The sequence below is a fragment of the Panthera tigris genome, chromosome D3, assembly GCF_018350195.1.
Source record: "Panthera tigris isolate Pti1 chromosome D3, P.tigris_Pti1_mat1.1, whole genome shotgun sequence".
Classification (NCBI taxonomy): Eukaryota; Metazoa; Chordata; class Mammalia; order Carnivora; family Felidae; genus Panthera; species Panthera tigris.
In genome coordinates, this window is record NC_056671.1 from 93,857,306 (window position 1) to 94,001,484 (window position 144,179).

At 48.3% G+C, this 144,179-nt stretch overlaps 1 protein-coding gene across 1 annotated transcript; it reads right to left on the reverse strand.

The window, feature by feature from the left end:
• Positions 1-13,635: 13,635 nt before the first annotated feature.
• PARD6G (par-6 family cell polarity regulator gamma) lies at positions 13,636-105,237 on the reverse strand. Its single transcript, XM_042962326.1, has 3 exons — positions 105,097-105,237; positions 79,244-79,466; positions 13,636-16,323 (listed from the first exon to the last, which is right to left on the reverse strand). The coding sequence occupies exons 1-3, from the start codon at positions 105,166-105,168 to the stop codon at positions 15,527-15,529; spliced, it is 1,092 nt and encodes a 363-aa protein (XP_042818260.1). The 5' UTR covers positions 105,169-105,237; the 3' UTR covers positions 13,636-15,526.
• Positions 105,238-144,179: the final 38,942 nt, after the last annotated feature.

Genomic DNA, 144,179 nt, shown 5'->3' on the forward strand with positions numbered 1-144,179 from the left:
AATATCTCACTGTGGTTTTGATTTGCATTTCCCTGATGATGAGTGACGTTGATCGTCTTTTTATGTGTCTGTTGTCCATCTGTATGTCTTCTTTGGAGAAATGTCTGTTCATGGCTGAATTTTTTTTTTTTTTTTTATTTTGAGAGAGAATGTGAGTGGGGGAGGGGCAGAGAAAGAGGCAGAATCTCAAGCAGGCTCCATGCTGTCAGAACAGAGCCCATGCAGGGCTTGAACTCATGAAACTGTGAGATCATGACCTGAACCGAAATCAAGAGTTGGACGCTTAACCAACTGAGCCATCCAGGTACCCCCATATCTTCTTATTTTTAGATTGGATTATTTTTTGGGTGTTGAGTTTTATATAAGTTATATTTTGGATACTAACCCTTTATTGGATATGTCATTTGCAAGTGTCTTCTGTTCACTAGGCTTTTAGTTTTGTTGGTTGTTTCCTTTGCTGTGCAGAAGCTTTTTGTTTTTATGTAGTCCCAATAGTTTATTTTTGCTTTTCTTTCCCTTGCCTCAGGAGATCTATCTAGAAAAATGTTGCTATGGCCAATGTCAGAGAAATTACTGCCTGTGCTCTCTTCTCTCTCTCTCTCTCTCTCTCTCTCTCTCTCTGTCTCCCTCCCTCCCTCCTCTCTTTTTAAGGTTTCAGGTCTCACATTTAGGTCTTTAATTCATTTTGAGTTTATTTTTGTGTATGGTGCAAAAAAAGTGGTCCAGTTTCATTCTTTTGCATGTAGCCATCTAGTTTTCCCAATACTATTTGTTGAAGAGACTTTTTCCCATTGCATATTCTTCTTTGTTGAAGGTTAATTGACCATATAAATGTGGGTGTATTTCTGGGCTTTCTATTCAGTTCTGTTGATCTATGTGTTTATCTTTGTGCCAGTACCATACTGTTCTAATTACTACAGCTTTGTAGTATATCTTGATATCTGGGATTGTGATACTTCTGGTTTTATTCTTCTTTTTCAAGATTGCTTTGGCTATTCAGGTTCTTTGTGGTTCCACACAAATTTTAGGATTATTTTCTCTAGTTCTGTGTAAAATGCTGTTAGTATTTTGATAGGGTATACCATATTTTCTTTATCCATTTATTCATCAATGGGCACTGAGATTGTTTCCATATCTTGGCTATTGAAAATAACGCTGCAATGAACATGGGAATGCATATATCTTTTTGAACTAGTGTTTTCATTTTCTTTGGATAAATACCCAGAAGTGGAATTACTGGGTCATATGGTAGTTATATTTTTAATTTTTTAAGGACCCTCCATACCGTTTCCGTAGTGGCTGCACCAATTTACATTCCTTCCAAAAGTGCATGAGGTTTCCCTTTTCCTCACATCCTCACCGACACTTGTTTATTTTCTTTTTGATAATAGTTATTCTAACAGGTGTGAACTGATATTTAATTATGGTTTTGATTTGCATTTTCCTGATGATGAGTGATGTTGAGCATCTTTTCATGTACCTCTTGGCCATCTCTGTGTCTTCTTTGGAAAAATGTCTATGTAGATCCTCTGCCCAGTTTTAAGTAAGATTTTTTTTTTTATTAAAAATTTTTTTTTTTAATATGGGGCACCTGAGTGGCTCAGTCGGTTGAGTGACCGACTTCGGCTCAGGTCGTGATCTCAAGGTTTGTGAGTTTGGGCCCTGCGTCGGGCTCTGTGCTGACAGCTCAGAGCCTGGAGCCTGCTTCAGATTCTGTGTCTCCTCTCTCTCTGCCCCTCCCCGACTCATGCTCTGTCTCTCTCTGTCTCAGAAATAAATAAATATTAAAAAAAATTAAAAAAAATTTTTAAATATAATCAGATTTTTTTTGCCATTGATCAAGCTGTGTATGTTATCTATCTCAGTTATTAATCCCTTGTCAGATATATGATTTACAAATATATTCTTCCATTCAGTAAGTTGCCTTTTGGTTTTGTTGATGATTTTTTTTGCCATGCAGAAGCTTTTTAGTTTGATGTAGTCCCGCTTGTTTATTTTTGTTTTTGTTGCCTTTTCTTTTGGAGTCAGATCCAAAAACTCATAACCAAGACTGATGTCAGAGAGCTTATCATTTGGAGTTAATTTTTGTGTATGGTATAAGATAGCAGTCTAGTTTCATCCTTTTGCATATGGCTGTACAGTTTTCATGGCTTATTTATTGAAGAGTATCTTTTCCCAGTATATATTCTTTCTCTTTTGTCATAAATAATTGACTATATATGTGTGGATTTATTTCTGGGCTCTCTATTCTATTCTATTGGTCTATGTGTCTATTCTAATGCCAATACCATTAAGTTTTGTTTACTATAGCTTTGTAATCTAGTTTGAAATCAGGGAGCATGATACCTCCAGCTTTGTTCTTTCTCAAGATTGCTTTGGCTATTTGGGGTCTTTTATGGTTCCATAAATTTTAGGGTTTGTTGTTCTATTTCTGTGAAAAATGCCATTGGCATTTTGATAGAGATTTCAGTGAATCTGTAGATTGCTTTAGATAATATGGACATTTTAACAATATTAATTCTTCCGGTCAGTGAGCATGGAATACCTTTCCATTTATTTGTTCTTCAGTTTCTTTCATCAATGTCTTATAGTTTTCAATTCATAGATTTTTCACTTCCTTGGTTAAACATGGAGTTGTTTTATTAATTTTCCTTTTTGCTAGTGTGTTAGTGTATACAAACACAATAGATTTCTGCATATTGATTTTGTATCCTACAACTTTACTGAATTCATTTATTAGTTCTAACAGTTTCTTTCTGTGTGTGGAGTCTTTTAGGGTTTTCTATATATAATATAATGTCATCTGCAAATAGTGACAGCTTTACATTTGTTCTTTCCAATTTGCATACCTTTTATTTTTCTTGCCTTATCGTTGTGGGTAGGACTTCTGATACTACATTGAATAAAAGTGGTGAGGGTGGGCATCCATCCTGTTCCTGATCTTAGAGGAAAAGCTTTTAGCTTTTCATTGTTGAGTATGATGCTAGTTGTGGGCTTGTCATGTATGGTTTTTAAAAAAATGTTGAGTCACATTCCCTTCTTATCTACTTTGTTAGGTTTTTAATCATAAATGGATGTTAAATTTTGTTGAGTGCATTTTCTGCATTAATATAATCATATAATTTTTATCCTTCATTTTGTTAATGTGATGTATCACATTGATTGATTCGAAGATGTTGAACTCCCCTTGCATCCTTGGAATAAATCCCACTTGATCATGGTGTATGATCCTTTTAGTGTATTGTTGAATTCAGTTTGCTAATATTTTGCTGAGGATTTTTACATCTATCTTCATCAGTGATATTGGCCTGTAACTTTCTTCTGGTGTCCTTGTCTGGTTTTGGTATCAAGGTAATGGTGGCCTTGTGAAAAGAATTTGCAAGTTTGCTCTCCTCTGCTGTTTTTTGAAAGAGTTTCTTCAATGTTTGGTATAATTCACCAATGAAACCATCTGGTTCTGGAATTTTGTTTGTTGGGACATTTTTGATTACTAATTCAATCTCTTTACTAGTAACTGGACTATTTGGATTTTTCATTTCTTCTTGGTTAAGTCTTGGAAAATTGTATATTTCTAGGAACTTATTCATTTCTTCTAGGTTGTCCCATTTGTTTGCATATAATTTTTCATAGTCATCTCTTTGATCCTTTGTATTTCTGTGGTATCAGTTTTAACATCTCTTGTTATTTCTGATTTCATTTACTTGAGCCCTCTCTCTTTTTCTTGGGGAGTCTAGCTAAAGGTTTGCCAATTTTGTTTACTTTTTCAAATATCCGGTTCTGTTTCATTGCTCTTTTCTATTGTCCTTTTAATATATTTCATTTACATCTGCACTGATCTTTATAATTTCCTTCATTCTACTAACTTCAGGCTTTGTTCTTTTTCTAGTTCCTTGAGGTGTAAAGTTAGGTTGTTGAGATTTTCCTTGTTTTTTGTTTTTTGTTTTTTTTGAGGTAGGCATGTATTGCTATGAACTTTCCTCTTGGAACTGCTTTGCTGCATCCCATAAATTTTGGTATGTTGTATTTCCATTTTCATTTATCTCAAGTTGTTGATTTCTTCATTGACTGGTTTTTCAGTAGCATTTGTGAATTTTCTAGTTTCCTCTCACGATTGATTACTAGTTTTGTACCAGTGTGGTCAGAAAAGATGTTTGATATGATTTCAGTCTTCTCACATTTATTCAGACTTGTTTTGTGGCCTAACATGTGGTCTATCCTGGAGAATGTTTCCTGAGCACTTGAGAAGAGTGTGTATTTTGCTGCCTTCAGATGGAATGCTTTGTATATATCTGGTCTAATGTTCCATATAAGACTGATGTTTCCTTATTGATTTTCTAACTGGATGATATATTCATTGATTAAAATTTGGTATTAGATATTTCTCCTATTATTGTATTGCTGTCTATTTCTCCCTTTAAGTCTGTTAATGTTTGTGGTATATGTTTAGGAGCCTCTATGTTGGGTGCATAAGTATTCACAAACGTTATACCTTTTTATTGGCTTGACCCCTTTATCATTATGTAATGCTCGTCTTTGTCTCTTATTACAGTGTGCTTTAAAGTCTATTTTTTTCTGATCAAGGTATAGCTACCACAGCTTTCTTTTGGTTTTCATTTGCATTATTCCATCCTGTCATATTCAATCTCTGTGTGTCCTTATATCTAATGTGAATCTCTTGTAGGCAGCATATAGATGGGTCCTGGATTTTTTTTAACCATTAAAATGATTTTTTATCTGTTTATTGAAATATAACACAAATACAAAAAAGCACACAAACCACAAATGCACAGCGCAATGAATTTTTACAAAATGAATACGCCAAACACAAGAAAGAGAATGTGACCAGATCCCCAGAAGTCCTCATGCTGCCTCTCAGACACCCCCCTGCCCTGCTCCTCAGTGATAATTACTGTCAATTAGTACTTGATGACCTTTCCATAAATGAAATAATTCAGTATGTTTCTTTGTGTTTAGCTTTTTTGGTTCAACATTATGCTCGGACATTCATTTATGTTGCAGTACATAGCTGTGGTTTGTTTTTATTCCTGCAAATATTCAATCATAAGAATACGTATTATTTATTTGTCCATTATTTATTTGGGCATTTTGTGCTTTTGGTTTCAGACTATTAGCAATTACTGCTACAAACATTCTTGTACATGACTTGTGTTGCACTTGGGCCCATACTTCTGTCAAGTGAATTTTTTTTTTTAAATTTAGCCACTCTATGTCTTTTGATTGGAGAATTTAGTCCATTTACATTTAATGTAATATTTAATGTAATTATCTATAGGTGTGTATTTACTGCTATTTTGTTAATTGTTTCTTGGCTGTTTTGTTGTTCCTCTGTTTCCTCTTCTCTTTCTCTCTTACTTTGTGGTTTGATGACTTTTCTGTAGTGGAGTGTTTAGATTTCTTTCTCTTTATCTTTTTTTGTATCTACTACAGGTTTTTGCTTTGTGGTTATTATGAGGCTTACATATAACAATCTATATTTATAAGTTTATTTTAAGTTGAAAGTAATTTAAGTATGCACACATTCTAAAGCTGTACATTTTTACTCCCTACCACATTTTGAGGTCACATTTTACTTCTTTTTATCTTGTGTATTCCTTAGCTAATTATGTCATTATAGTTATTTTTTTAATGTTGACTTATTTTTGAGAGGTAGAGTGCAAGTGGAGGGGGTAGGGGGACAGAGGATCTGAAGCAGGTTCTGTGCTGATAGCAGAAAGCCCGACCCAGGGATTGAACTCAAGAACTGTGAGATCATGACTTGAACCAAAGTTGGAAGTAGATGCTTAACAGACTGAGCCACCCAGCCGCCCCTGTCGTTATAGTTATTTTTACTACTTTTGTCTTTTAACCTTCATACCAGGTATAAGTAATTAATTACCATTACTATATATTTACCTTTACCAATGAGATTTATGCTTTCATGTGTTTTGTTACTAATTAGCACCCTTTCTTTTCAGCTTAAAAACATCCCTTTAACATTTCATGTAAGTCTGGTTTAGTGGCAATGAACTCCTTTAGCTTTTGCTGTCTGGAAAACTCTCTCTTTCCCTCAATTCTGAATGATAACTCTGCTGGGTAGAGTAATCTTGATTGGAAGTTCTTGATTGGAAGCGTTTTGAATGTTTTCTGTCACTCCCTTTTGACCTACAGAGTTTCTGCTACAAAATCTGCTGAGTCTTGTGGGCATTCCCTTGTACCGAACAAGTTGTTTTACTTGCTGCTTTGAAGATTCTCTTTAACTTTTGACATTTTAAGTATAATGCATCTCAGTGGGTCTCTTTGGGTTCATCTTATTTGGAACTCTCTAGGCTCTCTTGGATCTGGATGTGCTTCTTTCCCCAGTTAGGAAAGCTTTCAGTCACTATTTCTTCAAATAATTTTCTGCCCCTTTCTCTCTCTCTTCTCCTTCTGGGAGTCCTATCATGTGGGTGTTAGTCCATTTGATGTTGTCCTATAATCCCTTAAGCTATCTTTACCTTTTTTTTTTTTTCATTCTTTTTTCTTTTTGCTGCTCTGATTGGGTGAGTTCCACTGCCCTGTACTTGAGTTCATCGATTCTTTCTTTGCTTCATTTAGTCTATTGTTGAACCCCTCTAATGTATTTTTTGTGTTTATTTATTTATTTTGAGAGAGAGAGGGAGAGAGAGAGAGGGAGAGAGAGAGAGAATGAGCATGAGTAGGGGAGAGGCATATAGAGAAGGAGAGAGAGAATCCCAAGCAAGCTTGGTGCTATTAGTGTGGAGCCTGATGCGGGCTTGATCTCATGAATTGTGAGATCATGACCTGAGCTGAAATCAAGAGTCAGACGCTTAACCAACTGAGCCACCCAAATACCCCACCTCTAATGTATTTTTAAGTTCAGTTATTGTATTCTTCATCCAGTGACTTCTGTTTGGTACTTATATTTTCTGTCTCTTTATTGAACTTCTCACTGTATTCATCCATGCTTCTCTCAAGTTTGGAGAGCATCTTTGTGACCATTACTTTGAATTCTTCATGAGGTAAACTACTTATCTCCATTTCACTGAGGTTATTTTCTGAGGTTTTATGTTGTTCTTTTGTTTGGAATATATTCCTCTGTTTCCTCATTTTGCTTGTTTCTCTCTTTGTGTTTCTATGGATTAGCTGAAACAGCCATCTTTTCCAGTTTTGAAGGAATCGTCTTGTGTAGATGAACCTTACTGCTTAAACTTACTGTAGCTCTTGGTTGTCTCTCAAACTTGTGATCGTCCAAGCAGCCCATTTTAATAGCTCCCAGTTGTTGAGTGTGCAAGGCCTGTTAGTGTCCCAGTGGGTGGAGTCTCAGTCAGCATGTAGATTCAGGCTGATTGGAAGCTATACACTCAGGTAGCAGATTTTAAAGTATGCAAATATATACAGTCCTGAGGGACCACGAGCATAAGCCCTTTTGGCCACAGAACAGGTGATCTGGAGGTCCCCAGGCCTGTGTTCCCTGAGAGCATCTCTGTAGCTTCTAGATGTGTGCCAACTCTGAAGCTTGCCCATGAGGCTGAAGTTCCAGGACAAGCAAATAGGCCTCTTTTACAGGGAGACTAGGGATGTGTTCCAGTCTGCGGTGCCATGGGGGTGGCAGCCTACCAAGAACTAGCTGCCTTTTATAGTCCCATGGGACCCAGGAACGCAAGCCTCCTGGCCACCAGAGTCATTCAAGGAGGTTTTCTGGGGTGGCAGCCACAAAGACTAGGACACCCGATGTGAGAACTAGGGCACCAGGCATGTGTAAGAGCTCCCCTCTGAGGGATGCTGGCAGCCTGGAGCATGGCAGAGGGATGAAGGTAAAACCACCTTCCAGGGGCTCTGGAAGGCTTTCCAGTCAAGCCTTAGATGTGTGTTTAATCAGAAGCCTGCTCCTCGGGCTGCAGCATCGGTGACAGCTTACAGCCCTCTTTCTCCAAAGAACTGAACTCCTGGCTCTGTTGTCTCTTGCTCTAGCCTGGGAGTGGTGGCTGTTTGAGAACTCTTTCTGCACTGGTTACAGGTCTAGGGGACCCATGAGCACAAAGCCCCACTACTTAGCACAAAGCCAGGTGATGTAGAGGTGGTCCCTGGCAGCAAGTGCAAAACTTGGGGTGCCAGAAAGGTGTAAGCTCATTCCCGGGAGACCCCAGTGAGGGAGAGAGGTAGAGGGGGAGCAAAAGGGTGGTGTCCCCTGGCCTGTGCTCCCTGAGAGCACCTCCATGGCCTCTAGGTGTGTGCCACGCTGGTCTGCCACTTTCTCAGAAATGGACGTATGTTTCAGGCTGCTGTTTGTGTGGTGACCTCAGGACAGTATTCTGCCAACAAGTGTCTCTCTGATTGTTACAGTCCCGTGGGACCCAAGAACACAAGCCCCCTGGCCTCCAGAACCAGAATTTTGAGGGGTGTTCCTTGGCTGCAGCTGCAAAAACCGGGGCACCAGATGCCTGTAAAAGCTTTCTGTGGGAGATACTGTTATTGTGGAGAGTGGAAGAGGGAGAGCATAAAAATGGTGCCTGCCAGGGCAGGGCCTCTGTCCTTGGGAAATATGCCAACAGGCCGGGCTCCTGGGGCCGATGCTTTAAGATTAGTCAATGGACCTCTGACATAAAGTCACTTTTCAAACAGCTGCTTCTGCACTGGCCCTGGGGTGGGGAGTCTATGCAAGCCTTTTAAGAGGTATTTCTCAGGCTGCTACAGCCCTCTGGGTCTCCCAGTTACCTGCTCCATTGCTTTTCAAAGCCGGATGTTTTGAGGGCTTGTTCCTCAGGTGCAGGTCTTAAAAGTTGGGGTGTCTGATGTGGGGTAGAACCCTTTGCTGCTCCGGGAGAAGGTCTGGGTTTGTGAGTTCCCTCCCGATTGTGGGTTGCTGTGCCGGGGGTGGATTTACAGGGAAACCAAGTCTTAGCCTCTGCCACCCACCATGATGTGGCTCTTTTCTTGTTTCTGGATATGCAGCAGCTGCTCAGCTGGTTGTCAGAGGAGAGGAACCTGGTCCGTATGTAGCTGTGGGTCTGGTGTGTCCATGGGAGGGCCGAGTCAGAATCTGGGTTTTGATGGCTGTACTGGGGCAGGAGATGTCCTTGTTTGTAGGACGTTGTCACTGACAGTCCTGGGGCATGCCTTTGGTAGCACACTCAGCTCTTTTTGCTGTACTTGTAACTTTTCTGTGAGATTCTTGGTGTTTTTTTTGAAACTCCGAGGGTATTCATACCCTTTGATACAGTGATTTCATTTCTAGCAATCTGTCCTAGGGAAGTAATCAGAAACCTAAGCTAAGATTTATGTATATAGCTCCCGTACTTTTTTGTAATATGAACTGTAAATAACCCGGTATCTATCAGGAAAATGGCCAACTTAATTTAGATAGATTTCCTATTTTGCAGCAAGTAAAAATACTGTTTTGGAACAATTTATTGCCGTAGGAAAATTCTTGTGCTATGTTACCTGAGAAAGATGCACATCGCTGGGCAGTATCTCAAGTATTTATCCAGCATCTCTTGAGTTATAGCTGATGACTGCCATGGAAGCACTGAAACATCAACACCGTTTGCTGGGATTCCTGTGGGTAGTTTTCTTCTTTATACACATGCTATTTTTCAGAATTTCCGGAATGAGCATATATAATTTTCATAATCAGAACAAAAAGTTTAAAAAAACCAGCACATAATCCCACGGTCTCTCGGAAAACTTTCAGAGGCTTCAAAGGAGTCAGGACACTCGGGGTCCTTTGAGCACGTGGCAGTCCCAGGGCGGGGTCCCAGGTTTATCTCTGTTACCCTCATTTGCTCCGTTTATTTTTTAATTTTTTTAAGTGAGAGAATTTATATATTTTTTGACTTCAGAATGGATTGCTTGCATTTTTCTGAAAAGCTCAAGAAGTCAGAAAGGAACCGTGTGCCACCTCATTCCCAGACAACTGGTTTTGGCTCATAGTATGTGTGCTTTTGTGTGTCCACGCCGGACATTCTGTTTCTGCGCTGACCCGTGTAGGTGTCCTCGCAGCTGTCTTTCCACAGCGGGTGTGTTTCTGTGACTCACACTTTCTGGAGCGCTTTGGGGATGGTTCTGCTCGGTCCACTTGAAGACAGGGGCACAAGAGGAGGCTCTGAGGGTAGAGACTTTGGTTCGGTATATGAAGATAGCTGGTGTGAACCTTCCGTAAAAGCTTCAGAGGTCTCGTGGCATTCCCGGGCTCCCGCCCGAACGCCTAAAGAGGTGCCGGGAAAGTCAGGTGCAGGGGGACTGTGTCTACGGCACTACGTCCGTGCCACTCGGGTGCAGTGCAGGAGCATGAACTTGGCCACATGCGACTGAGTGCCTGGACTTAGCACGAACGAGGGCATGTTTCCCACTTTCCTTGGAGGTGTTATGAGGGTCCGTGTAGGGCCACATGGTCAACTAGGGACTTGTGGCAGTGCACAGCATTATGAATAAAAATTAAGCATCTGTAGAGAGGAAAAAACAACCGCAGCTTGAAAGCAAAGGTCACCATCCTGGGATGACAGACATTTGCTCCCTCTGGCAGTGCTGGCTGCACAGTCCCTCCCTCCCCTGGCAGATTAGCTTGAGGTCAAGAGGGTTCAGGTCAAGAAATAATGTGTTCACTTTCAAAGCTCTCTGGGGAAGGGTTTGGAAGATGGCACTTGTTTCCTGGGCTAGAGAGACCAACGTTGAATCATTTTGTTTTGTATTAACATAATGAGTTTATTCCATTCCTTGGAAACCTGGTTCAGTAATGAAAAGTTCTCAATCCCCAAAAGTGCTCTTTTTATGAAGATAAAGGAGAAGAAAACAAGGTGAGGAAAGGAAAAAGAACTTGCATGTTGACGGGGGTGTCTTCAGGGATAAGGAGCACCCAGGAATCCAACATGAGAGGCAGGAAGAGCAGGCACACAGGTATGGCACCAGAGAGTGGTGGGGAATGGACGGTGACGCACAGGAAGTGGTTCTGCACGTCAGGAAGTATGTGTGCAGGTTACCTGGTGTTACATGAGGGTCTCAGCGCCAGCATGTACCAGAGGAAGATCCTGATGCTTGTTGGATGGGCCTTGGTCCTTAAGGTCATTTGCTTTGAGGCACATCCTATCACTCTCTGGGCAGTAATTTTTTGGGGTATTAGCCAGTGGTTCTCAAGGTGTGACTCCTGGACTGGCAGGTTCCACATTACCTGGGAACTTGTTAGAAATGAAAAATTTCAAGCCCTACCCACAGATCTCCTGCATTCAGGCCTCTGTGGCCGGGGGGGTGGGGGGGGGTGGGCAGTCAACTCTGGCTGATTCTGACACACCACTGCAATCGATGCCTGAGATGTGGGAGAGCCTTCCAGCCTGCGTCGGATGGGAAGTCCTTAAGTTTACACCACGTACCTTATCTTCCTACAAGCTGGAAATCAGCTAAGCAGGTTCATATTTGCAATAGGAACAATACATATTAAATTTTTTTCAAGTTTTTATTTAAATTGCAGTTACGATAGAGTGTAATATTAGTTTCAGGTGTAGAATTTAGGGATTCATATTAAATATTTTTGTGTTTTGAGGAACTGGCTGCTAGTTCAGCCTTATTATGTACTTTTAAGTTGAACTTTCAGAGCACTGTGACTGATGTTTAGTGTTGCTACGAAACCTCAGCACACGAATTCCTGTTACGAGTACGTTTTCTCCAGCAGAATAGCCTGGTACCACCCATCCTCGTGCCTATTTCTTTTCATGCAAGGACTACCAGGGATGTTCCCACCATATTTGGCTCATGCTTGCATCAGCGCTTTCGTTCATTCATTCGTTTATATATTTTTAAAGGACAATCTCCATTTTACTTTTTTCCAGAGACAGTTTTTCTTCAGTCCTTAAGGACTTAGCTCCTGACACAGGCTTTGGTGGGGGTCCTGGGGCAGCACCCGAGGGCCTGAATCAGGGTGGGGGAGTTCTGTCCTCGGTGCCTCAGGAGCTCCCAGGTCCCTTGCCATGAATGGCAAGCTCACAATGTAACGTAGTTTCACATGCGCTCGGGACCACGCAGGCGTCGAAGACTCACTTCCAAAATGTCCCTGGTGGCGGTGGCCTCTACTGTGTTCCAAGTAATGAACTTTTTTTTTTAAATGTTTATTTATTTTGAGAGAGGGCATGCGCAGGGCCAGGGAGGGGCAGCGAGATGCGGGGGTGCGGGGAGAGAATCCCAAGCAGGCTCTGCACTGTCAGGGTGGAGCCCCATGTGGGGCTTGATCTCACAAAGTGTGAGATCATGACCTGAACTGAAACCAAGAGTCGGCGCCTCAGGACTGAGCCACCCAGGCGCCCCTGAGTAATTAACTTCTTAATGGCTTTGTCCCGGGCCTGCGACGGGCACAGCTGGAGCAGCGGATATGCTACATGCAGCCGTGGCCCTTTCTGCCGTGACTGTTACTCCTTTCCTTGGCCATCTTGGAGACGAGGGCCTGAGAGATGCATCAGAACTTCTAAAAACATTTGACGGAGACGTGAGAATAACTTATGGCCTTCTGTTGGAAGACTTACCTCAGATTTTAGCTAAACTGGATTTAAAAAAAATTTTTAATGTTTATTTTTGAGAGAACAAGCACACGCACAAGCAGGGGAGGGGCAGAAGGAGACACTGAATCTGAAGCAGGCTCCAAGGCTCTGAGCTGTCAGCACGGAGCCCAACGTTGGGCTCAAACCCACGGGAGCTGCGAGATTGTGACCTGAGCCCAAGTCAGATGCTTAAGCGACTGAGCCACCCAGGCACCCCTGGATTTTTTGACTATCAGCATTTTTCAACTTGCCATGACCCCCACTCCCCATGTGTGATCACTTTGTATAATACTGCAAAATGCTACATAAGCTCTGATTCACTGGACAGTCTCATACCTGCTGAAAGGCTGACTCTTCTGAGCACCATATGCCCTGGGCTTGGTGTGGATGATCGGTCAGGCAGATGTGCACCAGCCGCACAGCCAGGCGTGTGCACCCGCCTCTCCACCTCCGTGACCAGCTTAGCCCCGTCTCTTCTGACTGTGGGGGTGACCGTCCGGAGTTTCCTCAACTATGAACTGGGACAGGGTTGCCACAGCTCCGTGTCATTGAAAGGGTTATGTTGATGAACGCTTGTAGAAAGCACATTTCTTCCGGGAATTCTCGGTGCCCGCTGCTATCACCATGATATCTGTGATGGCTGAGTGCATAGATCACGTTCCTATGCACTATGCTTAGCAATGTCAGAATGAAGGAGCATTAATGGCAATTTTGCAAACCTGGGTATATTTAAGAAACGCTGTATAGTAAGCATTTGGAAAATCTTTTTTTCAAAAGGACTTAAAAAGAAGTTTCTAGACCTAAAACACATCTGTCTCCCATCAACTACAACTTGGTTATCTGCAATGACCTACAACCTGCTTGAGCTTCAGCCCATTTTGTCATCTGTAAAAGGGATAATGTTACTCGCCTCATGGAACATGTATGAAGATTAATGGAACATGGAACATGTACAGATTCATGGAACATGTATGAAGATTAAGTGAAAAAATATGGCACAAGATATGCACTGGGTACATACTGGAGGTGCTCCATTCTGAGGTAAGCATCTCTCTGCTCAGCATTAACTGGTCGTTTCTCCAATATTTAGAACACAAGTGAAAAGTATCATTAATTGCAGAGAAAAAGTTTTTATTCTTTGATATATAAAACCAACAAAACTTTAATGTGTAATACAACATAGTTTTTTTTTTTTTTTTTAAGAAGAAAATGGCAGAAGTAAAGATCTGGGTACAAAAATACACTCAAGCAGCTGTTCCAAGAAATTCAGAACTCCTAATATTATAAACAACAGCATACAAATCTCGGAGTGGTAGGTTTTTTCTTCTTTCCCTAAAAAATTATTCACATTTGCTTAATTTAAAACACGTTAAGAAATATAACTTTCCTTCTTGGTGACAGACCAGTTACTCAACAAGATATTAAAAAACCAGCAATAACTCAGCAAAAGAACATTTCATTTGTGATAGTAACTAGCATTAGACTTTTGGTTCTATAATACTTATCGTAGTAAAAAAAAACCCACTTCTGACTGCTTGGATGCCAGAAAAGATGCTCATACAGCTCACTGGAGCCCATAAATTTGGATGTATTTGGACTCTCACCCTCTACCTCAACGGGAGAGCATCTCTGGTCTTCCCTGTGCTTAGGAACACAACCAACAGTGATCCTGGCACACAAATAACAAAATCAAACATAGCTGCAGGAAACCACAACTGCTCAATAAAAGCTATTTCTGCCTAATAAATAGTTTCCAAAGGAAAAATTATTTGCTTTTACACTTAATGAAGAAAAATGAAGATGTTGAGATACTGTTTTCAATCTGTTAGCAGCCTGACATCCATGAAGTCAGGACAGTTCTGTGGCTGACCAGCAGAGGGTGCTGGACCACAGGAGAAGCAGCTGTATACTCTCCCAAGAAAGGCATCCTAAAAAAATATTTTTACTTGTATTTATATGAAAGCTTTATTTGGTCAAAGTTTAGTTCTCAGAGTATAAGTGTAACATTTTCTCCTCCACATTGGATTCAAACAAAATACACTTCATATAATATTGGATCAAACATGAATAAACCTATAAAATTACTAAATATATAAATATTGCTGGAAGATCAAAGGGAAGTGATAATGAATTTACTGTGTTAAAAATCAGTAAGTTCCACGTGACTTGTGAATTTAAAACAAAGATAACAGAAACTACACATCCAAATGGCTGTGAGCTTTCAGAGGCCTGCCAGGGGTGTGTGGTGGGCTTATCCATCATTTCCACTGAAAATATTTCAAAACTTGACCTCAGACTCAAACCCCAGGAAAAGACTAGTTTTTATCTCAGAGTTAATGGTGGCTTTTGGTCACGGAAGTATTGCCGAGACTTACCTTCCAGTACCTTCCAACCCCGCAGGGCTAAGTTCGCCCCGCCCGGAGGCTGAGCCCCCGCAGGTGCCGTGATCCATGTGAGCTTTTCCCTGGGATGTGTGGGGGTCCGGCACCCGCTTGGCTGTCTGAAATTCATTGTCACTGGTCATACCTGTTACAGGCTTGGGCGCATTGACTCTTCAAAGCCAGGCTCTGGCTGCCACCTTCCTCCCTCATTCCTGCCGGTGAGCGGAGTCTGCAGGGCAGCCGGGGCGCGCGCTCACAACAGTGCTGACGTCACAGGTTGTTTTTGCACAGGTCACATTAAAGACACGAATCTATGTTTCAAAAGGAATTTTAAAGCTTCATTTATAAAAGTATTTTCAAAACGAAGTATTTTCTGCACCTGGTCAGACCCTCTCTGCCACGTTATTTACGAAAGTGCTGGGACCTGCCCCCGGCTGAGCACTGACTGCACGCGTGTGCATTTTCTGTTCCGTGGAGAAGTCTATAAAAATAGTATCTGTATTTTCTATCCGTCAGCTGGAACACACGCGGGGTGTGGGCCAAGAGGGTGGGATAAATAAAAACAACAAGGGGCCCGAAGCGCACAGTGCCTGTCCCCACTCGCACCCGGGGGGCGCGGCGGCCCTACAGCGTCACGGCCGGGCCGTGCTCCTCCACGGCGCCAGGGGGCAGCGGCAGGGCCAGGCTGTGGCGAGGGTCGGCGCGCAGGGAGCTGAGCAGCCTGTGCGCCGGGCCCGCGCCGTTGACCCGCGCCTGGCTGCCCGGGGGCGGCGGCCTGGGCGCGGGCCGCGGCTCCAGCACGCCCTCGAGCACCACGTCGGGCTCGTCGTCGCTGTCCGCGTCGTCGGGCTGCAGGTGCAGCAGCGCGGGCGCGGCGGGCAGGCTGTGGCGGCTGGCCGCGCTGTCCGAGGAGCGGCCCGAGCTGCCCGACGCGCGGCTGCCGCGCACCACGTTGTTCCTCTGGTTGGCCGGCTTGACCGTGACGATGAGGTTGTGGCTGTTGGCGATCATCATGTCCGTGACCTGGTCCAGCGTCTTCCCGGCCACCTCGATGCCGTTCACCTCCAGGACCTCGTCGTCCACGGCCAGCAGCCCGGTGCTCTCGGCCAGGCCGCCGGGCACCATGCGCGAGATGAAGATGCCCGGCACCTTCTCCAGGCCCTGCGGGGCCACGCGCACGCTCGTGCCGTCGCGGATGTAGAAGCCCAGCGGCTTCTGGCAGCCGTGCCTGTACAGCCTCACGCGGCGGTGCGTCTCGGGCAGGATGTCCACGTCGATGATGGAGGACACGGGGCGGAAGTCGTGCGGCAGGCCGATGTGCAGGTGTGCGCGCCGGCGGGGGCCGTCCTCGCGCAGCGCCAGCGCCTTCCTCCGGCGGGATAGAGAGCCACCGGCCCCGAAGCTGCAGTGCTCGGCCTCCTCTGAAACAGCAGAGGGGGTGGCGGTCAGGATGGGGGGAGGTACTGGTCAGGACAGGGGGCGGCACCGGGAGGGGGAGGGGGAGGCGGTCAGGACGGGCGTGGGGGGAGGGGGGCACTGGGAGGGGGAGGCGGTCAGGAGGGGGGCGAGGCATCGGAGGGGGAGGCACCGGAGAGCACGGCGACGGCTGAGGGCTGGGGCTGCCCGTGGGGTCTGGCTCTCTGCCGCTTACCTGTGGGCTGCTCCTCGGATGTGCCCTGGGACCCCACAGAACTCTGAGGCAGTGGGCACCACCATCACATCACATCTTTCAGCTAATTCCCTACAAGTCTCGCCCAAATGTGTAGCACTTCACTTTTCTGGAAAGTCTCAACCTCTAGGATGATACTCTGGAGTAACTTTCAGAGCCCACAGCCACCTGGCATCAGTTGGGCTGGCCATATAGTTAAGTCCAATCGCGTCCCTACAGTTAGCTCTCTGGAACTCTCCAAAACCACCCCCACACAACCAACATGACTGCAAGGTGAAGAGGCAGGAATGAGACTACAATAAAGAGAATTAACAATGGATGGAAGGCTTAAAAGTGCCTGATTACATTCTGGGAAGACGGCAGAGCAGGGGCCCCGGGAATCTCTCCCCGCCAGATGACAACAGCAGGGGCGGAACCTGTGTGATGGGGCTGCTTTGGAACTGTGGACTCTGCCCGAGGCCTGCCACGTGTCCGGGAGAAGTAGTCGATTTTGGTCCATTCCAGCTCGCAGCACAGCAGCACCTGCCCGTCCCGCGCCCCAGCCATGTGGCAGGCAGCCGGGCACGTGTTTCTGGAGCAGCCCGCAGAAGCCAGGTGGACGAAAAGGACCCTGTCCCCCAAACGGCAGGAGGCCACGCTCTGACCACACAGGTGCGGACTCAGAGGCTGGCGGCCATTGCTGTCACCCCTCCAGCTCGAGTGACTTCAAGGGGATAAGTGCCCTCTTCTCCCCCTTTTGTTTTCCACTTTTCCCCTTTTGGGAGCCACACGTTAAAGACTAGGACATTGAAAAACAGCTGCCTATTTGGGGGAAATTAGGAAGTGATGGCACATGTCCAAGGAAAGGCTCAGAAAAGGCCGAGGAAGACATTAAATGGACACCTCAGGTTGACCCCCGGCACAGAGCCTGCAACCATGAAAAGAACGACGACAACAAAACAGCAAACCCTGGGGAAGGGGGAGAATCTGATTTCCAGAGTAATCCCATCATGAGATTTGAATGTCCAGTGCTCAGCAAATCACAAGGCACACAAAGAAACAGGAGACTTTGGCCCATTGAAAGAAAAAAAGATAATTCAACAGAATCTGTCCCTAAAAAGGACCTGGTGTCAGATCTACTTGAGAGACTTTAACACAATTGCCTTGAGACCATGGGGAAGATGGTGGAATAGGAGGATTCTGAGCTCACCTCCTCCCACAGACACACTGAATACACCCAGGCATCCCCTACATATAATGCAACTCAATCTGAGAACAACCTGAAGCTAGTACAGTGGCTCTTCCACAGCCAAGGACAGAAAGAAAAAGCCACACCAAGAAGGACAGGAGGGGCAAAGACTGAGTCAGGAAACAAACTCCTGGCACGTGAGAAGGGAATCACAGATGCAGAGAGGATATCACACTCCCTGAGGAGTAAGGGGATCAAGCCCAATGGGCACCCGTGGTCCTGGGAACCTGCACCAGGAAGATGAGTCCCCATAATATCTAGCCTTAAAAATCAGCAAGGCTTAACCCTGGAAGCTTTGAAAACCAGTAAAGCCTAATTCCAGGAGAGCAACAAAGAAATCAAAGAGGAAATAAAAAAAATTTCCTGGAGACAAATGAAAATGGAAACACAATAGTTTTTTTAGGATGCAGCAAAAACAGTTCTAAGAGGGAAGTTTATAGCAATATAGGCCTACCTCAAGAAACAAAAAAAGTCTCAAACAATCTGACCTTACACCTGAAAAAGACTATAATAAGAATAAAGCCCAAAGTTAGCACAAGGAAGGAAATAAAAAAGACCAGGGCAAAAATAAATAGAGACCAAAAGACAATATAAATGACCAATGAAACGAAGAGCTGTTCTTTGATAAGGTAAGCAAAACTGATAAACCTTTAGCCAGACTCATCAAGAAAAAAAGAACTCAAGTAAATAAAATTATAAATGAGAGAATTTAAAACTGACATCACAGAAATCCAAAGGATTATAAGAAATTACCATGAAAAATTATACACCAACAAATTGCACAACCTAGAAGCAATAGATAAATTCCTAGAAACATACAATCTTCCAAGACTGAATCAGGAAGAAATAGAAAATCTGAACAGATTACTAGTAACAAAATTGAATTGGTAATCAGAAAACTCTGGCACAGGTGAATTCTACCAAATATTTTATATTTAATTTAATATTTTATCTTATTATTTTATGTTAGAGAGAAAGACAGTATGAGCAAGGAAGAGGGGAGAGAGAAAATCCCAGGCTCCAAGCTGAGCATGGAGCCCAATGTGGGGCTCGATCCCATGACCCTGGGACCATGACGTGAGACAAGATCCAGAGGTGGAAGCTCAACGGATTGAGCCACCTGGGCACCCCTCCACTAAACATTTAAAGAAGAGTTAATGCCTGTGCTTCTCAAGCTATTTCAAAAAATAGAAGAGGAAGGAAAATTTTAGAATTCATTCTTCAAGGCCAGCATTACCATGACACCAAAACCAAGGACACTCCAAAAAAAGAAAATGAGGCCAATGTCTCTGATGAACATAGATGTGAAAATCCTCAACAACATATTAGCAAACCAAATTCAATGCTACATTAGAAGGATCAGGTGGGATATATTTCAGGGATGCATGGAAGGTTCAATATCTGCAAATCAATCAGTGTGATGACCACATTAACAAAATGTGATCATCTTAATGGATGAAGAAAAAGCATTTGACAAAATTCAACATCTGCTTATGATAAAAACTCTCAACAAAGTGGGTGTAGAGGAAACATACCTCAACATAATAAAGGCCATGTATGATAACCTATAGCTTACATCATAGTCAATAGTGAAACGCTGGCATCTTTTCCCCTGAGATCAGAAACAAGTCAATGATGTTTACTCACCAGTTTTATTCAAAATGGTATTAGAAGTTGCAGGTGGAACAGTCAGACAAGAGAAACAAACAAGGGACATCCAAACTGGGAAGGAAGAAGTAAAACTGTCACTACTTGCAGATGATAAGATTACATATAGAAAACCCTAAAGACTCCACCAAAAAACTATTAGAATAAATGAATTCAGTAAAGTTGTAAGATACAAAATCAATATACAGAAATCTATTGTGTATAATAACTAATAACACACTAGCAGAAAGGAAAATTAAGAAAACAATCCCATTTACAATTGCAACAAAAATAATAAAACACCTAGGAATAAACCTAACCAAGGAAGTGAAAGATCTATGAACTGAAAACTCTAAGACACTTACAAAAGAAATTGAAGAAGACACAAGTAAATGGAAAGATATTCCATGCTCACTGACTGGAAGAATTAATATTGTTAAAATGTCCATATTACCTAAAGCAATCTACAGATTCACTGAAATCCCTATCAAAATGCCAATGGCATTTTTCACAGAAATAGAACAAACAACCCTAAAATTTGTATGGAACCACAAAAGACCCCAAACAGCCAAAGCAATCTTGAGAAACAACAAAGCTGGAGGTATCATGCTCCCTGATTTCAAACTAGATTACAAAGCTGTAGTAAACAAAACTGTATGGTATTGACATAAGAACAGACAATAGACCGGGGCACCTGGGTGGCTCAGTCGGTCCAGTGTCCAACTCTTGATTTCAGCTCGGGTCCTGATCTCATGGTTCGTGAGATTGAGCCCCACATTGGGTTCTTCTCTGACAGAGCAGAGCCTGCTTGGGATATTTATTTTCTCTCTCTCTCTCTCTCTCTCTCTCTCTCTCTCTCTCTCTCTCTCTCCTCTGTCCCTCCTCCGCTCACACTTTCTCTCTCTCAAATAAGTAAACATTAAAAAAATTAAAAAGTGGGGTGCCTGGGTGGCTCAGTTGGATAGGCATCTGACTTCGGCTCAGGTCATGATCTCATGGTTCGTGGGCTTGAGCCCCACCTCGGGCTCTGTGCTGACAGCTCAGAGCCTGGATCCTGCTTCGGATTCTGTGTCTCCCTCTCTCTCTCTCTCTGCTCCCGTCTCTCAAAAAGAAATAAACATTAAAAAATTAAAAAAAAATTAAAAAGAATAGATGACAGGCCAATAGAACAGCATAGACAGCCTAGAAATAAACTCACACATATATGGTCAATTAACTTATGACAAAAGAGACAAGAATATACACTGGGGGAAGGACACTCTTGAATAAATAGGCCATGAAAACTGGACAACCATATGGAAAAGAATGAAACTAGACTATTATACCATATACAAAAATTAGCAAAAACAGTAATTTGAAAAGATATAGGCACTCATATGTTTATTGCAGCATTGATTACAATAGCCAAGATATGGAAGCAACCCAAGTGTCCACTGTTGGATAAAGAAGATGTGGTACATACATGTACAATATATGTACATATATATGTACATATATGTACATTATTCAACCATAAAGAGTGAAGTCTTGCCATTTGTAACAATGTGGATGGACCTTGACTGCATTATGCTAAGTGAAATTGTGTCAGAGAGACACAAATATTGGATGATTTCACTTGCATGCAGAATCTAAAAAAACAAAATAAACAAATAAAAATAACAACAGCAAAACCAGAAACAGACTCCTAAATACAGAGAAAAAACTGGTGGCTGCCAGAGGGAGGAGGGTTAGGGGACAGAATGAAACAGGTGAAGGGGATAAGAGGTACAAACCTCCAGTTATAAAATAAACAAGTCAGTGATGAAAAGTACAGCATAGGGAATATAGTCAATAATACTGGTAACTTTTTTGGTAACAGATGGTAATTACACTTACTGTAGTGACCATTTAATAATGTATATAATTGTTGAACCACTACCATACACCTGAAAATATTACAATGCAACTTACTAAAATTAGAAAAAAAAACCAGCCTTAAAAATGCTCAAGAAACTAAAGGAAGATTTGGAGGAAGTAAGAGATGATATATCAACAAAATGGAAACATTGATAGAGAGGCAGAAAACCTAAAATGTTACCAAATAGAAATTCTGCAGCTGAAGAGTATAATAATCAAAATGAAAAACAATCATTGTCAGCTATGAATAGGCAGAAGGAATCAGTGAACTGAATATAAGACAATGAAAGTTAGTGTGTCTAAGGAACAGAAAGAAAAAATGCTTGAAGAATAGTGAATAGAGCCTAAAGAAACTTTGGGACACCATTTAGGGAACCAACACATGCATCATGGGAGTCTTGGAAGAAGAGAACGTGGCCCAGGGAACAGCTGAAGAAATAATGCCTGAAAACTTCCACATTTGATGAAATGCATGAATATAAACATCTAATAAACTCAATGAACTCTAAGATGAACTCAAACAGACCCACATGTAGACACATTATAATCCACTTTATAAAGACAGAGAGACTCTTGAAAGCAGCAAGAAATGAGTCACCAGGGACCCTTATCAGATTATCAGTCTATCATTAACATTTCTCATCAGGAACTGGAGGCCAGGAGGCAGGGGGCTGATACATTCAAAGTACTAGGAGAAAATAACTGTCAATCAAGAATCCTATATCCAGCAAACTGTCTTTGCAAAGTGAGGGAGAAATTCACACTCCCAGATATATGAAAGCTGAGAAAGTTTGTATCACTAGACCTGCCTGGCAAGACATGTTCAAGGGAGTCTTTCAGGTGAAGTGAAGGACAACTAGACAGTAACTTGAAGCTGTGTGAGAAATAAAGATCTGAATGAAGGTAAATACAAGGACTATTATAAAAGCTAGCATTATAACAATATATAACTTGTATAATAGACTATTATCACAATAGTCTGTAGGTGCTCTTTTTGTTTCTACATGATTTAAGAAACTAATATATTTAAAGGATAAGAAATATTTGCCTAAAAGCTGGTATTATTGTAACTTTGGTTTGTAACATCAAATTTTGTCGTCTACACAACATAGACGACTTACGTGTTTACAAGGATTATCAGTTTGTGTTTTTGGGCACGCATGTATAATGTAATTTCGTGACACCAACAACAGAGCATTGTGTTTGGAGCTGCCGTGCTGTTACCGAACGTCTGCTTCTATCAGTTACATTAGATCCTTCGGAAGTTAGCTGTAACCACCAAGAAAATTACTATAGAATTGACACAAAGGACATTAAGAAGGGATTTAAACATTTCAATACAAAAAAATTAACACAAAAGAAGAGAGGAATGCAAGCCATGAGGGACAAAAAAAGCTAAGGGGCATATAGAAAACCAAGAGCACAGGGACAGAAGTAAGTCCCTTCTTATCAGTAGTTCCTTTATATGCAAATGAATTAGGCCCTCAAATGAAAAGCAGACTGGCAGAATGAATAAAAACACATGATCCAACAATATGCTGTCTTGACAAGAGACTCTCTTGTGACCCAGTGACACAAACAGGAAAGTGAAAGGAAAAAGTTTCCATGAAAAAGCAGGCGTGGTTCTACTAATATCAGACAAAACAGACTTTAAATAAAAAAGGTTACACAAGGGGCGCCTGGGTGGCTCAGTCGGTTAAGCGTCCGACTTCGGCTCAGGTCCGTGAGTTCGAGCCCCGCGTCCGGCTCTGTGCTGACCGCGCAGAACCTGGAGCCTGTTTCAGATTCTGTGTCTCCCTCTCTCTCTGACCCTCCCCCGTTCATGCTCTGTCTCTCTCTGTCTCACAAATAAATAAACATTAAAAAAAAAAAAAAGTTACACAAGACAAAGGATATTACATATTAATAAAGGGATCAATAGAGCAAGAAGATATAACAATTACAAACATTTACACACCTAGTAACAGACCATCAAAAGATAGGCAGCAAAGCCTGACACAACTGAAGGTGGAAACAGTTGTAAGATAACAGCTGGTGACTCCAATACCCCTCTCATAATAAGGGACACAAAAACCAGACAAGATAAGTGGGCAAACAGAGGACATAACAGAATAAGCCAACTAGACCTGAGAGATACATACAGAACATTCCACCCAACAAGAAGACGATACTTGATTTCCTCAAGTGCACCTGGAACATTTTCCAAAATAGACCAAATGTTAAGCCACAAATTAAGTTTCAATAGATTTTAAAAGATAGATATCATACAAAGTATCTTCCCTGACCACAGCATGAGGAGGCAGAAATCAGTAACATAAAGAAAACTAGAAAATTCACTACAAAGTAAAAACTAAACAACACTTTGTAACAACCAATGGCTCAAAGAACAAATCACAGGGAAATGAGAAAATACTTAGGGATGAATGAAAACAAAAACACAACCAAAACTCAAGGAATGTAGCAAAGGCAATCCTGAGAAAGAAATTTATACCTATAAATGCTTATGTTAATATCAGGAAAGATCTCAAATCAACAACCTAACTTTACAACTTAAAGCACCAGAAAAATAAGAACAAATTACGCTCAAAGCAGAAGGAAGGAAATAATAATGATTAGAGATATATGCAGTACAGGATATAAAAACAATAGAGAAAATCAATGACAGAAAAGGTTAGTTCTTCAAAAAGACCAATAATATTGACAAAACGTTAAATGGACTAAGAAAAAGAGAAGACTTGGGGCGCCTGGGTGGCTCAGTCAGTTAAGCATCCAACTTTAGCTCAGATCATGACCTTGCCAAAGGTTTGAGCCCTGCATAAGGGCTCTGTGCTGACAGCTTGGAGCCTGGAGGCTGCTTTAGGTTCTGTGTCTCCCTCTCTCTCTGCCCCTCTCCCACTTGCACACGCACGCGTGCACGCTCTCTCTCTCTCTCTCTCTCAAAAATAAATAAACTTAAAAAAAGACTAATTACTAAAATCAGAAATTAAAGTGGGGACACCACTACCATTTCTACAGAAATGAAATAGATTTGAAGAAAGTACTAGGAGGAATTGCATGCCAACAAGTTGGGTCACCTAGATGGACAAACTTCTAGAATCATAAAACCTACCAAGGCTGAATCATGAAGAAATACAAAATCGGAATAGATCTATAAATAGTAAGGAGATTGAATCAGTGATCAATGCTCTCTCAACAAAGAACAGTCCTGGACCTGATGGCTTTACTGATGAATTCTGCCAAACATTAAAGAGGAAATAATACCAATCTTTCTCCAACTTTTCCAAAAATTTGAAGAGAGAATAGTTCCAAACTAATTCTAAGGCTAGCATTACCCTGATACCAAAGCCAGACAAAGCACAATGGAAAAAAGCCCACAGACCAATATTCCTTATGCTCACTGATGCAAAAATACTCAACAAAATACTTGCAAACAAAGTGTAGCAGTATATTAAGAGGATTATACACCATGACAAGTGGGATTCTCCCCTGGAATGCAAGGGTGAGTCAACATACAAAAATCAATGTGATGTGCCATATCAACAAAACGAAGGGAAAGACACATGATCATCTTGATGCAGAAAAAGCATTTGACAAAATACAACACCCTTTCATTATAAAAACACTCAGCAAAATAGGACTAAAAGCAAACCGCCTCCACGTAAGAAAATCTACATATGAAAAAACCATAGCAAACATAATACTCAATGGTGGAAAAAAAAGCTTGTCCTCTAAGAGCAGGAAGAAGGCATAGACTGCTGCTTCCATGACTTCTGTTCAACACAGTAGCTGTTCAACACTAGCCAGAGCAGTTAGGCAAGAAAAAGAAATAAAACACATTCAAATTGGAAAGGAAGAAGTAAAACCATCTCTCTTTGCAGATGATCTGATCTTAAATGTGGAAAATGCTAAAGACTCCATGAAAAAGCTGTTAGCTCCAATAAGCTAATTCTGCAAAGTAGCAGGATACAAATCAAGACACAAAAGAGCATCTTCCATAAACGAGCAGTGAATGATCTGAAAAGGAGATTACAAACACAATCCCATTTGACAGCCTCAAAAAGAATAAAATACTTAGGAATTAGCTTAGCCAAGGAGGTGAAGCCTTGTACAATGAAAACTACAGAACACTGCTGAAAGAAATTAAGACATAAATAAACGGGCGAGGGGGCGCCTGGGTGGCTCAGTCGGTTGGGCGTCTGACTCTTGATTTCAGCTCAGGTCATTATCTCAGGATCACGGGATCAAGTCCCATGTCAGGCTCTCTGCTGAGCATGGAGCCTGCTTAAGATTCTCTCTCTTTCTCTCCCTCTGCCCCTCTCCCCTCCTCAAAAATATTTTTAAAAAGACCTAAATAAATGGAAACACATCCCATGATCATGGACTGGGAGACTTATTGTTAAATGTCAGTATTACCCTAAGTGCTCTATAGATGCATTGGAAATCTTATTAAAACCGAATGACTTTTTTTTTTTTTTTTTTAGAAACAGTAAAACCCATTCTAAAATTCATATTGAATCTCAAGAAATCCCAAACAGCCAAAATAATCCTGAAAATGAAGAACAAGACTGGAAGAGTTACACTTCCTGATTTTAAAACTAACCACAGAGCTATAGTAATCAAAAAAGTGTAGCACTGGGATAAAGACAGATAGACCAATGGAATAGAATAGAGAGACTGTAAGTAAGCCCCCCAGATACGGTCAGTGGAGAAAGAAGTGTCTTCTCAACAAACGGGGCTGGGAAAACTGGATAGCCACACGCAAAAGAACGCAGTTGGACGCCTACTTAATGCCATACACAAAAATTAACTAAAAAAAGGATCAAAGACCTCAATGTAAGGCCTCGCACTATAAAATTTAGGAGAAAACACAGGAGAAAAGCTTCGTAATACCTGATGATTTATTGGATTTGACACCAAAGGCAGAGGCAACAGAAGAAAAAAGTCAAACTGGACTTCATGCAAACTTTAAAAACTTTGTGCATCACAAGTGTGGACAACAGTGAAAAAAGGTAACCCACAGAATGGGAGACAGTGTTTGCAAATGGTGTATCTTATCGGGATTAATATTCAGAATATAGAAAGCTCAAACTCAGTAACAAGGTCCCAATTCAGAAATGGGAAGAGTTCACAATATGTGCAAATATCAAACAACCTCTGCATACCTAGCATATCACTCTATACACCAGCTGCACACCTGAACGGCTACAGTGTGAAATGCTGACTCTGCCTCACTTTCCAAAATCCAGTTGTGGTAATGGCAACAACAACAGCAGGCAAAGGACTCGGACACATACTCTCCAAAGAAGACACACAAATGTTCACAGAACACAGAAAGATGTTGAACATCACTAACAGAGAAATGTTCATAGCACCCTTATTTAATAGCCCCAGAGCAGAAGCAACCCAAAATGTGGTTTATCCACACAGGGGAATATCATTCAGCATTTAAAAGGAAGGCAGTCCCGACGCCTGTGGGACATGAGCCACACGGAGAACATGATGCTCGGGGGTGTGAGCCAGCCACAAGAAGACAAATCCTGCGTCGTCCCACTCACGTGAAGTCCTTAGCAGAGTCGCAGTCACACAGAAAGCAGGGTGGTGGCACCGGAGCAGGGGGAGTTGGTGTTGAATGCGGATTGCGTTTCAGTTTTGCAAGCTGACAGAGCAGACGCACGGTAGTGACGGGGACACCGAGTCCTACACCAAAAAATCGTTAAGATGGCAAATTTTATGAGCATTTTACCACAATAAAAAACGGGAACAAAATCCAAAAATTTATTCTAGGTGGCAGCATTTGCACGTTCCCTTCTTTGCCTTCAAAGGCAGCATTCCAGCCTGGTCACCAGGTGTCACCTGGGTAGGCTGAGGGTGGGAGCAGCCAGTGACCATCACTCCCTTTCATCGTCCGCGGTATGGATGTTCATGGTTGCACATGGCCAGGGACAGACGTGCGCTGTATTATACGAAAACAATCCGTGCTGGGAAGGGGAAGCCCTGGGCCTGCTAGTGAGTGAGATGTGTGCTCTGGCTGCCCTGGCTCCAGGGGCACCCTCACGGGAGCGCCCCTCTGTAGTGCAGGGCTTCCCCCACCGGCCAAGGTCATGCCTTTGTGTTCCTACCGCCAACCTGGGGTGGGGGGCGCTCCAGGTGCCAGGAACTTTCCTGGGGACAGGAAGCTGGCCACAAGGACTCCTTGAACTCCTGTTGAGTTCCTAAAAATGTTCTATGTATTTCCTCTTTTGCACTTGTAAATTAAAAAAAATTTTTTTTAACATTTATTCATTTATGAGAGACAGCTGGAGCAGGGTAGGGTCAGAGAGAGAGGGAGACACAGAATTGAAGCAGGATCCAGGATCCAGGCTCCGAGCTGTCAGCACAGAGCCCGACATGGGGCTCGAACTCAAGAGCTGTGAGATCATGACCCCAGCCGAAGTCGGACGCTTACCTGCCTGAGCCCCCCAGTCACCCCTCTCTTGCACTTCTAAATCAGAGACTCCGTTCCTTTCCTAGCTTAATCAGAAATGAGCACCCAGGAATGAAGTGTTTGCCAACCAGCAGTGTAACTGAAGATGTGTTTAGTACTCGGTAGAGAAACGGAGTCATTCTGCCTTATTTTTGGTTAGTAGATGACAGGACGAGACAAGCAGGGAGTGCGGGAGGCAGCGCCTTAAGTAGGAAAAGGCTGTTCCTTCGGACAGTCCTGCAGGTGTTTGCGGAGGTGGAGGAAGCCTCGGGCACGGCCGTGCACCCTCCACACTCCTTCCTGGTGTCCCAGGGGCCTCAGGTGAAGTCAGGACGCTCGGGCCCGTGACGTGGCCCGGGTGCGTGGGATGCTCTACCCTACATGGGCCGTGGTGGCACGTGACTGAGGCCAAACACATTCGTTCATCAACCAGGGAGACCCTGTCAGGAGCTTGACTTAAAGTAACATTTTCAAAAGTTGAAAGCAGAGGAAGGAAACAGGCAGGTGGCCTTTGGGAGCCCTGAAGGAAGCGTCTCCTCTCATCAGAATGACATCGTTTTGTTGTTCTTTCCTCTCTTTTCGATAAACACACACTTGCACGCACACATCCAGCCTCTGCGGCTCCCCAAGGAAAGTGCTTCTGGGACCAGATGAAAGGGGTTGGCGGAGCAGTTGGCCCCACGCGTGTGTCCGTGTTTCCCGCGCCCGATCCCAGGGAGTCGGCTGCATCTCGGACATCTTCACACCTGCCCGAGGCCCCTGCAGCGGTGGCAGTGAGAACACTCACGGGCACCCACGAGACAGACAGTCTGCGTGTCAACACTGGCCCTTCCTCATTCGCGGGACCGAAGACTGATTGATTAGACGGAGATGAGCGCCAGGAAGCGCGAGTGGGAGCGCTGGGGGGAGATAGGAGGACAGTGGTCCACAGCCGTCGTGGGAGCCGCTGGCAGAGCACCTGTGAGTGCCCATCGCCACTCTCTCTCCATTTCGTAACTCCAAAACGTGCAATTCTGCTCTGAGCTCCAGGAGCCCCTGCCCAGGTGTGAGCCTATCAGTCACTCGATCACACCTCAGCGAGTTGTCATTTCTTATCCGCAGGATATCGCAAGGATCCCAGGATTTTTGAGAAAAGGCAACTTTTAAAATTGTGTTTGTGACACCTGAATACGTCCCACACTCCTCTGCAGACGTGACCACCGCTTGTCTGTGCTTTTGCGATTTCATCGAAATGGATCTTGCGATTCTCGCCCGCGGCTGCTTTTGTTCCCTTATCGTGCGGAAGGGTTCCTGCTTCCCGCTGCTGCTGGAGGCTCGGAACCTCCCGTGCCAGCAAGTGCTCCCTGAAGTCCTTCCAGGGTCAGGAGCCCCTGCCCTGAGGAAACCAGGGACTGGTAGGAGAGAGACACAGACGGCACTTGGGATGAAACCGTTTGGGAGACGCCTTGGGCAGAGCACCGGCCGGGCATCCTCTGGCGCAGCAGGGTGGGACGGTGAGTCCGCCGCTGGGAGGGAGCCGTGTCTGCGGGCCCACGGGGTGCGAAGCTGCCGCTGGGATGCGGCCCAGCGTCGGGGACGGAGTGGGCCCCCCAGACGAAAAGCTGAACCCCAACAAAGGCATCTGCTCCTATGAGCAGCTCCCCCTCAGGGTAGGCCGACTCCAGGTGGAGCCCACACCGGAAACGGCAGTTCCCTGGACCGGGGCCTTGGAGTGTCTCCATGGGTAACAGATCCGAACACTGTCCTGAGGGCATCGTTCCCGACAAACCCCTGTGGCAGGTCCTGGCTGCAGGTGGCCATGGCCCACACCCCTTCCTGAAGGTGGGCCCCGCCCGAGGCTGTTTATTCAGGGAGGGGTGGGACAGGGCTGGGTGCTCCGGAGGCCAAGCCCTCAGCTGGACACTGGCCAGCCTGATGTGGGGGGAGGTGGGAACCAGGCCAGTTCTGGGCCACACATGCGTCTCCCTGTGTGAAGGACTTACGCACAAACATGGGGGGTGGGGTGGGAAGGTGGGGGCCGAGTGGGAGGACAGACGTGGCCCGAGTCCCTCTCTGTTCACACCACTGGCCCACAGACCTAGAGCTGCAGCAGACCCCCCTCCTTCCCCGCAAGCTGGCTTGTCTTCAAGCCTCAGTTTACCCGACTCTAATGGCACATTCCCTCTCGCAGGCCTGGACGTGGCTCAGCCTCTGTGTCACCAGGGCCGGGCCCACGGGTGAGCAGGCACTCTGGGCGTGTGCACGACTGACCAGACTGAGGCTCCAGGGTAAGCCCAGACATTGGGGGACAGAGGAGGAGGATGAAACGGGGCCACGAAGGCAGACGAGGCCTCCAGACAGCAGCAGAAGCAGGTGTATAGACTTCTGCTCCTGGAAGACGGGGGTGCGTCTCCCACCCTCCTGCTGAGTCCAACCGAAACCCTGGGCTCGGCACTCGATAGCCACGTGAGGAGACACTGAGGGACAAGAAGGCAGACGGGGCGGGGCGCAGGGAGGCTTGAGCCCCAGCTGTTCTGTGCTGTTCCTTTCAGATATCCCAACCGTCCCAGATGAGAACCAACATGAGCCAGAAAGGGGCAGCTTGAAAGAGAAGCTTTTAGACCCTGACGGCCCCACCCCATCCAAACACAACAGACAAACGCAGCCACGATCAACAGCAAAGGCTGAGCGAGGAGCCCCGGTGAGCAGAGGCCACGAGGGGCCTGGATATCTGCCCTGTGCCCGAGTGCTAAGGTGGACAGTCCCCTGGGGTCAGTGGAGCCCACGCCCTCCAGCCAGTAGTAAGGAGCTGCACGTGGGTACCGATGTGCGTGGCAGGCAGGCTAAAAGTCAGAGTGCACACGAACGCGGAGCGCGACCACGTGCGTGAGATAAAGAAGAATCGGGCCGCGGGGTAGAGCGGCCGCCCAATGACAAAATGGTGACCCCTGAGACACTCTCGCGCATACGCAGCGCCACGGAGCAGCAGCGCGTGTGAGCCAACCTCTGCGCGTGGAACCAACCGGGTGGGATCCACACACGGTCCGCAGAACAGGAGACCCCATGGCACCGTGACCGGCAGGGCCCAGGTGGCATTTCCAGAACAGCCACCCACAGCAGAGCACACGCTCTGTTCAAGTGCCCACGGGACGCACGTGGGACAGACCACCTTCTGCCACCGCAGGCCTCAACGTGTGCTCACAGCCTGAAATCCTGCCGTGTGTCTTCTGATGGTGTTTCTGGTGCCTGAGGTCAAAGTAGAGATTGGTACAGAGAACCCAGGAAAACCTCCAAACACTCGGAGGTAACACCCTTCTAAATAATCTCCAAGGGGCAAAACCAACCCCGACCAGGGTGAAAATAAAGCACAGTCCAGGACAGCACTTGGGGTGGGGTGGGATGGGGTGCCGGGTGCGCCTCGGTCAGTCCTCTGGGCCCCATGCCTTGCAGCCCAGGACAGACAGAAAGAAGGAAATAATCCAGACAGGAAGGGAGTCCATGAAGCTGGAACAACAGAGAAAAATCAATGAAATTAAGAGCATGGTCTTCCTGTCACAGCCTGCTGGGGACTCAGTCATCCCGTGGCCCTCCCCCACCAGGTCCTGGGCCCACCCCCAGCGGCGCCTGGCCCTTCTCCACTGAGTCTTGGTCCGTGGCTCTTCTCTCCCGGGTCCCGGGCCCCTGGCACCTCACGTGTCCCCATCTGTGCTCCGGGCCTGTCGGGGCTCTGCGGATCATCTCCGGTTCTCCGTGGCCCAGCCTGCTAAGCATGTCTTCCCGCTTTGCTGGGGCCTCTCCTCCCCATCTGCCTTACGTGCTCACCGGGCCATCCCCACGCCCCCATGCCAAGTCTAAGCGACGGTCAACACATGTTCTCTCTTCCTTGCACTTGAAATCTGTCAAACTTCAAGGGGCATCCCCTCCGTGATATTCTCTCTTCTTGTCTAAAGGGCTACATGGCTTGTAGCTTTCATGTTTAAGTGCTTTTTGTAGGGTCCATATTGTTCTCCACGAGCATCCTGCCTGAGCACGGGTCCACAGTGAGGGCATGAACCCACTGGGTCCTGGGGTGCTAGATGCTAACAGAGGAGCCTCATTTACCCAGCTGACAACAATGTGAAGTACAGTACCGGCCAACTTCTCATCTTAACGAATATGCTTTTTCTAATGGTGTTGAATCGCCAACCTCTGTGAAGCGGCCAGAAAGCATTATCATCTATCACTTCCACTTATTTCCTGAGTGACAAAGCTACCACTTTGTCACCATCTGGACTCGTAAACAAACGCCGACTCTTCCCGTGTGCTCCTCCTCGGAAACGAAGCCGGTCCTGCCAACAGTGCTCCCCATACCGCACCACCCGGCCCCCGCAGCCATACGGTCAGGCTGGCACTGGTCATTAACTACCGTGTTCCCGCTATCAGCTGCACCCACCCCAAACAACACGCGCCCGGCAGTGCCGGCTGGGAAACCCCGCTTCATTCTGCCAATGAGGTGGTACGGTCTGGGGGGAGTGGTGTGTGTCGGGTGCCGCCGACCCGACCCCCCTCCACAGCCTGCGGGGCACCGGGAAGACTCTTGGTGGAAAGGTCTGGACTTAGGTTTGTTTAAAAAAAATTTTTTTTAACATTTATTTAGTTTTGAGAGCCAGAGAGAGATAGAGAATGAACAGGGGAGGGTGAGAGAGAGAGGGAGACACAGAATCCGAAGCAGCTCCAGGCTCTGAGCTGTCAGCACAGAGCCCGACACGGGGCTCGAACCCCTGAACCCTGAGATCATGACCTGGGCTGAAGTTGGACACCCAACCGACTGAGCCACCCATGTGCCCATGGACTTAGTTTTTTTTGAGATGGGCAGAAACTGGCAGGAAGGCTAGGGAGCAGTGTGGTCTCAGCACAGGTGAATTATTAGTGTGTTTAAGGTTTTGATCTGTGCTGGTGTTCTCAGTCAATTCACTAGAGTTGTTCTTTCTACCAATTCACGTACCGAAATACCAGCTATTTTTCAAATTTACATGACTCGGGGCGCCTGGGTGGCTCTGTCGGTTGAGAGTCCGACTTCGGCTCAGGTCGTGATCTCACACGCCCTCCGTGAGTTCGAGCCCCGCTTCGGGCTCTGTGCTGACAGCTCAGAGCCTGGAGCCCGCTTTTGATTCTGTGTCTCCCTCTCTCTCTGCCCCTCCCCTGCTCACGCTCTGTCTCTCTCTCAAAAGTAAATAAAAATGTGTAAAACAACAACAACAACAAAAAATCTACATGACTACAAGTCAGAAAGTTGTTCTAATAAAAGCCAGCCCATACTTCCAAATAATGCAAATTTTTCGTTCGAAACACTATCCGTTCCTGCAAAAAGCGTATCAGTGTGAAGGTGGTGGTTTCTGAGTTCCTTAATCACCTGACTTTTTTTGTGCACAATTTTGGTTTTCACACTTTTCCTTGAACAACATATAGTACATTGTTGTGTTTCAACATGAAGATTGTTAATCTGTTTTAAATGATAGGATATTCTATCTGTACCAGATAAGTATTTGAAACTGAACACTGGTATTAATTATCAAATTGAATGCATGTACTTACACATACCTCTCCCCCATTTGAATCTAAAGACCAACAAGTTTCTATGGTAAACAATTACTCACAACCTCCCTGTCCGGGGCGCGACCCTGGAACCACCCTTCCATCATGAGGGTTTTAATTAGTTGCCAGATAAGGAAACACAACTTCTCAGGGGCAGTTTCTTATTTGACAACAAAATAATGTTTTCGGTTTTTTGTTAAATGTCTTCAGTAGAGATTACACAAGTGGCCCTTTTCAGCCAATTCTTGCTTCTTACAGCCACCACACATGTGCCGATTTACAAAATGCATCTCTGTCCTCAGTGACCTCTGGAGGAGCAGGGCTGTGCAGGCCCGGACCATGGGCACAAGGCTTGAAAATCCACAGCCAGAAGGACCTGACCAGTCTGTGGCCAGACTGGGTCCTCGGGATTTGCTCTCTTCATCACAGATCCAGAGGGGCTGACTTGGGTCCTTTCTCGACACCAGTCCTTTCTTTAGGGACCCCACAACACCAGGGCCTCTAACATCTGGCCCCCATCATGCTGGCAAGACTCAACATCCAACACTGACCCTAACCCTGAAAGTTCAGCTACCCTTGTTTATTTAGCAGCACCTTCAAGCAAGTTTTAGCAAATCTAAAGGTGGCCTGAAGTGTCGACACACTGGATGCTTATTGCTTTTCAGCAGAAGCTGGGCAGTTGAAACAAAGGAAGTAAACTGCTACCACTAGGGGCCTCTGAGGCCTCATGGGGTGTCAGGGAGCAGAGGACCTCCCCCGCTCTGGGTTTTCCTCTGTGGTTCCATCCCAGGAACGCCTCATCCACTGGGAAACTCACGTGTAGGCATAACACGTGGGCAGCGAGCATAGGCTCAGAGACCTGACAGGTGCTCCTCGGGGAGGTGGGACAGGATCCCAAGAGGGGCTTCTACAATGGGCAGCAGCCATGATGGTACCCAGAGAATCTGGCAGGTGCGGCCTCCCACCCTTGCACACGCCGCTCAGCCCAGGAACAGACTGACAGGATGTGTGTGTGCGCGTGGGGGGTATGGGCGTATAGAGAGAGGTTTATTATACACCGGCTCACACAGAAATCCCACGGTCTGCATCCGTAAGCCGGGGGCCCTGGAGAGCCAATGGTGGACCAAGCCCCAAAGCCCGAGAACCAGAGCACTGCTGTCCCGGGGCAGGAGAAGGTGCAAAAAGAGAATCTGCCTTCTTCCACCTTCCTGTTCTAGTCAGGTCCCCAACGGACTGGGGACTGGATGAGGGCCATCGACACTGGAGAGGGTGGTCTGCTGTACTCCGTCTTCCAGAAACGCCCTGGCAAACACACCCAGAAAGATGTTTTACGAGCTGCCGGTATCTGTGGCCAGTCAGGCTGACACATAGTCAGACATAGTGTCTGTCATCACAAGGCTCCCTGGGCTCAGAGGCTCCTGCCTTCTTCCTCAGGGTGCGGCTGGGACTTGTAGCTGGAGGTGAGGACGACCAGAACGTGGCCCAGGATGAGGGTGTTCAGGGCATTTTCGAGGAACTGCTTTGTAAATGGGCGGACGAAGTGTTTTCCAGTGACCCCGGACTTGTGCAAGTCTCACCCTGAGGTTTGGGGTGCAGCCCCACAGCCCTTGGGAGGCTGATGCCCTTGGATCATTGGCTGATTCCGAATAACAAGGAAACTGATGAGCTAAGGAATACCAGAGATGAAGGAGTCTCTGGGCATTGGTCAAAGAGTGGGTGGTTCGAACGTGGAAAAGTGCAGATGGCCTCGTGAGGAAGAGGGAGAGCGAGCGTGGGATTCCTGGGGAGTGGGCCGGCCACGGCTTTGCTCCAAACCCCTATCCCAGCAGCCACGGGCCCAGGGCAGGTACGGCTAGAAACCTTTCTTCCACTTTCCGACGAGCCACGGCATAGGCAGCAAAGCACACAGCTCCCTCTGTGTCCAGGAAGGACGTGTCCCCGGGCGCCCCCACCTCTGCATCCAGCTCTGCACAGCACTCGGATGTTCCCTGTCGCTTGTACGGATAAACCATCGCATATGCACTTTATTAGTCAAAAACTCTCAACTATCTTAAAGACAAAATTTGTTACAAAGAATATCCCATTCCTAAGATTCCAACTCTGGTTCCTAAAATAACTTTTACAAGACAAAAATTGTCACAGCTTCTTTGTATCGAGTACTATGTTAAATCTCATATTTTCTCCAAAGTGAACAACTAAGGGGGGGTGGGACACAGATTCGGGCAAAAGTCCACCTCCCCCCTCCTATTACACATTTTTACTCAAATTAAGTTATATGTTTTTTCTCTGCTTCTATTTTCAGATATCTCCAACAGGAGGGGAAGGAGGTGCTGGCCTCGCTTCCCTGAGGATGCCAGAGCACAAAAGTGGGCGCAGGCGTCTTGCCTCCCCACCGCCGTCTCTCTCCCTCTGCCCAGGTCCAGTTAGACGGGTTCTGTCGGGAAGACGGCACTAAAAACTTGGCAAGAGGCAGGTTTTTACCAGCCTCCCCAGCCTCCCTCCGGGTGAGAAGGCCGGATCAGAGTCAGGAACTGTTTTAGCGCATGTCAGACACATATATGACCGTGGGGACAACTCTGTGAGAAAATGCTTCTTAGAATCCTCTCTAGTTTGAAAATGTACGATGTCACAGCTTTTTAGGGCCCGATGCAGATGAAGGTGGGTGATGGGCACGGGGGGGGGGGGGGGGGGGAGGGACTTCCTACCAGGGACCGACTCCCGGAAGGCACACCCAGCAGGCGAGCCCTCCAGGCCAGGCCAAGAGAGTCAAGCACAATCCCAGAAACATGCAAGGCCGACAGGACCCCTGTGACCTAATGGCACCACTGGGACACAAGCTGGAGCCGCTGGGCTAATGGCTGACCTCTGGGCAGGAGCTTCACCCTCTGCATACAGTTGTCGAAGAATTCTGATGAAACAATTAGAAATATTCTTGTTTTAACTGGCAGACTAGCAGACTATTTCTTAATTTGCTGTTGCTATTACAGAAAGATCATGACAAAAATAGCTGTTACTAAGGTAGCACTACACCATGGCTCCTTCACTTCTGCGGACCCCTGGGGCCGTGACAAGGGGGACGCAGGTGGGATTAGGGCCAGGCCTAGTGGGCAGCACCTGACGAGGTGGTGTCCTCAGACCAGCGTGTTACAGGTGGGGGTCCTCTCCCACTCGACCACAGAGTGTTCTGACGTGGTGCTAGGTGAGGGACGGACCCTCGTGGGGAGGAGGGGGAAGTGAGGGGCAGGGGTGGAGTCCCTTAGAGCAATGAGAGCAGAAGAGAAAGGCCAAGGAATGCAGAACGGTACAACCAGCTGTGGAAGACGGTGTGCCCGTTTCTAAAGAAACGAAACATTCTCACCACACAATCCAGCAAACACACTCTTTGGTTTTATCTAAATAACTGAAAACTTGTTTCCACACAAAATCCTGCACAAGGATATGTATAGCAGCTTCATTCTGAACTGCCAAAACTTGGAAGCAACCATGATGTCCTGCAGAGGGGGATGGATTAATAAACTGTGGTTCATGTAGACAATATTGTTCAGCACCGAAAGGAAACACAGTAGCAAGCCATGAACAGACGCGGATGAGCCTTGAATGCACATCACTAAGTGGAAGAAGCCAGTCTGGATGATTCCGGCCATCGGACACTCTGGAAAAGGCAGAACCGTGGAGACAGGAGACGACGACCAGGGGCTGAGCGGCTGGGGGAGGGAGGGACGAACAGGCAGAGCACAGGGTTCCAGGGCAGCAAGACTCCTCTGGCTGTAGGGTTACGTTGGATACGTGACATTGTGCGTTTGGGAAACCCCACAGAACAGCACTGAGAGCGAACCCTACTGGAAATTAGGGGCTTTGGTTAAAGATGGTTTCAGCTCATCAACCCTAACAAATGCACCACATTAATACGAGATGTTCTGGTAGGAAAAACAGTGTGTGGGGGGTGGGGGTATATGGGAATCTGCGCTATTTTCTGCTCAAGTTTCCTGTGAACCTAAAACTGCTCTGAAAAAATGAAGTCTATCAATTTTTAAAACATCTGAAAACATAAAAGGCTAAAAATCATTCTAGGACTCAGACACAAAGCAAACCATTCCCTTGGTGTAACCAACCATTTTCTTTAAAATAAACTATGCATTAATAATTAAATGCTGCAGACCAGCTACAGGAAGTGCCTGGAAGTCTCTACAAGTTGTGGGTGTCACTCTCGCAGCCCCTAGACAGTTATCCCTGGCCAGCTGGGCTGGTGGGCACCCCAACACAAGAGCCGGGAAGCAGCAGGGCTGTGTCGGGGCTCTCAGCCTCGGGCATCCGTCAGGACACCCTGGTTTGCTCTGGAGCCAGGGGGTGGTCACTCCCGCACAACACCTGCCCGCTCTGTGCCCACAGCCTCTGTCTGCCTCACAGAGCCCACAGCCTGCATCGAGGCCAGAGAAGCCAGCAGTCGGCAGCAATTGTCAATCAATGTACGACCAGGGGTGGGAAAGGGTCCAGATTTTCCACTCACCAGGAGCGGCCCTGGTGTGACGAGGGAGAGTCCACAGCCGACGCAGCACTGAGAAACCGAAAACACTTCTTCTGTAAACTGGGGCGAAGTTTAAGACCTGTCTTCCTGTTTTAAAAAATGTTTGTTTGTTTTGAGAGAGAGGATAAGAGCGAGCGAGTGGGGAAGGGGCAGAGAGAGGGAGAGAGGATCCCAAGCAGGCTTTGCAGTCAGCAGAGAGCCTCATGCGGGGCTCAAACTCATGAACCATGAGATCATGACTTGAGCCGAGATCAAGAGTCGGGCGCTCAACCGAATGGGTCACCCAGGCGCCCCTTCCTTCTAAAACAAGGCACAGCAGCCCTCCAGGATACAGGAGGGGAGGGGACGGACAGATCTAGAAGTCACCACATGTTCTGCCTGTCTCCTGTCCTGCAACGGAACCACTTTTGGAGCTGGCTCCCCTTTTAGAGCCAGTCTGGGCCCCCAGAGGCCACCAGGGCCCCATGTCCCTATAGCCCCAAGGAGCACGGATGCCTGCCACCTGTGCATCTCACCTGGACAAAGGGACAAAGCACAAGACGCAGTTTGTCGGCCTGAAAAAGAGGCAAGACCCTCTTCTCACCCCATGCCTGTGGTTTCCCTGACCTGGGACGGACCTGGCTGGGACATTGGCAAGCCGGCCAGCCCTAGGCTCCCGGAGCCCAGACACTCCCCCACGAAGGGGAGAAGCTGCAAACACAGTCTCTTCTGCGGGGCCTCCGTCCCTGGTGCCCTGGAAAGTTCCCAGCTGCCCCCTGCCACTCCCTGTTTCCTGCTGCCCAGCACTTGGGACACACCGCACGCCTCTTCTACCTGATGGCCGGGGGGTGACGCCCAAGGAAAGCGCCTTGCTCCCCTCACCCGTCACACTGAGCAGCTACCTTGGGGCCAAGGAAGGAGCTGCCTCGAGCCCCCCCACATGGTGCAGCTGTCTGCCAGAGGCCCTCAGTAAATACTTCTGCAAGCACAGAACCCGTACACCCTTCCTCACCAGCATCAGTCCTGAAGCACCTTTGGGCATGCTTCAATATTTATGGCATAATTTGCAAAGACAGGAGCTAACAGGAAAGTCAAAGCTTGACATTTACAAAACAGAGTAACCGCTTATTGAATTAATGTGATCAAATGCATGAGCTTTTAACTGTAAAATAGTTGCCATTGACTCCCGGCCACCCGTCTGCTCAGCTCACAGCTACTTTGGAGTCTGCAGGAGGCACACTGGCTAAGTGGTACCTGCTCTCAGGAGCTCACGGTCCCACACGCAGTTCCCGGCCCAGTCAACTCCAGGACTAGAAGTGTCTACAGGGACAGACAGGCCACAGCAGCGGTGCGACGGGGGACAGCCCCTGGGGAAGCAGACCAGGAGGGCAGACCGGCCCAGGGGCCAGCCGGACAGCTTCCTAGCTTCAGCTGCCCCCCCACTCGCCGGGACGTCAGGGCCTGTCTGCTTGCCCACCAGCTCCGGGCGATGGCAGAGCAGCGGCCACGGCTCCTGGTGCATTCCTACCTGGGAACACGCACACCCGTGGCACACGGTCTCCTGTCGGTCATCGGGACGGGGCAGCGGGTAAGGGGGAAAGTGAATGTTGTCAGTCTTGCTGCTTATCTGGCAAAAATAAAACAAAGCTCTACCCAACCAGCACGTGTGTCCCAGGCAGCCTCGGTTATTCTGGAACCAGGAACACCGACAATCTGTATCAAGGACAGAACAGGGAAGAGGGGTTTTGTTTGGTGGCCTCGGAGCCGGGCTCCCCTTCACTTTAGGAGAGAGGGCTTCGTGCCCCCGAGATGGTGGAAGGTGCCTGGGCCACCCCACAGGAGGGACACGTGGCCCCCAAGAGCCCAAAGGCAGGGTCGGCGCGTCAGCACCAAGACTGGCCTCTGCGTGGCTGTGCTCCCTTTGCGGGGCTGGCGTCCGAGGGCCTGGGAGCGGTCGATGCAGCAGGTGCTCTGGGGTGGGACTCACATGCCTGTCTGTGCGCCGCCCCCACAGCCCGCTGACCCCGTGCAGCTGGAGTGTGAACTACCCATCACAGCCCCCTCCCCCATGTAGAAGACACCTCCTCGGGGCAGCCGGCACAGGTCACACCCGGGGCTCCAGCCCCAGAGTGCGAAGCATTCTTGTCGCAAAGGGCACCTGTGTCCCGTACGGCTGCTCTTTTGCTGGTGGCTGTGCTTTAATCAATGCCTTTTCTTCTCATTTCAGAAATAATACACGCTCACTGCTGTGTTTTCTCATACACACTATACTGCTGTATAGTGTGATGCTTTCCCCATTAATGCCATGGTTTGGAAACATTTGGTTGGTAAATATTCTGCTTCGAGACACTTTTAAAAACTCCGTAAGATTCCGCTGTATAAATTTGCTTGAATTTATTTAACCCAACCTTTGAGGTCTTACAAACAAGAGTCAGGTGGCTGTGCACATTGCTGCTCGTTTTTGTTTTTAATGTTTGTTTATATTTGAGAGAGACAGAGAGCATGTGCGCAAGCGGGGGAGGGGCAGAGACAGAGGGAGGGAGACACAGAATCTGAAGCAGCTCCAGGCTCTGAGCTGTCAGCCCAACGCGGGGCTCGGACTCACGAAACACGACATCATGACCTGAGCCCAAGTCGCACTCTTAACCCACTGAGCCGCCCAGGTGCCCCTCTGATCTTTTCGTTAAGGCGAATTCCCAGAACCAGATTTGCCAGGTCAGACAGTGAGCACATCTAAGGGCTCTCGGTGCGAGTGTAACAGGAGGTCCAGGCTGTCCCTCCAACTGGAAAGCGTGCCCTGCCCTGTACATCCCCAGGCAACCAGGCTCTCCCAGTGACAGCACAAATGCACAAATGTGAGAAAACACCACCTACGCTACGTTTGAGTTGCAGTGATGGTAGTGGCCTTGTGCACATGCTTGCTCTACTCTGCAAAGAGGCAGCCGCGGTGATGCCTGACAGATGCTGTGGACACGCAGGGGCTGGCCAGGGTGAGGGCTGCGGGGTGTCCGTGGGGTGCTCCATGCATACGCTCAGGCAGACGCAGAAACCATGGCTTCTCCTTCAGAACCAGAAGACGAGCTTCGCCCACCTGCCTCACTGCCGCAGACTCCGCTTCTCATCCCAGGAGTTGAGCGTCTCTTTCTCTCCCTCAACTTTAAGGCATCATGAAGAGAAGAGCCACCGATCAGCCCAATTTGATATCAGGATCACAAGATGAGCCACTGAGTCTGTCCCACCTCGGTCATCTAGGAGGGTCACCTGGGGACAAAACCCTACAGGAAGTGCTGCAAGGAAGTGGCTGCTGGCTTCAGGGTGAAGGAAATCTAGAAATGAAAAAGAGAAAGGAGGGAGCGTGGAGGGGGAGGGGAAAGAGGGGGAAGGGGAAGAAGAGAGGGAAGGAGGGGAGGGGGAGGGGACAGGAGGGAGACTGAGGGGAGAGCAGGGGAGAGTGAAGGGGACAGCAGGGGAGGGGACAGAGTAGTTTCACCGCGTAAAAATGCCTCCTCCAGTCCCAGCTTGTCCAAGGGTCGTTAAGACCGAGAAGCTCTCGCTTCCATAATTGGACAGACACACAGAACACTCTGGAGGAACCACACTACTGGATCGGAAACAGGTCAGAACAAGAGTTTACTCTTAAAGATACCGGAAATGTCAACATTTTAAACGTCTGCCACCTAGGTTGCAAAACCAACTGTGCCACGTGTTACAAAGGCGTCCACGGCTTCGGAGGCATCAGGTGGTCCCCGAGCCCACCTTCGTGCTGCCCCGCACCGCAGCTCGGGACAGAGGGGGGTGCTCCCGGGACCACAGGTCTCGCTGTCAGAGGCTCCGCCTGGCCCACCAGCTGACTCCCTCCCCACACTCTCCTTCCTCCTCCCCACTTGCTGGGAGCACCAGAGGTGCAGGCGGGAGGGCACCTGGGAGCATGCATTTATGTGCTCCAACATCTGTCCTGGCGTTGCGGTTGCTTCTGTCGGGGCTGGTCCCACGTTCAAAGCAAGTTTAATAAGCGTTTTTACAAAAGGACTCCAGGCGAATGCACAGTAAGAAGACTGGCAGAGTCTACTGGACTCTGCTGTCAAGCAGCTCAGAGGACGCAGGGGACGTGTGGCTTCGGCAGCTGTAAACTGCAGGGCTGGGTGGTCACAGGTCAGCCTGTCTTCCTCCTCCTTGCTGGGGGCTCCCTGCAGACCTCTCAACCCACTCCTCAGTCAAGGGCTTGGGCGTCCCATGGCTTAGGCCGATCAGGGCCCCTCCTGTAGCTGTGGTCCCAGGACCCCTTTCCAGAGCAACTGAGATGATCTCTGAAGGCAAACGCGCGTTTCGGTCCTTTACAGGCACGATATCACACTACCAACACAAAGGGTTCCCACCCCGAGGCGCCTGCGGTTCTTGGCTGCACACTCACAGGGTTCTGTGCGGACACTCAGCACCCGTCAAACTTCATCTACTAATGACCCTATCAGGGAAAGACCTGGAAGTTCCAGGTCACCGAGGACCACCTGTGGGACGAGGGCAGGCGGACCCACACTGAGGACAGGGCAGACGGTGCTGGCCCTGGCAGGGCCCCGGCAGATGCTGTCAGGAGGCTCCGAGGGAGAGGCCGGGAAGAGGCCGGGGCCTGAGGTCACCCACAGAGCTCCCTGGAGGCGGGGCCCCCCTCTCGGTGAGCTGCAATGTCCCATGGCAGGGAGGGTGCCTCTGTCCCTGAACAGTGGTCCCTGATCTAGAGTTGGCTTTTGGGGACTCTCACTTCTCAAGTTACAGGATCTGTTTCTAAGTAGCACAGTGGTATCTTCTAAACTTGGTTGTTGTCACTTTTCTTTTTTTTTTTTTTCCTCTTTCTCTCTCTCTCTCTCTCTCTCCTCCGTCCCTCCCTTCCTTCCTTCTTGCCTCCCTCCCCCTAGGCCTGCTGGACTGCCTGTCCTGCCTCCCTGGCACCTTCCAGATAGGCTCTCTGTGGTCCTGTCAGCACATCTCGCCCCAGGGACTGGTTCTGGGCCGACAAAGGAGCACTGGGTGCTCGGCAGGGCTTGGTCCTGAGCAATCACCTTCTCTAGCACCAGGGCACACCCCTCAGCCTAGGAGGGGGTGGCGCTGGGCAGGCAGGGCAGGCGACTGACCAGATTGAGAGCCTCGCCGTCCCCCAACCCAGCAGCCTCAGGGCAGCTGACCCCCTCCCCAGAAGTCGGCAGAGAGCAAGCGAGTGCTTATGATAATCGTATCTGTGGATCCGCTCTTCTGTGTAAACTGTGTCATTAGAAATCTTCAGTTCTTTATTATTAGCAGTGACAATGTGCTCGAGACCCACCTCGCGGTGGGCGGAGCCCTGCATCCTCCATCCGCTAGTGCGCGGCAGGGTAGGAGGATGCCCAGGTCAGGAGTGGCCCTGGCAGGTGGGCTGAGACACACCTGTCTGCCCCGAGAAGCTGAAAGAACCTGACGACAGGTGGGGATGCAGGTGTGCCCTTCAGGCACTCAGGGCTGAGGGGGAGGGAGGCAGTTTGATCCTGCTGTCACAAGACCCAAACCCACCACTGAGATGGCCAGTCCTGAGCCCTCCTTCCGCTCACTTTAGAACACATTTTTTCCAAAATAAACTCTCCTCACGTGAGATTTCAGAGAGGCTAGAAACTGACAACAAGCTTTTCTTTTGACGAAAAACACAATGCTAGTTTTCACCTAGGTAGTATTTTCGGTAACATTTAAAGAACATTTTATTTCTACCACTACAGGAAGAAAGGAAGCCTAGGGCATAAAATTCCTCACTTACTTTGGGGTCCTGTTTCTGGAATGTTCCCCCCACCCTCCAAGCCCAAGGCAAGGAGATACAGGGAAGGGAGTAGCAGAAGAGGGTTTAAACTTCCTTGGAGAGCATTTAAGAAGCCTCTTGTTTGAGTTAGGGCTATTACTTCCCTCTACTAAAAGAATTAACTCAAATGACCCATGTTCACTATGGGAAAAGATGGAAGCAAATATAAATTTAAAAATCTATAGAGCTGTACCCGCTCTACTGGGTCTTCACTGTCAGTACTTTACTATGTTTTCTTCTCACACCTGGAATCCCCTGGGGAAGACCTGCCACACCGCTTGCCCCAGTCATGGGGGCGGGGGAGGTCAGCATGGGGCACCAAGTGCTCCAGGACACAGGCACCTGTCCAGCTGTTTACTTGGTGTCACCGGCCCGTGTGCAGCATTCCTGTGCATTTGCCTTGAAGTTTTATTTTATTGAGATACAATTCATACAACATAAAATTCACCATTTACACTATTTTAAAGTGTTCAATCCAGTGGTTTTTAGAATATTAACAATGTTGTGGGACCATCATAACTATCTAATTCCAAAGCATGTCCATCATACCCCAAAGAAACGCACATCCGGGGCCCTCCTCCCTCTATCCTTAACAAGTACTATTCTCCTTTCTGTGTCGGTCGAGTGTTCTGAGTGTCCACGCAAGCGGACTCACGCAACACGTGGCCTTTTGTGTCTGACTTCGTTGACTCTGCGTGGTGTTCCCAAGGTTCATCCACATTGCAGTGGGTGCCAGTGTTTCACTTGTTTTCATGGTTGATCATCTATCCTGTGGTACGGACGGACCACATTTGGTTTATCCTTGTATCCCTGGCAGACACTTGGGTTGTTCCTACTTCTTGGCTGTTGTGAATAATGCTGCTGTGGACACGGGTGTCCAAGTTTCCGCGTGGACGTGTTCATTTCTCTTGGTGTATCCCTAGGAGTGGAATCGCTGGGCCAGACGGTAGCTCTATGTCCAGCTTTCTGAAAACCCCCAAACTGTTCTCCACATTCTCCACAATGGCTGCACCATTTTATATTCCCACCAACCAGCACCGTCTAAAGATTTTGCCACATCTGTTTTTATCCACCTTTCACCTTTTCCTGTGCTCACTGGCCACTTGTGTGTCGTCTCTGGAGACAAGTGCGTCCAGATGCTTTGCCCACTTTCATCTGGGCTGTCTTTTTATTATCATTATTTTTTATTTTTACTTTTTTTTAAAACGTTTACTTATTTTTGAGAGAGAGAGAGAGAGACAGAGAGCGAGAGGGGGAAGGCAGAGAGAGAGAGAGAGGGAGACACAGAATCCGAAGTGGCTCCAGGCTCCGAGCTGTCAGCACAGACACGGGGCTCGAACTCATGAACCTCGAGATCATGACCTGAGCCGAAGTCAGACACTCAACCGACTGGGCCATCCAGGTGCCCTGTGCTGTCTTTTTATACTGATGTGAGTGTTCTTTCGATATTCTAGATAGAAGTCTCTGAAAAATGACTTGAAAATACCTTCCTTCTATTCTGTTGGTTCTTTTCATTTTCTTGATAGTATCTTTTGACACAAAAGCTTAAAATTCTGATGAAGTCCAGTTTATCTGTCTTTTCTTTTGTTGTTTTTGGTGTCATATTTAGGAAACCATCACCTCATCCAAAGTCATGTCCCTGTTTGACCCCAAGGTCATTTCTTTTTTTTTTTAATTAAAAAAAATTTTTTTTAACGTTTATTTATTTTTGAGAGAGAGACAGAGCATGAACAGGGGAGGAGCAGAGAGAGGGAGACACAGAATCTGAAACAGGCTCCAGGCTCTGAGCTGTCAGCACAGAGCCCGACGCGGGGCTCAAACTCACGGACCATGAGATCATGACCTGAGCCCAAGTCGGACGCTTAACCGACCAAGCCACCCAGGCGCCCCCCCCCACCCCCACCCCAAGGTCATTTCTAAGTAAGGCTGCTGTGGCCCAGGTTCAAAAAAACAGGAACACAAATAACGCCCTGCGCTTGGGGTCTGGTCTGTGAGCTCTGTCTGTCTGTCCCAGAAAGGACGTCCGACCCCAAATGCCAGGCGTGTACAGAAGTCGTCTGGAACCAGCATGATGTAAAAACGAACAAACCCACTATGCAGTGTGGAAAGTTCTGAGTTAAGGGATTAAGTACCGACGAGTACAGCTACGAGTTTCCCCAAATTCACATGAGTGTGATGTGTGCTAGGAAATGCGTCATTCTGGGTTGCTGGAAAAGCCTATCGTGGAGGAGAATGCGAGACGCAGGCCAAGACAACAAGAACTGGTCCCTGACCCGCCTGCAAAAGGGGGAGAGAGCACAAACCAACGTTCGTTCTTTTCCGTTAGAAGTTTCCTCAAACAACAGATCTTTCTGGAAAGCACCTCAAAGTACAAATAAAGTTAGTTCTGAAATACCTTGCCACGGCTTTTGGACTTTCAAAGCACACCATGAAGGATGCTGGGGCTCCTGTGTCCTCAGTCCTGGGCAGCTCCCAACACTCTGCTGATTTCAGGGTCCCAGTTACTGATGTGAACACTGAGGTCAGTGATAAGTGTGTCCCTGAACCTGATCTTCTTAGTTTCGTGGTTTCAGGACACAGGAAGAAGCCCGGCCCACGGTCCAGCCCTGTCGGCCCAGGGCGAGTTATCTGCCATTCCTGAGCCGGTGCCCACATCTCCCAGGGATCCTGAGCACGAAACACAAAGAGGCCTGCTGGAAGTTCACCACCTGAACCGTCCTCCGACCTGCTGCGGCTGCGCAGCCGTGCTATGGGGCCCAGCCCTCAAGCCCGGCATCCCTGAGGCCCATAGACTAGGGGCAGACGCAGTGGGCCAGACAGCCACTCCCAGGGGACTTTCCTGAGGCCCCGAGAAGCCAAGTTGGCTGAGAATACCCCTTCCTGGAAGCGGGGCCCAGACAAGAGCTTCCCACCCGTCTCCTCCTTGGTCCTCTGGCCCTCGGGGCCAATGACAGCTTCCTTCAACAGCGCCAAGTAATGGGGCCACCCAGGTGCTCCCGTGGCTGCACCACGTGGGACGCAGAGGAAGACCTGGGGGCACTGCTCCTCTGCTGAAGTGAAGGTGTCACTGCAAAGCCCCCGTTACCCTCTGCTCACTTGTTTCTCACGCATTCATTCCTCTAAACAATATGCAGACAGCACATTCAACTCCATGTGTTGGGGGCAGACTGCCTCGAGTGGATTAAATACACACAACAGAAGGAAAACGCCCGGGGAGTCCTGCCCCTCCCGATCACGGTCTGGCACACGCTTCCCCAGACCATTTCGTGCAAGGAAACATGTGTGCACTAGTCAGGGCTCTCAGAACCGATGGGGCGTGCACAGCACGTGTGGAAGAAGAGCTTTGCTACAGGAACTGGCTCAGGACGTTATGGAGGGCCAGCCAGAGAGCCAGGAGCTCGGCCGGCTGAAGGCAGGAGAAGTCGCTCCAGCTCAAGGAGAGAGAGAGTCGGCTGGTCTGTTCTGGAGATGCCCTCACAGATGCACCAGAAGTGATGTTTTACCGGCTACCCTGGCATCCCTCAGGCTCAAGCTGACACATAAAATCAACCATCACAGTATGGCATACAGATAATACATAAAGTAACACCTTAATAACTGTTTTGTTGCAGAATTGGAAACACATTGTTAGTAAGCTCCAGCTGCGGTAACAAAACACGGCGTGCTGGGTGGTTTATGCCATTCCTTGTGGACCTGCTGCCCAGCAGAGGAGCTCTGGTGGGGAAGACCGTGCTCCTCCTCTTCTGTGATGACCAGGCCCCGCCCATGACCGCATTTAACCCTAATTGCCTCACATTGGGGTTGAGGCTTCACTGTGCAGATCTGCAGTCAACGATGCGGTCCATAGCACGTGTACTCGGCTCACAGCCTGTTCCTGCAATCTGCTGTCTCTAAGTTCGAGGGCTCTCAGGAAGGATGTGCCCCTATTTTAACATCTGATCCCCCAAAACCGCTCTCCAGTGAACACCCACGTGTACCTGGAAGTGAGGGTGCTGAGCTTTGAGCCAACACACACGACGAGCTCCTCGTCAGCCTGTTTCTACGAAGGCTCCACAGGCAGCATCTCTGAATCCCGTGGCCCCACTGCCCAGCAGCCCCAGCAACCTACTGTGTCCTCTGACTAGAGAACAGTAAATCCTGACAGGCTTCCTGGAGGAGATGCTTTGGAAGGGCAGGCTTATGGTTTTACTCTGAGGGTGGTGGGGAGGAGTGGCCCAGAAAATGGAGAAGAGTCACGATGAAGACAGAGGTCGGGACAGGTCAGGAGGGATGTGTGGGACCCAAGGGACACCTTCTTAAAGCTGGTGGAACTCATGTTTTACCTGGAAAGCATCAGTAACAGAAGTACGGCCAACAGGAGGGAGCAGTGCTGCAGGGACGGGAAAGACAGTACATCAGAGCAGGTGCTCGACCAGACTTCAAGTGTGTGTGCAAGGAGGAGACATTTTTCCTGATGTCTCCACCTGGAAAAGTCCAGCACAGTGAGAAGAGACTCCTGGACACATGCTAACCCTAAGTCTGGATTTAGAAAATGTGTTTTTTAGAACCAGTTGTCCTACTTTTAAAGTATGTTTCCTACTCGCATCAAAACCGAAAACAAACCCCCCCAAAGCCCCAGACCATAGAGGAAGCGGCTGCTCTGGGACTCGCCGGGGCAGCGGGAGAAGGGAGTGGAGACAGACGTAAAAACGGGAACAAATAAAAACACAAGTCAGCCTTGCAGGCTTCCCCTGGGGCCCACTTGCCTTGGGAATGCAGATCTCATACACTGCCCAGCCCTAAGGGCCTGGCCACAAGGCAAGGGCAAGTATTGACAGGTGTCAGACACAGGCCGCAGGTGAGCCACTGTTTGAGTAAGGAGCCCTTCACTGAGCCCTAAAAAACACAGGAAACAAGCACAGGAGAAATCAGTCCCATGAAACAGCACATATTGCCACAGACAGTAAACACGGACTTTTCCTTGTGTGTTTGATTTTACCAGATATTGCAGTGCTGAGATTTGCCCTTAAAAACTGCATGAGTGCACACAAGTGACTGCGTGTGGGAAGCTGGGGAGACCTGAACAGGATGGGCGGATCATGTCAACGTGTGACATTTTGCCACACAGTGTAAAGTGTCGCCATTGGGGAATGCGGGCCGCGTACACAGGATCTCTGCGTGATCTCCAGCAACTGCGGCCATCTCAACAAAACCCCACCCAGCAGAGCATGCCGGGCCAGCCCAGGGCTAAGGACCAGCACTCCCGCCTCTCAAGCCACTCTGGTCCTCTGTGAGCTCTGTGGTCACCGCGGCTGTGGCCTGAGGGCTGCACTCAAGGCAGGAAGACTTCTCCAGAGCCTCTGTCTTCTGGGAAACTGACAAGCCAACAGCCTGATTCCTCATGTGTCCTAGTGGCCAGCCCTCACCCTGCCCACGACAGGCACACAGACTCCTGGGCTGTCTCTGCTCTGGGGCTGCCCCAGGGAGGGGGGGTGGGCAGCAGATCTGTGGGGGTGGGAGGTGTGGGGGGAGGGCATTCAGAGTCTGAAGGAGCAACGTCTTCAGCACAGCTCTGGTCATGCCCACCTGGAAAACCAAAGGGAGTCTGCATCTACAGAACACGCATGGCGGACAGCAAAGGTCAGTCACGGACAAGGGTCTGTGGGACGATGCCGGGGGCTAACTTTTCTGTGCTGCTCAAACAGGATGTGGATCTATGACAAAAGGGGTGAGGGGGTGAGGGGGTGAGGGGGGCACTGTGTCCGGGCCTCTGGGCACTCAACGTGATTTCCTTAGGTGTCTTTCCCTGAGCCTGGCCGGTCACTGGGCAGCGAATTCTCCCCTTGACCTTGGCCCTGACCCTGCCTAACTCCCAAACAGCCTTAAGGGTTTATGCCACTTACCCCTCCTGCTGGGAAGGAGGGGAAGAAGGAGAAGGGAGAAGGAAAATCCAATCTGGGCCGACCACTCATCAAGAACGTGCAGAGTCAAGGGAAAGAATCAACCACCCGATTTCCTACATTTTTGCGGAAGCCACAGAGACGGCGGGGGGGGGGGGGAGGGGGGAGGCGAGGGAGGGCGCTGATTACAAAGCCCCAGTTGGGACTTGCCGTTCCTGCCTCAAGCCCACAGGAGCCGGAGGAGGACTCCTCGCCAAACCTCCCGGCACCAAGCCCACGAGCCTCTAAAGGGAGGGCCTGGAAGCATGACCGCGGCCATATTTGTGTAACTAGAGGGGAACATTTTTACTGGGTAATCGCTGGGAGCTGAAATCACTCAGGTGTGTCTCAGAGGGGCAGCCTCAGACACACAGCTAGGCCAGGGCAAGATGACATCATCCCTCACAATGAGGCCACATGCCTCGAACTGCAGCAACACGCCCCTGCCCACTCAGCCGGTGCAGGGAAATTCCTTCCCCCGCCAGGGCTGTGTCCTGGCCCCCCCAACACCACTGCAGCGGGCGGATGGGAGTGGAGTCCCCCAACGAAGCCACGCTTCCCCTCCCCTGCCCTGGAGCCTCCTCCTGCCCCTGAGCCTCCCTGCATGCAGTCTCAGCTGCTGGGCTGGCCGCGCTTCTGGCGTCACCCAGATCCAAGGGGGAAAGGCCAGCCAGCAGCTGGGAGTGGGGCCTGTGCCGGCCGTGGGACAGCCAGCAGACGGGCACGGGTGCCCCCAGGGCTTGGGGCTTGGCACAGCCGCTTCACCCCCAAGGCTGCACCTTCTCATTGGATAAGTGAGTGCTGGGGCAGAGAACAATGCTAGGGCTTACCCCGAATAGTCCACGGCTACCCCTGAAACCTGGTGGTCATCGCTACCATGGGGAGTGCCGTCCCATGAGAACAAATGATTGGGGCAACACAGATCCCAAACGATCCTACTGATCGCACGCGTCGGTTAGGGGTGAGGCTCTAACATGGATGCTCCCATGGTCTGCGACCTGTGAGGCTGTGCCAAAGCCTCCGATGTGCAGGCGGGTTTCCTGGCAGCCAGCTAAGGACTCTGGGAGAGACTGATGAGACAGCAGCAGTAGGTGGGGGCCTGGCTGGCAGAGCTGCGCCCACCGGGCCCCCTCCCTGTGGACGGAGGCAGAAGTCTGACCAGACTGCGCGCTGTGACTCTGGCAGGGTCCAAAGTCGTGTTCAAGACAAGGGACAGTCAAGTTTGGTGGCCCCAGAGTCAAGGCTCTGAGCCTGCTCTGCTCTGGGAGGTACAGTCCTGGGCAGACCTGCTGACCTGCTCCTGTGCAGGGAGGTTCCCGGTAGGGTGTGGGACAGGACAGTAGGCAGGGACGCTGGGCCCTCCTGACTGATCATGAACACGATCGTGGGCATCAGCCAGCCCCTGGTTGGGCCCAGGACTTGGTGTCCTTATCTCCTAAAGTTCCCCTGTGATGCTAACCTGCAGCAGAGCTGGAAACCACCCCAGGGGCTGGGGCATGCAAATGGCCCCTGGAAGTTTCCGGAAGGACCGGCTCATTTTTAAAACTCCTTGTCTTGGGGCGCCTGGGTGGTTCAGTCGGTTAAGTGTCTGACTTTGGCTCAGGTCATGATCTCACAGCTCGTGAGTTCGAGCCCCGCGTCAGGCTCTGCGCTGACAGCTCGGAGCCTGGAGCCTGCTTCCGATTCTGTGTCCCCCTCTCTCTCTGCCCCTCCCCATTCCCCCACTCATGCTATCTCTATCTCTCTCTCTCTCTCTCTCTCAAAAATAAGTAAACATTAAGAAAAACAACAACTATTTGTCTCTATGATGCCAGAGTGATGGGGTAGTCAGCATGGTGGGAACTCTTGATCTCTGTAAGAAGCAAGACTGGTCTAGCTCCAGCCTATTACGTCAGCACATGCTCCACATGCCTGAGAGCCAGGGGGGGCGGGGGCGGGGGGCTGGCCTTTCCTGGGGAAGCAAGACCCTCAGCCTGTAAGCCCAGCCCCTTCCTCATCACAGCACCGAAAAGGACACCCAGGGAACAGTCATGACTTACCCCAGAGGTTCCTGACCCCAAGGGACACGTGGTGTCATAACTGGGGGTGCTACTGGCATCACGTGGGAGGGGGCTGGGGTGCTGATAAGCACCCCACACACGCAGGATGCCCCCACAGCAGAGTTAGGCGGCTGGGGTGTCGGCAGTGCCGAGGTACAACCCCTGATGTGCACACATGTCCAGCACGTGGCAGGTGGCCCCCTGCAGAGTCTGGCTGCCCAGAGGCCTGAAACTGAGTAACAGTCACTGTGTGAAAACATGGGTCGAACGACAGAACCAGTGTGGCCCTGTGGTGTCTGTGTGTGGTTGGGCCACTGTGAGGGTGCAGTGCAGGTGGGCCCCTGACTTAAACCACATCTGGACAGCCCCCCTCCCTTACTCCCTGCAGCCACCTGTGCTCCTGTCTCCTGGCTGCAGCCTCAGGAGGGCTTGTCTGTCCACTGCCCAAGAGCCTAGCACTTGGGAGCCTTTCTCAGGCTTGGAAGGGATTGTGGGCCACACACAGGGAATGGGCCAGAAGACCAGGCTATGGTCAGCAGGAGAAACCAGGTCCTGGGGCGGGAGCAGGCATGACATCCCCACAATGGAGGAGCCCCGGGAGGGCAGGTGATGGGCATGTGGCTGTCCTTGCCCCAGCCGGGTCTCTGGGAGCCGCAGTGTGTACATGGGAACACATGGGGTGGTGTAGGAAGCAGCCTTCAGAACACCTGAGCCTGGGCCTCCGTAGGAACTCACCCCCAGCCATCCTGGGTTCTGACTCGGGACACGGAGCACCCACACAGCTGCCTGCAGAAGTGACCCTTCTCTTACCCCAGCGTCCACACAAGGCGTGTAGTCTGGGTCCGGGCCTATGGCAGGCTGGGACGGGAGGCCGGCAGGGGAGGGCTGGGCCATTCTCATGACAGTGTGGCCCCTACTGGGACCCATCTTCTACTCCTGGCCTGACGGGGTCTGGTGTCGCCCCTCCCAGTGGAACCAAGCCAGCCCTGTGTGAGCCGCTGCAGGGTCTTGCTGTGCAGGCTGGTCTGTGAAGCTGCCCAGGGAGCGAGACGAGCAAAATCAGAGCTGGCCTGGCTCGATGGAACCTGCACCCTAACAACATCCTGGGACCACGTGCGTATCGCCGGTGGGAAGCCCCCGTGAGCCAGAGCTCTCACACACCTGTATCTGCCTCTCTGCTCCTCACCTGTGCTAGGAGGGAAACTGAGGCTGGGTGTCCTGCCATCTGCTGGCCATGTCACCCAAAGTACTCGAGGTCCTCCTGCAACCACAGTGTGACATTGCCTTTGACCCTGAACTGCTGAGTCCCTCTCCCAAAACGCCTGGCCACTCTGCTGGGTGGCTCAGACAAGTAGCAGCCCTGCCTTCCGTTCCCAGTCGCACTCAAGGAAGGGCTGAAGGAGCCAGGACAGGTGCTGCGTGTGGCTCTGGGCTCTGGAACCATCTTAGAGAACTCAGCTTCTACTGACAATAAACACGTTTATTTGTTAATGGCCGAGGGATCAATCTTGACACATTTTGATACCTCAACTTTAAACTTATTTCTAATAATACCTGAAAATACATACTAAAAGTTAATTCACACTCTAAGGTATTAATGTTTTTGGCCAATGTGTTCTCAGAACGAACACAAACTGCATAAAGACAGCTTTCACTGGAAAAACGGGCGCTAATCCAACACTTTTCTCAATTACCCTGAAATCACCTGGGAGGTGATAAACAGCCTTAGTCTATTGTGCAGTAGTCGAGGGCACCACATGCCAGAAAGCTGGAGCAGCACGCCAGCCATGGGTCAGAGATCCCCCGAGCCTGGGGGCCAGCCAGCGGCCATCAGCGCAGAGGGGAGGCTCAGAGGTCCTCCCTGGAGACCGGCCCACATGCCCGCATCCTCCCGCAAGTTCACCGTCGGAAGGAGGCATCGAAGAAATGAGAACCTCCAGACCCGAGGAGCTTCCGTGAAACTAGCCATGACTGAGCACTGGGCAAAGACACAAACAGCAGAGGGGGGAAAATATGCTGGTCTTCCCAATGGTTCTTGTAAAAACTAAAACAACCAACTGACAGACTGCCAGCACCCTTGAGACAATTCTCACTGGTCCCGAGGGCATACGCTGCAGGCCTGGCTCCCGCAGGGCCTCCAGTGTGGCCTTGAATGGTTTCATCCTTTGTTTCCATCCCTGTGCTATGAATAACGGGGAAAAACCTCCTTCCTTCTACAGACATTCCTTTGGCTTTAGCTCCCCACCAGCCCCCAGGCCACAAAAGCTGAATTTAGTAAACCAGTCAGCACGATCTTTCCATATCAAAACCAGCCTCAATGACTTCTTACACTTCTTTTAAGAAAGAAGGAAAAAAAAAAAAGTGGGGTGGGGAGAAAAGAGTATCTTGTACACAAGGCTGTGGCATGAAGTTAAAATTCTCCAAGTCAGGAGATCCACTCACACATCCTCGTCTGCGCCGAGCAGTTAAAGAAGCCACATGTACAGACACAGACCTAAACTCTAACCCCAGGGATGCATGTTCAGTGAAGGCTGACGCTACAGAAAGAGCTTCAAACCCTGATTTTATAGATTTTTTTTTTTTTTTGTAAATACGTTAGTGCTCAGTAGCTCTGTTTTCCTTGGTCCGTTTTATTTCTCAAACAAGATGAAATTAAGAACCCTCCCCCAGATGCATTTAACCCCTGATGTAAGAAAGAAACATTAGACCTTCAACCCAATAGAAAGCATTCACGAAGAGCCCACGGCAATAGTCATGGGGATGGTGAAAGGTGAAGCCTCCATCAGGAAGGTCAGGAGCAGGGCGAGGACGTCCGCTCCTGGACGGGATGCTGCACTGGAGGTTCTAGTCAGGGCAGTTAGCTGAGAAAAGGACGTGGGAGGTGCCCAGGTGGGAGACGACGAAGTAACAGTGACCCCCAAGGCGAGCTGCTGGGTCACGCGGTGACTCCCTGTTTACGCTTTCGAGGAACCCCCAGGCTGAATGGAACCCCGCGTGCAGAGACTTGTACACAAATGTTCACAGCAGCCAAAAGGGGAAACAACTCAAGTGTCCATCAGTGAAGGAATGGAACAGACCGTGGCCCATCCACACGATGGAGTGTCATTCACGGTTACCCTTGAGGAACACGGTGTGGAGTGAAAGACGCCAGTCACGGACCACCACGTACTGCACGAGTTCACTTACGTGAAATGTCCAGGACAGGCAGATCCACAGAGATGGAGACCAGCCCAGTGGCTGGGGGAGAAAGAACTTAACAGGTGCAGACTTTCTTTTTGGGGTGACGAAAAGACTCCAAAGCTGATTTTGTTCATGGTGGCACAATTTTGTGAACACCCTAAAAACCACTGAACTGCACATTCGAAATGGGTGAATTATGTGATATATAAATTGTATCTCAATAAAGTCTTTGTTCAAAAAACTTTATTACAAAATAAAATGGTTCCTTCCAGGTTTGGAGGAAACAAGAAGTACTCGGTCTCACCGGCCAACAGCACGCGCTTCCCTGATGCTGCAGTCTCAGAACGCCTCCTAAGGGTAAGCGTTGTGAGAGATCCTAACCGTCTCCTGACTTTTAATCTATTCTCCTTCCCAACTGGGCTAAAATCACTGCTAGGGAATTAAACTCGCCTCGCTTTCTTGGATATGTTCGCATCTCCGTTTCCACGCCTGTCCCCAGGCTGCGGGTCTCATGGTGGGGGACAGGGGCTGCCACACCTGGGAAGCCCTGGCCGACTGCAGACCTCCCCCACCCACCCCCACCCACCCCCACTCCTCTGAGGTGCCGTGATCACAGCCGTGCTGGTTTGTAGTGCATCTCTGACCACGGCGGCCATCCACTGTGCGGAAGGCTCTTTTCCTCCTACTTTGTACAAACTTGGAACTTTTGGCCATTCCAGACAGTTCTATCCCAGCTTCTGTGAAGTTCTCGGAGGTGACAGCAGTGAAGTCTCGGGCTTTGCAGAAGAGGCAGCAGCATTCCCAGGGTGGTGACAAACATCTGCCGTTGGTTTCAGTCCGTGGAAGGGAGGAGAGTGGTGAAACAAAGCCCGTGTTCGCGTGGCTTCAGTGATGCTTCACACGAACCAAGGAGCCTCAGCACTTCACCAACATTGTTTCATTAGCTGTAATGGCACCTTTACCAGATAAGCAACTGAGAGGCAGGATGGAGGCAGAGATTCAGGTGCCACGGTGACAGATGACACCAGTCTGGAACGAGGAAAGCGCCTCCGTCACCCTCAAGCCACCACTTTAGTGACGGCCACCACCTCGGGCAGCCCTGAGAGCCTGCGCCTTCCTCACTCGGCTGACGAGACCCTCCCTCCCTGCGACCTGTGGACAGGGGGCCTCGCTCCCCTGGGTGGGGAAGACCCCCGTCCAGTCCTCTGAGTTGGCAAAGGCACAACCAAGACCTCAGCAGACAAGCCATCTCCAGCACGGTGAGGAGAGAGGCTAAGCCCGGAGATAAACCTGGAGCAGGTGTCTGGGCTTGTTTTCTGGGGCTTCCCCTCATCATCTGTGCTTGGATCCGGTGCCTCCCAGTGCCCTGCCGACACTCAGGATCCAACACAGGGCTGAGCATGCATCTACATCAGGCCCTCTTATCCTCCCAGGTCCTGCTCTGGACTCAAGGAAACTGTTCTTTCTGGAGTACTATTAGAAAATCGTAGGGGCGCCTGGGGGGGCTCAGTTGGTTGAGCGTCCGACTTCGGCTCAGGTCATGATCTCACGGTTCGTGAGTTCAAGCCCCATGTCAGGCTCTGTGCTGACAGCTCCAAGCCTGGAGCCTGCTTCCGATTCTGTGTCTCCTCCTCTCTCTGCTCCTCCCCCGCTTGCGCGTGCTCTCTCTCTCTCTCAAAAATAAATAAACATTAAAAAAAATTTTTTTTTAAATGAAAGAAAAGAAAATCGTAGTCTATGATGATCTGGAAGGTCCTGTACACTTTAGGTGGGCAGCCTGGATATTTGCCAGTAATTTACCCCAACTAGTAAAAGTCTAGTGAGTGCTGATTCACTTGGCTGGTATGAACAATGAATTCCCTGGTGCACACAGTTGCCTGAGCCACTGGGTATCTACTTACAAATCCATTTTGAATGGCCAATTATGTCCTCAGAAGGTGTTTTAACTTTTAACACATTAGGAAGAAGGGATTAAAAACTAACATTAATGAAAGTAAATTAACTTTGTCTTTCCTATCTCCCTAAATTTGGAGCCAAAGTTACCTGAACGTCATGCCATCCCGAAGCAAAATCACTCCAGGCACATAACCAAAGACTCTGGGTTACAGTAGGACACACACACTCATGCACACTCACCCTCTAACCCCAGGTAGCTGCTCAGTCTCATCTGTAATTGAGTGCTAACTAGCATTTCACCCCCAGTCCCTAAAATCTACCTCATGGTCAATGTCTTCTCATCTTTTCTGGTCTTAGAACCAACGTAAGAAATTGAGCAGGAATCCAATTAAGAGTTGTGCTCTAAACCTAAAGGAGCTAGAGAAGGAGCAGCAAATAATGCCTAAAGCCGGCAGAAGAAGGGAAATAATAAAGATTAGAGCAGAAATAAATGATATAGAAACAAAACACACAAACAAACAAAACCCAGTAGAACAGATCAATGAAACTGCGAGCTGGTTCTTTGAAAGAATTAACAAAATTAATAAACGCCTGGCCAGACTTATCAAAAAGAAAAGAGAAAGGACTCAAATAGATAAAATCATGAATGAAAGAAGAGAGATTATAACTACAGAAATACAATTACAAGAATATACTATGTAAAATTATGCGTCAACAAATTTGGCAATCAGGAAGAAATGGACAAATTCCTAGAAACATATAAACTACCAAAACTGAAACAGGAAGAAATAGAAAATTTGAACAGGCCCATAAGCAGCAAAGAAATGGAATCAGTTATCAAAAATCTCCCAAAGAACGGGAGTCCTGGGCCAGACCGCTTCCCAGGGGAATTCTACCAAACATTTAAAGAAGAGTTAATACCTATTCTTCTCAAACTGTCCCAAAAAAAGAAATGGAAGGAAAACTTCCAAACTCATTCTATGAGGCCAGCATTACCGTGATTCCAAAACCAGACAAATACCCCACTCAAAAGGAGAACTATAGGCCAATACCCCTGGACGTGGATGCAAAATTTCTCAACGAGATTGGAGCAAATCGAATTGAACAGCACGTTAAAATAATAATTCTCCATGATTCAGTGGGATTTATTCCTGGGCTGCAGGGCTGGTTCACTATTCACAAATCAATCAATGTGATACACCACATTAATACAAGAAAGGATAAGACCCATCTGATCCTGTCAATAGATGCAGAAAAAGCATTTGGCAAAATACAGCATCGTTTCTTGATAAAAACCCTCAACAAAGCAGGGATAGATGGGACATACCTCAACATCATAAAGGTCATATCTGAAAGATCAACAGCTAGTATCATCCTTGATGGGGAAAAACTAAGAGCCTCTCCCTTGTGGTCAGGAATAAGACAAGGATGTCCATTCTTACCATTACTATTTAACACAGTACTGGAAGGCTTAGCTTTAGCAATCAGACAACAAAAAGAAGTAAAAGGCATCTAAACTGGCTAGGAAGAAGTCAATCTTTCACCATTTGCAGGTGACATGATGCTCTATGTAGAAAACCTGAAAGACACCACCAAAAAATTGCTAGACCTAATACATGAATTCAGCAAAGTTGCAGGATATAAAATCAACCTGCAAAAATCTTGCGTTTCTATACACTAATAACGAAGCAGCAGAAAAAGATATTAAGGAATCAATCCTATTTGCAGTTGCACCAAAACCAGTAAGATACCTAGGAATAAATAAGCCTAACTAAAGAGGTAAAAGATCTATACTCTGAAAACTCTAGAACACTTATACAAGAAATTGAAGAAGACACAAAGACATGGGAAAGCATTCTATACTTCAATACTATAAATTCTGTACATTCAATACTACCCAAAGCAATACACACATTTAATGCAATCCCTATCAAAATAGCACCAGCATTTTTTGCAGAGCTAGAACAATCTTAAACTTTGTATAGAACCACAAAAAACCTTGAATAGCCAGAGCAATCTTCAAAAGAAAAACAACACTGGAGGCATCATGATTCCGGATTTCAAGCTATATTACAAGCTGTAGTCATCAAGACAGTATGGTACCTGCACAAAAACAGACACATAGATCAATGGAACAGAATAGAAAACCCAGAAATGGACCCACAACTGGATGGTCAACTAATTTTTGACAAAGCAAGAAAGAATATTCAATGGAAAAAAGTCTCTTCAATAAATGGTGTTGGGAAGACTGGATAGTGACGTGCAGAAGAATGACACCGGACCACTTTCTTACACCATACACAAAAATAAATTCAAAATGGATGAATTTTGTCTTAAAAGTGGGACAGGAAACCATCAAAATCCTAGAGGAGAACACAGGCAAAAACCTGTTTGACCTCAGCCTGAGCAACTTCTTACTACACACATCGACAGAGGCAGGAGAAACCAAAGCAAAAATGAACTATTGGGACCTCACCAAGATAAAAAACTTCTGCACAGGAGCCTTTTATCTCCATGATGGAGACATTAACGCAACTAAAAGGCAGCCTAAGAATGGGAGAAGATATTTGCAAATGACATATCTGACAAAGGGTTAGTATCCAAAACCTATAAAAACTTATTATACTCAACACCCAAAGAGCAAGTAACCCATTTAAGAAATGGGCAGAAGACACAAATAGACTTTTTTTCCAAAGAAGACATCCAGATGGCTAACAGACACATGAAAAGATGCTCAACATCACTCATCATCTGGGAAATACAAATCAAAACCACATTGAGATACCACCTCACACCTGTCAGAATGGCTAAAATTAACGACACAAGGAACAACAGATGTTGGTGGGGATGAGGAGAAAGGGGAAACTTCTTCACTGTTGGTAGGAATGCAAACTGGGGCAGCCCCTCTGGAGAACAGCATGGAGGTTCCTCAAGAAACTAAAAATAGGACTACCCTATGATCCTGCAATTGTACTATAGGTATTTACCCAAAGGATACAAAAATACAGACTTAAAGGGATATATGCACCCCAATGTGTATAGCAGCATTATCAACAATAGCCAAACTACGGGGAGAGCCCAAATGTCCACTGACTGATGAACGGATAATGAAGATGTGGTGTGTACACACACACACAGACACACACACTGGAATACTACTCAGCCATAAAAAACAATGAAATCTTGCTATTTGCAATGGCATGGATGGAGTTAGAATGTATTATACTATGTGAAATAAGTCAATCAGAGAAAGACCAATACCATATGATTTCACTCATGTGTGGAATTTAAGAAAGAAAAGAGATGAACATATGGGAAGGGAGGAAACAAGAGGAGAGAGAAACAAATTACAAGAGACTGCTAATGATAGAGAACAAACTGAGGGCTGATGGAGGGAGGTGGGTGGGGGATGGGCTAGATAGGTGACGGGTATTAAGGAGGGTACTTGTGATGAGCACTGGGTGCTGTATGCAAGTGATTAATCACTAAATTCTACTCCTGAAACCAATATTGCACTGTATGTTAGCTAACTTGAATTTAAATAATAATAAAAAAAGAGTTCTCATGGTATCCCCCATGGACGTAGGGCAGTCCCCACAGCTCTGCACAGCAGGTGTCTCCCACTGAGAGCTCAATATGGAACCGTTCTGTCTGCAGGACAACGTTCCTTCCATTCCGGAGCGAAACTTAAGAACAGTGAAGCCTGGTTCTTAAGTTTCGCTCCGGAGTGGAAGGAACGTTGTCCTGCAGACAGAACACATGTGATGGGCAGTGTGAGGACCATGCACACTGGGGGCCCAAAGACCAGCTTTGATGAGGGGTGCAGCTCATTCTCAGGGAGGTCCTGGGGCACCTGTGCCCCACCTCCTGCACCCAGAGCTCCGCGCACCTGCTCCAGGGGCCACAGGAAGGGGAAGGAGGGTGGCAGCAGCTGGAGCTGATATGCCAGGAACATTTCTGAGTCTGACAGGAAGGACGCTGGGTTACAAGAGAGATGAAGGGGACTGCCCAGGGTGGCGTGGCCGGTGAGCTGAGAAGCTGGGGCTCACTCTCCTTGTGGTTCCCTTGAAGGGCAAAGGCTAACCCAGGAAGTGGAGGACAGGGGTGGTTCCAAGGGAGCGAGACTAACAGAAACACAGAGCTGATCTCAGACAATAGACTTCACAAGCCAGAAGTGGACTCAGTCAACCCTTTGCACTCTAGAGGGTTCCTGCTCCTCCCAAGTCTTTGCTGTAGAGCAGTCAGACGCCGCTTCGTCCTGTGTCCCCGAACTGGACTGAGGAACCACTGGGAAGTGGGCACGAGTGCTCCCATGGCTCCAGGGGCCCAGCTATTACCGGCACAGTGAGGGGGCACCAGGACATGGAGCTGGTGTCCCCCAGGCCTCTGGGGCCACCTTCTGAGACCCAGAAGTGATGGTCTGTGCACCCTCCGTTCCAACCAGGGACAAAGAACACTGGCCTGTCTTGCTGGCCCGCGGTCTGCACTTGGCATCCCCAGGGGTGACTAACAACCAGGAGCAGGTCTCGCCTCAGCAGGCCCACCCAACCTTGCTGGTGGCCAAGGTGAGTCGGGTCCTGTCCCCTCCCCTCCCCTTCCCAAGGAGAAGCGCCCTCTGTCTTCCACACCGGACACTGAAGCCTTGTTCGTGGCGTAGGAGAAAGGAGATGGAAAAGCAGAAACGAGAACCCCTCCCAATTCCCAACAAAATCGTCGACTGACTTCCCGTAGCTTCTCGGGAGCCTGTCTCAGAAGCAGGACGGCATCCATGCCAGTTGCTCTGCGCTGCAGTTGCCAGGGCACAATGGACAGTGGGTATTTCGGGAAAGCCGGCTTGCCTAACCTACGGTCGAGCCTGGTGGGCCCGGAGAGCCTGGGCTGGGTGATCGGCTGCAGCTGAGCAGTTTTAGGTGCCCACAGAGGGTGCATCGGTGACAGCATCCACCGAGTCAGAGGCCATGGCTGCCACTCACCGGCTCAATCTCTGAGTCTCTACTTGAAGCCTCACAGGGTCGCTGTCACCTCCAGGAGGAGCAGGACCATCCACGTGTCTGCCCGCCCAGCCCTGGCCCTGCAGCCACGTTGTGCTTCAGCCTGTGTTTATGGGACATCATGGCAGTTACCGGAGAGGACAACTGTAATCGAAACAGCCGAAAATAACCGCTGGCAGGAAAGCCTGTACTTAGAGCAGACCTCCTTCAGTGGTTCTCATGCCGGCGTTAACAGCCCAGGCCTGGCCGGCGCGCTGGACTGACCACCCTCCTTCCTCTCCGAGGGGATGGCAGAAGCCCCAGAGAGGCCGTTCCTGACTCCACCAAGGCCCAGTCCCGCAGGAGCAGCCCGTCCTAAGGAGAGGGCCACTGGGCCAATGGCTCTGTTCCTCTGAGCCCACCAAGGAGACCGCCAACTTCTGCCGTCTTCTGCTCCGGCACTAACATCTCCTGAGCACGGACACCAGCGAGAGCTGTGGCAGCACACGCGAGATGCCTCCTCACCATGCTCGGGGTGCAGCCCCTGCCCCCAGTCCTTCCTGGGGCCACGAGGGTTCACGGGAGCCCATCCCCACTCCATCTCCTTCTGGAGCGAAGGGGCGAAACGCCAAGAATTCAGCTAGTGGATGGAGGCTCCGAGCCAAACGCGGTGCTGCTTCAGGAAGATGTTTTAAGCAGCTGGACCGAGACATCACACGGTATGTGATTTATCTACCAGGGTTCACTGCTGAATGTGTGCAAATCAAGTTTCTGGTGCTTCACAGAGCCATGTAACTGATTCCGGAACATTTCATCACCCAGACAGAACCCCCAAACCCAGAGCCACTCTTCACCCCCACCCAACGTTGTGATCTTTTGCCAGTTTATTTAGCTTATTTATCTGCAGTCTATTTATGCAAATGTAAGCAAATATGAACAGAGATTCTTACCGTCGCCTTCCATTACGGAGGGCAATGTAGCACACACAGTTTTGAACTCTGTGTTGTCCACTTAATATGTCTTGAAGCCCCTGGAATGCGTCATCTTCCTGGCATTTCTAAGAAGCTGCCCAGTGCGGCAACAACCATCTGGGCCAGGAAAGTCCTGGCTGGGGTCATGCCTGGTGGGCAGACAGAGAGCCACAATGCACGCTGGCTCACCCTCCAGATGCTGTCGTCCAAGGAATTTGCCATCCTAGGCCATTTCCTGACATTCCCCCTCAGGCAAACGGAGACTCTAACCCATGTGCCAGGCAGTACGTGTGCCCAGGGCATGCTTTCTTCGCAACTACAGCCGTGGGAGGAGACACCAGAGCACAGGCTTTGGACAGGCAGATCCAGGCACAGGTTGGACCCTGGCAGCTCTCTGAGGCTCAGGTTCTCCTTTGTGAAAGAGACAGCCCAGCCCCACGTTATGGGTTGGGGGAGTGGTGGGCAGGGGGAAGGGTGCTGTGGGGTCTGTGGGCGAGGGTGCCCCGATTCGTCCGTGACAACCGCACAGCCCCTGGACCCTCACTGGCCCCTGCAGCCCACACAAGAAAATCACTGCCTGCGTGCAGAAAATAGGGCTCACGAGTGCCTGTCTGTAACACAGACTCAGAAACGCCTGTGAAACACACACCATGTGTGCAGCCTGTCACTCCCCTCCGCCCCACCCACACCCGTCCTAGGAATGCTCAGCAGTCACTGGCCAGGCCAGGCAAAGCATCTGGAGAACAACCCTGGCAGCAGGGGGGCACGGGAGCATTAGCTGGGTCTCAGCACCGGGCATGAAGACTGAAAAGCAGTGAGGGTTTAGGGCAGATTTAACTTCAGAGGCGCCTGGCAGTCAGCAGGAACCCCAGCAACGCCTCCTGTGGAATCGGCAGCCCCTTAGATCTGCAGCACCACGTGCAGGGCCTGTGTCCTCACCTGTAGGTCATAGGGCTGGACTACACAACCCCTTAGCGTTACAGCAACCTCAAATTCCTGTGATCCCGACGGAGCAGGAGGCTCTGTTAGCGTTTGCTACCCTTCGTGCCTGCGCACTGGGCAATGGGGGGGGGGCGCCCCAAAGACTCGTTCCTTAGAGACACAGTCCAGGTTACACTTTCCCCATGTGGGGGTTCCCCTCTTCACGCGACAACTTGTCTCCCAGACCCCGAATCTTCTGACTCCGCCCACTGGCGATCCTGAACATCGAAAATGTGTGCTTTATATTCTCCGTGTTAACCACTCAAAGAACCTCTGTGCAACCACCAAGGGAAGCTGGAAAACCCTGGGTGGTGCTCAGGTCAAAGGTGAGAGGGCACTCTACAGGAGACCCCAACACACAAAGTGCCCTGTGGCAGGGCACGTGCTCCTGCAGATAAGCGGCATCGATAATTATTCTCTTGGGGTCACTGAGGCCGACCTCTCCACTGAAGTCACATGGGGATGGGCAGGGACGCCCCCCCCCCCCCCGCCGAGAGGCCTCAACCAAATGTCCACCCCAACTGCAGCCCAGGGCAGGCCAAGGCTGAGGGGAGACTGCTCTGAGGGCTGGCTGTTGGGATGCCCTGAAGGGTAGGCTGTGCCGGGGGCCCTGCATGCGGTCCAGCGACGCTGGGGGGGGGGGGCGTGCCGCACGCAGTCTGGCAACACCCGGGGGCCTGCATGCGTTCCGGCGACACCGGGGGCCCCGCACGAGGTCCAGCGACACCCGGGGAGGGGGCCCCGCACGCAGCCTGGCGACACCTGGAGGCCCTGCACACAGTCCAGCGACACCCAGGGAGGGGGTGCCGCACGCGGTCCAGTGACGCCAGGGGCCCCGCACGCGGTCCGGCGACACCCAGGGAGGGGGTGCCGCACGCGGTCCAGTGACGCCAGGGGCCCCGCACGCGGTCCAGCGACACCCAGGTAGGGGGTGCCGCACGCGGTCCGGCAACACCCGGGGAGGGGGTGCCACAGGCGGTCTGGTGACGCCGGGGAAGGCAGGGCAGAGGCAGGATGGTTAGAGCAGCAGCACTTGGGTCTGGAAAAGCAGCAGCTCTGCCCCAAACCTCACCATCTTCCTGCTCTTAGGTCTGTCAGTGGAGCCTCCAGGCTTATCAGCCACAGGGAGGGAGGGAGCTGTGTAGCTGGGCTGTCACGATGCCCCCCCCCCCCCCCCAGTGTCTGGGACACGGAATGAGAGATGTCCAGGAGAAAGCACATCCGCAGCTCTTTGTTGCTGGACTGACAGAGAAGCCCCAGGCCATCGGTGGTCTCCTGTCCCAGCACATAAAGGCAGCACAGAGGCTGCCATCGCGGGATGACTTCCCAACCTGGACTCCCCATAGGTCAGAGGGTCCCCAGCAAGCGGAAGACAGGGATGGGGTGACCGACTCTTCTGAGTCATGGCTCATGCCCTGCTATGTCCAGAGTGTCTGGAAGGCGCTTCCTCCTGGGATAATTTAACTTGAGACTTACGACATGCACGGCCGTCCCTGCCAGCCCCGGGTTCCAGTGCGGTCACCAGCAGCCAGAGGGAGAAGGGTTGGGCCACAGACACAGCCCCCAGGGAAGGCCTGGTTCTCTGCAGGGATGTGGTGACTCCCATCAGCAAGTGACAATGTGCTTTTGGAAAAAGTATAATTCCTTACCCTCTGATTTGAAATTTCTAACAAGATGACAGACGTACATCAGATATACGTAGATATGTTCTGGGAAAGTATCCGACCAGAGCTTGACCTGAACTCACCCAACACGGCAGGCTTTAATGGGTACAATTTCAGTGTGGAGGATGTGAAAGTTCAGGAGATGGCTGGTGACCGTGCACCAGTGGGAATGCACTTGACCCTACCGAACTGTACACTTAAAATTGTTAAAATGGTAAGTTTTATGTTACGGAGGTTTTTCCACTATCAGTGGTTAATACACACTGTAGTGACGCTCCCCTGCACAGTCTCCCAGCCTAGTGGTGGGCAGGGGTGGGGCTGGCAGGCCAGGGGCCGCATCCTGCCTGCGTTCCCCAGGCCAGCTGTCAGCCTCGTCCCAGTTCTGTCTGCATGTGTTGGCTGCTACGAAACGGCTCGGGAGAAGACCTGGGGTGCCAGGGGATGTGCTGTGGCCGGTGGCCTCCGTGCTGAATCATTTTCCCACAGGACAGGGTGGAAAATAGAGATACCGGCAAAAACAGGAAGACAGACCACTGTGCAGGAGGAAATCCAAATCTTGCTTATGCTTCTGGGAGAGAAAAGTTCACAGTGGAAATTTTTATATCTCTGGACTGCAAGCTAGTGCAGGTAAATCATCTGTGTTCTCTCCAGCACGGCCACCCAGTGGAGTCGCACAGACACAGAGAAGGGGATGAGGCTGGCATAACAGTGCTGGAAGTTTGGGAAGTGATGGAGAAAGAAAAGTAAAAAAGGAACAAATGAATAGGCAAACATCTCCAGAGCTGTGAGTCCAAGGGCCTGGGACGGAGGGGCACCACAGTAATTTCACACAGGGCTTTGGAAACCATTTTTCTAAAACAGACCATCCCCTTTCCTGTCCAGCTGCCCATGTGGGATGACTCCCTTCTGTTCCCTGTGAATTCTGCTGAGGCCAGATTCAGCTGGAGCATGGGCTTTTGAGAGTCCACCTGGACTTCCACCGGCTCCTGGCCTCCCACACCTGCCCTCTGGAACAAGAAAACCTTTTAAACAGACATGGCTACACAGAGCGGGTAGAGCCTGTCCCAGGGGCGTCCTTGCCTCTTGGGGCCCTCCAGGGTCGAAGGTAACTGTAGGCTCTCTTAAGTAACTTCACTCCTTCCTAAAAAGATTTTCCTCCAGATGGAATGACATTCGATGGGTTCAACATGGGCATAAATAGCGCCCCCAGCTTTGTTACACTAAGACCACAACTTAGGTGTAGACTCAGTGGGCTAGCCTGTGGCTAAGAGGAAGAATTTCAATGTGTTCAGATCCTGGTGCCCTTTTCCAGCAAAGATGGTTTGAACGCGAGATGCTTAAGAGAGCACAATTTAAGATTAATACCTATCAACTACCCCTTACCTACGGCAGATGTTTTAATCAGCCACATGCTAAGACCCATCTCAACTTGAGGTCATCTGAGAACAGATTCCCACGAGACGTGCAACTGGTCACAGAGCTTGTACATCACTCTAGGCGTTTTCCCCACATGTCTTCTCCTGTCTGCCGGTCCTGTGGGGTCTCTCAGCCGACGGCGTCCTCTGCCAGGGGCTTCCTACTCTAGTCCCAGCTCATCGGTGCACACCCACTGTTGGCAGGCAAGGGAACAATCACCAGACCGTCTTGGTGCTCGCTGGGTCCCGGTCCTCTCCTACCATCTCTTCCCAGGCTCATTTCAGCCTGGTACTTCGAGACTGAGCCCCACAACCTGTTGCTTCTCCCATGAACTCACACACGCTTTTCAGTCTGCCCATTGTGCTTAGCCTGGTGCCATCTCCTCATGAAAAACCTCCGGGACCTTCTGTTCTGGCTCCCACAGCACGCTCACCTGGGTGGTCACTGTTTTCCCTGGTCCCTCGAGGGCAGGAGCCCGTATGTGAGGTGAGCCTGTAACTGTCCAACCTGTGGGTGCTCAGTAACGGGGTGCTAAATGGAGGAGCAGAAGCACAACCACAAACTGGGATGAGGCCTATTGAGACATCGTCTTAGCTGAACGAGGAAACTAGCAAAGAGCTGGTAATTCTGTAGCCATTATGAGCGAATCCTCAGGGGAGGGCTCCATAATTTATGGTGCCAAGTTAGGGCTGGCTGACCTCCCCAGGTACCATCAATAGGGTCAAAAGGGACTGGCAAGGACCTGACTTTCAGAAGGTACTAGAAGCTAGATCATCCCTCTAAAATCCCCATGCTGACACCTGTGTCTGCCCATCCCCAACAAGGGCCAGAAAGCTCAACCCCAAAGGGGGCTGGCATTTCTCATTCTGCCTGCCTTTGGCAATGTTGAACAAAACAGTAGCATCCACTCCAGACAACCAGGTCCTGACTGAACCTGGGTCCTGACTGTGGGAGACGCTTCCAAAGATGAACAGGTGGGGCCCTGCCTCCCAGAGCACGTGGTCCAGGACACGCAGGAGTGCGTGGTTCCAGCCAGGCTTCAGGGAAGGCAGCGCGGCGGGCTTCCCACGAACCGACCCCTGCAGCGACACTTCCGTCAGGTCCCACAGAGACCCTGCTAACCCTGCCCGTGGCTCTCCATCACCCAACTCCACCTGCACGGCCCTGCGGGGCCAGGCCCGTCTCTGGGGCTCTGCTACGTACCCCCACACGCCCCCAGGAGACACCGGACTCAAATGGCAGGAACGGTACCCAGTTTGCTCGCCGCAGTGCTTGAGGAAGGCGTGGGGTTCAGAGAATCCAGGGAGGAATGACCAGTCTGCAGGCCTGTGTGGTCAGGTGGGCACCAGGGCTCCACCTCCCACGGGAAGTACCTGATCGCCCAGCTCTGAGCAGCTTCTAAACAGTCAGGCACTCGCAGGAGGCTCAGGCTGTAGGGTGTGGGGCTTACCAGGCAGGCCATCCAAAGGGCCGACGAATCCCTTTCTTCTAAAAATAGGCGAAGGTACACAACCTAACCCACCCTGGAAACAGAAACACAGCCCTGTTACATTATCTGAGGAGTATGCTGCTTTTTGTTTAAAAAGATTTGTTTCAAAGAGAAATCCTGCTAACACAGGCAGCCTGACAACCAATCACTTGGCTCAGGACTGTCGGCTTCAATGTTGAAAGAAAGCCCCACGCTGTGCCTCCATGCTTGGCCTTATTTCCCATCAAACTGGAATCCTTGACCTCGTCCTCTTTGAGAACTGGCTTAAATAAACATGTTACTCATCATATGACCAGCCACTCTGCCCTGACAGAAAAGAATCAGTGAGATGGTCACCTCCAGACAAACAGTACTCTGTGGCCTCTGTGGAAGCTTCGGCAGGAACCATGTCCCCATGCAAAAACCACGGCCTCTACTCTAAACTTTAGCCCTGGGGTCTGCAGCTTGCACCCAGCAAGGCCAGGCTGAGAGGAGCTCCCTACACACAGGATGTAAGATATCAGCTGTTTAGAGCAGGATAAGATGCCCATAAGGCGGCAGCTGAGGTCCCAGACTTGCAGGGTCCAAAGCTGGCTGCTGTCCTAACAGGAGAGCAGCCCACAGCCCACTTCTGGGGAGACCCTCACCGGCCTTCACTGCAGCATTCAGGAGGGCAAATTCAAGGCTCATGAGTCTTCCTGCCACACAAGGACAGTCTTCAAAGATGTGTTTAAGAAGATTCCATTCAAATGTCATTCTAATGCCCTCCTAAAAAGAATTCCACTGGCAGTGTCTTAGCTCAAAATACATATGCTTTTTAACCTAGCAAGACATTTCGGCTAATTTACCCAGAAGAGACAGATGGACACATAGGTAAAAACGCATAACACAGTTTGTAAGAATGAAAACTTGGAAAAGTTTTAAATATAAAATAAGTGGTTGGTTACATTTTGTTACATTGATATAACATTTATATATACATTTATATATCTCCATTAAAAGATAGTTTGTGTCTACATACATCTACAAAAAGTAAAAAAATACAATACTAGCTTAAAACAATGTCTGTGAGTTAAAACTAATTTAAAAGTGTATGTTTATTATGATCCTATTTATGTAAAACTATGTCCAACTTATTTACCTATACCACGTGATCTGGGAGGGGTCACCAAAATGCTAACGGTGGTCACCTTGGGGGTGGTGTTGTTTATTTCCACATTGTTTGAATTTTCTTTTACAAATATGTTATAAGCAGAAAAGACTTTTAAAAACAGTCTTACACGGGTGCCCGGGCGGCTCAGTCCGACTCTTGATTATGGTTCAGGTCATGATCTCACGGTTTCGTGAGATTGAACCCCACATCGGGCTCCGCACAGTCAGCACAGAGCCTGCTCGGGATTCTCCCTTTCCCTGTCTCTCTCAAAGTAAATAAAAAGAAAAGGGAAAAAATAAATTAAAAAAATAAATAAAAACAAAAAGTCTTGCAAAGAGTTTAATGACAGGATATATTTATGATATATTAGGACTTTAAACAGCACGAGTCCAAATTATAAACACACCCTGGGCTTGAATATGTAAAAAAACATGTGACCAGGAAACAAACAAGAAAAGAGTCAAACCCACCTCCATGTCACCACCATGTACAAGGTGCTCACCGGGCTGGGGCACTTTCCCGCCCTCCCACAGGCTCAGCTGGGGGGCAGGGGCAGCCCCGGGGCACAGGTGCACCAAGCTGTGTCCAGGAGATGCCGATGACCTCGTGGTTTCTGACTGCCTGCACAGATGGCTAGTTTGCCCAGGACCAGCCCCTGGATTCTTCTGGATGGTGGGTGGCTCTGGCTTTGTTTTCTTTTTAATGAGCTACATCAGCACATTCTCTCCCCCCTTCCACTCCCACTCCAGGGGTGAATGCAGGCTTCAGGCATTTTGTTTTCTGAATGTTCCCACGGTGGAGCCACGGGAGAGTGTTTGCCTTTTCTTTCAATTAAAAAAAAAAAAAAAAAAAAAAAAAAAGAAGGAAATTCTCCAAATATGCAAACTTCCAGGAATCAGTGGCAGTTAAAGAAGCAAATATGTCTCATGAAAAAGCTCCCACAGCAGAGGGTGTTACATCTGTTCCTACAAGCACAGGGACACAGACAAGGTTACTTCAGCACAACTAGGCTTTTCCCTGCCCTCAACACACACAGCCTCCAACCCAGGGCAGTGTCTCAGGAAAGAGAATTGTAGCACCCTAAAACGTCAGAGACCCTGAGTGCTTCCTGCTAAGCAGTGAACCCCCAACATAAAAACCGAACACAACTTCTGGGACTTAATGAAGTATCTGAGAAAAGCAATTATAAGCAGGATTTACACAGCCTGACACTTTAAGATTCTTCCAGTGCATGTAACCAAATTGTCAGCGATTCTATATGTTTTACTTTGAAGAACATCCCGTAATTACTTTTTCTGGTAACTCCCTCCCTCCCCCTCCCCAATCATGCAACTTGTGATAAATCAGACATATGTCTCTTGTTCATTCGAGGCACTGAGAAGGACACCACGACACCAAGAACAGCGAAAAGATACGGGGAAGCGCACAGTATTTATGTTTCTTTTACAAGTAAACACTTCAGAGCATTCTAATTGTGCTGAAAATCTTGTGGTATAATTAAGTCTTCTCAAGCCCCCTGTGACACCCTGAGGCCACCCACCCTGGGGACAGAAGAGCCGTGGATACTCAATCAGGATTCCACCTCCAGTTCTGGGCTGGGGCCTGGGAGGCAAAAAGGCCCATCTCTTAAATAACAAGAGGGCTGGGAAGCTGGTGTTGGAGGGATTTATTGAAGGATATGTGGTGAAAAGTTAGTGTTTGCATTTCCTGTTTATTCTGCTAAAAATAGAAAGAGATACTTTGAGTATCTTTGCTGGTCTTGTCCTGCATTCTCTCTGGTTTGGGCCAGCTTTCTGAAATGTTCCTGCATCCTTGGGGATGACCAGGGGAGTGAGCAGGAGACAGGGAAGATTGGCTCCCCAGCACTGGCTGGGTGTGTGGCCCACGTACGCAAATCCTGGGACAATTCGATTCCAGCAACTTACTTAAGTGGGCACAGCATTCAAGTGAAAGGCATGATGATGTCTGTTGTGCATACATGGGGAGACCCCGCAGTGTTTAGCAGGGGTCCGGCGCTGGACAGAGGACTACAGAAGTCTACTAAATGTGGAAGGAGAGAAGCCTGTATGTGTGAAGGCCAAAGGCGTGGTCCTTTGTCCCCCTGGGCAGAAATGCCATCTAACATCCTAAGGAAGATGTCCCTGGCTGGGTCCCAGGAGGACAAAATCCAAGTCATTCCTGGCCTGTCATCTGAGCTCTCAAATGCAGACTCTCCATAACTGGCTTCCTAACCCTGCACGCTCCAAGGGCCCTCGGCGAGATGGTGTTGGGAAATGGCTGCTCAGAATAATGTTCTTAAAGGCATCAAGTAAAATACGTGTATTTATAAAGGAAATCAGTTACTTTGAAGACAGTGATCAAAATACTACAGCCAATATGTGATATAACACTGTATGTGCTTTCTTACTAACACAATGAATAACAATCCATACCAGTGTTTTCAAATAACGATTACAAGGGCACCTGGGTAGCTCAGTCAGTTGAGTGCCCAACTCTTGGTTTTGGCTCAGATCATGATCTCGAGGTTTGTGGGATCGAGCCCTGCCTTGGACTCTGTGGTGACAGCCCAGAGCCTGCTTGGGATTCTCTCTTTCTCTCTCTCTCTCTCTCTCTCTCTGCTACTCCCTCCCTCTCTCTCTCAAAATGAGTGAATAAACTTAAAAAAAAAAATAAAATAGTGCTTACAGTAAATAGCATTCAAAATATCTGGCTACAATAAGCACATGAACATACAATATGAGAATATCCATGATTTCTGTTGTAACAAAGTTGCAGGCCCTGCTACCCCTGCTGTGCAGGACCAGTTACATACCTCATAAGTTTACCAATGGACCCCAAACAGAGGCCAGCTGCAGGTTCCTGAGCACTGCCTGGAGTTTTGATGCTAAATAAATTAATTAAAAACTCCAAGTTTTTACACATATTGAAAATGGCTGAATTTTGGAAATAAAGCCTAAAGATGAGCCCAGATGACGTCACCCAAGGTCAAGGCTCAGACTCAGGAGACTCTGGTTTGAATCTCATACTTTTTAATTTTGTAAGAGAGATACTGAGATATAATTTATTGAAAAATAACTTACATGCCATAATGCTCACCCATTTAAGGAGTATAATTCAATGGTTATGAGTATATTTACAAAGGCCTGCAATCAACACCACTATTGAATTACAGAATATTTCAGTGCCCAGTTAAGAAACCCTAACCTCCCAATACTCCCTCTCCCTAGCAACCACAAATCTGTTTCTGTCTCTTTGGACTTCTCATACACAGTTGACTCTCATTATACATGGTAGTTATATTCTATAAAGTCTCCGTGAACATTGAATTATTGAATACTGAAACATGGCTATTTGGAAAATACATGGTTAGGTTCCTGTGAGCCTCTGACCAACGTTTTCATCCACTGAGCAACATAAAACCTTCTGCTATATGTGTTTCTATTTAAAGATATATATTTAGTGGGGTGCTTGAGGGGCTCAGTCAGTTAAGCATCTGACTTCGGCTCAGGTCATGATCTCATGGCTCGTGACTCAGTCCCACAGAGACTGTCAGTAGAGGGCCCACTTCAGATCCCGACTCCCTCTCTCTCTGTCCCCCCGCCCCACCCTCTCTCTCAAAAATAAATAAACATTAAAAAAGACATGTATTTAGTATATATTATTGATTCTTAATGTTGAACTCATAGCTAAGAGCACTTTCTATGTACAGCACATCACATCCCTCTTGCACTTAGGAAAACTCAGTAGCACTCCTGCACTAGGCATGGAGTCATTTTCAACAGTGAAATCACAAGAAAAGCACAGGAGGATTCTGGGAAGACGGCAGAGCAGGGGCCCCGGGAATCTCTCCCCGCCAGATGACAACAGCAGGGGCGGAACCTGTGTGATGGGACTGCTTTGGAACTGTGGACTCTGCCCGAGGCCTGCCACGTGTCCGGGAGAAGTAGTCGATTTTGGTCCATTCCAGCTCGCAGCACAGCAGCACCTGCCTGTCCCGCGCCCCAGCCATGTGGCAGGCAGCCGGGCACGTGTTTCTGGAGCAGCCCGCAGAAGCCAGGTGGACGAAAAGGACCCTGTCCCCCAAACGGCAGGAGGCCATGCTCTGACCACACAGGTGCGGACTCAGAGGCTGGCGGCCATTGCTGTCACCCCTCCAGCTCGAGTGACTTCAAGGGGATAAGTGCCCTCTTATCCCCCTTTTGTTTTCCACTTTTCCCCTTTCGGGAGCCACACGTTAAAGACTAGGACATTGAAAAACAGCTGCCTATTTGGGGGAAATTAGGAAGTGATGGCACATGTCCAAGGAAAGGCTCAGAAAAGGCCGAGGAAGACATTAAATGGACACCTCAGGCTGACCCCCGGCACAGAGCCTGCAACCATGAAAAGAACGATGACAACAAAACAGCAAACCCTGGGGAAGGGGGAGAATCTGATTTCTAGAGTAACCGCATCATGAGATTTGAATGTCCAGCGCTCAGCAAATCACAAGGCACACAAAGAAACAGGGGACTTCGGCCCATTGAAAGGAAAAAGATAATTCAACAGAATCTGTCCCTAAAAAGGACCCGGTGTCAGATCTACTAGAGAGACTTTAAAGCAACTATCTTAAAGATGCTGAAAGAACTAGAAGATGTGGATAAAATCATGAAAAAAAAGTATGAACAAAATGGAAATATCAGTAAAGAAGGAGAAAACCAGCAAAGAAACCCCAAAGAAATTCTGGAGCTGAAAAGTACAATAACTGAAATGAAAAATTGACTAGAGGGATTCAAAACAGATTTGAACAAACAGAGAAATACCAGTGAACCTGAAGACACGACGGTGGAAATCATCAACACTGTGGAATAGAAAGTAAATGAAGAAAACGGAGACTGAGGGACCCATAGGACATCATCAAGAGGACCGACACACACACTGTGGGAGTCTCAAAAGGAAAAGAGAGGGGCAGAGAGAATATTTGAAGAAACAATGGTTATAAATCTTCCTAACTTTAAGAAAGACATGAATATAAAATCCAAGATGCTCAGCAAATTCCAAATAAGATGAACTCAGACAGACCCACTCTGAGACAAGTTGTAACCAAACTTTCAAAAGACCAAGAATCTTGAAAGCACCAAGAGAGAGGGGAATCATCACACCCAAGGGGCCCTCAGTAAGCTTATCTGCAGATTTTTCACCAGGAACTTTGGGTTTCAGAGAAAGTGCACAACACATTCAAAACAGTGTACGAAGACAGGCCCGTCACGTGTGACTCCTATATCCGGCAAGACTGTGCTGCAAAGCGAGAGGGAGATCAAGACGTTCCCAGACAGACAAACGCTGTGGGAGGTGGGGACCACCGACCTTTTCTGCAAGAACTGCTTGTTCCCGGGAGTAGGGCAGACGCAAGGACAGGACAGGAGACAGTCACTAGAGGCCGTGCGAGAACTAAGGTCTCGGGGCAGGCCAGCACACGGCCAGTTATAAAAGGCACAGTTCACAAAAGAAAAAATAGACAAATTTGACTTTGTTCCAAATTAGAAATTTTGTACATCAAAAGACAATGTGCAGAGTATAAAGGCAACCTACAGAACGAGAGAAAATATTTGCGAGTCCATATCTGACAAGGGATTAACATCCACAACAAAAAGAGCCCCTGAAACTCAACAACCAAAGGCAACCTTGTGCAAAAATGGGCAAAGGACCTGAACAGATGTCTCTCCAAAGAAGACGTACAAGTGCCCATGAAGCACTGCAAACACCAACATCCCTAAGGATTAGGGACTTGCAAATCAAGAGTAGGAGATCCCACCTCACACCCATTGTGATGGCTACTTTTAAAGAACCAGAAAACAGGTGCTGGTGAGGGTGTGGAAAAACTGGGACCCTGTGCGCTGTTGGTGGGAATGCAAAATGGTGCGGCTGCTGTGGAAAACAGTATGACGGTTTCTCAAACACTTAAGAGTAGAACTACCATGTGAAGCAGCAATATTTACACTACAGAGTCTATACCCAAAAGAATTGAAAACAGGGTCTCAAAGAGATATTTGTCTCATGTTCACAGCAGCTAAAACATGGAAGAAACCCAGATGTCCACTGATGGGTGAATGATGAACAAAATGTGGCCTATTCAAATGGAATATCATTCAACCTGGAAAAGGAAGGAAATGCTGGCAGTCTCTCCCCTGAGAAGAACCTTGAGGACATAATGCTCAGTGAAACGAACCAGTCACAAATACTGCAGGAATCCACTTCCAGGAGGCTCCTAGAGGGGTCACAATCACACAGGTAGAAAGTAGGGTGGTGGGCACCAGGGGCTGGAGGGAGGGCAGAACGGGGAGATAGGGTTTAAAAGACAGAATGACTCGGTTTTTCAGGATGAGAAGCATCGTGGAGACGGATGGGTATACAGCGGTGGCAAGCTTCGTTGTATGTATTTTGCCACAATTATTAAAAAAGAATAAGCACAAAAAAGTGGGAAACATGGCAGTAAATAGACTGTGGCAAGGAAACGTGTGTGCCGGAAGACCTGATGCGAGAAGGCGGACCCCGCTGCACTGGCGGCCGACCCTCCACTGCCCCGCGCGTCTGCAAGTGGCCGCCGAGCGTTGAGCATTGCTTTGGGGCAACAAATAAGTTTTAGCGACTCCGCAGACACAGACTCTGCACCTCAGAGCACAGACTGAACACACCCCTCCGACAGCGGCCCGCACACCCGGCTACTCTCACCTGCCCCTCCTTCCAGGGTTCCCGCGAGCTGCGTCCCCTCAGTCCCGTCTACGACTGAGCCCTGTCCCACCGCACGTCTTGTGTGCGCTCGCCGGTCTGCGCACGCTGGGGCGTTTCCACCTTTTGGCCATCATGGACACCGCGGCAGTCAACAGTCACGCATAAGTTCCTGTGTGGGAATAGGATTCCCACATCCTGGTATTTTGTCGGAGGGTTTCCACATCTGTATTCACAAGGGAGGTTGGCCTGAAGTTTCATTGTGATGTGCATGTGTGGTTTGGGGTAAGAGATTAATGAGTGGCAGACAAAGTATGTTTCCTAAACATAACTGTGGGTTTACTTCAACATCTGTTAGAAGGCTGATGGCTCTTCACTTGTGATAGGAGTACAGTTTTCTCCTAAAATATACACCACGGTATAGAAAGTTATTAGGTAAGTGACTGAGTGAGGGTGGCTGCAGTAAAATCATGAAAACAGTATTACTGTGACCGACATCTCGGAACACCTGCTGTAGGAAAAGAACGTGGGACCTGAGTGTCACCTCCCAGGGTAGTCTCAGCGATGGCCTGCCTGCAGATGGGCACTGCCTTTCTCACAGTTAGCAAGTCTGTCCTGAACATGGAGGGTGTCAGGACGGCTCCTGCTTCCTACCATCCACAGCAACACAGTTGTCCCGCCTCTCCCACCTGGACACGGTATTTACAGCAAGAGTCCACTGAGCATGGCAAGAGCAGAGCCCGTTTCCCCGGAGATGGAATCGAGGCGCTGAGCTTTGTGAATATTACGAGTACCTTTTTTCTTTTACTTATTTTCAGAGAGAGAGAGAGAGCACACAGCAGGGACAGAGAGAGAGGGAGAGAGAATGAGTCCCAGGCAGGCTCTGAGCTGTCAGCACAGAGCCCACCGTGGGGCTCGAACTCACAAACTGTGAGATCATGACCTGAGCTGAAATAGAGTTGGATGCTTAGCTGACTGAGCCACCCAGGCACCCCAGGAGCCCTTTCCTATTTAAGTATGGCAACTATTGTTTGTTTTTTTAAAATTTTTTATGTTTATTTATTTTTGAAAGAGAGAGAGAGAGAGACAGACAGACAGACAGAGTGTGAGTTGGGGAGGGGCAGAGAGAGAGGGAGACACAGAATCTGAAGCAGGCTCCAGGCTCCGAGCTGTCAGCACAGAGCCGGACGCAGGGCTCGAACCCATGAACTGTGAGATGTCGATCCGAGCTGAAGTCAAATGCTTAACCGACGGAGCCACCCGGGTGCCCCAAGTATGACAACTATCTGAGGTAGGCGCTGCTCTCCCATTTTATAGACCAGAACATTAGGGATCAGCTGGTCAGAGTCAGCGAGAAGGTGCTAGAGGCAGGGTCTGAACTGGGGTCCCTGACAGAGGTCTCTGCCATGTGACAGAGAAAGGCACGGGTTGCAGGTGACACACTACGGGGCGGGGGGAATAAACTCTGAGCTGGCCAATTAAACTTTGAGCTATTTCTCTCAGGGCAGTGCCAGAGGGAAAGTAAACAATGAAGACAGGACACAGGGTCTCAGCCAGCAAGCTGAAAAGAGGCAGAGCCGCCAGAGTCGCCCCTGGGAAGTGGACACACTCGTGAGCACACGGACCTCGGAGCTTCCTGTGTCACCTCAGCTTCAGAGGGTCCACAGCACGGGGTGCCAGGTGTCAGCAGCACTTTGAGGGAAAGGCACGCCCTCGGTGGCACCTCCAGTTCAGCTCCGCACAGACAGCACTCGTTCCCTCTGTGACCGATGGATGACAAAGCCCGCGTGCAGATCTCCGGTTTACACGGTGCTCCGCACCCACTGCTCACCCTCCCGCACCCTGAGAGCAAGCACTGTGACCCGGGATGGCCAGGGCGGAGCGGCGGGACGTGGCCCCGATGGCCAGCAAGGAGCCCTGAGAACGGCCGCTAAGTAAGGCACAGAGAAGCAGAGTGACAGGACAGAGAACGGGCCGAGGGGACACGAAGTGACTGGGTAGCGCGGTCTGAGAGAGGGCGGCTCCAGGCGGGGGGCAGCCGGGCGCAGGTGCGGCCAGAGCAGCCGGCAGGAGGACGCGGCAGAGCCCGGGGTCACGTGGAGGCAGCGGAGCAACGCTGCAGGGCTGGGGACGAAGCAAAAGCCACTGCGCGGCAGTGACGGTGCCATCAGCGGGACGGCCAGGCTCAGCAGGGACTGAAGACGCAGAGCTGTCTGATCTCGTGCCAGAGAACCAGGCAGAAGGTGAGGTCAGCGGGTCTCCCGCTGTTCCCTTCCAGCAGCACAAACAAGAAGAGAGAATGTTCGCGGAGCCGCGGCCAGCACGCCCTGAGCTCTCCGCACGTGCGCCTTCTCCCCTCGGGACAACGTGATGCCGCAGCAGGGACTGAGGCACCGCCTGCCCTCAGAACCAGGCGCCCGGCTATACGCCTCGGCCTCCAGCGTCCCGGCCTCCTTCTGTTCCGAACACTGTGGCTGCTGCTCCCGGTCTCTGCTCAGCTCTCCTGCCCCCACTGAGGCCACTGCAGCCAACACGGCGAGCCACGGCGGTCACCCTGCAAGTGTCCCCTGCGGGCGGTCTGTGCGCTCGCTGTGGGCACAGAAGTTCCAGTCACGACCAAGTCAGCCGGGAAACGCCTCCCTGCAGGCAGCTCTTTCCTTCAGTATTTTATTTGGAAATGGGAAGTTTCTCCCAAGTGTAGAGATGAGACCAGCACGAGGCCCAGCTTCGACTCAACAGCGGGGCACACGCCCTCCCAACCATTAACCTACGTTAGCAGCCGGTTTTCCCATAAAATGATACTGTTACAGCAAAGCTAGACCCTCAGAGCTAAAAGTTAGCCAAAGTTATAATTTAAAGCTAGCATAAGTTTCCAATCCTAAAAAGACAGTGGAAAACACACACTAGCAACCACAAGTTTCATTCCTGGGTTACTGGCTAATGCCGTTTTGTTAGCGAACTCGCATCCAGTTAAAATATGAAAGCATCAATAGTATTTCTTCCTCAGTCTTTAAAAATCAGAAGTCAACACTCTTTAAGATTGAAAATGCATTTAAAATTTTGAAGACTTTCTAATAAACTGGTGTTGACCAAACACACGTTACCTTCTTTTCTACCACAGGCTAGAAAAGAGAACGCATGGCTCTGTAGCAACAGACAAAACCGAAAACTGCATGTTTGAAATGGGTGCAGTGGCCCCCGGTACCTCGTTTCTGGATGAAGACCCTGAGCAGGGGGTTGGCGCTCGAGACCGCCTTGCAGAAGTTGTCATCGTTGTTGATGGGCAGCAGGTCGCCGTGCACATCTGCATAGCCAATGGTCACGTCTGTGTTGGAGATGTGGTGCGTGTGAACCACCAGGTTGTAGAAGTCTTCAAACTTCCCTGGCTTTTGACGGTCTAAGGAAAATCTCCGGAACTCAGCCCCAAACTACAATGCAAGAGACAGGGGGGACATAAGTAGCAGGGAAAGGACGGGAAATAAGGCTTGTTCACGTCATGCCAAGCGCATCCTGAGCCTCCGTGAGGCCCGGACACAGCGGCGAACTGTGTCCCTGTCCTCATAGAGCTTCTGCAAACACACAAGGAAAGGGGAGACAGGAGTGTGGGGGATCAGTTCACTCAACGCTGACCTGTGTCCTGGACAGGACAGGTGCTGGAGCTGAGGCTACTGAAGAAAAAGCAAGGTCAAAAAGTATTAGGAGTATGGTGGACGAGATTGAAACAGGAGCCTGTGCTTAGTGAGGGCCTTCACCTGGGGTGGCTGTCCAGGCTCAGCTTGCTGTGTCCGCACAGCCCCGAGATAGGGGCAAACACTCATGGGCAGGAGGGAAGCAAGGCCAGCTGAACGCTCTGTATTTTTCCTGAGGGCAATGGGTGGTCCTGGAACAATTTCAATTTTAAGCAAGGAACTAATTTGATATGATTTGCATTTGATTTTTAAAAAAATTTTACGTATTTACTGAGAGACAGAGGGAATGAGAGAAAGCAAACGTAGGAGCGACAGGGGGGCAGACAGAGAGAGCGCAAGAGAGAGGGAATCCCAGGCAGGCTCTGTGCTGTCAGTGCAGAGCCCCACGCGAGATCATGACCTGAGCAAATATCAAGAGTCAGATGCTTAATGGACTGAGCCACCTAGGGGCCTCTGATTTGTATTTTTAAAAGACCGAAGGATCAAAAGTGGAAGCAAAAGTGAAAGAAGGAAGGACTGTGGTAAAAAGAAGGCTTCACAAATCTCAGGGAGACACGAACGTGGGCCCTGGTCCCGCCCAAAACACAGAGCAGGTTCCTCTCTCAACAGACGGTACTCACTCCGCCTGCTCTGGGAGATACCCAGGGCCCAACTTTCCTGACAGTCCCTGGCCCTGGCTCAGGTGCCCACACAGTTCTCTGCCAGGAAAGGACCCTAGGTCACCTCCCACGGGCTGAACCATCCTGGGATCCGAGGACACCACCTCTGTTTGGCCTAAGGGTTTCTGGATTAGGACATGCTGTTGTCCCTCGCTTGGCAATACAGACCTTTATTCATCAGGCAGCACAGATTCAGTGCTCTTCAACACAACTGAAAACTAATTATAGTGGTTCCAAAATACACAAAAATGAAATGTCTAATGTTTACACAATACGAGTCATTACATCATCTAGACATTATGTCAACTAGTCAAGGGCAAATCAACTCAAACCATATGGGTTTGTGTGGTTCTCAAAGTGGGCAGGCATCAGAATCACCTGGAGGCCCCTAGAGGTCTGGACTGGGCTGATCTGGAGAGCGGGCCCCATAATTTGCATTTTTAACAAGTTCCCAGGAGAAGCTGATGCCCTTGGGCTGGGGACCACACCATAAAACCACTGGTTTTAAGGGAATCAGTCTCCAAATCTCCGTGGCCACAGATCTCTGAGAACCAGAGTCTGCTGTTCCATTTCCCTTTTTAAAAAACAAAACAAACCTCTCACCCATCCCGCATTGCCCCAGGAATAAAATACTTCAGCACGCAGGACAGTGGGACTTTCCGAAATACTGGTTCAAGAAAAGCCACCTTCAATGGGCAAGCACAACCCCTAAGGCCTCCTCCCACGTACTGGGTCAGGGGAGGAGGGGCTCCGGGCTCAGCACAGAGGGCCACGCGGCAAGGCTCTCCCCCGCCGCTCTGCCGCTGTCAGAGGTGCCCACCTTGAGATGGGGCCTGTGAACACAGCACAGCAAACCGAGAAATCCTTCCCGCATTGTTGAAAGGTCAGCATTCCTCCTCTTCTCCATATTTATCCCAGCATGCACCATTGGCTGGCCCAGGGTGAGCAGCACACAATCTCTCACACACATCCTGGGGCCACAAAACTTTTGAAGACACAAGAGTTCAAGCCTACATTAGTTTAATGTGATCTTTTTTCAGATTCGGTTATGTCGTCACATCATGAATATTTATTTCAACAATAGCCGTCATCTCTCCCATCTCAGATCTAATACAAGCTAACTTCCAGAGCAATTAGTTCTTATCAGTATGCACCCTCTTTTCATTAAGCACATAAGGAGAGTTCAATGGTGTCCAGTGAAATCAGCGTATGCCTCTGAGTTTCATGTGCGGTTCTTGATTCTTCCCCCAAACCGGACACCACGCACTCACTCTGATTTAAGGGACACCGGCTGCCTCTCCTGACTCACTCCCCCTGGATTAGGCCACATCCTAGGTGAGCAGTGAGAAACAGCCCATGCTGGGCCAAGTCCCTCCTGCATTTGGCAGTCAATCTAAGGTTAATCTAATTTGTTTCTCCAATCTTTTAGTGGTTTTCTTCAAAATACGTCTTTATAATTTTTTTTAAACTTTTTTTTAGAGAGAGAGAAAGAGTGAGTGAGCAGAGGAGAGGGCAGAGGGAGACTGAGAGAGAATCTTAAGCAGGCTCCACATGGAGCCCGACACGGGGCTCACGAACAGGACCCTGGGATCATGACCTGAGCCACCCAGGTGCCCCTTCTTCAAAATACGTCTTAACGTGTGGATTGGAAATGAAAATGAATGCAGACTGCTTCCTGACAGAAAGCAAGTCTGATTTGTATTTGATAATGAGGCTGACTTTGTTAATCCATCCAGCAGTATGGTGAACAATGCTTCTTACGTTGAATGAGTCCCAAAGTCTGGCAAAAAGAGGCATGAAATGGGATATTAGCATTTTGCCTAATTTTTTTTATTATGGCAAAATACACATAACATAAAGTTTACCATTAAAAAATTTTTTTTAAATTTTTTTTATTTTTGAGAGAGAGAGAGAGAGAGAGAGAGAGAGACAGAGTGCAAGCAGGGGAAGGGCAGACAACAAGAGAGACACAGAATCCGAAGCAGACTCCAGGCTCTGAGCCGCCAGCACAGAGCTGGATGTGGGGCTCCACCTCACAAACCGTGAGATCATGACCTGAGTCGAAGTCAGATGCTTGACGGACTCAGCCACCCAGGTGCCCCTAAAGTTTACCATCTTCACCATTACTTAAGTGCAGAGTTCAGTGGCAGTAATACATTCACACTGCTGAGCAGCTGTCCCCATCCATGTGTCTTCGTATCTTGTGCAACTGAGTCCGTCCCCATTAAACACGGACTCCCAGCCCCTCCCCCAGACCCTGGTGACACCACCTACCTGCCGGTCTGTATGAATATGACTCCTCTAAGTACTTCATATGAGTGGAATCATCCGTTTTTGTCTTTCTGTAACTGGCTCATTCCCCTGATCAAATATATAATTTGAAACACTCTCATTCTGTGGGTTGCTTTACTCTGCGGATCTGGGTCCTTCTAAGGGGAAATGTTATGGCTGGGCTGTGAGCAGGGCACAGGAGGAAAAGGTAGATTGAGGCCGCTGTCTAACTTGCCTGCCAACCTAGGGCAGGTGCCATAATGTCAGTTTTTCTTAAAACTTTCCTTAATGAGCACTTAGCTTTGAAGTTGTACCTGTTCTGGACTGAGGAGACGGCCTCCCAAACAGACACCTCCCTTTGTGGAGTTCTGCAGGTTTGAATGTGGGACAGCAGGCGAGTGTCTGACGCTCAGCCGTCACTACCTTGTCATGAGCCTTGCCGCGGGAACAAACTCCTATAGTGAGGCTCGGCATTTCAGGGTGGTCTCCAGAAAACTTTAAAGTTGGTTCAGGCATTTGCATAGGGATCCCTATGTACTAATGCAGTGGTCTTCAAATGTCACATACCTCCTAAGGAATTCTGAAAAACTACCACTATAAAAAGGATAACATATTTTTAAGTTAGCATCTAAACTTTTCATAACAAAAATAAATGGTTGCAAGGGATATAATTTCCAGCATACTGTATTTCTTTTAAAAATAAATATTTTATCAGATGATCTTTTAAATACAGTCAATGAAAGCTAAATGCCATAGTGATATGATGTTACCATCATGCATTTTAAAATAGAATAACCAACTCTTTTGTAACAATCAGAAATTCCACATGGGCTTTTTTTCTGTTTGGTCCCTTGTTTCTATCACACTGCTCCAAGAGGACTGAAGCCTAGTATTTTATCATAATAATTTATGCTGGAGTACCCTACCACTCTTCTATGCAAGAAAATCAGATAAATTGAATTAAACATTCTTTTTCACATGGCCACAAGGCTCTATTTGTGGAGAATATTTCTATATTTGTGTCAGTGGTATGGAGTTTTAATTTTGCAAGATGGAAAGAGTACTGGACGGTATGCACAACGGTGTGAATGCAAACTGTATACTGTGAACTGTGTGCTCAGAAACTGGCTATGATGGTGAACTTAATGTCTGGGTTATGGACCAAAACTATACAGTAACATAAAATAAATAGATTTTTTACAGTAAAAAGTTTGTAGCCTAAGTCATTACAATGATTAAATCATGATTGAAACAGAGTTACACATTTTCATAAATAATTATTAACCATCCAAAGTAAACACCTAAAAAATCTTTCATGAGGAGTGTTTTTGCTAAATGAGGTCAGAGTAACATTGGCTCTTTTGCTCCTTCTCCTCCCTGTGAATGTAAGTTGATGGGACTGAGGGCTCAGAAGGCATGCCAGACCTCAGCTCTGTGACTCTTACCAAGTAATGTGCCAAAAATAAATAATCATAGAGTGGTCTATCATTAACAATATTTTTAATAATCTATTAGCTGACAATTAGGACAACTTTCAATGCTGTTGAAAGCAAAGTCTTGGAAACCACTGGACTTGCAAGATTTACTGCCCAATCCTTGGAACCACTTTTTCAATTTCTGGTAAGTACACCAAGAATTATATGCCAACGAATCGTGTCTGCATTTAGAGGAAACTTGTTTAATCTGATATAAAGGGAAGTAAAAATATAAAGTCAGTACCCCATGCTAATATATATATTTAAATAAAATGCTTTTATCATACTGAAGTTGGATTCTTACGTAACAACACCATTACCAAAAGTCACTCAAAATGGATAAATGACCTAAATGTAAAACCTGAAACTACAGAATTCTTAAATAAAAACATAGTGCCAAAGCTTCAGGACACTGGGTTTGGTAGTGATTTACTGGATATGACACCAAAGGCACAGGTAACAAAAGAAAAAACAGACATCGGACTTAATGAAAACTACCTTTTGTGCATCAGAAGACACTATCCACAGAGTACAACAGCCTGCCAAAAGGGATAATACTCAGAATATACAGAGAACTCCTAGGTACAACTGGTATATATCCATACAATGGAGTGTCATTCAGCCTTAAAACGGAAGGGTGTTCTTTCACCTGCTGCAACAGGCACGAAGCTGGAGCACCGTGCTGTGTGAAACGAGGCAGCGGCAGAAGGGTGAACGCTGTGTGGTTCCACGTGTAGGAGGTCCCGGGAGCCGTCAGATCATGGAGACAGAAAGCAGGCGGTAGTTGCAAGGAACTGGGAAGTTATTGCTTAACTGACAGACTTTTGGTTTTACAAGAGGAAAAGAGTTCTGGATATGGAGGGGGGGGGGGCGGCAGCTGCACAACCGTGTGAATGTACTTAGTGACACTGAACAGCACGCGTAAAATGGTTAAGTGGCAAATTTTACGTCATGCGTATTTTACCACAGTGAAAGAAATGGAGGGGAATAAGATACCCACAGGAGGCTGGGAAAAGCTCTGAAATTCCTACAAACACAGGCCACACACACATGCAGTGCTGTGTGCGTGATCAGGAGAGACCCAAGAAGGCTATATAATCTCTACCTGGTTGACCTGGGATTCTGTGAGTCAGGAAGTGAAGGCTAAAGTGGAGCCTAAGCAGCTGGAACTGACACACACATAGAGCCTCGAGCAGAGGCTGGGGGACCTACTGGTTGAGCTCACGAAAGGAAATCTCTGTGCAATTACCAGATGACCATGAAGTTAACAGTGGTCGCACATAACAAATAATACACTTTACAGAATTTGTCCAGGGAAGTCACTAAACAAACAAAAGCAGCAAAGAAATAAACATTAAAAAAAAATAAAATGTCTAGTTTTCAGCAAATTTATGAGATATATCAAGAAACAGAAAAAAAATGGCCTCCATGCAGAGGAAAATAAGCAGCCAATGAAGGGCCCAGATGCTGCACTTACGAGACAAAGATTTTAGATCAGCTATTATAATTATGTTCAAATAAGTGAAGGAAACCAAGTCTAAAGATCTGAAGGAAATCATGAAAGCAATGTCTAACCAAACACAGAATAAAAACAAAGAGATGGAAATTAAAAAAATTTTTTTTAATGTTTACTTATTTTTGAGAGAGAGAGGGAGATACAGCGTGAGTGGGGGAGGGGCAGAGAGAGAGGGAGACACAGAATCCGAAGCAGGTTTTAGGCTCCGAGCTGTTAGCACAGAGCCTGATGTGGGGCTCGAACCCAGGAACTGTGAGATCGTGACCTGAGCTGAAGTCGGACACTCAACTGACTGAGCCACCCAGGCGCCCTGGAAATCATTTTTAAAAAAAGAATCAGATTGAGATTCTAGAGTTGAAGTATATAATAACTACAGTAAAAATGTCCTAGAGGGACTCAACAGAAAATCAGAGGTGGTCAAAGAAAGAATCGGAAAATACGAGGATAGGTCAATTGAGACTGTATAGTCTAAGCAGCAGAAAGAAAAAAGAATGAAGAAAAATGAGCAGAGCCTCAGAGACCTGTGGCGTATTACCATGCATCCAAAGAAACACAGCTGGAAGTCCCAGAGCAGGAGAGAGAAAAAAGCAGAAAGAATATTTGGAGAAACAATGTGTATAAACTTCCCAAATGTAATGAATTTAACTACATATCCAAAAGTTCAACAAACTACAATTAACATAAACTCAATGAGATACACAACTAGATGCATCCTAGTCAAACTGTAAAACCCAAAGCCAAAGAGAGAATCTTAAAAGAAGAAAAACAATTCATCCTATATAAAAGATCTGCAATGATATGAATAACTGACTTCTTATCTGAAATCACGGAGGCTAAAATGCTGTGGGGTAACATGTTTGGGGGCACAATGTCAACTGAAAATTCTATATCCAGCACAACTATCCTTCAAAAAATGGAGAAACAAGACAGTCCAAAATAAACAAAAACTGGGAGAACTGTTACCAGCAGGCCTGCCTTACAAGAAATATTAAAGCTATCCTTGAGGCTGAAATAAAAGACCACTATATATTAACTGGAATAAATAGTACTGTTAAATGTAACTACAGAGGTATATGTAAATGGCAGAAAAGTATACTTTTGCCTGTTTGTAATTTGTTTCTTCTGATTAAGAGACAACTACAGAGGCAGCTTATTTTCCTGCTTCCAACATTTGTAGTTGCTGGCAGCGTGTACTTGGTCTCCATCAGGCACACTGACCCCATAGCCAGACTAAGGTCCAAAGTGGCAACACTGTGTGTGGGGCCTCTGGCTTTCCCTGGATAGTGTCAAGCTCTTGTGAGTGGAACGGGCCTGTGTTGTCCCCCAGAATGAAGTACTGATACATGCTACAACAAAGATGAACCTTGAAAACATGCTAAGTGAAGGATGCCAGATACACAAGACCACGTACTGTATGATGTATTTGTATGAAATGTATGGAATAGGCAGATTCACAGAGAAAACAGACTAGTGGTTACCAGGGACTGGGGACAGGAAGGAATTGAGAATGGCTGCTAAGAGGTAGGAGGTTTATTTTTGGGGTGAAGAAAATACTTTAAAATTAGGTAGTGGTAATGATTGCACAAGTCTGTGAATATACTAAAAACCACTGAATGTGTACTTTAAAGTTGTGAATTTTATTTCACATGAATTATAGCTTACAGAGCTGTTATTTTTTAAAAAGGTTTCATCTCAAAGAATAATTTTCTAAAATAGCCGACTGAAGACTGATTGGAAGCTGTATTCAGAAACTTGGAAACCCCAGAGAGTGACACTGGCCAAATACAATGGAGGCTCTGCTTTTGCTCTAGGCATACGGGAAATGCTGAAGGACCAAGTGTCCAAGCATCTGTTGTCAGCACACATCAATTTATAAGATAAAGACTTAAGAACTCAGGGAACCCCCCAGGGACCCCCCCCCCCCCCCCCGTGCCTGTCATTACTGCTGGGTCGTGAGACTTAGTCCAAGCTGGTAGGGCAAGCTTTTCCAGTTCAAGTTGGTCCACAGTGTTGAACTGGTAAGGACAGAGGGCAGGCACTCTGAGCAGGGTAGAACTTGCCTTCCCTCACACCCATCTCCACCCTGGCCCCAAACTGCAAAAGGCTCTCAGTCCCTCTTGTCCAATTCAGAAACTAAAACTTTATATGAATGATATTTCTGGAGTCCCAAGGCTCTGGCAATACAAATCTATTTTCATCAATCAATGTCATGTGACTCCAAGGATAATCTGTTACCACTAACATGATTATTTCTTATTTTCCAGGTTAAAAATATTAAAAATGTAAAAAATTTTTTCTTGATACATAATGAGGTCTTTCTACACTTACCCATATGTTTAAAAAAAAAATCTATTTTGTGTAGGACCCTGCAGGGCACAAAAGGCTTGTTTGGGTTAGCTGTCTTCATGCACACAATTAAGTCCTAAGCTTCCCCATGGAAAGTGCCCTTCCAAGAGTTCACACTGAGGGTCTCAGAGAAGGTGAGAGATTTGCCCAAGGCCACACAAATCCTTGATTCCACGTTGGAAATAAGACTCCATTTCTTGACTCTGATCCTTTTCTACATGGGCAGCGCTAAGCTGCTGCCACTCCAAGCTAACCGAAAAAACCATTCTTCCTACCACTGAAAACATGGTTCCCAGATTTCCTCTTACACTCACTCAGGTAACATTTACTTAAAAACTCTAAAATGTCACATTAAAAAAATGTTTTTTAAGTTTATTTATTTTCAGAGAGAGAGAGGAAGAGAGAGGAGACTGTGAGCAGGGGAGAGGCAGAGACAGAGGGAAAGAGAGAGAACCCTAAGTAGGCTCTGCACTCTCAGTGCACTTGAACTCACAAAGGCGTGAGAACATGACCTGAGCTGAAACCCAAGAGTCTGACACTTAACCGACTGAGCCCCCCAGGTGCCCCTAAGATGGCACATTTCTGATGATTAAGAAGCAGCTCTGGCACAAGGTGGCACAAGGTCATCCCCTCTGTGAGGGCTAAAGTCAAAGAGAAGAGAAGGAAATCAAACCTAGCACTTTCTTCTCATCTAGGCCGCTTCACACAGTGTCTTTCTAGCTAGAGAGGGAACTCAGGGCTTGTACCCCATGTGATGTCCCCACATGCTGCGAAGATTGTCGGGGAGGCAATTAATCACTGTTTCTATCACTTGAGGATTAAAAGCTCACACGTTTGTATTTCTAACAGTTTTGTGGGGGCAGGAGATGCACATACACCATTTTTAATCTCAAGCCTAGAAAAGAGGAAAATCGAGGTCTAGTATCTGGTATGACAGTTGAGGTGCCATGTGGAGCCCAGAGTTCTGGGGTCAGTTCAGTACCTGGGCTGGCTCACGAGGGTCACATGCAGGGACATTGCACTGAGACATCTGTGCAGTGTGTGACAGGATGTTCGTGGAGGCCTCTCCAACATGTATGCTTAAAAAAAAAACAAAACAAAACTGGAACTACACACTGTTTGGTGTGTTTTTCTTTATGGTTTGAATAGGGGTAGAATCACACAGCTGAAAAGTCAAAAGGTATTCAGTAAAAAGTCTCCCAGCCACCCTGCCCCTTCCCCACTGGAGCTGGTGATTTCAGTTGTATGCACCCTTCAAAAGGTGTTTTCTGCATGTGAAGGCACATGTGAACTGTATCTATATTCCTTCTTTTCTAAATAAATGGTAGCATGCTATCCACACTGGTCAACTCTGGAGGGCTTTTTTTCCCCCCACTTATCTTCTATATTTTGAAAACATTCTTTTTCTGGATGCTCATGGTCTTGTAAGGGAGGAATCTCTAACTCTCAGATGCCCCTGAACTGAGAAAGGTTAAGTCACTTGGCTCCTGGTTTGTAAGGTACCCATAGACAGGGACGTGACAGGGTATCGTCAGACTCACCAGGGAAGGTCACAGGAGCCAGGTGTTAAGGTAGAGTTTTTACCAGTTAAAATTTGCTTAGTAACTGGGTCACTTTTAAGGCACCTCCCAAACCTCAGGGAGCCACAAATTTGGTTCTTTATTTATTTTACAAATTTGCAATTACCATATGAGTTAGGGCAGCAAACTGCCATAGCTCTCACTAGAGTGCGAGCCCAGGAGCATGGGGTCTGCTTGTTCTAGACTAGTAGAGTCCCTAATATACAGTAGACACACAAATTTTCGTTGAATTAATGAATTAAACTTCTGTCAACTGGTTTTAAAATAAAATTCTAGAATTTTAATTAAGTGGACATTGACTGACAGTCTCAAAACAGGAACACAGTAGGAGATATAAGCATGAAGTCACAAACCATGTCCCATGTCACACATCAGCCCTGTCCCATGTATGTTAGATTTGAAGATAAATGCCAGTCCCCTCCACCCCCCCAACACAAGGGTGAGGTTTTCACCGTCAAAACCGAGGAGACAATGTCCCAGTGACTATTTGCAAACAGGTGAGTAAACAGGCAAACCGAGGGGTCTTTAGCCACGTAAAACACACTCTCTGTGGTAATCAGGTTGTGACCCTGCTTCAGATGGCTCAATGATAACGGCCAGTTTTAAAGGCAGGAAAGGTCATGGGGTCTCAATCACACCCAAGGGCTGCCTGAAGCTGTTTCTTAAAGAAAGGCCTGGTTTCCAAATTACTTTCCCAGGAAGGAAGGGTAGTCAGTTTCTCTGACCACACGCCCTCTGCTCTGGATAAACCTGGGTGGGAGCCCTTGGTTCACGGACACCAGGCTGTGCCTTCCGCTAGTGACCATGCATCACCCACCACACACTTGCTGCAGGCAGACGCACTCTCCCAAGAGCCTCTGCGGCCATGTCCCACCTGCTTCCCAGCTCATATCCCTTCCTTGGGCAGAACTGACTCTAAAAGAGAAGTACGTCTGAGAAGCATCATTAGCTTTCACTGCTTCCTTTCACCAGACAGCGACCCCAAGAACCACCAAATCACCAGGATACTTCTCCAAAAGTGTCATACTAAGGGACATGTGTCTTTTATTTGAACTCACTCCTCCAAAATACCAAATAGGAACTTATTCACCAAGCAAATATTTTCCTGTGCTGGTCTTTACAGTTGTAAAAGAAAAATATGGTCTCCATTTCATCCCCTGCCCTACCCCCCATCCTGGCATACTGTAGTCGTACAAAATACATTTACTGAATAACTAGTGTAATGTATGGCCCCTGCTTTTATCATCCAGTGAAAATGTGTGGAGTGGTTCTATGCAACAGGCACTTCTACACACTGGGGAAGGGAGTGAACCAAACAGAAAAAATGCCTGTCCTTATGAAACTTAAATTCCAGCAGGGAAGACAGGTAGCAAACTAAAAATAACGAGCGCCTAAGTCATAGAATATGTTAGAAGCTGGTAAGTGCCACGGGCAAAAGGCCAGAACATGCCAAGGAGGCCACATGTGCTCTCCAATTTGCTGGGAGTTATGTAGGAGTGCAGACCATCAGGGCACAAGGGCCACCTGGGTCTCTTCCCCACGTCCGGGATGGGTTGGCCCCTGCCCCTCCTGCCCTGGACTAGAGGACTTGGGACAAGCCCCCCATCCTCTCTGAGCTCCAGCCCCACCTGCAGGTTTTATGAAAGGGTGCGGGTGAAGGCTCCAGCACAGAGCAGGTTCCCTCCTGCCGCTGCCGCTTCTACTCCTGGTCACTGTATTAATACAACTACCACAGAGCAGTATTTTACTTAAAAAAAATTCTTCAGGGCTAGACTCCTCAGTTATCTCGAAGCTGCCCTAATCTTGAGGGGCCAAGGAGGGTCCTAGCCACTAAATCTCATTCGGACACGCACGGACCGGGGCGTGGGGCCGACCCACCCGGGACTCCTAGCGTAAGATGTTACTTATCTTGGATAAAAGATACTCCCGAGGGGCATCCAGGGGGGCTACTCTGTCCTTTCACGCACGACAAACCCAGACCTAAAATGCCACACTCACTTTACCCTGGTTATCGCTGCAGCTCCCGGAGCCTCCCCCACCCCGCTGGGCACCACCCGGCCCAGCGTCCCAGGCCCGCTCCCTCCGAGGCGTCACTGCAGGGCTCCGCCGAGGCCCCGCCTCCAGCTCGGGTCCCGCCCACCCAGGCTCTGAGACCGCACCCCCTGAACACCTCCCAGTGAGACCCCGCCTCCAGGCCTCTCAGGTGAGAGCAATCGCGGGAAGTCATCAGAAACAGAGATTTTCAAGGAAAACGTTCATCAAAATACAGTAGTTTTGGGGCACCTGGGTAGCTCAGTCGGTTGGGCATCCGACTTGGGCTCAGGTCATGATCTCACGGCTCGTGGGTTCGAGCCCCACTGGGGCTCTGTGCTGACAGCTCTGAGCATGGAACCTACTTCAGATTCTGTCTCTGTCTCTCCCTCTCTCTCTCCCTGTTCGCACTCTGTCTCTCAAAAATAAATAAACATTTAAAAATATTTACAGTAGTATAAAATGTTAACTGTAAAAGTTCACCAAACAAAGTACATCCCCAGGATGAAATATAATGAAGCCAACAGATACACGCTGTATTAGTGGGTTTAATGACTCAAGGAAGCCTTTACCACGTGGGCAGTGACAGAAAACGATGCAAAGCCGAATCCAGCGTGATCCTTGGGGCGCAGCACAAACAAGGCAGCAAGGCCCAGCCCAGGGCTGTGAACAGAAGAGCCTAGGGAGCTGTGCACGTCTGGCACACCTGAGGCCAGGAAGCCAGCACCTCTGCGGCTGGGCCCAGGGATCCGCAGCTCAGAAACTCCTCAAAGTGTGTTCCTTGAAGGAGCAGCATCACTGTCACCCGGGACCTTCAACTCAGGCCCCAGGCTTAGGGAGTCACAACCTGAATTCTAACTAGACCCCCAGTGACTCCTGTGCACACGAGTGTGAAAAGCACGGTTGTAAACTTCCCAGTAACCATCTTGCTAGTCACTGCTATGTGCTGGGTTTTGGTATCTGTTTACATATTCGTTCACTGAACAAAATTTTGCTGAATGCCGGACGTGGGTGGTGCCCCGTGCTGGTGTTGAGCGTCTTCATTGGGTTGATGGCTGTTTGAAAGCCTGATGTTGGACAGTAATCACACATGCAAATGTGTAATTACAAACTGGGAAATGCAAACAAAGAAACTGTAGGACACAGGCCCTGATTTAAACTCTGTGTTTGAGGAAAGGAAATATTCAGGTAAAGAGAGGATGGGAACAGGTCACCTGCAGCACAGACTGAAGGAGCCAGGCAGCCCAGGTGTGAAAGATCTCAGCAGCATACTTTCATAAGGCAATGCCAACACCTTGGACCATTTGGGGACAGGGCCAAGGAGCACGAATGCACGTGCAGGCCATATGGAAATCTGTGGGAAGACCCCCCTTTTGGAAATGATCAGGAAGCACGGGTCATTATCCTCATGTGGCATCTGTCAGAATGTGGGACCCCACCATGGGATGACTTCCTGGGCTGGCATGTTAGGGCAGTTTAAAATCAGGCCACAGACCTGTGAGTCAGACGGGGTGGAGCCGGCAGCGGAGCAAGGCCCCTTCCTGTGCCCATGCACCCATCTTGATCCAGAGCAATGACGTCCCAGCCACCAGTAGCTGCAGAACTGCTCAGACAGGCACCACATCCTGTGTGAGGCTGCTGGGGACCAAGAGCCCAGTGTACCTGGGTCACCTCAGTGAGTGTGTGTGTGTGTGTGTGTGTGTGTGCGCGCTGCAGGTGTTGCATGCACTCCTCTGCTCACATACATACTCTCCAGGTCACACGTGCCATCTGCATCCAGGGATCCGGCACTGGTAAATGTAGGTGTAGGGTGGGCCTGGGAGTGGAGAACACAGAAATTTAGGAACGTGGTCTATGGTTTCTGTCTGGCAGGGATTTCCAGTACGGTAGACGAGGTATGATCAGTGCCACGCTTTGTGTGCAAGCTCTTTTTAACCCTAACAGAAATCCAGAGGTGTCACTAGTCCCATTTTAAAGGCCAGGACACTGAGACCTGGAAGGACTCAATCCCTGCCCTTAGTCATGAGCCCAGTAAATGGAGAAACTGAGGCTAATACCAGAGGGAATGCAGAAAAGAGCCAGAGAGCTCCAGTGGCATGGTGAGAACCCCATGTGGAAGCTCGGGCACTGGGAGCAGACCCCCAAGTGGGAAGGGATGCCTGAACCACTGAGTGTGTGGATGAGGAGGGGCTCTTGCAGGCGGAGCAGCACGATAGAGAGCCGGGCTGCCCCGGCTGCTATGGGAGGGGGAGCCCGCCGACTGGAAGGTCTGCCTAGGCCACAGCATGCAGGATGTGGAGGCCATCTGACCCTGCCTTTCTGGGACCAGAAGCAGAGAGCCACCCAGGCAGAGACCTGGGTCCCTGGCCCCCTAGGGAAGCAGAGTCACAGCCCAACATGAACTCACGATGTACAAAAAAGGGGCAGTTTCCAGGGACGGGGATGGGTTGCGATGGCACCAGATCTGGGCCATGGTGTCCAACAACAGACAGGAGGGCAGAGTCATTAAGTTCAAGGCTCTGCAGGTTCAAATTCCCAACTCACCTTTCCTGGCTGTGTGACTCTGGATAATTTAAACTTCCCTGAGCATATTTCCTCCTTTGTAAAAAAGGGACAAAAATATATTCTTCATAGGGTTTTCGTGAGACTCAAATACAAATACATGGGCTGTCCTGAGAGTGTGATCCCAGCCAACGGCCGCTATTGGCCAGGTTGCCTGGAGAAGGTGCACAGCGTTCCTGCACAGCTGATCCTGGGGAGCCCTTCTCAGAGACCCAAACATGCTGTGGGCCACTGAAAGCAATACATCCTTCCTCAGCTGAGCCACCTTCCCGGTTCCTGAGGAGCCACCTTCCTCAGCCCCGTCCCTTCCATCCCTGGCTGGCACTTATCTCTCAGGTCCATGTTTCAGATGAAACACCCTCCTTATAATTCTGTATGAGAAAAGCTGTGCTCATGAGCATGACCCGAACCCCGCAGCTCCAGGTGGAGGCTCAGAGCCCAGTGGGCACTGTGCACCCTTAGCCATGCAATTCAAGGGGCATCCGCTTTGTGGCGCTTCAAGTGCGCCAGGGACAGGGGTGGTCACCAACTACTCTGACCACAGCTGTGAAGATCCCATGGGGTACCAGAGGAGGAAGTGGGATCAGGTTCATCCCTGCACCAAACAGACGATGCACAGGCTGGAGCTCATGGGGCTGTTGGGAAAGGGGGTTTCACAGGACCCGTGAGGGACACACAGGAAGCAGTACAGCCCTGAGCCAGGGTCCAGGAGGTGCTGGGGGGGGGGGGGGAGGAGGTGGAGAGATAGAGGATGTGACTTCAGACCACATCCAGGCAGGTAGCTGTTGTCTTTTTCCAGCAGGTAGAATCAGGAAACAACGTGAAACAGATGGGAAGCAACTGAGGGTTAGGATCTGGTTTTGCCACTTATACCTGGGCCTTGCTTAGTTGACTTAATAGGTTGGTCAAGCCCCAAGGGTGCTTCCCACCACAGTTCATGCACACTGTGTCACGAGCTTTGAGGAAAACATCTATGTCGAAGACCTGGCGGGAGCCCTGGCAGAAAGCACAGCACACAGCTGATGCTTCAAGAAAGGAAGCCACAACTGAACAGAGAGGGTCATAGCCACCTAGACTCTCCAGGTGATGTGACCTGAGCAGCAGATGCTCCCACCAGGCTGGCCAGGCTCCTGGTGCAGGGAGGGGGCCCAGAGACTGTGTGCCTCCCAGAAACCCAGTTGAGGGGACATGCACGGCACCCTCAACGGCACAGCCTTGGCCACTCTCATGGCCACGTGCTCATCTCTGGCAACGCCATGACGAGAGTCCTCAGCCACCCTGGCTGGGAAGAGGCACCACTGACAGACTGGCAATGGGGCCACGCCCCTGGGAGATGGGGGATGGGACAGGTGCCTCCAAGCATGGTGAGGGGGAACCCAGGGCAGCTCACCGCACCTCGTGAACAGCGAAGGGTGTTCCTCAACACGCTGTTTCACCCGGGAGTGTCTCCCTGACAGTGCTGCCAACATCTGCCCAGAGAAGCAGAGCCCCTGCCTCACCTGCCGTCAACAGGAGCATGTTCCTATGAGGTTTGGGCCTGTGCCCCTGGGTCTGGACAGCTGCTGATGGGCCTGAGGCTGGGGCCACCTGCGGCCCCACGTGAGGGAACATCCTACAGGCACAGAAGTTTGTTTTGTCCCATAGCAACACCCCATCATTATCTCAGGCCAACAGGGGAAGTCAGGTCAGGACTTGTGGGTGGGGAGCCAGTGGCTCAGGCCCCCGTGCCGTGGAAAACAGGATATGGATGTTACTTTATTCTCCACATCCTTCCAGCATGGCACCTTTCTCAGCTGTCCCTCACAATTCTCTCTTCCACAGCCCTTACCCAGGGACCTTGGGGTCCTTCCACAAAGCACACGTCCCCCAAAAGGGGTGCCCTGTCTGTCCTCGCCTTGTCTCAGAAGCAAAGATACCAAGAGAGGTCTGCCTGGTAGACTGATGCCTAACCCAGCTTTTGGCAAGCACACCGATGTGATAACATGGAGAACAGATACACCTGCTCACTGGGCAGGACTTTAAGGAGGAGCAGACAAAGCCCCACCGGTGGCTGCACTGTGATCTGTCGACATCCACAGGTGTGTATCAGGGAGAGCTTCCGGGTAACACAGCAAACCTCCCAGGGTGAAGGTGGCTGAAAGCTCTGACCTGCACAGGTGTCCACAGCCCACCAAGCTGAGGCTGCTTGTGGGGTTTTCATTCTACACATGAAGATCAGACACTATTCAAAAAGGAGACAACGCATCTCACTCAACGCATGAGATGCCCTGTGACCTGTCGAGCAGCCCGCAGGCCCATCCTTGTTCGTCCAGGGTCTCAGCTTCTTGCACAACGCCAGGTCCACCAGAGGGGCCCATGGAAGCTGGTGTGGACTGAAGGAAAGGAACCACAGAATCACATGGAGAAGTATCAGAGTCCCTTCACCCGTCAGCGGTGGAAACATAAATTCTGCGACAAAGAATCTCTTCCTGATTTATTTTAATTTATTAATCAACACACACTTAATAAGTTGTGGTTCAAGGCCTTTGGGACTCTCAAATTCTCAGACGTCCCACAGCAGCCACTCCCCTAAATCCAGTCTAGTCCAGGGCCAGAGCTGAGAACAGTCGCACTGCGTGGTGGGTTAGACTCAGCAGGACCACCAGGGCAGCTCAGTGTCCCACCGCACCGAGCACAGCAGTATCACGAAGGCCAGTGGAGAGCACGAGTGCACTGAAGAGGCACTCATGCACACAGCCACCAAAGGACATGCACGCGGCTCTGGGCACCATCAACACAGGCAGAAGCACAACACGTGGCACCCATAAAAAATCTCCACTGATGCACACAACGTGTGCATGGACACAGGAGTGTATCGTTACATCACATCCGAGGACCAGAACACTCATCTTTAGTGACCGCGCCCCTGATGGTGGTTACACTGGGGGTGGGTGCTGACTAGACAGGGTATGAGGGAAGCTTCCTGGATACTGGAATGTTCCACATTGTGATCTGCATAGTGGTCACCTGGGTGTGTAAGCATGCAAGCTTTCATTAAGCTGCACGCCTGAGATTAGTGTACTTTAGTGTCACAAGGAGAGAGCCTGCCGCATTAAGTAGGTCCGGAACAGCCAACTGAAAAGGCAGCTATTGCAGCCTCAAGCCTGGGCAAGAGTGGGAAGGGATCGGGTTGTAAGAAGGTCAGCCTGTGGAGCAGGGGGAGGAGACAAACCAAGAATTTAACAAGGCTGGGCCATGCATGAGGCTCTGGGTGGTTTTCAAACTCTGTGAGCAGCAAAAGCTTTTTTTCTACCCCCAAGTAAAATGCAACACACATACCCCAAAATACAGAGCAGGTGCTCTGGTTGGGGATATGGCGAGCATCTGCTCAGAGCCCCAATGAGGAACACGGCCTTGGGAGGAGATAGAGCGATGGGTGATGGGGTGTGGGACACACATCCCTGGACCCTGAGAACCTGGGAAGAACTGAAATGAGGGGACAGGGAAAAAAGGCATCAAAGGTAACTGATGTCACAGCTGTAACAGTGAGTGTCCTGGGCCTGTTACCCCTACCTGTAGGTAACTCGGGGCTGCCTGCGGCAGCTCCGGAGGAGGAAGCATGTAGGGCCAATGGACCTTGCAAGGAAGGGCTATGAGCTTGGCTCCTGGAGACGCACACAGAGCTGGCTCTGAAAAGGGGCCCACGGGCTGCACCCCCTGGGGCTCTCGGCCTGTGATCAAACACTAAGGAAATTAGCAGACACCAACACAGCAGAAATATCAACATGGACTTTTAAAACAATTTCCTTTCAACTCTCAAAGTTTCTCTTTTCTGTTTAGCTCATCCTCTCCCTGCTTCTGTCCATGCTGTCCCCTGCAGCACTGGCAGGGAGGGGACAAGGCTCCTCTCAGAGGTGCCCAGAGAATAATCCCATCAGTGAGCCAAGTTTTGGTCACCTTCCTCAAAAAGTAGTTCTTTTCTAAAGTATCCTAACAACTTCTGGACTAGTAGCCAACAGGAAAATCCAGCTGTTCCTTATCTGAATTCAACTCAGCCAACATTTTTTGGGCACCTCCTGTGTGCAAAACACTGCTTTTCACACTTTAGATGCCGAGTTTCTCCTTGGAGCAGATCACTGAGAAATGCAGCTAGTTTTCGGAGCTGGCCTCCTGGTCTAGTGCAGAGGAGAGCCCCCAGATGAGGAAAAGTGGAGGCCAGAGCCCAGCTGCTTCTGGAAGCAATGAAGGGAGAAGGTGGTCTGACTTATCTCAAAGCAACCATAGCAGACTTTGACTCTGCTGCTGCTAGAAAGCAGGCGGGTGGTTCCTGGAGGCTGACCACCATGACTGGTCTTGCTGGGCTGACAGGCCAGCTGGGATGTGCCAGAAGCCTCTGAGCTCAAGGAAATGGGAAGTGGTGATTTGGTGACACTTGGGATATCAGAATGAAGGACCTCCACCCCACCCCCACCCCCACCCTAATCTTCCCACGTGCCAGACCAAACCTTCATTGGACCATAGTTTTCTTTCTTTCTTTCTTTTTTAATCTTTATTTTTGGGAGAGACAGAGTGCAAGTGGGGGAGGAACAGAGAGAGAGAGGGAGACAGAATCTGAAGCAGGCTCCAGGCCCTGAGCTGTCAGCACAGAGCCCAACGCAGGGCTCGAACTCCCGAACTGTGAGATCATGACCTGAGCCGAAGTCGGACGCTCAACCTACTGAGCCACCCAGGCGTCCCTGGACCATAGTTTTATAAGGAGGAGATAACAATTGTCTTAGCTATCTTTGTACGCCCACCATGAGCCCTATGCTTGGCACATAGTGGTTGCTCAGTAAATACAATACAATACAATACAATACAATACAATACAATACATCAACGCATTGTGGAATCAGACTTTCCAGAACAACTACTGAGTAGAAAACTTCCCTTGAGACCATCCCATAAGAACCTGTAATGGTGATGTAAGAAAAATAGAACTTCTTGCCCCAAAAGCACAAGAGCTTACCCTTACAAGCTCTAGATCCAGACAGCCGAAGGGGGTCTGTCTCATTCTGCACAGGGCACGCTAAGAACACCTGCATCAATACCCAGACCTGGATTTCAGGGCTTGTCAGAGGAAGAGAAATCAGGAGCCCTCTTCCCCCAGTGGCCACTGACAGTTCATGGCAAAGAGCATGCACTCTGGAGCCAGACTGCTGGGGGTCTCTGACCTTGGGCAGCTTCGTGGAACTCCCTGGGCCTCAGTGTTCTCTCTTATATACTGGTGGTAATAACAGAACCCATCTTGCAGGGCTGTGATGGGACTTAAGGAACTATTATTTGCAATTGCTGTGTATTTAGAACAGTGTCTGGCGTGTGTATCTGCAGTTAAACAAATTTGAAGAAATACTTCTGAGTGCACCCTGTACACAGAGGGGAGTGTCCAGCCTGGACCATCTGTATAGCCCTACTGTGTCCAGGGGTAGCTTCAGAGGAAAGCTGCAGGGTCTAAAAAGGCTCACAGTATCTCCCATCACTCCCCAGGTTCACAGAAGACTAGAGATTTGCCAAGAGGAAGTGGTGAGCCAGTAAACACGTACTTAGCCAGCTGAACAAGTCTTACACTAACTCTTGATGCTCCCTTGTTAAATGACTACTGTCATGGTGGCTTCTGCTGCCATCATTCCTAGCTCATTCCTTGCTTGCCTCTAAAGGTCCGGGAGGCACCTTCATGGGAAAGGGTCGGGGTGCCTCTCCTTTTTCACTGATTTTAAACATGACCCAGAAACCTTTGAGCTTCTGATACCCTGAATAGCTGCACCTTCCAATTCTTGACACTCCTTCCCTGAAACTGGGAGAACCCTCCATCTGAAATGCCATGGGTCCTAGAAAAAGGCTCGAACTCCTGACTAGTTGGAGTACCCTCTGGGAGAGTTCACAGGGCTCTGAGACCCACAAAACGTTGGCATGGACACCACTGGCACCCACTAGACTGACATTTGCTACCTGGGTTCCTGGTGAGAGTCTCCTCCAGATGCAGCTTCCCACATCAAGTCACCGAACCTGTTTGAACACAGACGTGCACACATACAAAGCTGGAATCTTAAAAGGGTGTAGCTGACACACACAGGTGAGTCAAACTGTGTCAGGCAGTTCTTAACTGGCTCGCTGCAGGCAAGTGCCCAATCACCCCATGGGGAGGGCCTGGCCCAGCCCCCAGCCCACCAGATGGAAAGACATGTTCCTGCAGCACCAGGCAGCCAACAACCTCAGCCAGAGATAAGGTCTGGGGACCAGGGAACATGTGGGCCGAAACACTGTTACCTCAGCACAGGTGGGAAAATCTGTTGTCAAGCAGCTCCCATAATTCAATAAAAAATAAGGACTAACAGGGAAAAAAAAAAAAAAGCATGTAGGAAAGAAAGAGGCAGCTAAAAATAGACAAATAGCCCACAAATATAAAACCGTTCAATTCACCAATAATTCAAAGATACCAATTAAAACAATGGGATGGGGTTCCACTTATCTACCTGGGAAAGAATAATGCCCAGTGCTAGGGGCAGGGGCACCTGGGTGGCTTAGTCGGTTAAGTATCCAACTCTGGATTTCAGCTCTCTGTCTCCCTCTCCCACTCGTGCTCTCTCTCTCTCAAAATAAATAAATCAACTAAAAGAAAGAAAGAAAGAAAGAAAGAAAGAAAGAAAGAAAGAAAGAAAGAAAGAAAGAAAGAAAGAAAAGAGGAAATACCAGTGCTAGAGGGAGGGAGGGGTGACAGAGATGGATGGGCAGATGTGAAACAGTATATAAATCTGCAGAAGAGACTTTCTGCAAGAAAATTTAGCAATATATACATATATATATATTCAAAGTCTTATAAATGTGCATATTTTTAACATAACAGCTGCACTCTAGGAATCTTCCTGAAGAAACAATAAGACTTAATAAATCAGCAGTTCTTTATACCTTTTATGTAGCATATCTATACATACTCTGTAGGTAATGTTTATTTAGACTTTAAATATAAATGTTATTCACGGCATTGTTTATTACAGAAAACAACTGGAAATGACCCAAATAGGATACTGGTTAAATTAATTATAGTTTACACATAAAATAAATACTAAGTAGTAATTTTAAAATATGTTTTAAGAATGTTTTTAAGGAAGTTCTAATGACACGAGAAAACACACTGTTAAACTGATGGGGGAAATCAGGCTATAGAATAACATGCCTGTAAAATATGATCCTGATTCTGTAGCATAAAGATGCTACATATGCTTATAAAGGGTCAAGAAGACACACGGCAACACTGAACAGTGGTCATTTCTGGATGGGAGACTGATCCCATTTTGTGCCTGATACAGTTTTTAAATTTTCTATAATGACAACATATTTGTTTACAATCCAGAAAAGCCTCCAACATGATTTTTTTTTAAATTTTTTATTTGTTTAAAAAAATTTTTTTTTAACATTTATTTTTGAGACAGAGAGAGACAGAGCATGAACGGGGGAGGGGCAGAGAGAGAGGGAGACACAGAATCGGAAGCAGGCTCCAGGCTCTGAGCCATCAGCCCAGAGCCCGATGCGGGGCTCGAACTCACAGACCGCAAGATCGTGACCTGAGCTGAAGTCGGACGCTTAACCGACTGAGCCACCCAGGCGCCCCATCTCCAACGTGATTTAAACAAAGCAGCAAACACTGGATTAAAACCCTTAGCAGCGAATCTCCGCCAAACACAATGGACATGACATGCCCCTGAGTTGTAAACACAGTCTTTGTCTCTGTTGTGAACAACCGCCTTGTGCCACACTGTGACAAGGGCCATAAGATGAGAAGGGGTCAGGAGTTGGAGGGGGCTTGGCCCGGTGAAGGCATCGGATGGGCTTTGTAGGAGAGGGCTGGTGCACAGGGTGGATTCTCAGAGAGCACTTCAGGTGGGGGAAAGCTACATAACCATGGCAGACAGGCCACCAGGTTAAGAGAATGTGAATGAGGCCCGACTGGGACTGGGTATCTGGACAATGACGGGCCTCCTTTAGCACCAGGGTCTTCAACTAGAAGGTGGGGGCTTGTGCGGGGGGAGCACACTGCTGACAGAGGGTGACTGTGCTCCTTCAGACATCCTCTAACTCCTCTGCCCCTTGCAGACACCTCCCCTAGACACTGGCCTTCTTGCTACCCCTACGAGGCTCCAAGATGTGCTCCCTTGGGCCTCAACATGCTCCCCCAGACCTGTGCACAGTTCCTCCCTCCACACTGCAGGTCTCATAGGAGGAGAGGCAAAAGTCAAAGCAAGTGGCAAAAAGGCAGTCCCACTCCCAGGGCTGGGGAGTAAGAAGTACATTCTGTTGGTTTGGGGAGGAACAGGTCAATCACAAGTATGTGGAAATGTTTGTGATGGGGGAGAGCCACCAGGTCAAGGCTTTGGGAATTGACTAGCTGTAGCACATGGCCCAAAATTCTGAGACGGTGAGAGGTGAATTTCAGACCCAATATCCCGAAATGCCACAAGATTTCAGACCCAATATTCTGAACTGCAGGAACCGACATTTACAACTGCAGGAACTCCTCAAGTCTTCAAAGTGCTTTCACATTCATTACCTCATTTTTGTCCTGGGAAGTAAGCAGAACAGGAACAATGCCCATTTTACAGATGAAATAACCAAGGCTCTGAAAGTTTAAATGACTTTCCTGAAAGTTCAAAAGAGAAGTACGTAGCAGACCTAGCTGGACTCAGGCCCCGGCACCATTTTCCCCACACGCAAACCGGGATGCTATGGCGCTACGTTTAACCTGAATAAGGACATCATTGTCATCAAGTTTTGCTTCCTGTATTTTGACAAGAGCAGCTGGAGTAAAGGCTCCCTGCAGAGATGGGCGCCATGGTATCAAGTATTAACCACTAAGGGGGGCAGTGGGAGGGTGTACGCGGAAGGAAGAGCCAGGTGTACTCTCTGGACAGACAAGAAGGCAAGCCCCGTCATCCAAAATGGAACGTGTGTGTGTCCAACAGCCAGCTCAGCAGGCACTCCCTGCACCCAGGTTGGTGTGGCCCTTTCAGGGGTGCTCCCAAATCCAACCCAAACTCCAGCTCTGCCACTCACCACCAGGGGAACATGCACTGCATCTGAGCCTGAACCCAAGCTTGGAGCACGGGCCAGCAACTGGGGAGCTAGAAGGGGTAGGGCAGTCTGACACAGCTGGCTGGGCAGCCAGAACCCCCACAGCCTCTCACTCCTGTCCTGGAGGAGAGGCAAAGGCAGGCCCCCAGTAGCCTGCCCTGTACCAGCAGTCCAGAACTGTGTGATAAGGCCTGGTGAGGGCCTCTCCTCCAGATCTGTCCTTCTAGATCGGTCCTCTGGAGCTGTGCTTGTCATCAGGCAGCTGTGAGGTGCACATGGCTACTGAGCATGAGAAATGTGGCTCGTGTGATTTAGGAAAAGCGTTTAGTGTTAGTTTACACCTGAAATCAAACACCCTAAAAGGGCAGCCGGAGGGACCCTTGATGGAAGTGTTCTGTGGCTTGTCTGTGCTTGCTGGTAATCCCAGGGACGTGCACACAGCAGAGGTACATGACCAGGTCCCGGATAAGACACTGTGCCACTACAAGTGACCTTCTTGGGAGTCTGTATTCTCTCCCACAACTGCCTGTGAATCCAAAATAATCTCAAAATAAAAAGTAAAAAAAAAAAAAAAAAAAAAAGGAACCACTACATGTGCTCAATGCCTATGGTAGTGGTCCAGGAGCTCCAATCAGCTGTCTCCACCCAGTTAAAGAAACCCACAACTGTTTGGAGCTCCCACTCATGCCTGTGGGTTCTTCCCTCACACAACCCGCAGCGGGCACACTTGATTTGGGAGGCTGGGGGCACTCCCGGGCTAAAGAGGGGATGAGTTCCGGGCGAGGGTCACAGAGTTAGCATTCGGGGGAAGGGTGCGACCTTAACAGAAGTGAGGGGTTCATAAAAAGACGGTCTCCTCAAGATGAAAACGAAATCCCGAAACTCCATTGGCTCACTGCGGAGAAGCCGCCCCCCATCCTCGGCGGACGCCCTGTAAACCCTTTACCAAAGGACCCCCTCCGCCCTTGGCGGGCAGGGGCGGCCTGGACAGTGGGGGCACTGGACTCGGCTCCTTAGACACGAACGCCCGGCGCCCAAGTGCGTGTGGAGATGGGGGTCCGAGCCCACCCTCTGGCCCTGCCCCTCTCCCACCGGTCAAGCTGCTCCGCCTCGCTTTACAGGACGGGGGAGGCGTGGAGGAAGGGCGAGAGGGCCAACCCCCAGGCGGCGGCAGCTTAGGACCCGAGGAGCCCCCTCCTCCGGGACCCTGAGCAACTGCAACAGGACCCTCGCAGACAAAAGCGTCAGCAGCGAATGAGCCGCCCCCGCAGAGGGCAGAAGCGCCAGATCCTATCAGCCAATTACCCGAACGCGCACAGCAGCTCTCAAGTTGGGGCACGCTCGGGCCGGGGCGCGGACAGCGGGAGGGGCCACCGGCCGGGCGCGCCCAGAGAGCCTGGGCCAGGGGCGGGGGGTGGGGGGTGGTCCCGGCCCGCTGCCGCTCTCCCCTCGCTAGACCCGAGCCTCCTCCGCAGCGAAGGAGGCGGCGCGGCCAGGCCCTCCCCCGGCCCGGGCCCCCCAGCACCTCCCCTCCCCCCCCCCCCACGACCCCACTCCGAGCAGCCCCCGGGTCGCCCCGGAAACGCCGCCCCTCCACCGTGTGGCGCGCCGGGTCGCCTCCCGCTCGTGGAACAAAAGAGCCGCTCCCGCGGGGGTCCGGAGCCCGCGCGGCCCTCCTACCGCCGGGCTCCAGCTGCACCCGCCGGGCGGCCGGCTTTGTGTCCTTGCAGCGGCGGGAAAGGCGGCTGGACCCCCGCACTCCAAAGTTGTCGCCTGCCCCGGTACCTCCCGCAGCGTCCAGTCCCCCCGGGGGCGCCCATTCATTCGCAGGGGGGCCCGGCTTACCTTGCTCTTGACTTCCACGGCGCTGCAGTCGTAGAAGCGCAGGGTCTGAGACTTGTGGAAGCTCCGGTTCATGGTTCCGGCCCCACTCAGCCTCGTCCTCGCCTCGGCTCCTCGCTCCCGGGGCTGCAGAGGACGCTGGGGGCGGCGCCCCCCGCCCCGGCCCCGGCCCCGGCCCCGGCCCCGGCCCCGGCCCGCGCGCGCTCGGCCGCCCCGCCGCTCTCAGTGCGGCGGCCGGAGCTGGGCTGGCCGCGCGCCTCGGGACTCCAGGGGCCGCGCGCGGGAGGAGCGGGGGGACGCCGGCGCGCGCCGCCCCGAGGACCCGCCCCCAATCTCCGCCCCGCGAGCCCCGAGGGCCCGCCCCGCTTCCCGTGGAGCCGCCAACTCCCCCCCACCCCACGCCCACCCAGCGCCCGCCCCCAAAGCTCCGGGGGCCCCAGTCTCACCCGCGCCCAGAGGACCCGCCTCCGAGGGCCCGTTCCGCGAGTCCCGAGGACCCACGTCCCGCCACGCGCCGCGAGGACCCGCCCCCCCCCCGTGCCCACCCCGCGCCCCGAAGACCCGCCCCACGACTCTCAAGGACCCTAGTGCCGCCCCGAGCCCCGAGGGCCCGCCCCCCAATCCCCGCCCCATTCCCCGAGGACCCGCCCCACGAGTCCGGAGGAACCTGGTCCCGCCCGGCGCCCCGAGAACCTGCCCCCGCGGCCAGCCCCCAAAGCCGCTGCTCCGCGGGAGGTGGCAGCGACCGGAGGCAGGGAAAAGAAGCTTGGACCAACTCGGGGCGCCTCACTCCCACCTGGGCGCCCGCAACTTCTCCCTCATCTCCCCTCCACCATGATTCTGTTTACCTCCACTGGGCGGCCAGGGAAAGGGGCTGATTTGGGTTGGTTTTTGTCATTTTCTTGGGTGATGCGCGAACCAGTGGAGGCTTGACTGACTCCCTCGGGCCACACCTATCGGTACTAGCTGCCAGGTAGTAGATGGGTCCAGGCGAAAGTTCTGCAAGGAGGCAAACTCCTAAGGCGTACTTCGCACAGGTAGAAGCAAGGAGAGCGTCAGAAGCACCTCTAGGCCTATCCGATGGAAAGGAAGTCTTCCGTAAGGCCAGTGGAAAAAAGGGTATCTTAGGAGAAAGACGGAATCGGTTGTTAGCACCGTCACTGTGTACTTACTTTCTAGAGGGCTCTGGAAGAGGAGCTGGAATCTTCCCTCTGGAGGCGGGAAACCAAAATCCTCATCCTTCAGGAATTTGTGACGGAGCTAAGAAGACGGGACAAGTAAGGTTAAATATTATTATATTATGGTATACCATAAATAATCGTAATTTGTAAGTTATGCAGTTATGAAATTACTATAAATTACTATAAAAGAAATCTGGAGAATACAAAGAATTGAAAGAAAAAAAAATACGGTCACCTACAATTATACTGGTCAGCAATCAATTCTATTAACCTTTTGGTATATATTATTTATGGGGTTTTTTCTGAATATATATTTATATATTTTATAAAATTGTGATCATGCTGTTTAACCAGTTTTGCAGCCTATTTTTTCACCTCATGTTATGTAAGAAACACATTCATTAAATGTTCTTAAATAAGGTTTTTAAGAGCTGCGTGTATAAATATAGACATAATTTTTTAAAAATGTTTATTTCTTTTGAGAGAGAGAGAGAGCTCGAGCAGGGGAGGGACAGAGCGAGGGGGAGAGAGAGAATCCCAAGCAAGCTCAGTGCTGCCAACACAGAGCCCGAAGTGGGGCTCGATCCCATAAACTGGGAGATAATACCTGAGCCGAAATCAAGATTCAGATGCTTAACCAACTGAGCCTTCCAGGCGCCCCTATAGACATAATTTTTAATCATTGCATTATTGGATATTCAAGATGTTCTCAATGTTTAGCTTTTATAACATACTGTGTTTCTTGAATTCACTTACTTCTAATTATTTCATTAGAATTGACTACAAAAAAATGGAATGAGTATGTCACGGAGCACACATATATCTAAATCCTTTAACACAGATTGGCAAACTGTATCACTTAGAATTTAATTTTTACTTCCTTTCACTAAGATCTCCTGTTACATACATGCCAGGGGCATTGCAGAGGCATAGAGTTATAGTTCCTGCTTTTTAAAAAAGACACCAATCTGGCCAGGGGTCCAGTCATGTAGACAGGATTCCAAATCAAGGCAGAAATGCCAAGAGGAAAAGACTATTCCAGAAAAAAGTTTGAGGATGTCCACTGGTGTGAAAACTACAAAGGACCTGATATAATGGTTTGTTATCAATTCAAATTTTAATAAATTCCAAGTTGAACTCCAAAGAGATACACACTCTGCCAGCTGAGAGAGCAAACTGTGCACAGAGGTGCTGACTTTAGAGGAGAAATCCCCTAAATGGCAATGTGGGTCTGTGGCTATTGCTGATTGTTGAGAATGGTCATCACTGTCAGCAAACAGTGATCATGCTGGGGGGAGAGCACCCCGTAGATTTCTTAAGAAGTGGGGACAAGGGGTGAAGGAGTTGGGCAGCATTCTAGGTGATGTGGGCAGGTGCAGGGCACCAACTGGCTTACTCAGGGCTCGGAGATGGGGAGAGGGCTGGAAGCTACAAAATTCCATCCTTGATGGAAGTGAGATCATTTCTGTCATGCCTGTGGCCCAGCTACATTTGTCCCATCTGGTGCTTCTCATCAATACCCCCCTCAGCCCCACTGAAGCAGAATCTGCACTTGAACAAGATCCCCTGCTGGTTTGTGTGTCCTTGTTTGTAGTTTTCTATTGCTCTGTCAGTTCTTGAGGGGCATGGTCAGCAGGAGGACATGTATGTGGACGGAGCCTGAGTCTCCAGGGGGGACTTGAAGGTGATTCTTTTGGGCTTCAAGCCTGTGTGTGGGTCGGGTATAGTCAAAACCAAGTGGCTGGGCCGAACCTTCAGATGGAAAAGCTTCTTAATCCAGCAGCATGATTGCAAATCTCCCCACAGGTCCTGGCCTGACACACAACCACAGGAGCCCAGGAGCAGCGGGCAGCCCTATTGTTGGGCTCTCTCTAGCTGGGGCAGGTGGGCTCCAAACGGTTCGTGCTATGCCCCAGTCACAGGCCGGACGCACACTCCTAATTGCTGTTCTGTTTGTGATCGTGGAGCCAGCTGCCTCAGTAAAGTGTTCAGAGATTTAGGTGAAGTTAATTGAGACTCTCAGCAAAGGTGTTGGAAATTTCGGTAGGCCTTGTCTTTACGCTGTGTGTTGTGCAGGCATCTCACAAAGGACCTGAACTTGAGCATGTCACTTTCCTGGGCCTCAGGTTTCTTTATATGTGAAGCAGGTGCCTTGGCAGCTTCCTGGCAGTATCCTGGTATCATAATGGGGCAGATGGGTCCCACTGTGAAATCTCGAAAAGTGCTCTGCCAATAGAAGTGCTCCGAGGGGTCTCCCGCCTGGCCTGGAGCAGAGTCGGTGCCAGGAGTGAGTGTATCAGCCTTGAGAGAAGCTCATGGCAGAGGCAGAGGCCTGGATCACAGAGATACACCCTTACCATTTGTACAGGGTGAGCAGCTGGTTTCAGACAAAGGCTGAGAAAGAAAAGTGGGAGAGCTAGGGGCCTAATCCTCCTCATGTGTTTGGCTTCAGACAATCCATCCAAAATGGTGACCAAGTCCCCCAGTATCAAAAAGGAAACATTGTAGACCCAGGAAAATATGTTCCCCAAAGCCCTAGGCCTGACCTTGCAGGCATTAGCATCCACAATGGAATGAGTAATAAAGTTAAAAAATCTCAAATTTCTTCCTTTTTTTTTTTAGAGAGAGAGAGGGAGACACCAGCCAGGGAGAAGGGGGGGGGGAGAGAAAATTTTTTTTTTCTTAAGATTTATTTATTTTTGAGAGAGAGAGTGCAAGCAGGGGAGGGGCAGAGTGAGAGAGGGGGACAGAAGATCCGAAGCGGGCTCTGTACTGACAGCAGCGACCTCGATGTGGGGCTTAAACTCAGGGGCTGTGAGATCATGACCTGAACTGAAGTTGGACACCTAACCCACTGAGCCACCCAGGTGCCCCAGGAGAGAGAGACTCTTAAGTAGACTCTACACTCAGCACAGAGCCTGATGCGGGGCTCGATCTCACAACCCTGAGATCATGACCTGAGCCGAAATCAAGAGTTGGATGCTCAAACAACTGAGCCTCTCAGGTGGCCCTCAAATCTCAAACTTCTAAATAGTTGAGGACTAAAGGTACCATCATCAGAAAAATCATCAGTATTTAATAGTGGAACACACAGTGATAAATTATTTTTAAGGCCCTGATAACAAAGAGAGAAATGTCAACCTTGTGTGAGTCACTGAATCAGCTGTCCACACATCTTGTCAATTCCAAGTGTGATGGAGAAGAGTCTGTGAAGCAGTAGAGAACCAGCCAGGGCCACCCACCCTGCTTTACCTCCTGGAGTGCCAGGCTAGGAGGGGAGTCCTGCATGCATGGCTGGCGTAAGAGCTGCCCAGAGCCTGCGTTTGTGCAGCAGGATAAGTTCAGGGGTTTCTAAACAGAATTCCTACCCTCTCTCTCTGCAAGGGTACTTGGCAATGTCTGGAGGGTGTGCTGATGGCAGGTAGAGGCCAGGATGCAGCTAAACACCCTACAACGCATAGAACAGCCCCCACTGCAAATCCCTCACTGTGATCCCGTGATCCTTCCCAGAATGTCAATGGTGCCAAAGTGACAAACATGGGTGTGTGGTAATGCTGGCCTCCAGGAGAAGGTCAGGATCCTGGACCATCCCTTTTCTATTCCCCAACCCAGGCCATCCTCTCCTTTAGCTTGGTCAAGTTTGAGGACCTTCTGTTGTCCACCAATGATGGGTGATCTGGTGCCCCATCCTTAGAAGTCAGGAATAGAGGGCTCATTAGTTCCCTAACTCTCTGAGTGACCACCCCAGTACCTCCACCCCACCCCTTCCTTCTCTGCCCTGGGGCAGGGTCTAAAAAGCTGGGGCAGGTGGCTGTCGACTTTAGTGTTGGTAGCTTTGGTGTCAGTCCCACTGGTAATGCGGGCTGTGGTGTTTGGGCTAGAAAGAGACAAATCAGGCCAGTTAGCGGTGAGGCAGCAGCTGCTCTGTGGACCATCCTTGAGCAGCGAGGCTGACGAGTAGCAGAGGTCTGATGAAGACACACACACCCATGCTCCAAGCCCAGGACCTTTCCCAGTCAACACCCTCAGAAGGCTCTCCCAGCCACAGGCACCCACCCTTAGGCTCTCAGCGTGTTGTTCAGCTGTGCACCGAGAGATCCAGGAATAGTGTGTGGTGTGTGGCATCCACTCCAGACCAAACTCCAGGTCAGAGCAGCTCAGCCTGAGGCTGAAGGAGGCCCATCAGTAGATCAATGGTGGGGTATATCTTGGGATGGAATCACAGGGGAGTTTTATTTTCTCTCTTTTGCACTTTTGAAGCGTCTGCCATGAGTATGCATATCTGTAATAAGTCACCTAATAGAGTGGCAGCCCAGTGCAGGTTCGCAGCTTTGCAAAAGGATCCTGTCTGGCTCTTGACCAGCATGTTCAGCCATGGCTCCATCACTAATGGGGACCTCCCAGAACACTGGTGTTTCCCACCTTCTGTCTGCAGACTGCATGTGATCCTGGTCCAGAGACTGGAGTTCTGTGAGTCTCAGTTTCCTCAGCTTGGGGAAGAGCAGATACTGTCCACAAATCTCTGAAATGACTTGTGGAGAACCTACCTCTGGGCATGTGCATGTGCTGGACAGAGTGCAGGTGATGCTTGTGTCTGCCTCTCATAGCTCAGTCTCAGTGACTCACAACAGAACTATGCATTTTGTTGCTTTTCTTACGCAGACATTTGTTGAGGAGAGTCCTGATGCAGCCTTGGACTTGGTAAGAGTCTGTGCTTGAGTGGAGGCAGGGCAGCGAGAGGGTCCACAAGCTCTTCCTTCCTGGCTACATGTGTCCCACTTCCCCAAGCCCTCCCCCTTCTCCAGCTGGGTGGCTGCTTCCTCCTCTTCTGTGTCCTGGGCTCTCCCAATCTGTCTTCAGTATTTCAGATTTGTAGCCTGAGGTTGAAGTAACTTGGCAGCGTAGATTATTTGAGAGCCTGTTGATCTTGACGGGATTTAAGACGAGGATCCGGCAGTGTCTCCTAAAACCTGAGGTGGGATGTGGCTACATTTCATGGGGGGCTGGAACCAGAACCTTCCTTTTAGGTGAGGCCCAGGTTAAAAACATCTGGGTTGTATTGCATCTCTGACCACTCATCGTGTGTGGGGCTGGGTACTTTAGTCCAGCACTCTGCCTCGGCTCTCTCATGTGTGAAATGAAGGCAATAGCGACCCTTGCTTACCTGAGGTTGTTGTGAGGAATAAATAAATGTGTGAAGTAGTAAGCACTCTCAACAGCCCTCCTTGAAGCAGGAGGCCCCACATGTGTGTCGTTGTTAGCATAGCCTGACTTCACCTTTTCTCCACCAGCTCTTTCTTTCTTTCTTTCTAAATTTAATTAATTAAATAATTTTAAATAATTTATTGTCAAGTTAGCTAACATACCGTGTGTACAGTGTAGTCTTGGCTTCAGGAGTAGATTCCTGTCATTCATCACTGACATACAACACTCAGTGCTCATCCCAACAGGTGCCGTCCTCAATGCCCATCTCCTATTTTCCCTACCTCCCCGCCCCCATCCCACCAACCCTCAGTTTGTTCTCTGTATTTAGGAGTCTCTTACGGTTTGCCTCCCTCTCTGTAATTTATGTTTCCTTCCCTTCCCCTATGGTCTTCTGTTAAGTATCTCAAATTCCACATACTAGTGAAAACATATGATATATGTCTTCTTCTGACTGACTTAGTTCACTTAGCACAATACCCTCCAGTTCCATCCACGTTGTTGCAAATCGTAACATTTCATTCTTTTTCATCACCAAGTAGTATTCTGTTGTGTGTGTGTGTGTGTGTACACATACACATATACCACATCTTCTTGATCCATTAATCAGTTGATGGACATTTGGGCTGTTTCCATAATTTGGCTATTGTTGATAGCACTGCTATAAACATTGGGGTACATGTGCCCCTACACATCGTCACTCCTGTATCCTTTGGATAGATTCCTAGTAGTGCTATTGCTGGATAGTAGGGTGCTATTTTTAATTTTTTGAGGAACCTCCACACTGTTTTCCAGAGTGGCTGCACCAGTTGCTTTCCCACCAACAGTGCGAGAGGGTTCCCCTTTCTCCACATCCTCACCAACATCTGTTATTCCCTGAGTTGTTAATGGACCCACAAATGTATGGCCAACTAATCTTTGACAAAGCAGGAAAGAGTATCCAGTGGAAAAAAAGACAGTCTCTTTAGCAAATGGTGCTGGGATAACTGGACAGCAACATATAAAAGAATGAAACTGGACCATTTTCTTACACCATACACAAAAATAAATTCAAAATGGATGGAAGACCTAAATATGAGACAGGAAACCATCAAAATCCTTGAGGAGAGCATAGGCAACAAACTCTTTGACTTCAGCTGCAACAACTTCTTACTTGACATGTCTCCAAAGGCAAGGGAAATAAAAGCAAAAATGAACTATTGGGATCTCATCAAGATAAAAAGCTTCTGTATAGCAAAGGAAATAATCAACAAAACTAAAAGGCAACCGACGGAATGGGAGAAGATATTTGCAAATGACATTGGATAAAGCATTAGTATAAAAAATCTGTAAAGAACTTGCCAAACTTAACACCCGAAAAAAAAAATCCAGTGAAGAAACGGGCAAAAGACATGAAGAGACACTTTTCAAAAGAAGACATCCAGATGGCCAACAGACACATGAAAAGATGCTCAACATCACTCATCAACAGGGAAATACAAATCAAAATCACATTGAGATACCACCTCACACTGGTCAGAGTGGCTAAAATTAACAACTCAGGAAACAACAGATGTTGACAAGGATATGGAGAAAGGGGAGCCCAGTACAGTATTGGCACAAAAACAGACACATAGATCAATGAAACAGAATAGAGAACCCAGAAATGGATCCACCAGCTCTTTTTCAGTGGGGAAGCAAGGAGGGTCATTGGAAGAAGGGAGAAGAGAATATGTAGGGTATTCTTAGGTCCATGAAATAAGGTTTTCTGCAACCCATGGGTGGGCCTGGGGGACAGGCTGAGATTTAGGGTGTGTGATCAAGGGGGCGTGGCCAGGTGCAGAGGATCTGTACAGACTAGGAAGACACCAACCCTCTGCTACATCGGAGCTGTAAAGACCTGAAACAGTATTCCCTGCCTCACCCCCAACCCCCAGTCCCCAACTCCCACAGAAAGGGAGAGGTGCCTGTCAAAGTTGTCAGGTGTGCAAGATGAATGAGTTCTGGAGATCTGTACCGCATGGTTGCTGTAGTTAACGAGGATGCGTTGCAAAATTAAAATTTTCTCAGAGGATGGATCATATGTTAAGTGTTCGTACCACATACACAAATGATGAAGATGATGGTGGAGACGATGATAAATAAATAGTGCAAGAGGAAACTTTTGGAGGTGATGGATATGTTTATGGTATTTGTCTATTGCATACATTTGTTACGTAGCGCTTTTTGTATGTCAGTCATAGCTCCATAAAGTGGCTTAGAAAATCAAATAATAGAGAATATAATCAAAGCACTGAGCACGTGACTGGTCACAGTAAAAACACAAATAATTGTAACTATTGTTAAACCACAGGTGAGGGCTGGGAGTTGGTCCCACAGGTACTTGGCAGGTGTTGCCCATGGCTGGCTGCTCCCTCTCCCCTTGACTCAGTACTGGCTCAGCACTGCTTCTGCTATGCCTAAGCACAGCCCAAAGAGAGGAGCCAGGCTCACTGTGTCTTCCTCCTATCAGCTGTGGCTCACTCTGAACAGGTAGAGAAGGTTGCAGACACCATGACACTTTGTTTTGGTTACTTGCTATCTTCCCCCATTTTGGTCACCCAGGTCCCTAAACTTTATTTAGCTCACTTCTGTGGGAACCTGGGTTTTCAGATTCCTGCAGACATTTCAAAGTGTGCAGATTCATCCGGCCTTTTTTCGCTCCTTGGGTCTGGAGATAAAGGCGGGAAAACTCAGCATTCTGTGAAAGCAACAATAATAACTATCAGGCGTGCTCTGCCCTTGGTGCCTCAAACTTGAAAGAAATGGCAAACTACACACCTCGTTTTATGCACAACCTGCTTTAAGTACTCATCTAAGGAGTCATGTAAAAGGAAATTGTGCTGAAAGAAGTCTCATTACTGAACTTTTGACTTACTGAAGACACCTTGGGATAAAAGTCTCTAGGAAAATGTTTCTTAAAGAGTATAAATCTAAGTGTGCATCGCGGGTAGAGCCCTTCTCAGTGAAGGTGAGATGAACAGACTCTACAGCTCAGACACCAGCTGCATCTCTGTCAATACCATCAGGGGTGTGTTGGGGGGCCCCAGAGGGCTGGCCAGCTCTGGGAGCAGATTGTAGCCTTTGGTCCCCTGACTGCAAAGACTTCTCTGGGCTTCTCTGGTGCTCTGGGTCCAGCAAGGTCTGAGGTGGGTGAGGTGAGGAGGAGGGTTGGATGAGGAGACAGTTTTCCCAGAGCCATCACGGCAGATGGTAGGACGGGGGAACAGAGGGCCAGTACAGGCCTGGGTGAGCCTGAGGTGCTGGCTGAATGTCTTGGGCTGGGGCAGCACCTGCTTTTTCCTGGTGCCTGGTCATCCCCTCAGCCCACCACCCCAGCCTGGTCATCTTCTGGTGAATGCGCAGTCACAGTGCCACATGTAGCCATGCATTGCCCATCCTCCTGGAACATTCCCAATCTCCACCCCTGGTCTGGCCGACCCTGCACACCCTGGTCCTCCTGAGTGTCCCCTGTAGTAACACATGCCACACCATGCTGTCATTTGTTGTCTCTCTGTTCTTTCTGGTACAGGTAGGTATCCTTCATGGCTGCCTGGCTGGATGATGGGTGGATGAATGGATTCTGGATCTGTTGTTCCTGAATAGCAGGTATACTTGGAAACCCTGCTGGGCAGGGTGAGCCTCTGTCCCTCTGTGTGTCCTCAGCCTCAGTGCCCTGGACACTGGGTCTTGGATTTGGGAGTTCTTCCAGATGAAGTTTGTTCTGTGAAAGGGGATTCCTTCTGATGTTCATTATGTAGCCACATAACGTGGCCATTACTGTGAGACAGAAGTTGTTCTATTGTGTTGTATTCTATGTGAATACTGTGGCTAACAAAGAGTAAACACATGTTCACACTCACACATTCACATTTACGGCTCCATTTCTAAGCATCATCGCTGTGTAAGCAAGTGAATTCCCATTGGGTTGCAGACATGTGGATGTGCCATTACAAGGCAAGTCAGAGTTGAAATACCACTAAAAACCCTTTCCTTGAGAACTGTCAGGAGAATCTGGGAGTAGCATTTTTCCTTTGCACTGCACAGAGCGCGCCTTCACAGGGCTCTTGTTCAGAGGAACCTTTGCCGGTGGGGATGGCATTTCCCATTGCCATGGTGATAATGGCTTGGGGATACATCACAGTTGATGAAATGCATATTAATTTGTGGTATTGAGTAGGTCCAAGGTGCTGGCTTAGTATTAACTATTCTATAGAGATAATGGCTGAGAATGAAAAAGTGGAAACCCGTCTGGAACACACAGGTAGAGGGTTGTGCAGAATAGGGGTTGGGGTTCACAGCCCTGGCCAACCTGGATCTCTAATTTACCTAGATTCAGAAGGTGTGAGGGGTCGGTGGTGTTTCACTGTCAACAATTTCACGGATGATGGATAAATAAAATGTGATACACACACACACACACACACACACACACACACACACACACACACTGGAGTATTACTCAGCAATCGAAAAGAATGAAGTCTTGCCATTTGCAACAGCATGGCTGTAACTAGAACATATAGAACATATTATGCTAAATGAAATTAGTCAGAGAAGGACAAATACCATATGACTTCACTCATGAGGAATTTAAGATACAAAACAAATGAACAGAAGGAAGGGAAGCGAAAATTATATAAAAAGAGGGAGGGGGACCAACATAAGAGACTCTTGAACATAGAGAACAAGCTGAGGGTTGCTGGAGGGTTTGTAGGTGGAGGGATGAGCTAAATAGGGCATTAAGGAAGACACTTGTTGGGATGAGCCCTGGGTGTTATATGTAGGGGATGAATCCCTGGATTCTACTCCTGAAATCATGATTGCACTATATGCTAACCAACTTGGATGTAAATTTAAAAAAATAAATAAATATATTATAAAAAATAATTTCACAGATGAAGAATATGCCTCTTGAGTGGAGTATGGCCAGATTTGTTCCAAGTATTTTGTTGCTGGTAGAGAAGTCAGGGAGAGGGCACCGTCCATCTGAAAGGATCTGCGAACCTCAATAGACATGACAGGCTGAGTGCTCTCAAGAAGGTGCCTGGCTTTTGCAGGGCTCACTTTTTGAGCCTGCAGGCAGGACTGACTAGGACAATAAAAGGAATTGTTCTAAGGATGGAGTATTGGACTATGGTGTACCTTGCAACCTTGGGAAGAGGACAGATCTAGTGTCCACTGTTTGAGTTACTTCTTGAGAGTGGTAGTTATCTGCAGCATCTGACTGATGAGATGTCTGCCCGTTTTATTAAGCATGGGCATGGTTTCTGTGACTTTGTTTTAAGGGTTGTTAATTTCCTAGGATCCTGATTGTAAGACATAGGTCCCTGTTCAGCCCTGGGGAGTGGGCAAATCCCTTTCTGTTTCTGGGAAGTGTGTCTCTAGCGGTTGGAATGTGTATTACAAGCCTCTAGGTAAGAGATAGGGTGGTTACAGGGGCCAGCAGACTGTTGTCACTGATGATTTTAAAATTTTAAAGTTTATTTCTTTATTTTAAGAGAGAGGAAAGGGGAGAGCATGAGCAGGGGAGGGGCAGAGAGAGAGGGAGAGAGAATCCTAAGCAGGCTTCAAGCTGTCTGCACAGAGCCAGATGTGGGGTTTGATCCCATCAACTATGGGATCATGACCTGAGCTGAGATCAAGAGTGGGATCCTCAACCAACTGAGCCACCCAGGTGCCCTGTCACTGAAGATTTTAATGGGTAGATTCCTTATGGTGAGATGTTAGGTCTTACGGGTAGGTATCCTCATAAAGTGCCCATAAAGGGTGCTTTGTTGAGTTTAATAGTAGATATATTATTATTACTTCTATTAGCCTTCCTTGTAGTTGGTGTTCCAATGAGAGGTATTCCAAAGTGTTACAATGTTGCCTGCATTTTATCAGCATATTAATGAGTATTTGCATATGAAGAAGGTTGGCAACTCCCCCACAAACTGTACATTGGCATATGCAATTAATTATCAATGAAATTTTATCCTTGACAACAAAATAAAAGTGATCATTTAAACCAGGGGAGGGGGCCCTCTTTTGCTACCTGTAGTGAGTTCCATAGTCCTTCCTGGGGAACATTACCAGATTCTATTGGGAGACAGACTTAGTTTTGTTACTGTGGAAGAATATGGAGTCCATGAATTGTCTCTTGTTTCATATTTCATGAGTCCTGGTTTTTGTTTCACACCTTCATGAATCACACAATGATCCTGAATTTGCCACTGGTTCATCCCTCTCTGCAAAGGGTGTGTTTGAGACAAAGGGTAGCCTCTGTGCAGCTGACTGACTCTAGCATCAGAACACTGTCAGGGGGGCAGTTATTGGGACCCTAACTCTGAACCAGTTCGTGACACACAGAGTAAACAGATTTCAGATTTAGACCCTAACCTGAACCCTGGATCCAGAACCCAAACCCCAATCTGAACCCCTAGCCCTGAACCTTGAACCAGAAACCAGAACCCCCAATGCCACCCTTGAACCCAAGCCTCAAGCTTTGAGCACTTAACAATGTTAATAACAGCCAAAATGTAGAAACTGTGTAAAATCCCATCAATGGTGAATGCATAAACAAAATGTGGTTAAGGGTTAGGGATAGGGAATCCTAGCTTTCTTCTAAGAGACACCTGGGGTCCTTGATTGCTGTAGCAGCTGGGAACCCCATCAGGCAGCCAGTCCAAATTGGGTCTGACTGTTGTCTAAAGTTGCTGCCTGAGAAAAATATTCTGGGGTGTATACCTTTAGCCAGGAGGCTCTGCAGGTGGTTCAAGACTAGCCTTGGTTCCACACACCTACAGGGTTATGACTGCCCTTAGTGGGCTGAGACAGTTTATAGTGTGCATATGAAAGGTGGGCAGATCCAAAGAGCTAGGGACCTGGGACAGGGCAGCTGTAGGGAGAGGCTGTGTTCCAGTAGTCTATTTGGGGCACCTGCTATCTGCCCAGTTCCTAGACTTATCCTACTCAAATGCACATATTCCCCCTGAAGGCAGAGCTGGAGGAAGCTACACTGCCTTGTGAGTGTCAGGCTCCACAGACTTGCTGGGGTTTCTGATAAAACACTGGGAGCACTGATTGCTGTGGAAGTCAGAATCCCCAGCATGCAGTCAGTCTGGATATGGACGGACTGATGTCAGTTTAAATCTGCCACTGTGGAATGATTTTGGGGGGTGAACTCCCTCCTTTCAAATGTTTATACACTTTGTTGGGGACAGCCTGAACTCCACTGGCTTGTTGGGCCCTGGATGCACAAGGCTGGCTGATCAGTGTGTACTGTGCACGCACGCCCCACACAGTTGGATTTACCCAGGGAATCCGTACAGAGAAAAGTTCAGGAGAAGACTGGTCTCAGGAGAAGGCTGTTGTGGATACATGGAATCTACCCATTTCCAAGCCTGAACCAACACAAATATATACATGTTTCCCTTAAAGGCTGAGTTGGAGGACAGAGGAGAGCCTTGCCAGGATACAGCTTGATTGACTGGCCTTATGATCCTTTTATAAGAGACACTTGGGAGCCTTGAGGATTGAAGAAGTGTGATGTAGGTTTAGGGCAAGGGTTAGGGCTAGGGATTAGGGTTTAAGGTTAGAGTTAGACTAAGAGGTGAGGGGTTAAGATTAAAGATTCGATTGGGGTTAGGAATAGAGTTGGGGTTAGGTAGGGTTTAGGGGTTAGGAGTTAGGGGTTAGGGTTAGCGTTCAGGGTGATGGTGTGTTCCAGGGTGAGGTTTTGACTCAGGATCCCCTTCAGCAGCTCCAGTCCAAACCTGGAAATGTCATGTCAACCTCCTGGCTTCCTTGCTGAATAAGGCAGGGTTGGCCACCGGCTCCACATCCATTCTTTTCTCAGACCTAGGAGGTGGGTCCCGTTAGGGCCAGAGCCAAGGTGAGGATTAGGGCTAGGTTCTAGAAGGTGTCAGCAGTGGAACAACCAGTACTGCAGTGATCTCCTTGGAGTGCTGAGTTGAGGTAGGTTTCAGTGTGCAGGTCAAGCTTATGGTTTGGGTTCAGGAGCCAGATAATCCTGTGGGCTAGGGTTGGGTTTTGGCTCAGAATTCACTACTGTAGCTCCATCCTGGCCTTCAAAGTGTCATGGTTAAATCCTGCGTTCCTTGCTGAAATATTCTGTGCCTGTAATTGGCCCCAAATCACTTCTTAGATCTATAAGATGGACCTCTGTAGGACAAGAGCCATGGCTAGGGTTAGGGCTAGTTCCCAGGAGGTGGCAAGGGCCTAACCACCAGTAGTGCCATGATCTCCCTGGAGGGTTAAGTTTAGAACTTGGTGTTAAGGTGGGGGTCGGGCTTAGGCATTGGGTTCAGGGGCCGGTCACTTCTGTGGACCAGGGTTTGGTTTTGGCTCAGGATGCCCTTCTGCACCTCCATTTTGGCCATTAAAATGATATGTTAAACTTCTGAGTTCCTCACTGAATAATTTTGTGCAGGTCATGGTCCCCAAATCTATTCTTTCCCCAGACCTAGGAGGTGGAACTCCCTTAGGGCCAAGCCTTGGCTGGGGTTAGGGTTAGGTCCCGGAAGGCGACAGGGGCCAATGGCCCAGTGTGCCGTGATCTCCTCAAAGGGTTGTGTTGAGGGCGCCTGTTAGGGTGCAGGTCATGCTTAGGCTTTGGGTTCAAGGGCCGGCTGATGGTGTGGGCCTGGATTAGGTTTTGGCTCAGGATCCCCTTGTGCATCTCCATCCCTGCTGTGGAAATGCATGGCGATTTTCTGGGTTGCTTGCTGAATACTTCTGTACCAGTCATGGACCGCAAATCTGGTCCTTCCTCAGATCTAGGAGGTGGGCTCTCTTAGGGCCAGGATCATGGCTAGGGTTAAGGGTAAGTCCCGGGCAGTGGCAGGAACAGAACCACCAGCAGTGCAGTGATCTCCCTGGAGAGCTGAGTTGTGGGCACATGGTAGGGTACAGGTCATGCTTAGGGTTTGGGTTCAGGAGCCAAAAGATTGTGTGGGCCAGGGTTAGGTTTTGGCTCAGGATCACCCTTGTGCAGCCCCATCCCCGCTGTGGAAATGTTTTGGCAACTTTCTGGATTCCACGCTGAGTAATTCTGTGACATTCTTGGGTCCCAAATCTGTTCTTTTCTCAGATCCAGGAGGTGGGCCTCCCTTGGGCCTGAGCCATGGTCAGGGTTAGGGTTAGGTCCCAGGAGATGTCAGGGGCTGAACCACCAGCAGTGCAGTGATCTCCCTGGAGGGTTGAGTTGATGATACAGGTCAGGCTTAAGGTTTGGATTCAGGAGTCAGATGATGGGTAGGCCAGGGTTAGGTTTGGGCTCAGGATCCCCCTTGTGCAGCTCTATCCCTACTGTGGAAATGTCACGGTGATTTTCTGGGTTCCATGCTGAATAATCCTTGGCCACTCATGGTCCACCTATCCATTCTTTTCTCAGACCTAGGAGATGGGTCTCCTGAGGGCCAGAGCTATGTGTAGCTAGGGTTAAGCTTAGGTCTCAGGAGGTTTCAGGAGCCAAATTCCCAGCACTGCAGTGATTTCCCTGGTGGGTTGAGTTGAGGGTGGGTGTTAGGGTGTGGGTCAGGCTTAGGGTTTGGGTTCAGGAGCCAGATGATAGGACGGACCAGGGTAGTTTTGGGCTCAGGATCCACTACTTCAGCTCCATCCAGTCTCTGAAAATGTCATGGTGAAATTCTGGGTTCCTGGCTGAAATGTTCTGCACTGGTCTTTGTCCCCACTTTCATTCTTATCTCAGACCTCAGACTGATCCCCCTTAGGGCAATAGCCGTGGCTGGGGTTTGGGTTAGGTCCCGGGAGGCAGCAGGTACTCAACTGCCAGCGGTGCAATGATCTCCCTGGAGGGCTGAATTGAGAGTGATGATTCAGCGTGTGTCAGGCTTAGGGTTTGGGTTCAGGGGCCAGATGACTGTGTGGGCCAGGGTTAGGTTTGTCCTCAGGATCCACTTCTGCAGGACCATCCCAGCCCTGAAAATATCACGGTGAACTTCTGAGTTCCTCATAAATTATTCTGCACAGGTCATGGGCCCCAAATCCATTCTTTCCTCAGACCTAAGAGGTGGAAAAGTCCTAAATAAGGAGACAGCTTCTGCCTCTTGGTGGGGGGTTCAGATGGGACAGCAGCCCCAGCTCACGTCTTTGTCTCAGGGTACCCAGCTCAGCCTCACCAGGACTCCCACCCACGGACACTGTGAGATAGTAAAGGTGCCTTTTTCCCAGCTGCCCAGTCCCCTTAATGTTGTCATGTGCCAGGATCACTGACGCCAGCGTCTTCCTGTGTCTGGGCACATTTGCACTGTTCTCCTTGAAAGGCTTGTGTGCCCCTGGGAGGTGGTGCCACACTGCGGACTGGTCCCTGTGGACCACATGAAGATGTCCACTGTTATTTATTTCTCCGTGGCTCACAGTGGCTGTGCACATTCTGTGAGGATCCTTGCATGTGTTTTCAGGGATGATTCAACACAGGCTCAGTCACGGGCCTGCACCTGCACAATTCAGGTACACAAACTGCCACACTGCCTTCCCAAAGGGGCATCATGGTGGGCAGAGTGTCAACAGTGAAGATGCCAAGAAGAACAGAGAGGATTTTATTGCCTCCACTCTGACTGGGGTCTGTACTCTAATTGACTCATTGTTTGTCCCAGCCACCTCTGAACTCTGGCAAGAGACCCCACAGGCAAAGCATCCCCTGCTGGAACCCACACTACACCCTCAAGCAGCAAGGACTGCCCTGAGCCAGCAAGACCCCACCTGGGACAGACCCCAGGACAATGATGGGCCTGACCTCAGTGCCCCCCTACACACACCCACCAGCCTTCACTCCCCAATACATGCACCCACCAGCCTCACTGGCCCCTGCACGCACCCCGTGCCCCCTGTACACACACACACATCTTCCCGTGCATGCACCCACTGATGCCCTGCATGCACCTCCCTATCCCCCTGCACATACCCACCTGACCCTGTGCATGCACTCACCTGCCTTCACTCCACCTGCACGCACACCCCTGCCCCCTGCCCCCCTGCACGCACCTAAATGCCCCTCTGCACACACCCACGGGCCCCCTGCCTCCCTGCATTCACCCACTTGCCCCCCACCGTACACCCACCTGTCTCCCAGCACACACCCATCCACCTTCACTCTTCATGTAGGAACCCACCTTCCCTCATTCCCCCTGCATGCACTCACCTGCCTTCACTCCACCTGCACACAGCCACATGCCCCTGCACCCCTGCACACAATCATCTGCCCCCTGCCTCCCTATACATGTCCACTGGCCCCCTGCATGAACTGACTTGCCCCCTGCCTCTCTGCCTTCATCCACCTGCCCCCTGAATGCACCCACTTGACCCCTGCCCACCTGCACACACCCACCTGTTCCCCTGACCCTATGTACACACCCACCTGCCACCTGCGTGCAGCCCCCTGACTTTCTGCATGCACCTACTTGTCCCCCTGCATGCATCCATTTGCTCCACTGTCCCTTTGCATGTACACACTCACCCCTCTGCCTGCATCCCCCAGCCAGCCCCCTTGCCACCCTGCATGCCTTCACCTGCCCTCTTGCATGCACCCCCTGCCCCCTTGCATGGACCCACCCACCCCCTGTCTTCCTGATGCCCCCCTTACTCCCTGCATGCACTCTGCTGCCTTTACTCCACCTACATGCACCCCCCTGTCCTCCTGCATGCACCCAACTGCCCCACTGCACACACCCCCCTGCCCTCCTGCACACACCCATGGGTTTCCCTGCACGCACTCACTTGTCCCTCTGCATGTTCCCACTGCTTCCTTGCACATACCCACCTGCCTTCACTACCCCCTGCGTGCACCCTGGGGCCTCTGTTTCATATTTTCCTTACATCAACCTGGATGTGCTTTCAGCTCTTGGGAAATAGTCTCTGAGATGTTGGTCTGCTATCTTCCTGGTGTTGTCATCACTGAAATGGATTACTTTCTTGTGTCACTTCCACTCCTCTCTCTGCCTTTGGATTCTGTCATCATTGAGTGGCCCCACCCGGTCTGTTGGGGGCCCTTAGAGATGGGTGGTCTTGCACCCCCTTGTCCTCGGTCACAGGGTGCTGCAGTTGGAGGGAAGAGACAAGCCTAGTGCTCATGGGGATACACAGTGCTCTTTCAGGGAAGGACCCTAGGCACCCCCTCCCAGGGAGGAAGAAGGGGCACCCAGGCCTGCAGCAGGTGCGGCTGCGGTCCTGACGTGCCTGAGAGGTTGCATTGCACGACAGAAGCCAGGGAAGCTCTCATCCAAGTTGAACATGAAGAGGAGAGTTTCCCTTGGGATCTTTCTGGATTCAGATCCAACGTTGCTGGAGGTTTATCTCAGGGAAGAGCCCATGAGTGGAACTTCTGACTTGTCCCTTAATGTCCCTGGAGGAACGGTCTGCATAGGTGACAAGATGATTCTTCCACATGGCTGTAGGCAGCTGTGGGGCTCCAGGCAGGCGCTGCTCTGCCCTCAGTGGTGTCCCTGATCTGATCCCCTCCTCCTTTCTCCTGGTGTCCATGAAACAAGCAGAGGGCTGCATCCCCTTATGTGCTCGGGACTGTCAGACCTGATGGACACGTGATTGCTACTGTGCATGTGGCCAGAGGAAATGCCAATGGACACCAAAAGGCTGTTGGCATGAATCATTACTAACAATCACAGTGTCTGCAGTTTCAGGGCCTGGAGCGGATCCTCCTGAGACACTCCAACATGTCAGATGGCCCCACTGCCCATAAAGCTTCACAGTGATTGGGAAGGTGCTGCTCTTACCCAATGCACTGTGATAGCATGTCTCTGACCCACTTTCTGGGGGCAGCCTAGCTTGCAGGGACCTATTTCCAGCCTGATTGTCCCCCCCTCCGCACAGCACCTGGTCTCCAGCAACTTCCTTGTCTCTGTGTCTCTCTTCCCTTTCCGTTGGCCTTTCCATCCCCTGTCCCTAACTTCCTGCTGAGTATTCCTACAAGCCAGCTCTTCAGTTCTGGGGAAAGCAGGTGGCCAAGAGAGGCTTGCCACACTCAATGAATTTCAGGACATTCTGGCTCCCCCCCTCCCCCCCAGGCCTAAACACTACCCAGCTCCCTGGGTGCATCCTGACTCTTTGCTGGCAATGAGGGCACTGTTTAAATCTCCACTGTTTTAAAATAGCAAGTATTGGTGAGAATGTGGAGAAAAAGGAACCCCGCTGCGCTCTTGGCGGAAATGCAAACTGGTGCAGCCACTGTCGAAAACAGTATGGAGTTTCCTCAAAAAAGTTAAAAGTAGAACCACCCTATGGTCCAGTAATCCCACTCCTGGGGATTTACCTAAAGGAAAGGAAATCACTGTCTGGAAGAGATCTCTGCACATCCATGTTCATGGCAGCATTGTTCACCATGGCCAGTCATCGAAGCAGGTTAAGTGTCCATCCAATTAGTGATGCATATACAAAGGAATATTGCTCAGCTGTAAAAAAGAACGGGCAGATCTGGAGGATGTTATGCTGAGTGAAATAAGCCAGACACACAAAGAAAAGGCCATGTGGTCTCACTTAAGTGTGCAATCTGAAGAACAGGCAGAAGCCAAGCACAGAATGGTGTGGGGTGGGGACATGTGGATCTCAGGGTACACGGTGACAGTGATGTAGGAGGAAGCCCAAACACCTGGCACCTGGTATGGTAACCAGCTGACAGCCATATCCTGAGTGTGCGTGACCTCAGGTGCTGTCACCCCACACAAAAGGTAGCCAAGTAGAGAGAAGGTAGGTCCGGAGCTTGACTCCAGCCATCACGTCACTGGTATGTGTGCCTCACATCACTGTGCCAGCACCCTAAATAAATGCATTTCTAACTAAAATGTTTTAGGTTTTAAAAGTAAAATAAGACAGGGGTGCCTGGGTGGCTCAGTCAGTTAAACGTCTGACTTTGGCTCAGGTCATGATCTCTTAGTTTGTGGTTTTGAGCCCTGCATGGGGCTCTGTGCTGACAGCTCAGAGCCTGGAGCCTGCTTCAGATTCTGTGTCTTCCTCTCTCTCTGCCCCTCTTCTGCTTGCATTCTCTCTCTCTCTCTCAAAAATAAGTAAACATTAAAAAAATTAAAAACAAGTAAAATAAAACAACCATCTCTGTGGAGATTTTAGGGGCACAGGTGCCAAGTCCAAACATCAGGCCCATGAGAATGTGTCTCCAGTGCTCACTTCTATACTTAAGATGTCCTGTACAGAATGTGCTATTGCCTGCCCTCCAGGGACTTCAAGCCAGGTAGATGTTGGTCAACAGAAGGGGCAGGACTGTCACCTCCTAGGACTGAAGCCACCTGTGAGCCTCTGTCTGCTAAGCTGTGGGTGATGGGAAGGAAGGGGTACCCCCATCGCATCCATCCAGGAGATCTGCCTGTGGTAAACAAGATGTGAACCAGATGTGTTGCAGATTCTGCCTCAGCAGGTTCATCATTTGTGCTGGTCTCTACACTGACCTCCTCAGATGGGCTCCCAGGAGAACCTGCCTGAGACCCCAATGGGTGGAGAAGCTTGGAATTCAAGACCCCTTGCAGGGAGAGCCTGGGGACATCCTGACATGTTCTGAGCCCCTGACATCCCCACTCAGGCCTGCTGGGGCCCAGGGAAATAAGCAGATCCCACTTACCACATATAAAATCATGCAAAACAATACATGCCTGTTGCTTTCATCTGGGCATTTTGGTGGTTTGGATGCAGCGGTGGGTGATTCCAGCCGAGTCCAGTTCAGTGGTTGAGCTCAGCTGCCCTTGGCAGCATCCATCCCTCTGGCTCTCTTGCCAGCCCTGCCCTCCCTAGAGAAGCTTCTAGATGCTGGGAAGTCAGACTGAGGGTGGAGGGCTGGGCAATGGGTCTGCTCTCTTTGCTGCACCAGCCCCTGGACCCCCAGCAATCTGAGATGATTCTCTGTGCAGCCACCCCAACAGACCCCCGAGACACAACACAATGTCCCTGGTCTACAGGGGCAGCCACCCTACTCTGCAGGGATTCAGCTCAAGGCCCCTCAGCCCATAGGCCAAGACCAGGCTGCAGAGACTGGAACGTGGCCTCTGAATAACCTGCTGCACTCAGGTCAGGCCCTATCTCTGTTTCTCTCTCTCAGTCTCAGTCTCTGTCTCTATCTCCCTGTGTGGTCCCTCTGCTGGGTGCCTTCAGAATCCAGCTTGTCACATGGACACTACCTGAGCAGGTGTCCCAAGAGAAGTGGGCACAGCTGCATGGCCTCCTCCATGGGAGCCTTAGGAGTCCCATGGACCATAGAGTCCATCTGGGGAGCTGTGGGGGACCCAAGAAGAGGTTGGCCGTGTCAAAGCCCCACCCCTGTCCCAGGACACAGCTGCCTGGCCAGATCCTCTCCTGCTTGCAGGAAGCCTCCACAATCTGCAGGGCCCTTCATTTTTCTGCTGCTGAGTAGTATTCCACCATGTGAATGCACTGGGATTCCTTTGTCTTTCTACTGTTGTCCACTTGGATGGTTCTTAATTTGAGGTTACAATAAAGCTGCTACGAGCATTCTTGCACACGCCTTTTGGTGAACATGTGCCCTCAGTTTTGTGGGTAAACACCTGGAAGAGGGACTTCCAGGTTAGAGGGCATGGGCCTGTCTGCCTCGAATGGTGCTGCTGAAATGATTTCCAAAGCAGCCGTGCCGTTTCACGCCCCCACCAGCTGCTCCACATCCTCGCCAGCATGGGGTATTGTCAACTCTAGAATTCTAGTGGGCGATAGTTTTCCATGTACGTTTATTACAGCACTAATTACACTAAAGTGTGTATGGGGCAGTTCCTAATTGTGCACTCGGATCTATTTCCCCTTCCTTAGTGTAGTTACTTGTAGCTGGGCTCCCGGTCACTCAGCTAATGACTGAATGTCCCAGCTTCCCTGGCAGCTGCAAGTGGCCCCATGACTAACTTCTGGTCAATGGTATGTGGCAGAGCTGATGCGTGCCACTTCCTGTCCCACTGAATCTGTGAGCATGCCTTTATTCCCTGCAGATGCCACGCTTCCAACGGTCTGCCTGTCCACCTCTGGCAATGTTGTATTAGAAATAAATAGACGTCCAGCTTCATTAAGCCACTGTATTTCAGGTCTCTTTATTACCATGTCATTAAAGGAATGCACTGTGATTAAACATTCATCCTCTGGCTTTAACACAGTGGGACCTGTACTGGTTCTGTCAGCCTGGAACCATCTGTTCGCCAGGGTGCTGCTCCTACACCTTGCCACAGGCTTAGTTAGGTGGCCCAGTTCTGACTGTTTGTGGCTCCCCATCTTGTTCAGGGTTATAATTTCAAGGGTTGGGCATGAGACCCAACCGTGGTCCTTCCATGAGACTCTCAGCATGGTGAGAGAGAGTTTTTGTCATTATTGTGGATTGTGGCAGGAGTGGGAGACCAACACCCCAGCAGAACCAGAGGCAATCAGAGAGAGAGGGGAGGAAGAAGCCTGACAATGGCATCTCGCCCCTGGATCTAGCTGTACCTGCAGCACCTTTAGATGTAAGTGATCCAAGATTGTGAGCTGAACTTCTGTCACCTGCAACTAAGAGTCCCATCTTCTTCAATAATAATAAAACAAACATGTTTGGGAGTGATTTTGTATAAGCATTGTGCTAAGTGGGTATATAAGGGCTGGAGATACCCTTTAAAATGGTAATTCCTTTTTTAAAAATGTGTATTTATTTATTTTGAGAAAGAGAGAGTGTGAGCCAGAGAGAGGTTCAGAGGGAGGGAAAGAATCCAAGCAGGTTCCATGCTCAGCACAGAGCTTGATGTGGGGCTTGATCCCATGATAAAGAGCCAATCTTGAGGCAAAATCAGGATTCAGATGCTTAACTGACTGAGCCACCAAGGCATCCCTAAAATAGTAATTCTTAATTTGGAGAGATTTTGGAGTGTCTATCCAGATATAATGGATGGGGGAGAAAGAGCTATATATTACCCTCCCTCCCCCACTAACCTCTAACTGAAATTAAGCATTTCCTTCAAGTGTCAGTGCAGGCAACAGAACCCAGTGACATTAGTAGGACCTGTGGCCTGCCCCTGACAGGAATCACAGATGTCTTCATGTTGCATCTAAAAACACCAGGCAGCTCATTCCCACTGCACAATTTCTGGTTATCACAACCACTCACTGCTAGGGTGTGTTACTGAATGTGTAAAAATTGTGTATTCAATGGTGTACTCACTGTGTAAAAATTGTGGGTCTTGATCTCTCAAGCATTAGATCATGCCCTGAACCAAAATCGAGAATCACATATTTAACTGACTGAGCCACCCAGGCATCCCTGCATATTCTAATTCTAATCTCTGATCCCCTGTGAGCCCATTTCTATTGTTGGTTCTTTCTACTGGTTCTTGTTAATGTTATCTGGTCTCCTCCCATGTCAGGCTAGATCTGAATGTCAGGCTACACATTGCCTTAAAAATTACCTCTAGAAATAATTTGAAGCTCCTTGCTGACTAACAATGGAAATTACCTAATTCTATCTTCAGAAACTGTGAATCTCTAAGCCCCCAGATGTCTCAGCACCAGCTGCAGTCTGCTCGGTTGTCTTTGCTTTTCCCCCCCCATTTACCTCTAATTCATGTTACTCCCAGGGATCCAATCCAAATGCAGGAGATCACCATGGGTGCCCCTGGGTGATGGCACCCCACATTCTCCTCCCATATCCCCCAGGACGTCAAAGGCACTGCTAACCCACTTAGCATGTACGGGCCACAAGTGCCCCAATCCAAGCTCACGTACCTGCCAGTCTGTTTCCTCTTGAATCTGTCTCATAATTGCTCACTTCTCTGATACCTTCAGACAACCTTTAAAAATGACTGGCCCTGCTTTTCCACTTGTCTTCAGCAGAAAGATTGGATCGAATTTCCTAGTCTATTTCAAGTCCACAAATCAGATGTTACTATTTTGAATACTGGGAGTATGTCATGAGGGTTTAAAACACCAACGTGAAGAGATACTAAGGTTTGGGTAGTAATTTTTAATTAACAAATATGTTTAATTAGTAAATATAAATGGAAATTAGTAAATTTATGTCATCTGAGCTGATGACCCAGGTAAATTGATCTAATAATTCATTCACCTATTCGACAAAATTCTTTAAGCCTTCACTGTGAGCCTGGTACTGCTCAAGGGGTTAGAAATTGCCAGGAAGCAAAAACAGTGGAGGACCCTGCCCACTTAGGGGTATACCCTGCACCCTGCATTGTCTCCTTAACAATACTGACTGCCTCTGACATGAGGCACAGACTTGACTGGCCATACATTCTGTGCATGCCAGGGCAACAGCCAGTACAGGTGTTACAGAGAGGGACTGAGAGATGGGACTGGGTTGGAGGGAGAAGGAAGCAGGAAGGGCAGGGGTCGTTGGAGGGAGAAGGAAGCAGGAAGGGCAGGCTGTGGCACCTGCTCCTGCATTGGCAAGGAGGGTCCCCCACCTCTTTATTCCCAGTAGTTAATATAGTAATGTGTCCTAGGTACTGTGAGCCTGGCTGACACTGGGCACAGCCTCAGTCCTGTCCCACAGCTCTAGAGACAGCTCACAGTCAGTGTGGTCAGCAGGAACTGACCACACTCACATGTGAGGTGTTTGCTCATCAATACACTGTCTTGAGGATTTGTAGGAACACAGCTATTGTTCTCACTGTAACCCTTGACTTTTCTCATCCTGAAGATGCTAATGCATTAGTGGACTAAAGTGGTTTCCTCTGGTCACCTGTACAGATGAAAGCAAGGGGCACGTGATTGACTAGGAGTTGGGAAGGAGGTTTTCCAGTCATTGGGAAGCTCTGGGCCAGCTAACCACCCTACATGACCCCCCACACTCCACAGCCCAGCGTGGAGAGTGTTCTCCTGTGAGTCCAGTGGGCACACAGCCTCACCTGGTGCTACAGCCCCTGCCCATTCCTTTGGGGACTTTCCCTCCCTCCCCCTGATGCCTACTGAGCCTGTGGCCTGAATTGTTTATTTGGAAACTCTATTTCCAACAAACTCAAAGAGAATGACACCAGTTTCCTGCAGAGAGGATGTATCTACTACTACTACGGGCGTAATTTCAGTTCCAGGGATCGGGATGATCTGTGGGGCTCTGAGATGTACTGGGAGCTGGGCTACAGGTGTAGAGGGGCACCAGACAGGCCAGGAGGGTCCCATCCAAAATTTGGGCTATGCCGCTCCCCATCCATATTCCCCCACCTGGGATATGTTGCCTCGGGGGGCCACAGAGCCTAGTGGAAAAGCTGAGCCCAGCGCTGCAGGCAGTTTTCTAGAGGCCTAGCTCCATCCAGATGCTCCCCAACCTGTTTGTTTGTGCTGCCCGAGCCTACCTTTTATGTTTTCTCATCCTTTCTAGCTGTCCTCAGGAGGACAAGCAATCTAAATACCTAGGCTTCGGACATCAGAGAAAAAGCGATATTCTTCATTTGAAAAAGCATTCAGATGATACAAAGTATACACAGTAAAATTAAAAGCAACAAGCTCACACCTGCTGTTGCCAAAACCCACTTCCACAGGTAATGACAGCTAATCAGTGCACCTTCTCTCAGAACATGTCCTCGTGTGTTAGGGTAAGGGTTAGGGTTAGGGTTAGGGTTAGGGTTAGGGTTAGGGGTTAGGGTTAGGGTTAGGGATGGGTCCCAGGAGGCTCCAGGAGCTGATCCCACAGCAGTGCAGTTGTATCCCCGAGGGGCTGAGTGACATGCACAAGGGAGTGTGCTGGTCTGGATTAGTCTTTGGGTTCCAAGGCAAGAGAAGTGTATGGGCCACTTTTCGTGTAGGCCTCAGGAATCCTCTCGTTCATTTGCAGCTGGAGTTGGAAATGACATAGTGATGTTCCAGGTTCTATGCTTAGTGATTCTGCATTGCTTCTGGACCCCATGTCCTTGGAGCTGTCAGATTTTAGTATTGGGTTTCCATGTGGAGACAGCTTTAGCTATGGTTGGGGTTCAGTCTAGTGCCATCACCAGGGCCAAAGCAACTCTAGTCTCACGATCTACCTCGAGGCCCGAAGTGAGGGCCCATGTGAGAGTGCTAGTCAAGTGTTAGTTTAGAGTTAGAGATAGGTTTAGGATTCAGTGGAATTTTACGGTTAGGGTTACGATTGGGGTAAGGGTTAGGGTTAGGGTTAGGGTTAGAGGTTAGGGTTAGGGTCAGGGTCAGGGTCAGGGTCAGGGTCAGATTTAGGGGTTGGGGTTAGGGTTAGGGGTCAAGGTTAAGGTTAGGTTTAGGTTTAGGGTTAGGGTTAGTTTGAGTGTTAGGGTTAGGGTTATGTCCAAGGAGGCTCCTGGCGCTGAACCCACAGCAGGGTAGTGGTCTCCTGGAAGGGCTGAGTTGAGCGCATAAGGACGGTGCCAATTAGGATTAGTCTTTTGGTTCCATGGGAAGACAAGTGTTTGGGCAACTGGCACATACATGTCCTCATACTTAGGATTTGGGTCCCCATTAGGAGAAAGCTTTAGCCAAGGTTAAGTTTCAGTCCAGGGACGTTGCCTGGGCTGAAGCGACACCTTTGCCGTGATCACCTGGGAGGGCTGTATGAGGGTCCATGCATGGGTGTGGGTCATGTGTAGGGTTAGGTTTAGAGTTGGGGTGAGGTTAAGTTTGAGCGGTATGTGAGTGTTGCAGTTAAGGTGAGGGATTAGGTCCCAGGAACCTCCAAGCACTGAAAATCTTGCAGGGTAGTGGTCTCCTCAGAGGATTGAGTGTAGGCCTCATTGGAGCAGGCTGTTCAGGCTTAATCTTTGTGAGCCAGGGCCAACCTTGTGTGTGTGCCATCTTCAGCTGGGCCTCATCAACCCCCTTGTGCAGCTCCATGCGGGCATTGGAAATGTCATAATGATGTTCCGTGTTCTATGCTGAGTAATCCTGCATTGCTTTGGGCCCGTTGTTTGTGGTGTTCTCAGAGATAGGAATTGCGTCCCCATCCAGAGAGATCCTTAACTAGGGTTAATGCTCTGCCCAGGGACTTCACCAGTGCCGAAGTGACACCGTTCCTGTGTGTTGTGTGCGTTGGGTTAGGGTTTGGGATTGGGTTTGGTGTTGGTGGTTAGGTTTATGGTTAGGGTTGGTGTTAGGGGTTAGTGTTAGGGGTTAGAGTTAGGTTTATGCATTAGGGTTGGGTTTAGGGTTATGGTTAGTGTTTAGGGTTATGGTTAGGGGTTAGGGTCTGGAGTTAGAGTTAGGTTTAGACGTTAGGTTTGGGCTTGGGTTAGGCTTAGGTTTAGGGTTATGGTTTGGGTTTGAGAGTTAGGGTTATGGTTAGATGGTAGGGTTAGGGTTAGTTGTTAGCGTTAGTGTTAGGGTTTGCATTAGGTTTAGGCATAAGGTGAGGTCTAGGTATAGTACTTTGGTAGTATTATGGGTTAATGGATTGGATTAGCGGTTAGCGTTAGGGTTAGTGTGAGAGTTTTATGGTTATGGGTAGAGTTAGTTTTAGGTTTATAATTTTAGGGTTAGTGGGTAGAGTTAGAGTGTTAGGGTTCGGGTTTTAGGGATAAAGTTATAGGGTTAGGGTTAGAGGGTTAGGGTCAAGGTAGTGTTAGTTCAGGTTATGTTTACTCTTATGGTTCGGTAGGGTTAGGGTTGGGTTTAGATGTAGGGATAGGGGCAGGGTTTAGTGTCAGGGTTATGGTTAGCATTAGCTGTTAAGTTTAGGTGTTGGGATTCGGCTTAGTGTTAGGGTTAGGGCTAGGGTACGAAGTAGGTCATGTTTGCACTTCCACTTGGAGCAGGAGGAGATTCATGCGTGGACACCGCCATCTATATCGGAAGGATTGCGTTCGTTTTATTGCTCCTGTATCTCTGCTCTGGGGCGTGTTTTCGCCTCGCCCCATTCCAGCTTGACTCTAGAGTGTTTCATACCCTCACCCTGCTTCTTTCGGTTTGGTAGGATTTCACGTACAGCCTTATCCATTTTTGGTCCATTGGATGCATGGTGTTAATCTTTATATAATTTGTTTCTCCTCTGATTTTATTTATTTTCTTCATTATGCTGTTTGGAGGTTTTGTTTGTTGTCCATTGTTTGGCTTTTATAGTTATAAGGTTATGGAGTTTACTTCAGGGTTTTATTTTTTCCCCTGAGGCAGACCTGTATTGCTATCAGCTTCACTGTTAAAACCAGTTTTCCTGCTTTACAGAAGTTTGGATTGTTGTGTTTTCATTTTCATTTGTTTCCATGTCATTTTGGATTTTGTCTTTGATTCCTTGGTTGAGCCATGATTGTTTAGTAGCATGTTATTTACCTTCCATGTTTTTGTGCCTTTTCCAGATTTTTTTTCTTGTTGTAGTGTTCTACTTTCATAGCAGTGTGGTCTGAAAAGACACATGGTATGACGTCAATCGGTTTGATTTTGTTTTGGCTTGTTTTATGACCTAATATTTTATCAAGTGTGGGGGAATGTTCCATGTGCACGTGAAAAGAATGTGTATTGTTCTGTTTTATGATGGAATGTCTAAAATATATCGGTTGAGTCCATCTGATCTACTCTATCATTCAAAGTCACTACTTCCTTGTTGATTTTCTGATGGAATGATCTCTCCATTGATGTCATTGGGGTGTTAAAGTGCCCTACTATGATTGTATGACTATCAATTCTTTACTTTAGTTTTGGACTGTTTTGTGTATTAGGATGCTCTCAGGTTGAGCGTATATATGTTTACAATTGTTCTATCTTTTTGTTCGATTGTACTTTTTATTAGTATAGTGTCCTTCTTTGTCTCCTGTTACAGTTTTATTTTTAAATCTATTTTGTCTGATATAGGTATGGCTACTGCAGTTTTCTTTTGATACTTTAGTTCTATAACTAGTCTTTTGTAGGTAGGAAATAGATGGGTCCTATATTGTATTCATTCTATCACCCGGTGCCTTTTATTATGAAGAGAGAGAGCACAGGAATGGGAGGGCGGGGTGGGGAGAATGGGGGAAGAGAGAGACAAAGAGAGAGAGAGGGAGAGAGAGAATGAAAATGAGAATGAATCCTCACCAAGTTCCATGCTCAGTGCAGAGCCCAGTTGCGGCTAAATCCCATGATCCTGGGATCATAGCCTGAGCTGAAATCAAGAGTTGAAATCTCAAGCGATTGAGCCATCCAGTTGCCCCTATCTGTCACCCAGTGCCTTTGATTTGAGCATTTATTATGTTACCATTCAAAGTAATGGATAGACATGTACTTGTCCTATTATTACTTGAGGTTGGTTGTTTCTGAATTTTTCTGATCCTTTCTTCTCTTTCTCTTTTTTTGGTTTGCTGGGTTTCATCACAATTTCACAGTTGAAATTGCTTGTCTTTATACTCTGCATATGTATTTGTGGTGTTTGGTTTGTGGTTATTATGAGGTTTGTACCTAACCACTTCTGCATATAGAAGTCTATATTAAGTTGATAGTTGTTTAAGTTTGAACCAGTTCTTTACTCCTCTTCTCCCCGTGTTGTAGCTATGTAGTGTTCCTATTTCAAAACCTTTCATATCGTGAATACCTGGACTGATGTTTTACAGATACACTCATTTTTATTGCTTTTGCGTTTCGCACTTTAATATTGTCACTTTAGGTGTTTCTTTTCCACTTAAAGAGTCCCCTTTAACATTTCTTGCAGGGATTGTTTGTTGGTTGTGAACTCGCTGAGTATTTATTTGGGAACCTCTTGATCTCTCCTCCCATCTGAATGATAGTTTGTTGGATAGACTCTCTTTGGCTGCAGATGTTTTCCATTCAGCACCTTTACCATACCATGCTGGTCACTTACGGTTTCAAAGTTTCTTCTGAAAAACATCCAGTGATAACCTTATGGGGTTTCCCTTGTAGGTAAATGTCATCTTTTGTTTTCCTACTGTGAAAATTTTTCTTTATCACGACATTTTGCGTTTTAATTACTATATGACTTGGTGTGGATCTGCTTCTGTTGAATATATTGGGGGTTCTTTGTGCCTCCTGCTTCTGGATCTGTTTCCTTCCCCGCATTAGGGAAGTTTTCATCTATCGTGTCTTCAAATAAATTTTCTGGTTCTATTTCTCAGAGTTCTGAGAATGAGAAATAGGACAGAAAAGACCTATTGAAGGTTCTCTAATGAGCCACTGGATTTGCATGCATGGAGGATAGATTTTGGACTCAAATGAACAACCTACCTTTAACTTCAAAGAACTAGAAAAAAAAAACAACAATCCATGTCCAATGTTCTCAAAAAGGAGAAAGTAATCCATATGAGAGTGCAAACCAATGAAACTGAGACCATGAAGTCAATAGAAAATATGAAGAAGACCAACAGGGGTTTTCAGAAGAGTGAAACAAAATTGTCAAGACTATACATAGACTACGCTAAGACAGAGAGAGGACCCAACTCAAAAGAATTATAAATAAAAGAGAAGACATTACACCTTATATCAAAGAAACATAAAGGAGACAAAGTGGCGACTATGGCCAAATTAGATGCCAGCAAACTGCCTACCTAGAAGAAATGGAGAGGTTCTTAGAAACACACAACCTACCAAGACTGTATCAGGAAGAAGTAGAAGGTTTGCACAGACCCATTAAAGGAAGACTGTATCAATACAAGAAGATAACCAATGCAAGTCATTTGCATCAGTAATTGAAGTTCTCCCAGGGAAGAAAAGCCCAGGACCAGGTGGATTCACTGGTGAATTTGACCAAAAGTTTGTAGAACTAATAGCAGTTATCTCACTGATTCAAAAGGAATGAACACCACAAAACTCATTTCATGAGACTGGAATTATCCTGGTAGGAAGCCGGGAAAGGATACTACCTGAACAGAAATCTATAGGCCAGTATCCCCATTATGAATGTAGTTGAATAATTCCCAATAATGTACAGGCAAACCAAATTCAGCAGCACATTAAAAGGATCATTGACTGTGATGAAGGGTTTTTTCCCTGCAAAGGAAGGATGTTTCAGAAATGCAAATCAATCAGTGTGACCCCTCACATAATTGAATGAAAGAAAAATCAACCAGAAACAAGACTCTTAACTATAAATAGCAAACAGAGGGTTACTAGAAGGGAGGTGGGTAGGGGGATGGGTTAAATGGGTGATGGGCTAAGGAGGGCGCTAGTAGTGAGGATCACTTGGTGTTGTATGTAAGTGATGGGTGACTACATTCTGTACCTGAAACTAACATTACACTGTATGTTAACCAACTGGTATTTATAAGAAAGTTGAAAAAATAAATACTAAAAAATTCATAAATAAATTTAAACTAAACTAATAAATACATTTTAAAAAATAAAAAGAAAGCTCATGTGATGATGTCAATAGACACAGAAAAAAAGTTTTGAGAAAATTTGGTATCCATTTGTGCTAAAAAATTCTTTAAAATTCAGTGTAGAAGGAATATATCTCACCATAAGAAAGGCCATGTATGTGAAGCCCACAGCTAATATCATACTCAATAGTGAAATTGTGAAAGATTTTCCACTAAAATCAGGCACAAGACAAGGATGCCCTAGATATGTGAAGGGGATTGGGTGAAGCAGGCTTCTGGTTATGCAATGAATAAATCACAGATAGAAGATATAGCATAGGGAACATAGAGAGTGGTACTGGAATAGTGATGCATGGTGACAGATGATTAGCTACACCTGTGTTATCGTAGCAGAATGTATACACTTGTCTAATCACTATGTTGTTCATCTGAAACTAATGTAACATAGTGTGTCAGCTATTCCCAAATAACATGTTTTTTTTTTAAATAAGGTAAAGGACTGAAATAAAAAGTTTAATGTAAAAGAAACTGTTAATAACTAATCAAGAAATGCAGTAAAGTTCCAAAATAGAAAGTCACCATATCAAATTCTGTAGCCTTCCTATACACTAACCAAATTATCCAAGAAGAAGTAAAGAAAACAATCCCATTTACAATAGCATCAAAAACAATAAAATATATAGGAATAAAGCCAAGGAAGTGAAAAATCTCTCTGCAGAAAACTATGAAACCTGTGTGCAGGAATGGAAGAAATTTAATTTGGAGAAAGAAACAGGAGAACACACAAGTCAGTGAAAAGCCATCCCATGTCCATCTTTCGGAGGAATTAATATAGATACAATGTCCATAATACCCAAAGCCATCTAGAGATTCAGTGCAATCTCTATCAAGACTCCGATGCAATTTTTATCCAATTAGAAAATCATATCCTAAAATGTATTTGGAACCACAAAAAGAACCCAAGTAGCCAACGCAAGAAAGAACAAAACAGGAGGCATCACACTTCTTGATTTCAAGCTTCATTCTAACACAAAGAAATCAGTTATGTCACTGGCATAAGCACACACACAAGACAATAGAACAGAAATTGAGAGCCCAAACTAAACCAATGCATGCACAGTCAACTAGTATTTGACAAGGGAGTCAAGAATACACAGTGGAGAAGAGTAGTCTCTTGAATAACTGGTGCTGGGAAAATTGGATATTCACATGTATAAGAATAAAGCTTAGCACCGTATGTTACACCACTCCCTAGAGAGTGAAAGGAAGAAACAGAGAGAGATGTGGTTAGAGAGAAACAGAGACAAAGAGGAAGTACAAGGAGGAAAGTAGAGACCTGGTCCAGGTATGTGGACGGGGTTAGATGGGCCAGGGGAGAGGGGATGTATGAAGTGGCTCTGAGTGCTGGGGCAGAAAGGGCTTGTATCATGGGCATCGGAGTTCCATGACCCCAAGACTCCAACATCCCTGGGTCCAAGCCCTGCAGAGGCCATTGCAATTGAAAAGATGGGTATCCCTTATTTCTTCTAGAATTGTGAGGCTCAGCCTCATGTTCTGTCATGCAGAGGGATGTCTTGAGGGAGAGTGTGTTGCTCTTTGGCAGGTAAACTCCAGAGCCTGCCCTGTGGGGAGGTGTCCTGGGGCCATCTCCCTCACTGACCCAGGCCCTGTTGGATTTGCCCCCTCCCCCCACCAGCTGGCCTTCCTCAAGTTCTGAACCCAGGCATCAGGCATTGTGTTGCCCCCAGGTCCTGCAGTCTGGACCTGGCAGAGGTGGACTAGTGATATTGATAGAAAAATATTTGACAATAAGGTCCATATCCTCCCTCTGGGACTAGTGGTGTGCATCCAAATCGTGGGTTGCTATCCTCCTGTCCGCAACCAATCTGAGGATTCCAGAAGGTAGGCGAACCCTTTAAAACACCATAGTCTTCTCTTACATCAAATTCAAAGACATTTTCTTGTTCCAGCTTTCTTTTAATTCTGAAGAGATGGCAATTACTAATTGAAGGCATAATGGTCCTATAGGAAATTGACCTATATGACTGATGGACATTATTTCATCCATCCATATCCACAAAGCACATTTCGTTGGAAATATTAGCCAAGGATACATACTGTAAATTCACAACAGGTGTGTAGCTCCCTGTAAGTTGCATTCTGACCTTGTCACATATATGTCATCAAAGATATTATTAGTGACTTTTCAGATAAGCTCTCAACATCAAGATGGTCATGTTAGAGCATCTGGTATAAATGGAATTTCACAGATTCTAAATGAGGAACGATTTTTCATTTTTATGTTTCTTTTTTTCTTTTTTGAGAGAGCCCAAGCTGGGGAGGAGGGAGAGAGTGGGAGACACCAAATCTGAGGCAGGCTCTAGGCTCTGAGCTCTCAGGACAGAGCCTGATGCGGGGCTCAGACTCATGGACTGCAAGATCATGACTTGAGTCAAAGTCGGACGCTTAACCAACTAAGCCACCCAAGCACCCCAGGAATGATAGTTTATTGGCAAAGGAGAAACTAAAGATAGCGTAAAGGATGTCTATTTTTAATTGAGATATTGTTCACACATTTGTTGTATTAGTTTTAGGCATCTATTGTAGTCATTCCATACGTCTATACATTATGTTGTACTTAACCACAAGTGTAGCTATCATGTGAAAGCATGCAACAGTATTATTACAGGATTGACTCCATTTCATTGGCTGTTCCTTGTATCCCTAGGACCCATTCATTCCATAGCTGGACGCCAGTATCTCTCTCTCAAAGGTGTCCATTCTTTATCTAACCTAAGTATTTTGGTGGTAAACACAATTACCTCTTGTTCAGCATGTGTAAATTGGCAGTCTATTTTTCTGTGAACATTGCTTAAAACATTACAAATGATGTCATTACGTTAATAAATTCGGTTTCATTCTTCACTCACAAGAAGGGAGAAGGAAAAGATTTCTTTGTGTCCCAGGCCCTGTCACTAAAACCTTTCCCAATGTGGAGAACAGTCTTAGTTGCCCAGAGCACCTTCGGTCTCTCAGCTGAGTGACTAGGGCCTTCAACATTGCAGGAATTCCCATGGTGGCCAGCATAGAGATCTCGAGCACCACAGACCCGGAGGGGCGGGTTCCTGTGCCAGGCAGTGATGGCCAGCAGAGGGCGCACCATCAGCTTTTCTGACCCAGAGCACCTGAGAGCAGGAAGGGCTTCTATTGCTCCCAGAGGACTCAGCACCTCTGACGCTGCCTCAGTACAGAGAGCAGAGCTGCATTTCCAGCAGGTTCTGCCGCCGCTCCAGGGGAGACCTTGGGAGCTTTGCAGGAATTTGGCATCTCCTGAGTCGTCAGAGAGAAGCTGCCTTGTTGTACTGAGTGCTGAGGAGGTGGCGCCGGGTGGCTTCCCTGGTCAAGCTGGTTGCTGAGCTGCACAGGCCTTTGCATTTTCTGGGCTGTTCCCGTGTTTCATTCCTCCCCTTCCCGGACAGTATTTGAACAAGACGTATTTTACTAAAGGACTCGTGGATTGCGGGGTCCCACGACATCACCTCATAGATGCAGTCGATGGTTTGTTCCAGATCCAGGCTTGTTTCCGGGAAGAAACCCTGACAGAAATTCAGAAGAACGGGAGCTGCATTCAGTTAGGACGTGGATACATGAAATGCTCGTCTCACGACCTTCTAGAAGAATGAGCTGGGACCCACTTTCCGAGTCCTGCTGGAACCAGAGACCGAGGTAAGGGCACAAACTGTACCCCACATCATACATGCTTTTTAAAAAATTTCATGGTTATTTTTCCAACGTAGTGAAGTGATTGAAAACTATAGAAAACCTGGTTCGTACCTGTCATTAACGTTATCTTTTAATTTAAATTCCAGTGAGTAAAGATACAGTGTAATATTAGTTTCAGGTGTGCAATATAGAGCAACACTTCCACACATCACACAGTGCTCATCCCAGGTGCACTTCTTAATCCCCATCAGTTGTTTCACCCATTTCCCCCACCTCACTGTGGAACTCCTCAGTTTGTTTCCTAGTTAAGAGTCTGTTTGCTTGTCACTGTCTCCTTTCCTCCTCCCCTTTGTTTTGTTTTATTGCCATGTGTTAGTTAAATCATCGGGGATTTGTCTTTCTCTTACAGGCTTATTTCACCCAGCATAACATTCTCTTGCTCTATCCACCTCATGGCAAATGACAAGATTTCATGTTTTTACAGCGAAATAATATTACATTCCATATACTACATCTCAAGTTATTCATCAGTTGATGGATGCTTGGGCAGTGTCCATAATTTGGCTGTTGTAGAAAATGCTTCTGTAAACATCAGGGTGCATGTATCCCTTTGAAGAATTATTTTTGTATTCTTTGTGTAAATACCTCGTAATGAAATTGCTGGATCGTAAGGTAGTTCTATTTCCAGTTTTTTTTTTTTTTTGACAAATCTCCATGATGTTTTCCAGAGTGGCTGCACCGGTTTGCATTCCTCCTCACAGTGCAAGAGGTTTCCTCTTTCCCCACATCCTTGGAAACACCTACTGTTTCATCATTCATTGATTTTAGTCATTCTGACAGATGTGATATGTTATCTCATTGTACTTTTGAATTGTATTTCCCTGAAGATCAGTATCGTTGAGCATCTTTTCATGTGTCTCTCGGCCATGTGTATGTCTTCCTTGGGAAAATGTCTATTTGTGTCTTCTACACATTTTTAATCGGATTTCTCATTTTTTGTGTGCAGTATAACTATATATTTTGGACACTAACCCTTTATCAGATGTCATTTGCAAATATCATTCTCTAGGTGTTTTAGTTTTGTTGATTATTTCCTTGGTGACGGAAGCTTTTTATTTTTATGATGTCCCATTATTTTTGCTTGTGTTTCCCTTACCTCAGGAGATATATCTACAAAGACGTTTGTACAGGCAATGTCAAATAAGATACTACCCTTGTTATCCTCTGGGATTTTTATGGTTTCAGGTTTCACACATAGGTCTTTATCCATGTTGGATTTATTTTTGTGTATGTTGTAAGAAAGTGGTCCATTGTTTTGTTTTGTTTTGTTTTGTTTTGCAGGTTGCTGTCCAGTTTTTCCAAAACCATATGTTGAGGAGACTTTAAGTTTATGTATTTATTTTGAGAGACAGACAGAGCATGCAAAAGAGGGGCAGAGAGAAATGGAGAGAGGATCCCACGCATGCTCTGCACTGCCCTGAGATCAAGACCTGAGCTGAATTCACAGTCACACGCTTTGGTGACTGAGAAAACCATGTGTCCCAAGACTATCTTTTTTTTTCCATTGGATATTCTTTCTTGCTTTGTTGGGAATTAATTGACCATACAGGTGTGAGTTCATTTCTGGGTTTCTATTCTATTGATCTCTGCCTCTGTGTGTTGTTGTTGTTGTTGTTGTTGTTGTTGTTTTGCCAGTACCATACTGTTCTGATCAGTACAGCTTTGTAATATAACCTAAAGTCTGGAATTGTGATGTCTCCAGCTTTGCTTTTCTTCTTCCAGTTTGTTTTGGCTGTTTGGGGACTTTTGTCATTCCATACAAATTTTGAGATTATTTGTTCCAGTTCTGTGACAAATGTTTTTGTTAGTGTGATAGGGATTTCATTACATGTGTAGATTGTTTTGAGGAGTGTAGACATTTTAACAATATTTTGTTCTTGCCATCCATGAACATGAAATGTATTTCCATTTCTTTGTGTCCTCTTCCATTTCTTTCATCAGTGTTTCATAGCCTTTAGAGTATAGGTGTTTCACCTCTTTGGTTAGGTATATTCCTGTTATCTTGTGGTATTTGCTAACCTGTCAATGGGATTGATCCCTTACTTTCTCTCTGTGTTAATTCATGATTCGTGTATAGAAATGCAATACATTTATGTACATTGATTTCTGTATATTGTGACTTGTCGAATTCATATATCAATTCTAGCAATTTTTAAGGGAGTCTTTCATGTTTTTTATAGAGCACATCATGTCAGTTCCAAATAGCTAAAGTGCTACTTCTTCCTTGCCGATTTGGATGCCTCGTATTTCTTTTTTATGTCTGATTGCTGTGGCTAGGATTTCCTGTACTATGTGAATAACAGTGGTGAGAGGGGTCATCCCTGTCTTGTCTCTGACCTTGGAGGAAAAACTTTCAATTTTTCCCCATTGAGGATGAGATTAGCTGTGGGTTTTTTCTAGATGACCTTTATTATGTGCAGGTAGGTTGAGTCTCAATGTACTTTGCTGAGGGTTTTTATCATGAATGGATGTGACATTTTGTCAAATGGTTTTCCTGCATCTGTTGAAAGCATCATATTGTTCTTATCCTTTCTTCTATTACTGTGGTGCATCATGTTGATTGATCTGTGAATGTGGAACCACCCTTGCAGCCCAGGGATATATCCCACTTGATTATGGTAAATAGTTCTATTAAAGTATTGTTGACTTTAATTTGAAGGTATTTTAATGAGAACTTTGGCATACATAGTCATCAGGCTATTGGTCTGCAGTTTTATTTAAAAATTTTTAAACATTTTTTAAAATGTTTCTTTACTTAGATAGAGTACATAAAAGTGAGGGAGGGTCAGAGAGACAGGGAGAGAGAGAATCCTGGCCATGCCCCGCACTGTCATGGCAGGGTCCAACGTGGGACTCGAACCCACACACCGCAAGATAATGTCCTAATCCAAAATTAAGAGTTGGACAGTAAACCAACTGAGCCACACAGGCGCCGCTGCAGTTTTCGGTTTTAGTGGAGGCTTTATCTGGTTTTGGTATCAGGGTAATGATGGCCTCATAAGATGAATTTGTAAGTTTTCCTTCTTTATTTTTTGTAATAATTCGAGAAGAATACATATTACCTCTTCCTTAAATGTATGGTAGAATTCATCAATGAAGCCATCTGGCCCTGAACTCTTGTGTTGGGGGGAGATTTTTTAAATTACTGATTTGATTTCTTTCTGTTTTCATATTTTATGTATATTCCTGTTTCAGTTTTGGTAGTTTGTGTGTTTCTAGGAATTTGTCCATTTTTCTCAGAGTGTCCAATGTGTTGCATATAGTTTTTCATAATATTATCTTCTAATTGTATTTTTGTGGTATTGACTGTTATTTCTCCTTTCTTATTTGTGATTTTATTTATTTGAGTCCTTTCTCTCTTCTTTGTGAAAAGTCTGCCTAGGAGGTTTTCAAGTTGATTACTGCTTTCAAAGAACCAGCCCCTGGTTTCATTGATTTGGTCTAGTGTCTTTTCGGTTTCTATATGCCTTATTTCTGCCTTAATCTCCATTATTTCCTTACTTCTGCTGTTCTTTTTCTCATTCCTTTAGTTGTAAGTTAGGATTGTTTGAGATTTTTCTTGCTCTTTAAGGTAGGCTTGTATTGCTATATACTTCCATCATAGACTGCTTTTGCCACATTCCAAAGGGTTTTACCAGTGTATTTTCATTTTTATTTGTTTCAGTGTATTTTCTCATTGATTTCCTGTTTGACCCATTCATTTAGT

Bases quoted from the DNA above. Each gene is read 5' to 3' on its own strand.
- PARD6G (XM_042962326.1), bottom strand. From the start codon at position 105,168: ATGAACCGGAGCTTCCACAAGTCTCAGACCCTGCGCTTCTACGACTGC. The intron at 79,467-105,096 runs GTAAGCCGGGCC...CTTGCATTGTAG, and splicing joins CCGTGGAAGTCAAGAGCAAG to TTTGGGGCTGAGTTCCGGAG. The intron at 16,324-79,243 runs GTACCGGGGGCC...CTGCTGTTTCAG, and splicing joins GGTCTTCATCCAGAAACGAG to AGGAGGCCGAGCACTGCAGC.